This window comes from Neolamprologus multifasciatus, chromosome 16 (assembly GCF_963576455.1).
Source record: "Neolamprologus multifasciatus chromosome 16, fNeoMul1.2, whole genome shotgun sequence".
NCBI classification, from domain to species: Eukaryota; Metazoa; Chordata; class Actinopteri; order Cichliformes; family Cichlidae; genus Neolamprologus; species Neolamprologus multifasciatus.
The window spans coordinates 15,499,787-15,641,989 of record NC_140454.1 but is presented as its reverse complement, the minus strand read 5'-3'; the positions used below and the strand labels follow the sequence as shown (position 1 = coordinate 15,641,989).

The 142,203-nt window shown below is 40.3% G+C and overlaps 8 protein-coding genes and 2 long non-coding RNA genes across 15 annotated transcripts; 3 read left to right on the top strand and 7 right to left on the bottom strand.

Annotated features, from left to right (window-relative positions):
- The first annotated feature begins 4,643 nt into the window (after positions 1 to 4,643).
- On the top strand, positions 4,644 to 14,312 carry sik1 (salt-inducible kinase 1). The gene is made up of 14 exons (XM_085135383.1): positions 4,644 to 4,990; positions 5,509 to 5,712; positions 5,830 to 5,946; positions 8,783 to 8,846; positions 9,042 to 9,203; positions 9,716 to 9,840; positions 9,938 to 10,061; positions 10,150 to 10,370; positions 10,737 to 10,886; positions 10,995 to 11,105; positions 11,220 to 11,445; positions 11,524 to 11,778; positions 11,909 to 12,098; positions 12,215 to 14,312. Exons 2-14 carry the CDS (start codon positions 5,560 to 5,562, stop codon positions 12,720 to 12,722), a joined length of 2,406 nt encoding a protein of 801 aa, XP_084991509.1. The 5' UTR covers positions 4,644 to 4,990; positions 5,509 to 5,559; the 3' UTR covers positions 12,723 to 14,312.
- A 36,273-nt stretch (positions 14,313 to 50,585) lies between these two features.
- LOC146500525 (uncharacterized) lies at positions 50,586 to 53,070 on the bottom strand. The gene is made up of 2 exons (XR_014869763.1): positions 53,002 to 53,070; positions 50,586 to 51,947 (listed from the first exon to the last, which is right to left on the bottom strand). It is a non-coding gene; the product is annotated as an uncharacterized LOC146500525 (long non-coding RNA).
- Positions 53,071 to 53,092: 22 nt separating this feature from the next.
- On the bottom strand, positions 53,093 to 61,604 carry LOC146500524 (cystathionine beta-synthase-like). The gene is made up of 15 exons (XM_085134564.1): positions 61,571 to 61,604; positions 60,087 to 60,303; positions 58,763 to 58,869; positions 57,912 to 58,043; positions 57,693 to 57,775; positions 57,407 to 57,611; positions 56,513 to 56,604; positions 56,181 to 56,300; positions 56,020 to 56,104; positions 55,826 to 55,931; positions 55,062 to 55,139; positions 54,816 to 54,950; positions 54,167 to 54,275; positions 53,986 to 54,070; positions 53,093 to 53,386 (listed from the first exon to the last, which is right to left on the bottom strand). Exons 1-15 carry the CDS (start codon positions 61,602 to 61,604, stop codon positions 53,262 to 53,264), a joined length of 1,713 nt encoding a protein of 570 aa, XP_084990690.1. The 3' UTR covers positions 53,093 to 53,261.
- Positions 61,036 to 64,422, bottom strand: LOC146500523 (uncharacterized). Its single transcript, XM_085135082.1, has 4 exons — positions 63,705 to 64,422; positions 62,907 to 63,065; positions 62,567 to 62,662; positions 61,036 to 62,156 (listed from the first exon to the last, which is right to left on the bottom strand). The coding sequence occupies exons 1-4, from the start codon at positions 64,308 to 64,310 to the stop codon at positions 61,848 to 61,850; spliced, it is 1,170 nt and encodes a 389-aa protein (XP_084991208.1). The 5' UTR covers positions 64,311 to 64,422; the 3' UTR covers positions 61,036 to 61,847.
- Positions 64,423 to 70,294: 5,872 nt separating this feature from the next.
- LOC146500522 (cystathionine beta-synthase-like) lies at positions 70,295 to 82,744 on the bottom strand. The gene is made up of 15 exons (XM_085135087.1): positions 81,640 to 82,744; positions 78,670 to 78,958; positions 77,787 to 77,893; positions 76,028 to 76,162; positions 75,856 to 75,935; positions 75,576 to 75,780; positions 75,002 to 75,093; positions 74,734 to 74,853; positions 74,572 to 74,656; positions 74,378 to 74,483; positions 72,979 to 73,056; positions 72,737 to 72,871; positions 71,795 to 71,903; positions 71,609 to 71,693; positions 70,295 to 71,294 (listed from the first exon to the last, which is right to left on the bottom strand). The coding sequence occupies exons 2-15, from the start codon at positions 78,954 to 78,956 to the stop codon at positions 71,170 to 71,172; spliced, it is 1,749 nt and encodes a 582-aa protein (XP_084991213.1). The 5' UTR covers positions 78,957 to 78,958; positions 81,640 to 82,744; the 3' UTR covers positions 70,295 to 71,169.
- Positions 82,745 to 82,853: 109 nt separating this feature from the next.
- u2af1 (U2 small nuclear RNA auxiliary factor 1) lies at positions 82,854 to 91,022 on the bottom strand. The gene is made up of 8 exons (XM_085135086.1): positions 90,909 to 91,022; positions 89,362 to 89,449; positions 88,734 to 88,800; positions 87,522 to 87,571; positions 85,475 to 85,573; positions 85,245 to 85,378; positions 83,276 to 83,368; positions 82,854 to 83,183 (listed from the first exon to the last, which is right to left on the bottom strand). Exons 1-8 carry the CDS (start codon positions 90,950 to 90,952, stop codon positions 83,042 to 83,044), a joined length of 717 nt encoding a protein of 238 aa, XP_084991212.1. The 5' UTR covers positions 90,953 to 91,022; the 3' UTR covers positions 82,854 to 83,041.
- A 2,229-nt stretch (positions 91,023 to 93,251) lies between these two features.
- Positions 93,252 to 107,619, top strand: gabpa (GA binding protein transcription factor subunit alpha). 4 transcript variants are annotated; one of them, XM_085135081.1, is made up of 10 exons: positions 93,252 to 93,791; positions 95,772 to 95,852; positions 95,944 to 96,088; positions 96,206 to 96,290; positions 96,383 to 96,607; positions 96,717 to 96,911; positions 97,000 to 97,056; positions 98,554 to 98,679; positions 99,069 to 99,261; positions 105,776 to 107,619. In XM_085135081.1, the coding sequence occupies exons 2-10, from the start codon at positions 95,776 to 95,778 to the stop codon at positions 105,996 to 105,998; spliced, it is 1,326 nt and encodes a 441-aa protein (XP_084991207.1). In that variant the 5' UTR covers positions 93,252 to 93,791; positions 95,772 to 95,775; the 3' UTR covers positions 105,999 to 107,619. The 4 variants fall into 4 exon arrangements, with proteins under 4 accessions (XP_084991207.1, XP_084991204.1, XP_084991206.1 ...); XM_085135078.1 differs by having other exon boundaries at positions 93,253 to 93,414; positions 95,775 to 95,852; XM_085135080.1 differs by having other exon boundaries at positions 93,253 to 93,414.
- Positions 107,620 to 108,339: 720 nt separating this feature from the next.
- LOC146500518 (amyloid-beta A4 protein-like) lies at positions 108,340 to 124,764 on the bottom strand. Of its 3 annotated transcripts, none has more exons than XM_085135074.1 (18): positions 124,561 to 124,764; positions 118,700 to 118,867; positions 118,482 to 118,611; positions 118,271 to 118,380; positions 117,824 to 118,014; positions 117,524 to 117,744; positions 117,176 to 117,343; positions 114,843 to 114,976; positions 114,350 to 114,424; positions 113,376 to 113,534; positions 113,052 to 113,180; positions 112,852 to 112,951; positions 111,095 to 111,162; positions 110,654 to 110,792; positions 110,512 to 110,565; positions 108,786 to 108,877; positions 108,551 to 108,697; positions 108,340 to 108,473 (listed from the first exon to the last, which is right to left on the bottom strand). In XM_085135074.1, the coding sequence occupies exons 1-18, from the start codon at positions 124,618 to 124,620 to the stop codon at positions 108,372 to 108,374; spliced, it is 2,247 nt and encodes a 748-aa protein (XP_084991200.1). In that variant the 5' UTR covers positions 124,621 to 124,764; the 3' UTR covers positions 108,340 to 108,371. The 3 variants fall into 3 exon arrangements, with proteins under 3 accessions (XP_084991200.1, XP_084991199.1, XP_084991201.1); XM_085135073.1 differs by having other exon boundaries at positions 118,271 to 118,383; positions 124,561 to 124,763; XM_085135075.1 differs by lacking the exon at positions 117,176 to 117,343 and having other exon boundaries at positions 118,271 to 118,383; positions 124,561 to 124,762.
- Positions 122,304 to 123,101, bottom strand: LOC146500519 (uncharacterized). The gene is made up of 2 exons (XR_014869762.1): positions 122,712 to 123,101; positions 122,304 to 122,670 (listed from the first exon to the last, which is right to left on the bottom strand). It is a non-coding gene; the product is annotated as an uncharacterized LOC146500519 (long non-coding RNA).
- Positions 124,765 to 124,924: 160 nt separating the features above from the next.
- LOC146500517 (uncharacterized) lies at positions 124,925 to 134,390 on the top strand. The gene is made up of 6 exons (XM_085135085.1): positions 124,925 to 125,283; positions 131,485 to 131,811; positions 131,893 to 132,159; positions 132,333 to 132,476; positions 132,645 to 133,193; positions 133,263 to 134,390. Exons 1-5 carry the CDS (start codon positions 125,241 to 125,243, stop codon positions 132,665 to 132,667), a joined length of 804 nt encoding a protein of 267 aa, XP_084991211.1. The 5' UTR covers positions 124,925 to 125,240; the 3' UTR covers positions 132,668 to 133,193; positions 133,263 to 134,390.
- Positions 134,391 to 142,203: the final 7,813 nt, after the last annotated feature.

The following is a 142,203-nucleotide window of genomic DNA, read 5'->3' as shown; positions in this document are numbered from 1 at the left end:
AGTGAGCTGATTTCACAGGCAGTAATTTCTGGAAGTGTTCTTGAGTCCATGCAATAATTACCACAACAGAATCATGGCTGTTCTTAATGCAGTACTACCTGATGTTCAGCCGTGTCTCTTATACACGTAGAGATTTATCCAGGCTATGAATCTTTCATAATATTATGTACTACAGATAATGAGATATTTAAAGTAATATAAATTTTGTATTGAAGATTTTGTTCTTATTCTACAGTTTGCTAATATTGTTTTTACTGATGGGTGAACCAATAATTTTGAGTAGCTCTGCCTCTCAAAGATTTTTTTTTTAAAGATTACTGACCCGTTTCTAGTTCATCTAAATGTTAAAATTGGAGTACTTACTTTTCCAGCCTTCTGAACTGTGTTTGGGAGATGAAGCTGCCTTTAAATCAAAGTGAGTTAATGTTTTTCATGAAATAAACTGTCTCAATTGAAACATTTCATATGTTTTGTATGCTGTGTTGTGAATATAACAATGTTGTGCATTCTGTTTTTGTTTATTTATTTTTACACAGCATTAAAAAAAAATTCAGAACAGGGGTTGTAGAGAGACCCGACCAAAGACAACACCCTGCATCAACTCTAATAGTGACCATAACTTACAAAATAAGCATCACGCTGTATCCATTAAGACATGATTTCTCTGACGTCATCAAAGGCTGTAGGGTGATTTTCCCAACAGGCTGCTATGCTTTCCAGCGTTTGCAGTCAGAGAAGTCACCCCCACCAGCCATTGGAAAGAATACCATTTTAAGGCACTTTGGTACATTGTCTTTTATATACAATCCATAGGTAGCGTGATAGCTCCCAAAATATCAGCATAGTTTAAATAGCATGGACCCCTGTGAGTAAATGCTATCTCAATAAGCTGTTAGCATAGCTTTAGACCTTTAGTCTTCAATAAAATACAACCTACTATATGCATTATCTTTAAATAGTTTACATTAAGTGGAGGAGAATCCAACAACGGCTTAAAAGTTTGGAAGTAAAACAGCACAAAGTAAAGGTACTTCTCATTCATTATGCCAAAAAAATAGTGGTAAGCAAATGCAAAAAACAACCTTGTTCTAAATAGCTTTTGCTATCAATTGATTGCTTCCCTGTAGAATTGAGAGTATTTTCTTCTGTTTTTACACTTACGCTGTTTTAGACCCAGGCTGCCAGCCTAGAAAGCAAACCTGGGAAATCATTTAAAATTCAGAAAGAGCCGGGATAACAATTTAGTTGGGCAATGTGAGGTTCAAAACACATGTGAGCACCGTGTTACAGTTAGCTGTGATGTGTCACACTGAAGTCTCTGTGGTGTGTGGTGAGAGGTCTTTAAGGGGACAGTATACCCCATAGTAAAACTTTTAGAAAAAGAAAGGAGTGATTTCACAGCGAGATGTTCACTGGATGTTGAAGGTTTGAAAAAAGTAGTACCTGTGGCCTGTGTTCATATTTAATCATCCTGAAATATGTGTGGTTTGTTTTCTCCCCCAGCATTGGGCTTAATCTTATAATGTAGACACACACCTCGCTATCAGAGGATTTTCTGCTGTCTTATGATCCTGACTTTGAAGACCACGCTGGACCTTGATATGTTTTATTTGAAGACAGCATCTGGGACACTTCAACGTTATTAAATTTAGCTAGACGTGATGGCACGACAACCGATTAACAGAAGCAAATGTTTGATCTTCACTTTGAGGGAATCACATCTTTTACCTTCTTTGAAGTTCGCGTTCCTGCTGTTATTCACATTTTTCCGGTGATCTAGAAAGCACTTAGTGAGAGGGTACAACCTAAATAACTCAGCATGCTGCAGAAGAGAAAATCCACGGGTTTGAAGCTGTGACTCATGACTTCCTGTCATACACCCCCTGTTTACCGTCAGTCCGCAATATTGAAATAAGTGCTAAAAGCAAGTGCAATATCCCTTCACCTTGACCTTTGCGCGCCCACCTTTGATTAAAGGTCAACAGGAGCACATGAGAAACCACCCAACTAAATTCGTGGCTCCTCATCTTTGCGGCAGCACACCATGCAGCGTAATGTGCCTAATTAGTCACCTGTTTCAGTATTTAACAATAACAGATATCACTGAGATAAAGAACCGATATCAGTAAGATAAAAGAAAATCATTAGTCAGCCAAACATGTATGCGTCCTTTGCTGATATTTTGCAAACGACTGATAGCAGGAATTAAAACATTCTGTTGTGCACACACAGGAAATACCTCAACCTTAACAGCATCAATGTTGACACGATAAACACTCACACGCAAGCACAAAGCCACACTGGTGAAAAAACAGCATGTGGACTGTGACAACTCAGATCATGAGAAACTTTGCAGTGTCTGTGTGTCTGTGTGTGTGTTTGTGTGTGTGTGTATTTGTGTGTGTGAAAGACAAAAAACGAGCCTCACGCGTGCAAAAGGGATCCCACTCACGTCATTTCCAGAAAGGGAAGTTGTTTCTCTTTGAGAACGTGCCAGTGGAAGTGGCAGCAAATAAAGGGCCTCACTTACGCTTATAGCAGCATATAGGAGGAACACTCACACAATGATTTCCATCATTAGCATGTAAATATATATGCACATTTACCTTACTTCTGCGATGCTGTTTCTTCTATGAATGCATTTAATCAATTATTCTCCTTTAAAGTCACTAAAGTTATATGCATATGGATGAACCTATTGCGCCTTGACTCTACAAATAAGTGGGAAATTAGGAAAAAGTTGTTAGGTTTTACAATGACAGTTAAGGTACATGCACAATGTGTCAGGTACAGCTTTATTTCTGTTTTGACACCCTTTTTTTAGCCAGTCTGAACAGCAAGCTAAAGTTAACTTGATCTGAATTGATCTAAATTAGACCTTTTGATTCAAATGCCAATCTCATCACTCTTATAAGGTCAAACCTCTCCTGACGTTGTGTGGGAGCCCAGAATCTCGACAAATAAAAAGGTGAATTTAATATACTGTCAAGTGGCCACCGTTGTACGTGTATTAGATCCAAATATTTCATGTGAAGCATCAGGATGCGCTCAGACAAGGGAGCTCTGGCACCAGCACGACACAGTTTATATAACTGTGCCTGCCTGCTTTGCACACACTCAGGAAATACAACAACTGCAACATGCAAGTGAGGCGCACATTCAAATAACATCAGGTAGACATTTGGTTATGAAACTGGCGTGATGAGAAGCAGAGTGGGCTGTGTGGTTTTGTTGCAAGTGTGCATCAAAATATTGTGTGACCTTTCAGTTGGGACATTTTGCATGTGATTTGCATTCCTTTAACATTTCAGATTGCGTGAGCGAAGAGTCTACACCTCTACTGAATGCGATATTTGGTATTTTACACCGGCTTTTATTCTGAGCATACTGTGCGGCGTTACATGTCCATCAATATAGCATAGACTCTGCAGGTTTCTCCTTCTGTTTAAGTTCTGCCACTCTTTTTCTAACTTTGTCTTTGGCCATCATCTTGTATATGTTCTCAGTTTGACTGCTTGGTAATCAGGAGTACTTTGCATAGCAACAGCAGAAACACACTCAACCACAACATCTTTAACTTGCATTGGATGTAACCTGGATTTATACTAATGACCTCAGCCTTAACCTGGATTTATACTAATGACCTCAGCTGTTTTCTTTCCCCCCATGTTGACTGGCAAAATTGCACGTCCGCAGGAAAATTCCCCAGTAAGCTTTAAGCTGCAGCTCAAAGGGAAAAGGAAAGGAAGACACACACAGCTGCTCTGATTGATGAAACTCGGCAGCACACATCCACTGGTCTGTGTCCATCATTTCCAGGGAAAGGCGATGCTTCACAAACAATCCAGAAGCAGAATAAATAGGGGTTTGGGAGGGCTTAGCTTACACCGAGATCCAGCGTGGCGTTCCTATCGGCCACCCACAAGTTCATAAAGAAAGAAAAAGCAAACAAAAAAAGCTTTACTTGTAGCTCACATAATTTGATTCATAGCAAATGAATAATTTCAACCTTTCAGAACCCATTACCATTTTACTAATGGTTTACCAACATTTTATGTGGATCATGTCACATGTAATGATCCATCACCTCTGTTTCTAAAATTGTATTTAAATGTGATTAAATTTCCTTAACCTGCTAAGTCAAATGGTCAAAGTGTTGAGCAAAGGTTTTTATTACAACTGACTTTACTTATTAAATGTACTTTACTATGTTATGGTTTATATATATATTCAACCTAATTGGCTTACAGTAATTACTGTAAATTAAAATAATGCATTCAAAGTCTGAATGCGTAATTTTAATTTACAATAATTACTGTAATGGCGCACTTATTGGCTCTGTGTTTGTATTTTACGAGCCCAGCAGAGTCTAAAGTGCTCCGTGAGCAGCAGAGACCGCGCGGCTGACGAACACCAGTTGCTTTCTGTTTCTGTTCCTGTCGGAGCCGCGCGCGCAGCCGCTCTGTGGAGAGAGCCCGCGAGCTACGAGCCCGGCAGAGGGAAACATCACGTGGTGACACATCTTTACGACTGACGTCACCGTCCCCATCTCCAAGCAACCCCTCCATCAGCACTCGCGTCACCGTGCGCCCGAGCCGCGCAGTTGCCCAGCAACCCTTTCCTTGCGCTCGGGTCCGGCCTTGCCTTGCACCCAGCTCGAAGCTCTGACGCGGGTGTGACGTTAATAAGGTGGGTATCAATTTGTTATGGTGGCGAGGAGAGGAGGGAGGAGGAGGAGGAGGAGTTCCCCCTGTGAGTGCCGAAACCCTCAGCTCTGCATTCCGGCGGAGCTTACAGGCACACACACCGGCCGCAGCCTGGTCCCGGCCTCAAGACTTGTTGTAGAAAGTCAAAGGAAAAAGTTACCCCGCGCGTGTTGCCCGCAGTTTTTCCTTTTTGTCTCGTTGTTTATCCGGAGCTCTGTTTGTGGAATGGTTGACGTCCGAGAGCTGCCTGAAGTGTGAGAGAAGGTGGTTTATATCGTTGTAAGGTAAGAATTACTCTCGATAACTCACATTTTACTGGCTCATAGTCACTTAGTAGGAAAACTGGTAATTTTACAACTCAGCCAAAGTCTCTTTCTCTCTGTCTCTCGCTCTCTTTTTTTAGTTTTCTACGTGTATATATATACTTTTTTTTTCTTTCTTTTTTTTTTACATATTAATCAGCCTCTTTTTCTTAATAGTCGTGAAAGTGTCGCTTTTTCTTATAGGCTAGTGAAACCTATTTGTGTAGATCTCTTTGTACCCAATGAATGAATATCAGCGGGCTTGTTTATATATATTACACGTATTTGTACACTTGTAACGAGATTTTAGTCATATTTCCAGCTTAACTCGTTTATTACACCAACAATGTTTCGATAAAGTGATCATATAATAATTTTAATTCGTCTGTGTTTTCACACTGTCAGGACCAAATGCTCGTTACACGCGGAACAAAAGCTTCTAGCAAGTGAATTTTACACAAATGCAATAAAATGAGTAATGTGCACCGCTGTCTCTGCAGGTACCAGCCTTCGTTTATCACAGTGCTGTAACCCCAGTCTGTTGGTACGCCATGGTAATCATGACAGAAACCAACCGGGGAGCTCAGTCGAGTCCTGCCCAGGGGAGGCCGCTGCAGGTCGGCTTCTATGAAATCATCCGGACCCTGGGGAAAGGGAACTTTGCAGTGGTGAAACTGGCCAGGCACAAAGTCACTAAAACACAGGTCCGCTGCTTTAATATCATTGTTAATATTATTAATCTGTACTTGCAGCTTTTTTTCTGGCCTTTCTTTTGAAATTTGCAATTTTTAACCACGATTCCCCCCTCCCCCATATTTAAGGTGGCAATCAAGATCATCGATAAAACCAGGTTGAATCCTTCCAACCTGGAAAAGATCTACAGAGAAGTGCAGATAATGAAGCTGTTGAACCACCCTCATATCATCAAGCTCTACCAGGTGTGTATTGTGGCTAACCTCTCTCTGCTCTCTGAAATGTGCGTGTGTAATTCAACCTGTGTTATGCCCTCACCGGACTGTATGCTGGTCTGCAGGGAGCTGGTCTAAATGCATGCATGAGCATTTGAGTAAAATGCTCTGGTGTGGAAGGAAGCCTTTGCAAATTGAGGAAAAAAATATTTTCCCTTAAACAGCACTTGCGCTGCAGAGCACTGCCTTTAAGGACCATTTGTTGCCTGGTTTTAACCAGCTTGCCGATTCTCAGAGTATACTGAGTCATAAGTACTGCAGAACAGCATTAGAGCAATCCCCTTTGACCTCCCTGTATGCATATGTGTGCTTGTTAGAGAGAGAACAGTCATCGGTACCAGCCGCTGCTAAGAGCATTGCATTTCTAAGATTTCTTCAGTTGTTTGAAGGAAGAGGTGATGGCAGAGATATGGGAAACAGAGCAGGCAGGCGACTAATTACCAAAACATCCACAGGTCTGGACTTTAAGCCTAATTAAAACCTGTTTAAACCACTGCAATGTGTGTGCATGTCACGTGAAGGCTACCCCACAGCAAAGCGCTGCTTTACTGCTAATCAAATTGAAGACTTAGTCGAAAGAATCCGCTTTCCCCCCCTCAGCTGACCTCGCAAGCACCGCGGCACGCGTCTGGCAACAAACACACAAATACACACCCATGCAAACAGACACACAATGCCCTTTCTCTTTTTTTCATTCTGGATTTTTTCTGCCTTTTGCTTTGTTCTCTGTTGTTTGCTACTTTTCAGGATTAGTTCATATCTGGTTTTAAATGGCTGAGCAGCTCTTACCATGAAATCATGTCTAGACTGCAGAAACAAGGGGATAATGTTATTCCTAGGAATTTCTGTAAGAGAAAAAACGTAATAAAGAAATTGAACATCATAGATGTCCACTATTTTTTTAAATAAAAGTATTAATGGAAGTATTTTTTTTTTAAATTTAGAAACCTCCTTCTATTCATCTCACAAGACCACACAGACATTTTTTAATGCTTCACACTGATGGTACAAATAATTTAAAGAGGATATCATAATTTTTCATACGTTAAAAAGAAAAAGAAACATCCAACCACTCAACAAATTAACCATAATGCAGACAGAAAAATGCATCGCTTAAGACGTGTAAGCACAAATAAAATAGAAATTGAAATCCCCAGTACATGATCGTCTCTTCTGACGATATGCAAAATAGTTTAAAGGCATTCATGCTTTATACATTATTCAGATGTGTCAAGTGAGTGTAAAGACAGATTAACCATGAAAGAAGCTTAACACTTCTGTTAGATTATGTGGAAAAACATGAGATGGAATTCATTAATTTAAAAGATAGAATGATAATAAAAAAAATATTTTATTTAAAAGACCATATTTGATCTGACGGTCTTTGTTTTGTGTTAGAGCGAGATGATAATCTGTAGGTTTGTGGTGTTGTATCACTGCTGTGCTGTCTGTCCTCTGTCCCTTGTTAATTTCTTCCTGGCCTTGGGTTGTTCAAGGTGATGTTAGTCAGATGGTTGTTAGCAACCCTCGTCACCTCCTCTTTCTCCTTCCTGCACAAAGGGAGGGTACTGACATAAGACCATCTTGTGATCTGTAGATTACATCCTCTAGTAACCCTGCAGTTTTTTGGGAGACCTCACGATAAATCAGCTGCTGCTTCTACTCTTCTTTTTTTTTTGTCTCACGGGAACCAAAACAATTCCTCTAAACTGAAAGGTCATTGGAGTCTCTCTCCCCCTCATTGTTTGTTTGCATAAACCGCCCATCTTATCGCTTTAAATTCCCCTGAAATCTCATGGATTTTTTCTTTTTTTAATTTTGTGCTCCCATTATGCAGCTTTTAGCAACCTTAAATTGACCTTATGGAAAATGAGGAGTCCAACATGGATGTTAAAGGGTTTATCTTTATTCGGAGGTGACTGGGGGCCCTTGACGCGCCTTGGCTGTTCTTCGCAACAGTGACATCAGCTGCACCTCAAGGTGACAGGGAGCTGCCCTATCTCGCAGATAAAGACTTGTGCCCGCTTGGGGACCTCGGTGTATTGAATCACCGTTGTCTGGTTTTCTAAAGGGCCCGGTGGCTGAAAAGAATTAAGCTCCGCCATTCACTGGAATTTGGTGACATTCAATTTAGGAGTTGGCCAGCAGCTTTATCCAGACAGGGCTTTGTCATCTGACGATAATTGCTTTGTTGTACAACCTTTTTAGCTCAACTGCTCTGTCCCTGAGGGCTCTCATGGGAAACGGAGGCCTTGTGTGAGCTCCAGGAAAGAACCGGGAATTACGTCTTTCCGTCCCACAAAGTGCATTAAGCTCTGAGTGATTGCACTTTGAGTGTTTCTGATACACCATGTGAACAGCCCATGTGAATGTGCCTCGCTCTGTTTTCATAGATATAAAGAGATAGGGGGAAGCTTGAAATTCAACACTAGCATCCGTTGCCAGCTGGTATCAGCCTCAAGAAAAACATTCCCAAGCATTTGATCAGCTGGTTTGAGTCTGAATGTTACGCATTCCTTTTTGGGTCTGTGTTGACGTGTGTAAACGGGTTTTAAGACATGAGGAAAATGCGCGCGGGAAGTCACTGACGGTTTACTTATGCAACAGGGCATATAATGGAAAACAGGGTGTTGGTGTTTTTTTAATTTTATGTGTGTATGTAGACATTTGCAAATGAGGAATGTGGTGGTTATAAATGCTGGGACGTGCTACGATGAAACACTGGGAACGACTTGAACTTTTAAATATGGTTATCCATGACACAGTTGGTTTACACTCATTGTTTTTTTCTCTTTTTCTCTCTTAGGTCATGGAGACCAAAGACATGCTGTATATTGTGACAGAGTATGCAAAGAATGGAGAGATGTTTGGTGAGTGAAGCCTTAAGCCTTTTCATTTGCATTCACAAAGGTACATAGCACACCCAGAAACACAGAGGTTAATTTTAACTCTCCATGACAATTAAAAGGCCACTGGCAAAATAAAAGCATGAAAAAAGGAAGTAACCTAATAATAGACCCTCCTAAGAGTCTGATCCTGATATTCTGGATCCTCTCTCCCTGCAGACCACCTAACCTCAAATGGTCGCTTGAGTGAAGATGAAGCACGAAAGAAGTTCTGGCAGATCCTCGCCGCGGTGGACTACTGCCATCGGCACCACATCGTTCACCGTGACCTAAAAACCGAGAACCTGTTGCTGGATGCCAACATGAATATCAAACTGGCCGGTAGGTCAATCATATTCTCAGTGCTGGCTGGCGGGAAGGTGATGAGATGTAGAGTGTTAATGGTTTTTAATGCAACACCGTCCTTCTGTACCTACTTGCTGTTTCTGTATTCTGTTCAGTTTACGCCTGAAGAACGTATTTGATGCTCTGGGATTCTAATTAAATCATTGTTGTGCCATCTATGTGCTAATTAAATGTTAATTATTCACTCATTTTACTAAGACAAGCATCAACCAGAGGAAATGAGCTCAGCACACAATCACACGCTTTTACATGAAGAAACTGTAGAGCCAAATTATCAGAAACAGGAAAACAGTCAGTCTTTTGTATGAGAAGATATGTTAACCCGAGTTTACTTTGAAGTGTTGATGAATATCTCATGATGATAAATTACATACCACACCATGAACAGTAATAAATTTGCGCTATAGTGCCTGCAGCGCTTCAAGCTGGAATGGAAAGCAAACAAGTTTGATTAAAAAAAGTTATTGTACACTTGTGTCTGTGTGCAGACTTTGGATTTGGAAACTTCTACAATGCAGGGGAGCCTCTGTCTACGTGGTGTGGCAGCCCGCCTTATGCTGCCCCTGAAGTGTTTGAAGGGAAGGAGTATGAGGGGCCTCAGCTGGACATTTGGGTAAGCTCCAGGAATGTAATATGGCATTACTGACAGAGGAAGCGATGACATTTACATAATCGTGATTACATTCTCCTTTTTGCTCTTTGCTTCGCAGAGTCTCGGTGTCGTGCTTTATGTCCTCGTCTGCGGCTCTCTTCCGTTTGACGGAGCCAACCTTCCCACGCTCCGGCAGAGAGTCACCGAGGGACGATTCAGAATCCCTTTCTTTATGTCACAAGGTATAAATTATCCCGACAACAATTACCGCAAATTACTAAAATGGTGTAAACTATATACAGAGACTCATTCACTGTTTGCGTCCTTTAGACTGTGAGAATCTGATCCGTAAAATGCTGATGGTGGATCCAGCCAAAAGGATCAGCATTGCTCAGATCAAGCAACACCGCTGGATGATGGCGGATCCATCAGCTGCCCACCAGATCCTCAGCCATCCTCTCACGGAGTACAATTCCAACCTGGGCGACTACAGTGAACCCGTGCTAGGCATCATGAACACACTGGGCATCGACCGTCAGAGGACTATCGAGGTGACTGAACAAGAATCAAAATGTGTTTAGTGGTTTTATGAAAGTGTTCCAGTCACAGTAAAAATACTCAGTTTACGGGTTTACAGGCAGCGGGTAGGCTGCAGTTAAGTTTTCATTCTCTCTTAAGTTGAACCTACATTGTGTTCCTTCAAAGACCTTATTCTGTATTGAAATATATATTTCTCACTCTGTCATCTCCAAATATATAAATGCAGATATATACAGCTATATTTGTCTTTCCCTTAAAAGTTTTAAAGAGGTGCTAAAGAAAGCTATAAAGAGAAAGCACTGGTTATAAACTGTCATTACAAGCCACAGAAAGTAAACAAAATGGCAAAATGACTAATCTTCTGACCTTATCTTCAGTCTCTGCAGAGCAGCAGCTACAACCACTTCTCTGCCATCTACTACCTGCTGCTGGAGCGAGTGCGGGAGCATCGTGCACAGCAGCTGAGCCGCCAGTGTGGAACATGGAGCCAGAGACCAAGGAGCACTTCCGACTCCACAAGCCCAGAGGTCAGCACTATAGCTGCATGTAGCTCTGACTATCAATGCTCTGACTATCAATTTCCATTCTTATTTGCATGAAGTTTAATAATCTCTGTGCTTTCTGCTTCCTTTTAGGTGATCATGGAGTCCACTGAGAGTTTTAGAACAACAGCGTTTTCACTTCCAACCAAAAACACCCCCCCTGTGTACTCAGAGGTGGAGTGTGACCAAGCTGGATTGTTTCAGGTAAATTTCTTGAATAGCACGCTCTCTTGCATCTATACTAATAGAACAAATGCAAAAGCTGCACCCTGCCCTGCTAACAGTCAGTGGCTAACAGTCGACCTCCTTCCTTTTCAGCGTGTAGTATTTCCAGTGGAGGCCAGTCTGAACAGATTGCTCTGGAACCGCTCCATTTCACCCAACAGCCTGCTGGAGACAAGCATCAGCGAAGAGGTGCGACCCAGAGACCTGGAGGAGGAGGAGGCGACGCAAACTCTCGGGCCCCTGCTCCCTCCAACCACCACCTCTCGCAGACACACTCTGGCTGAGGTTTCCACCCGTTTCCACCAGTGCAACCCTCCATGTTAGTATGATATACATGCGCACGCACGTTCTTCATTCTTGTAGCGATGCAGAGTCTTGACCTCTCCTGTTTCTTTAGGTATCGTGGTCAGCCCCTCAGACGGTGCCTCCTCTGACAGCTGCCTAAAGTCTTCTTCCAGTCCTGCCCCCACTTTGCAAGCTGCTGTAGGTGGGGTGGCAACGCTTCGGGCCTCGGGGGCTGAGGGAGGAGCTCTGCTGTCTGCTGGAGCTCCCCTGGCTCTCTCTTCCCACCTCCTGCCCCAGGCCCAGGGCAGCCTGCCCCCTGCCAGCTTCCAGGAGGGTCGCAGAGCCTCTGACACCTCCCTCACACAAGGTATACACGGATGATCGTGAAATCATTTCCTGTATGCCACCTGCCTAAGCTGGTATTCAGGTTTTCTCACACGTACCATGTAGTAGGATCAACGCTGCATTGCATAATAGTTTCCCATGTCTTCACGCAGGCCTCAAAGCTTTCCGTCAGCAGCTGAGGAAAAACACGCGCACTAAAGGACTTCTGGGATTGAATAAGATCAAGGGTCTGACGAGGCAGGCTGCCCCATCACCCTCCTGTAACCGCGGTAGCCGGGGGTCACTGGGTCCAGCTCTCTCTGAGCACCGCAGCATGCTGGAGGAGGTGCTGCACCAGCAAAGGTGAGTCACATTATTGCAGGAGCACAAAGCATTATGGGATTGTTAATTTTATAAACTACAAACAATCGAACCTCCAAAGTCGAGCTGTTGATAACAAATCTCATCTCATTTCCCAGAATGCTGCAGATTAAGCACCAACCACAGCCTCAGGTCCAAGCCCCTCAGACAGGACCTCAACAGAAGCCCCTGCTCTTCTTGGCACACCAACAGTCACCATCTCCTCCGCCTACTACCGTGTTTGCTTCCTCCTCCATGTTTGACAACCCTGCTCAACCCGTCCTGCCTGCTCAGCAGGCTTCAGTGGGTCTGCAGCAGGGTCCCTGGCAACAGACCCTCGAGACCTCCGCCACGGGCTGCTCATCCTCACCCTGCTACTCCTCTTCTTTGTCCCCCGTGGCCTCTGCTGCCTACCTTCTCGAGGCACGTCTACACATCAGCCAGCAACCCCACCCTAACCACCACACTGGCCTCCGTCAACAGTCTGCAGCACAACGCAATTTCCCCATCCTGTCCAAGTCAGCCATGTGGAGGATGGGCTCGGTCACAGACCCCGACATGCAGGAGCTGGGTATGTCTGGACAGCAGCAGCAGCAGCAGCTCAGCAGCTGTGTGATGGTGAAGTAAATCATCGGCCAAGCAAGACCGGCGAATGTTCTCTTGGTGGAAGAGCCAAAAAAGACTTGATGCTGAGCGCAGAAGAAAAGAGAGCAGAAGTGAAGAACAACAAAAAAAGCAGACGCGAGTAACGAATTTGTCTTTATGAGGTACACGTGAGAATGTGTCTGCACACGTGTTCGCTGTGTGTATGTGTTTTTTCTAATTGTATAAGCTAAAGATTAAGCAATAAACCAAACTCTGGATGAAGTGTTCGATTCGTAACAGCCAGAGAAGCAATAACAGACTGACAGACTCTCCTCGGCTCTGATGGACTCACTTGAATAGCTGACGTTGCTGAGTCAATCTAACATTTTTATGCTGTCTAGATTTACTTTTTGATCTTTTTTTTAACAGCAAAGTTCGCTCTTCCATTTTTTTCCTGTTTCTTTGTTTTTTTTTGCCACTTGTGTAAGCGCTCTCAGTGTTTTTCACTTGCCTGGACAGAAGACCAAAATTCATATTATTTTCAGTCTCCCCACTTTGTTCACCTTCCTGAAGAGACATTTCTCTGTAGCAGTGCAGTGAACACGCAGTATAATAACCTAAGCTTACAAATGTACACCGAAGGAGACGATTTTTATTTTACTGAAACTGTGATATTTTTTTTTCCCCCCGTTTGTTTTTTCTGTGCAAGATTGTTAATTTTAGTGACGCAAAACGCTGCTTTTACCTCAAGCTGCAAAAAGACTGCTACACCCTCATCAGCCAAAACTGAGTGAAGACGGTGTTTCGCTGGTTGAGTTAAAGCACAGCAGGTACATCAGTCAGCCTGGTAGCACCCTACATGTGTGGATCCATACCCCTCCCTCTCCTTTGTCTGATAAGCACCTTTCTTTTTAGATGCTATTACTACCTCCTCAGGCAACAATTTGGAAAGGTTAAGAAAAACCTTTAAACGCTAATGAGCAGGTTGAATATCAGAGAAAGAGGGTTTTTCATACGGAACAAAGACTGTGGGAACAGTGCAATATTTTACATGAAAAAAACCAATGGAAATGAGGCTTAACATAGGATGGTCAAAAACTCCACGTGTACTTGCCTGAGGTTTTGTGTTCGTCTTTCTTTTTTTTGTGTGTGTGTGTTTCATCTTGCCGTGCTAGCTAGCTGACTAGAAGAGGTACTTCTTATGATACTGTAGTGACTTAGAGAAGAGGCTCGAGGCATTTCAAAATGCTGTTTTGGTTTTTTTTTGTTGTTTTTTTGCTGTTTTTATTCACACAGCATGCTTGTAGATCCTAAAGGAAGAATTTGGGTTTTACCAAAGACTCAACAGCACAAGAAATAGAGGATCTGTCAAAAGACACACTACTGACTTTCCTCTTTGAATGCTGTCTCCAAGATGTAGCGTGGTGGTGTAGCGAACCAATTTCACACGATCTCCTTAGCCTTTTGCTGTGAGACAAAAGAAAAGAAAAGAAAAACTCCCGCTGCCACCAAATCCTAATGCTACGTGTATTGTGGGTATCTCTAGCTGTTACTATGAGGACCATGGTAGTGTTTGTTTTGTACTTTTCTAAAAAAAAAGAAAGAAAGAAAGAAAAAAGAAGAAGAAAACAATCAGAACATAGCAATACCATAATGTGCAGGAAGTGGAACTTTCTTCAGTTGCTCAGTAGTAGCTTGAAATAGACACAGATGTCCTGTGCTGAGTTGCATGTGCAGGCAGTTGAGTTAAGGTGTTTGAAAGCTGTAACAGATGTGTATTAATGTGAGTGTAGTTAGCTGTCTCATGTCTGTGAAACATCTTGTAGGTGAGAGCTGTGTCTTTTCAAGCCCGGTTCTTTTTTTGAAAACGTGCAATTTTGATTCTATTGACCCCCCTGACTTTTTTCCCACCCTCGGTTTATTGCACTCACTTCAACACCTGTGCCTTTGCCTGAACAAACTGCAGTCAGATTGCCCCACCCCAAACCCCTCCTCTCTGATTGCCACACTGAAGAAAAAACGATCGATGGCTCCATTACAGGACATTTCCTCAGACGTCCCCTTTGATATTTTCTTTGACCTATAAAACTTGCTATCTAAACAAGCGAGATTTGCACTTTACTCATATTTCTTATTGCTGATTTTTTTTTCTTTCGTTTTTTTCTCATGATGGGAAAAAAATCACAAATCTTTTGAAACACTAAGATTTTCGATGCAAACCTGTAAAATTACCCTTGTGATAAACTTTGGATAAGAAGTATTTCATGTTTTTTTTTTTTTTCCTGATTTGTTACTTGACTGTGTGAGCATGAGCACGTCTTTGTGTGTATGGATGCATGCGTGTGGATGTGGGTGTGTGTGTGTGTGTGTGTGTGTGTGTGTGTATGTGAGGTTATAAAGAGGAACAGAAGGAGGGAGGAAGGAAGGAGAAGAAATGTTAGTTGAAGAAAGTTGTTTATTTATGTGGCTATTTATTTAAATAAAGTTCACTTCCTAAACATTTTCTTTTGTGGTCTGACTTCTTGTTAAACTGCAGGATGTGCTTTTTAACCCCCTCTATACTGTTTACATTTCTGTAGATGACTAATTTTTTTATTTAGATCTCTTTGATTCAAGATTACAGCTTAAACTTTGAGGTTAAACTCTCAGAGACTCAGAAAAAAACTTCAGGCCATCAGGATGGAGAATGAACGTCTCTAGATCTGTCGCATTGCCTTGGAATTAAGCAACATTTAGTGGCTGCACACTCACTTTCTAGCATTTCAATATTCATATACTAAACTAAAAGTGAAAAACAAAAGTCTTAATCACAGAATCATTGACACTAAGATGCTTCACCCTCTTCCACTAACTGATGATGATGCATTAGCACCCCATCGTAATGGTGTGATGCACAGCGATGATGTCAACGATGACTGCATCAGGCCCTGATCAACCTCCTGCTGGTTGATTATTCATAAACATAAGACGGGATAGGGCTCTGATGTTTGACAGGAAGCCTGAAAGGAACTGGATGTCCAGCTGCTACAAACACATCCGTCATCAACTGCTGCCTGCTGCACAAGTGACTTTGTCTAATAAGATATTTGCAACATGTTCACAGCAACTGTGTGACCATCTGCAGCATTTATGATGTGTGACCTCTGACTGCTGCTGTCAGAGGTCTTTCCAGTTAAAGAACGAGTTCTTCCTCACTACTGTCGCTACTGGAATTAAAGAGTTTTACCTTACAATATAAGCTCGCCGTGAGATTACTGTTCTGATGAATTGCTGTTAAATAAATACAACTGAACTGGAGAACAATATAATTGTAGTCGTCTTCACTGGAGGTCGTTTTTTTTTTTTTTTATCTCAGGGCTCCACTGTATCCAAACAAAGACATACTCAGTCTTGACATTAACTCCGATATTGTGCACTTACAGGGTTTCTTTGCGCCGTTTATTCACCAGAGTCAAATTCCTCTTACCAGGAAGTGACACGACTGGCTTGAAAAGAATGAAACAGGTGGTTTGTGAAACAAAACCACTTATTGTTTTCTTTGCCACTTCACTTGGGGCTTGATGAACAGGTTTAACCAGCCTGTTACAACAAATTGTTTGTATAGGTTTCTCTTTATCGATAGGAGTAAGTAAAAGTCTGATGAATGCCTCAACACGTGTTGAGCCAGGCTGTACTGCATCGTGATTTGTTATCACTGGATGTAGTAATAATCTCGCTGGTAAATCAAGGAATTTCTATCTACATGTACGTGTGTATGTGCATGTGTGTCTCTGTCCCTCATCGATCTCAACAGTACATCTCTGGTGCAGTATGCTTCTCTCTGCTGTATTTTCCCAGTCCCCAAAGAGACAAGTGTTTATGCCTTGGGTTTTTCCATGCTTATACATGCACGATCACATTGGTCAATAGAATAGTCCCAATATGTAATGTCATGTTAGTAAAACTGAATACATAAAGTTATATGAAAAACAACGCTTTCACAGTACTGAGTGGAGTCCTGTGAAAAATACTTACTGCTTACGTGGGATTTAAAGGGATAAGTAGCAGCCAGATGCTGATAATCAGTTATTGATTACAATTGATTATTGCTAAGTGTGAGCACCTCAAACACAGCAGAAAATCTGCAACAGAATGGCTGAAAAAGAAAATCAAGATGGAGCAATGGTTCAGTCAAAGTCCAGACCTCAACCTGACTAAAAACTCGTGACTTTAAAAAGCTGTGGATAGAAGAGTGGGCCAAAACTGTGTCACAACCAATAATCACTTAGTTTAGCTGTAGAAAAAGGTCTACAGACATTTGATCGTGGAAACAGGAACTGTGGAAATCTTGACAGTTTACAAAGGAAATCACAACGACCGACACACCCAGGTAGTGTTTCTTCTTTGCAAGTCATGTAAAGAGCACTTGGATCTCAGCTGCCAGTGACTAATCGGCTGTCAACAGCTGAATCCTGAGATATGATCACATATCACATAGGCAGGTTTGAGCAGAACAGCATGTCTGCTTTTTTGCAATTTGGGTCAGCATGTCATCTGATACAAAACAAAACAAAAAATTACTCCAAATGTGGAAGTACTTACATTTTACATGTTTTAAATGGCCTTTGAATTATTCACATGTTAACAACAATATTAACAACAACGAAACAGTGAAATAATGACCATGACTGTAATGTCATTTGTATATTGGTGATAGAGGTTCAGTTATGTATAGTGAAACAAAGGCACAAAGGGGGGAAATTGTCCATAGAGGGTAAAACCATAGTAGTACCAGTCTCTAAATGGTGTTTATTGTCATATAGTTGGATATTTTAAAGATACTAGCACTGGTTTTACAGTCCATAGCTGCTTTGTACAATCATCAGCAGGCTGTTGGTGACCCTTGTTCATGCTGCGGTTGGTGTGTTCAGCCTCTGCACGTGGAGAAGACAGGAATTATATTACACAAATAACTTCTTTAGAGTGAAGTGAAACTTGGTGTTAAAAATAATGAAAACCACCTCTCATGTTGCATTTTTGATCTTTGATGGGTGTTTTTCGTCTTCCTCTTTGTGGTGAATTCTGCTGTCACTTCCTTTTCTGTTCTAAATTTACAGACACCTGCACTCTGTCTACACATAGTAGCCCTGCCATCAGGCTACACGCACTTGGCTTTTTGGAGGGCAAACTCCTTATTATTGACTCTGCATGCAGTCATAATAAAAAGAAAGTGCATCCTATTTCTATTGGAGCTAAACATCTCTGAAAACGAACACGGTAGCATAAATTCCTGTTAACAAGGCAGTCTATGAGGATTTACTCGCTTTTGGATCCAGTATCAAGTGGCCATGAGAGGAACTGCAGATTCAGGCACTTTGGTTTTGGCTTAATTAAAACTGGAATGTCCAAACTGGTTCATGCAACAGGACAATGACCTCAAACACAACAATGAACACAATGGCCTAGTCAAAGTCCAAACCTCAACCCAATTGAAACACCATGGTGGGATCTTACTTGCTTTTGGATTCCAGTATCAGCAGGCCATGGGAGGAACTGTAGATTCTAGCACTTTGCTGTTGGCTTGATTTTTTTAATTGTTTGATCCACAGGCACATCTTGAGATGTAAACAGTCCTGGAGTTTCGGAAAGGCAGGAAGACAAAATATTTTTCCTCTCTTGTGTACTATGTGACACGTTTAGCAGCGACCTTCCACACAATCAGATTGAAATTTACAAGGAATTTTAGGAGAAGCACTTCAGTGAACATATCCAATTTCACCTCCTGCTTACTCAGAAACACACACATACACACACACACACACACACACACACACACACACACACAGGCATTTTCTTGAGTAAGCCAGCTGTCAAAAGTCAAAGTACATGGAGCAAAAAGGTTTCCAAGAATCTGCATGGGTAGAAGCAGAAGGGCAGGCGGTTGTGGGTGGGGAAGGAGATGACATTGAGAAAGTGTAATCGTACTAATGAAATGAGAAGTAACTTCCCATTCTAAGGATGAGCTACTGATAAGAGGGAAGGAAGTTTATCTCTGACGATTAAAGGGAAATTCAGACTCAAAAGGTCAATGATACTAAAGTCGCAAAAACCACTCCATAAGAAACTATAAAGTTTAATGTTTGGTGTAAACAAAAAGCCCTGAACATGACGAAAAGCAAAGAAATATTGGTATGAAGGCAGCGTAAAAGCTTTAAGATCTCGCCCCTTGCTGAAAGATTAGCACACTCCTGATTATGTGTACGTGAGCGAGAAACTGTATACATGCGTCATTGCCAATACTTCAGCTCTCTGGCAGGACAAGCATGAACAGCAGAGGATCTATGGAAGCTCAGTGCAAGGTAAATAAACAACACAGGAAGTGCTCGCCATGACTCTGCACAACAGAGTTGGCTAGACAGATCAGTCAGCCTTTAATCAGGAAAAAGAGACAGTAACAAAAAACTTTTCAAGCTTTGGGAATTTAAAACAATATGCTGAATTTATTTTATAAGACTGAGTAGTAGTACGCACATGTTGACTGAGAAAGAAAAGAAACTACTGCAGATTTCTTTTGGGGAAAAAAACTCATGACTAACTAACTCAAAACTAACGTAATGCAAAATAATCTGGAAGTGCAGGACAAGTTAGTCAGTGTTTATTTTTATTAACTGGTTTTCCAAGTCTTTGCAATCGGGGAACAAATAAAACAATCATTTCAACTTACACACATTGGAAATTATTTACATTTCTCACAAAAGGCAGTTTTAATTTTCTCCAAAAATAGAGGATTGTCACCTATGATGAATATAAAATTGTACAATGTTAAATCAATGAAGTTCATCTACTTGCTTATGCTAGCTCTGTTTCTACAAATGTCCAGATGGTAACTGATCTCAGAGCAGTGAAACCAGGGCCAGCATCAGCCTGTCTAGCCTGGTAGTCTACCATCAATCTCCTTAATGACAGAACACTGTTTGAGATGAAAGGAGAGAGATCACATTCACTTGAGTTTTAATAGTTGTCTGCTTTTAGAGTTCAGCGGGCAAGCACTGCCTGCCTTGCTTGCCCCCAGTGGAGTGCCACTGGTTCAGCAGTGGTAGTGTACTGGCAGTCTGCTGGCAGCTACAGACTTAGCAGATAGCAGATGGTCTTATCTGCTGTCAGATAGAAGTGTCTAAAGTATATAGTATAACTGGTTTGTGGGCTACTTTTGTTTGTGCTCCGGTAACCAGTCTCTGAGACGAATGAAGTTAAAGCATGCAAAATGCTAAAGTAAAACCAAGTGTTTAAACCAGGGGTCCCCAACTCCAGGCCTTGGGGGCCAGTGTCCTGCAGTTTTTAGATGTGTCCGTGATCCAAACCAGCTGATTCAAATGGCTAAATCACCTCCTCAACATGTCTTGTAGTTCCCCAGGGGCCTGGTAATGAACTAATCACTTGATTCAGGTGTGTAGACCCAGGGTGAGCTCTAAAACCTGCAGGACACCGGCCCTCGAGGCCTGGAGTTGGGGACCCCTGGTTTAAAACAATGAGAAGTATCCATTTCAGCCTCAGCCTGTACTTTTCATCCTGTATTTTTTTTTCTTTGATGTGGTGTTTCTTTTTCCCGCTCTTGCAAAGTGCTTGGTTTGATTGGTGACGTTTTTCTCTTAATATTGTAGGGTCTCTACCTTCACCTTGAGGTGATTGTCTTTGTGATGTGATGCTATGAAATATGAATTGAATACATATACATTCCTGGTGAACTCCGCTGTTGCTCCCTTTCCACTTTTCAACAAGTCAGTATTCTATCAACATGTCATCCACATGATGTATCACATCATTTAAACACTTCTCCATAAGCTGTCCATATGTAATATATAATCAAATTATAAATTAAGAATAGTCAAGTTTTCATCCATAGAGATTTTACATTACAATGCACCAACTGCACTTGAATCACAGGCACCAGATTTCAAGTAGACTTCTTAGAAGTACATCAGGAATGACTGGTTGGCCATCGTGTCGCTTGCTGTCCATGTCTGTCAGCAACGGGGAATAATCAGGCTTTAGATGTTAGAGGGTTAATAGTCTTGTCTCTTTCATTTGGTTTACTTTTTATAGCTTCACTGAAGTATATAGCCAATATCAGCTCATTTTGTCGACCTCACAATAATAGTTGACACTTTCTCAAGCCTGAATGAGTTATAACATTGCTCTTTGAAGTTTTAATGATCCTCGTCAAACCTCAAACCAGGCATTTGATCCCATTCGCTGGTGGAGTATCTTATTTTCATTCCTTAAAAAAAAAGAGAGACTTTGTCAAATGTTGTTGATGGTGATGATGATTCCAGGCTGTAAAAACTGACTTGACCAGAATGAACAGGAGGAAGTGTATAACAAAGGCGAGGAAGGAACCCTCATGTCTGTTTTAATCATGAAACGTCACAGCACAGAAGTTGCAGGGGGGGGGGGGGGGGGTTATAGTTTACTTCTCTGTGTGTCACGTCACAGGCATAACACACAGAGAAGTGTGTTTTGAAGTAACATTTCACAACAACACCTAAATATCATTAAACTTGTAGTTTTTCAGTTGGATTTTTCAGTTACTGCCTGCAGCCACAGCAAAAACGTTGAAGAAGTATAAACAGATGATGAAGGAGGAACATATGTCTTAACAGAAGTGTCACCTTAAACACGCACTGATCTATCAGAACAATCAAGATTCATTGTGTTGTGTTGGTATCAGTCGTATCCAGATAGGATGTCCTTGTGCCGTCAGAACTGCTTTAATTTCTTGTAGCATAAATTCAACAAGGTGCTGGAAAACGGGATTTTCAGACTTCAGTCTGGGATTTTGTTCTGTATATTTCATGATAACATCACATACTTGCTCTACATACATGATGCTTATCTCGTCTTGCTCCGCATTCCTTGAGTAATCTATGGGATTAGCTTCTGCTGACTGCGGAGGGCACTTGAGTTCAGTCAACATATCGCCATGTTCAAGAAACAATTTTGAGAATATTTGTGTTATTTGATATGGTTGATTTGTACTCTGAGGTCATAAGGGTATTGCTGTAGCTCAGGAGGTAGAACAGGACATTTACTGATTGGAAAGTTAGTAGTTCAATCCCCGGCTGCTCCAGTCTGCATGCCAAAGGATTCTTGAGCAAGACACTGAACCCCAAGTTATTTTCTGATGTAAAGGATAATAGAAAGGCTAAAAAGATATACACAAACTAGTCTATTTACATGAGGGGTCTCAAACTCCAGGCTTCAAGGGCCGGTGTCCTGCAGGTTTTAGATATGTCCTTGATCCAACACAGCTGGTTTAAATGGCTAAATGACCTCCTCAACATGTCTTGAAATTCTCCAGAGGCTGGTAACGAACTAATCACTTGATTCAGGTGTGTTGACCAAGGGTGAGATCTAAAACCTGCAGGGCACCGGCCCTCAAGGCCTGGAGTTGGACACTCCTGATTTACATGGTCAGCATCAATCCTCAGACTGTGATGTTGTGATATGATGTTTATTTGGTTCTAAGGGTCCCAAGGTATAACTTTACTGGGAAGCCAGTGCAAAACCAGTTTCATATGGGACATTTCAGACGAGAAGATGGCGAGTAGAATTCTGTACCCTTTTTTGTAAGTGATGATTTGCTCAGGCAAACAATAATGATGGATTCTGCATATCTTGGTTATTAGAGCTACTGTTTCCTTCCTATCAGTCTGAAGCGGTCTGGCCTTTCACTTCTGACCTCTGACATCATCAAGGCATTCTCACCCTGAGAACTGCTGCTCACCAGATGTTTCCTCTTTTTTGTATCATTTCCCATAAATGGTCTAATTGCGGAATCAGTCCACTGATTTTGCAAAAAACAGATATTTAAAGCCAGATATTACTTTGCACATCAACATATTTTTTTCCCATTAATAAAGAACACAAAAGGAGCTTAGTTTTCTGTAAAGATTTTGAGTCATATTATGAGAGAAGGTAAAGGTCTGACCTTTAAAACAACCCACACGATAAGCCAGCTAACAGCTGTAGAAAGATTATTATTAGTAGGATAATGCAATGTTTGCACCTGCCTTTGTGCCCTATTGTTCATCTGAAAAGGGAAGTTCTCAAATATTTTTGTCTTTTAATCCGCCTACATTCACCAATACATTTTTGGCTTTTGTATTACTCTTGGTACACTTTCCAGTACAAAGAACACTGAAATTCGCTTGCACCAGCTTGCACTGATGAATGTCTCCAGTGACTGACTCAGATGAGACGTATTCATCCACATAGGCTCAAGACCAGTTGAAAAAATAACCAAATGGCCGTTCCAGTTGGGTAATTTCCATGTTCATTTTCACTAAGACTCCAAAAACAATATCTAATATGCTTAATGTCAACCGTTTTTTGCCAACCCACGAGGCACAATAGCCACATTAATGAGGAACTACTCTTTAAATGTCAACTTGTGCACAACTTCTCAAAATGTCTCCTGATAATAACTTGAATAGCTGCCTTCACGTTTTAGCTTTGAAAATCATCGTCATCATAATCACCCCACAAAGTCGGAAAAGGACCAGGAGCTATTATATCTTCAATGAGGCCTGAGGAACCAAAATACCACATAACTAATTGCCTTCTTTATCTCACACTCCATTCATAGCTCTAATCTTCCACGTAGCACTCACCCCGCGCATTACGTTAATGTGCAGCGCTGCCATTGTTCTCGTCACTATGGAGACGCCACCCAGTACTCTGATTTGGAGGCTCATACATCAGCACAAGACTGGTGTGACACTACAGTAGCGAGAGATTAAAGGGAAGAGCATAGCACACACACACACAGTGAAAGAGACTGTCAGCTGTGAGAGCTATGACGCACGTCGGGCTCCGTTAATATTGTGCAGCAGGCTTTGGCGTCTGTGTGAGCATTCCATTACAGGCATTACATTCCAATACTGGCTCACACTGAGCTGTGTGCTGAATTAGCCTCACTCCCAGTCACAAACACACACTCAGGTTGCTCAAGTTCTTTTATGCTTTGTATGGTTAATTACCAAATCCCTCACATCAAACAGTAAACTGACCCAAGCTTGTATCTCTGCCAAAGACCTCTAATGTTTGTCTGCGCACATGCTAACAGAGGAAGTCTAAACTCATCGTGTTGATGTGCTTCACATGTACATTCACCATCTTAACTACTGTAGTAATCTGCAGGGGGTTAATGAAAAGGTTAGGTTTTTGCTAGCGTTTGTGTGTGTGTCATTCTTTCTGTGCGTAAACACAATAGCACATAATACAAAGTCTTGAATGAATTATGATAAAACCATTTAGGGGTGTAGAGTGGGGTCATGTTAACAATACATTAAAATTTGGCTTATATCCACCAAAGTCTCCAAGGTCAACTTAACGACTTATTGGTCAGAAATTGACAAAAATTCTTAGAAACTTTGATTCTTACAAGTGTGATGTGTGTTGTCAACATATAGAAAGTACTGTATAAAGATTTAAAATATGTTGTCAATTTGACCTCTGACCTCTCCTTCAAGATCAAAATCCAAGTGAAAATACAGTATTATAGATCCATTTAAACTATGTTTCCTACTGTTTTTGCTTGTGTTTGCAACATATAGACATATACAGGGATTCTAACTATCACGTTGCCTTGCACCTCTGACCTTTTCTTCAAGGTCAAATAAGGCCAAACATTCCTAAAATGTCTTTTATTTTAAAAACTATCATTGAAGTTCCACTGCCTTTGTCAATACTGACAACAATTAAGAAATTATGCAGGTATGTGGGCATTATAGTGCATCCAAATACCATGTCACATTTGACCTCTGACCTCACTTTTGCATTTCTCATCTGGCTTTCATTCAAGCTGACCCCAAAGTGTCTTACATCTTTATAGAAGGTATCGTTGAGAGAAAGAAGAAGCTGCCTATACTTAGAAATATACTGTAGTATAATAAGTTCCAGGTATTCGTGTCCAGTTATCTACAAATCAATACCTGTTATTCATTACCTACTCATACATAATGTTTGTGTAATCAGAGCAAACATCAGTCATGCTACCCTTATCTGATTTTGACTACACTGAAAACGTATTATGGTATGTTTAAAAAAAACAAAAAGCAAAATACATTCTGCTTCCTTAAAAGTAAATACTACCCAGACAGTGAGCAGCCTGGGTGAAAGTTTGCACTTTCTTTAGTTTAGTTGTTAGTATTGCTAATTTTTGCTAACTAGAGCCTCAACACATGACATATTACTGTGTCCTTGCTTATTAAACAAATCTGAGCCGAAACGCCAAATTGAAGCGCTTCCTGTAGCTACACCTAGCTAAGCTTCCTCTGGCAAATAGATGGCCTCACATCTCACATACGTCGACTCAATGACTGCAATGTGCTCAGATCCAGTGCACAACAAACCCAAATCATCACTCTTCCAACCACTGTGCTGATAGTTGGGGTTTGCAGGCTCTCTGGGGTTTTTTGCATTTTCTCTGAGCATTGCACAATCTGACCCGGGGGTGACTTCAATGGGACGTCCTCTCCTGGGAGGGCAACTGTCTTGAATGTTTTCCACTTTCTGTAGAATGATCTTATAACCCTTCCAATCGCTGCTGATGTCTTTCCCCAGTGACACTTAGTTTGCACACACCGGCCAGTAAACAAATAAAACTTTTAATCAACGTGCTCGCAATAGCTGATGATCACATAATCAAGTGCATTTGATTACCAGCACTCAGCTGCTACTTACCGGCCTATGAAAACAGTAAGTGTGGGCTTAGCTTTTCATGCACTGCTTTAAATTACTTTGCATTTTGGCTTAATTTGTGTTTAATTGAATACTGACACAGTTTAATATATACAACTTTTATTATGCTTCCAATCCAATCCAATCCAATTTTATTTATAAAGCACTTTAAAATACCCAGCACAGGAACAAAGTGCTGTACAGAAAATAAGTTAAAACAATAGAATAACAGAAAACAGCAAAATAAATAAATAAAACACATAAAACATAAAATTAAAACAGCCCTATATTAAAACAAAAACAAGATAAAACAGCATCGAATCACCTAAAAACAACTAAAATAAAAAATAAAAATAAAAATAAAAACCAACATCTCACATGGTGTCAAAGGCCAGGGTAAAGAGGTGGGTTTTCAAGAGTGACTTAAAAACAGATAAAGAACTGGCCTGTCTGATCTCTAAAGGAAGCTCGTTCCACAGTTTTGGAGCTGCTACAGCAAAAGCACGATCACCTCTAAGTTTACGCCCAGTCCTGGGTATCTTCAGGAGCAGCTGATCAGCTGACCTGAGAGAGCGGGTGGGTGTATAAGGCTGTAGCAGCTCAGACAGATAAGATGGAGCGAGGCCATGGAGAGCTTTAAAAGTAAATAAAAGAATTTTAAAATGAATCCTAAAAGAAACGGGCAGCCAGTGAAGTGAAGCTAAAACAGGGGAAATGTGCTCAAACTTTCGGGTGCCAGTTAAAAGACGAGCTGCGGCATTTTGCACCCTCTGTAGATGAGTAATATATGACGCGCTGACCCCAATATAAAGTGCATTACAGTAATCCAGCCGAGTGCTAACAAAGGCGTGGATCACTGTCTCAAAGTGCTGCCGTGAAAGAATTGGCTTTATTTTTGCCAGCTGCCTGAGGTGAAAGAAGCTAGATTTTACCACTGCTTTTATCTGATTATCAAACTTCAGATCACAGTCCACTTTGACCCCCAGGTTTGTGACAGTTGGCTTAACATACTGTGCCAGGGAATCTACATACACATTGGGGGTCTCAGTGGGGCTACCAAAAACCATCACCTCTGTCTTTTTATCATTGAATCTTAAAAAGTTAACAGACATCCAAGCCTTAATGTCATCGAGACACTGAAGTAATGGCTGTGTAAGGTATCTGCCTTTTTTCTTTAGAGGGACATAGATCTGACAGTCATCAGCATAATAGTGGAAAGGAATACCGTGCTTTCTCAGTACAGAACCAAGAGGAAGCAGATATAAAGAGAAGAGGAGGGGGCCTAGAACTGAGCCCTGTGGGACACCACACAAGAGGGGAGCGGAGGATGACACATAGTCACCAAGGCTGACACAAAAAAGTTCGCCCCGCCAAGTAGGACCTGAACCACTCCAGTGCTGTGCCCCTAATGCCCACCCAGTGCTCCAAACTAGAGAATAAAATGGCATAATCCACGGTATCAAGCGCAGCTGTCAAATCTAAAAGCACAAGAACAACACAGTCCCCAGCATCAGTCGCTAAAAATATGTCATTAAAAACTTTTAAAAGGGCCGATTGAGTGCTATGAAAGGGTTTGAAACCAGATTGGAAAACCTCTAAAACATTTTGCTTTTCCAGGAAGGCCATTATTTGGCTGTAAACTACCTTTTCCAGAATTTTGGAAAGAAAAGGTAGTTTGGAGATGTAATTTGCAAGAATCGTAGGATCAAGAGCAGGTTTTTTAATCAGGGGTTTGACTACTGCATGTTTAAAATCTTTAGGGACAACACCTGACATCAGACTATGGTTTACCAGCTCAAGAACCAAAGGACCAACTGTAGGTAACACCTCTTTTAAAAGTTGAGGAGGGACAGCATCATTTGGAGACCCTGCAGGCTTAAGATGACCAACAGTCTCCTTTAAAAAGGACAGAGTCACAGGCTCAAATCTGTCAAAGACAGCAGAGCAGGAAACAGAGACTGAGAGGTCATGAGCACAGGGAGAGATTTGAGCCCTTGTGGAGGAGACCTTCTCAATAAAAAAGTGTAAAAAGTTTTCACAGGCTTCTGATGAGGGCTCAATACAGTCAGTATGTGGTGCATTAAGAACAGAGTCAATAGTTTTAAATAAAACACGCGGGTTGTGACAGTTTGACAAAATAATGTCAGATAAGTGTTTTCTTTTGGCATCTTTTACAGTTCTTTGATACTGACGCCAACAGTCCTTCAGCATCTGGAATGACACTTCTAGTTTGTCCTTTTTCCACTTGCGCTCAGCTCGACGACAGTCGCGTCTGACAGCTCGGGTCATGTCGTTCAGCCAGGGCTCAGATTTAGTTTTAGGCAGTCTGGTTTTTAATGGAGCCACAGTGTCCAAAGCAGTCCGACAGGTAGAATAAAACCATGAGCTCAGTTCCTCAGTCTGGCTGCATAAAAAATCCGGGATCTTACAGATCTGGTCAAAGACTGTTGAAAAGTGTTCAGCAGTGGAGGAGTTAAAAACACGATGCTTTAACATATTAAACCTTAGTAGTGGGTGTACTTTCTTTCTGTACACCTATTAACCACTATACTATTGTAAAGCATATCAAACATTGCTATTTTATCAAAAGCCACTGGCATCTCCGGGACACACCCAAAATGTCCTTAGGTGTCGGTATCACAGCAGTAATGTGGTTTTGTGTTGGAGTTTTTGCATCTTTTTTCCCAGTTAGTGTTTATTTTCACTTTCAATACCTCTTTGTTTATGGTGTGACCCATCAACCCTTTTTATTGAAAAAGAAAACTCATGAGAATACCCCAGGCTTCTAAATGTGGTCCCCCAAACAAATACGCTTGTGAGATGAATTGGTGATGACACCACAGTAAAGTGATAAATAGTGATAGTGATAAAACAGTCCCAGTAAAAACCACATGATGTGATGTGCATTATGTGATTCACTGGATTCTTCGACCTTTTGTCCTGTTTATTTAATCCTCTATTGAGTAATTTCCTACTCCGGCAGTTTCGTCTTTCTCTGCAAGGACTTTACGTAAGAGAAACGATGAGGAAACCGATAAACAGAGTCACACTGACTTGCTGCACCTCGTGTTCGTACCATGACACAGGAGTGTCAGAAGTTGTGCTTCTGTGGAAACTTGGAGGACTTGAGGTCAGACAGCGAGTGCGTCAATGAGACTCCTGCTCCTGTTACACCTGGCGTGTAACACCAGAAGCAGCGTAACGCATGTACGCATCATGGGTATCATCAATACTTGTCACCTGCCATCCCCAGCGCCACACTGCTGCACAAAGAGGCCTGTCTGTAGCCTCTGAAGCAGTCAGATCAATAGGACTTATGATGGAATTAACCCTATAAACTCTATAAAGTGCAGCATAGTGGTGCCATGGAAGACTTTAGCATTGTTGCCTCACATCAGTAAGGTCTTGGTTTTGTGTGGAGTCTACATGTTCTCCCTGTACATTGTGTGTCTGTAAGGTTAACTAGCAATTTTCAAATGCCCATAAGTGTGAATGTCAGCAAGAATAGTTCTCTGGTGACCTGTACTCACCTAAGACACTGACAGCTGAGACAGACTTAAACTCAACCTGACCCTGAATTTGTTGAGCAGAAGGAAATGGATGAATGTAAGCTGTCATAGTTCTGAAAAACTGTGTGCAAAAGGTTGTGCAATGGTCTCGGTTAGCATGTTAAGTTTTAACTTTCGTGACAGTACCACTCAAAAAAATCTAAATAAGTATGGCTTGTTTGCAATGGTTACCAAGGGAAAACTTCTTCTACATACAAAGAACGTGGCAGCACAGCCTAGGCTTGGAAAAGTTACATTTGAACTCCTGACTTTTCCCCTAGTGACAGATTTATATTTGTAACATGTCACTGTTGGATCAATTGTCTTGAAATTTAGTTCAAATCAAAGCAATCTTTTACCCAGAATAATATTAGAATGACTATGAATGGACTTCCTACCACATTTTAAATTATTTTGTCAAGTTGTATATAAAATGTTATTTCTGTCAGTTCTTCTATTTCTTTTAGGATTTGTATGGGTGATTGTTTTTTGAAGATAGTATGTGGCATGAATAAGGCACGGCGGGTCCAGGGATCAGTGTTCTGAGCCATTTTTGTTTGACATCTGCATCACACCACACACCATATCACAACACACACCTGAGTCCCCGTGTTTTAACCTGGCGGGCGTGATTGCGGATGCCGTGCAGGTGCGTCCGCCCTCCCTGCACGCCACCGCAGACCACGCCCCACCACATAGTATTAATTAGCAAAAAAAATATTACGTTTTACACATTAGCCATTTGCCACTGTGTACAAGGGCATAAAACTCAGAATCATTGTGTTGCACAGCCTCAAAGAGGTGCTGTATGTTTGTATACTTTCTTACATAGACTGGCTATGCGCATAAAGCCACGTGAAATGTGGTTCCTTCGAAGACCGAGAAGGCCGGAAGTGCGAGGCTGTGAAATGGGACGGTCTAGCCTTAAGATTTGCGTCACCAGTTTAATAAACTCAGCCTTCTGCTCCTTGCTCCCTAAAATATAGGGAGCACTTGTTTGTTTTTATTTGTTGTTTGAGTGCCTGTTACATTGTAGTTTTCATTGTGAAAAAATGTAAAAAAAAAGATGGAGATAATTTCTGAAATGTAAAGCCAGAGCTAAAGTGCCTTAAGCCCATTCCAGGGATGTCAAACTCATTTTACATCATGGTAAAAAAAAAACAAAACAATGTTCAAACCAGCCTTGTGGGGGTTTGAACAGCCGGTTCCGCTTCCTTAATTCTTTGATAAGTCAGGGCCAAGCCAGCTCCAATCAGCCAGAACCCTGTTACCATGGTTCCAAATAGGTAGATATCTTCAGCAGTCAGGCTCACCCGAGCCCAGACTTCTCGTTGAGAAAGGGTTGTCAATTGCATTCAGGGACCAGTTGATCAAATCCATAATTCCTCTTTTAGGTTTTAGAGAACAGACTGTGAGAAAGTGTTCCAGGGAAAAGTAAAAACAGACAGGACATAAGAAGCTAAGCAGGTCAGATAAGGGAGAGGAGAGGAGAAAAAGTGTGACCGCCTTCGTCAAGAGCAAGAGCAGGAATACTTCCTCAATAACTTTAGCAAACATTTTCCTAATGAGGTTGAGGACCAAATCACAAGTTTCAAGATGTGTTAAGTACAGCATAATGTACATTTTGTAAACTATGGTCCCATTAAAGTCAAATAAAGGACGGTAGGGCGGGGTACACTTTAAGGAAGGCCTACCTCTAATCTACAATCTGCATGTTTTGCTGTGGATTATTTGCCACGGTTTGTGCATCACAACACACTGAACCTTAATGAAGGTCATATTTAATGTTTCATATACTCTTCCCTCAACTTCAACCTCAAAACAAAATTGTACAGAAATTTGTGTTCTGGTGGAAGAACAATGTTTCTGATTAGAGCTCCCAGTAAGAAACACATTTAGCTCAAAGTGCATGCAGTAATCCTCACGTTTCACATGACTTTCTGCATGCTACCGTGATTTTTGCTCTTTGTTGGTGCTTATTATAACAATTTAATTATATATAATATAATATAATAAAAAGCCACGCAAAAATGAGTATATGCTTGCTCCAAACCAAATAATTACAAATGAACCCCAACTATTTAGTTATTATTATTATGGAGCACAGTAGCCCGCCACGCACCCTCTCCACTCATTGCCCGGCTGCTTGTGTGTCTTTGTGTGTCACCTTTCCGTCTTTCTTTCTGTCACCTCCCTGGGCTGCAGCAAACGCATGAAGTCATCGTCCTGTGCTGACGTCAGCTACGCCAGCTTCACAATAGAGCCAACAGTCTGCAACATGTTTACAAGTCTGCCTTTCATTTCTCAGAACTGTTGGTTATACAAGACTGCAGAGATTGTGTGTGTGTGTGTGTGTGTGTGTGTGTGTGTGTGTGTGTATGACACAGAGAGAGTGTGTGAGCCTCTTTAAATGGGTCATGTGTGTTTGTGCAGCCGCACAGAGGGCAGGGAGGTGGGTTGAGCATGGGGCAAGGGTTGGCAGTAGTGGAGCTGATTGTTTGAGACAAAAAGCCCAGCAGTCATGAGTCTCTTGTATTTGTCAAGGTAATTAAGTCTGAGCTGAGAGATTTGAGGCATTTGCTTGTCTTTTTCCATTTGCTCCATTTTTTTTTTTTCATTTCCTTGTCGACCGCTGTATGTTCAGTGTCACATAGCCAGATCCTTGCAGAGGATTTTAAAAGTGACTGTGTGACACTTAAATCCTCTGCCTTGCTGTGTGCCTGTATTTAAAAAAACTCAGCTCCCACCTCAGCTAAAGAAAGTTATTTCATGACATCAACCCCAGTGACAGGAATGAGGGGAAGTGATCGCATATCCTGTTGATGTTCAGTTTGCCGTTTCACTTAGTGGACAAAATCACAAATTAGTCCACGATTTCACTGGACAAACACCTGCCTGGAAAATACCAGGTCCTTAACAAAGGAGAACAAGGAAGCTGGCAGGCTAGTCAGGAAGTTTACTCACCGTTTCCACTGAAGTTATTCTCTCTAGCCTGTACAAAAAACCACTGGGCTGTGAAAATGCAGGGCCGACAGCAGCTCCCGGGGGGCATTGAGCGGGAAAACCCTCTCACTCAGCTGCAGTCGGGAGGCATTGACGTAAGAGCGGAACGGACACATGGGAGGATGGGGGCTCCCAAAATGGAAAAAGCTCCCAAGTTTGAACAACAACCAGCATCAACCTTGGCATCTAACACAAACCCACACAAACCTTTATTTACATGTACACACAGCTTTTGTGCAGGTATTTGTCTTTAATTTTTTCCCCACTGAGATCTAATATTTGCTGCATCAAATCAATTGTGCGCCACGCAGCCTGCCGCACAGCTCCTGGCGTGTTTAATAGAGGTCCTGCATGAGAGCAGACACGTGCTGCTGAGGGATCTCACTCAGGCGGAACCACGCTTATAGATCCCTCCGTCTGAGCTGTGTTGGTGAAAACAGAAACCACTGACGTTACATAAGCCCGTGGTAGCCAAGGTGACTGATAGCAAGCGGCACAGAATGAGGTTACTGATAAACTTTAAGAGGCACTACAGCCATTACTTTTAGTGCCGCTCCTTCAAATGTCAGTGTTATGGGGTCAACGGCATGAGGAGGAAAAAAGGAATATAAAGAGCCTCTGATACTATCTGCAGTTTTTCACGGGTTTTCTTTTCTTTCTTTAGTCTTTGATGATCTTTAGGCATTCTCTACACTTACTTACAAAACCATTATCTTCTATGGAGTGGAAGATATATGCATCCCTTTATTTAATTACAAAAAACATATATATTTTCTGAGTAACAGCAAATGCTAACTACCAAGAGTTAAGAGGGCATGCTTTTAATGGGCACTTGATCATTGTAGACCTAATTGTATATATAAAAAAAAGTACAGGTTTTATTTTTTGTAAGATCTCCAGTATATGTTTATAAAATTCAAAAACAACAAGTAACCGGTTGTAAAAGTACGGTTAGAATTAATTAAGAGAAGTCTACTGGTCTTTATTAACATGCAAATAAAGCCTTTGTTTGCACAGCTGCATCTGAATAAATCTTCAAGACTTCTGGATGGATTAGACTAAAATGGAGATGTCAAAACGCATGGCGCCACATTTGGTGAAAAACAAGCACAGCATATCAGCACAAACACCTCGTACCAACTGTCAAGCACGGTGGTGGACGGGTGATGTCACTGAGGTGGCCACGAACTGCAGTACACCAAAGTCTTCTAGAGTCAAATGTGAAACCATCTGTACCGCAGCTTAAGGTTGGCTGAAACTGGTTCATGCTTCCAACAAAACCTACAACAGAATAGTTACAAATGCAAAAAATCAAAGTACTTTTTTACAGCACTGTGTAGAGTTATGGAAAGAGTTTTTCACATGACCGAGTAATTACTGGCTGGCCCTCTCTACAATCAGAGCTACAGACACTTTGATATATTAGAAAATCTACTTTCTGTACGCCTTGCAAGTTTCACTGAATTAACTACAAAACAAGCTAAAAATACATGTCAGGGAAATGGAAATGTAAAAGTAGTTCTGATGACAGTTTCATCCTAATCTTAAGTTTTATTTCTTATACCACAGAAAATCCAACAGGTCTGCCCCCTTAACCCTAAATAAAAACTGATCAAGCAAAACTGGGAGTGCCTCGATTGAGTCTGACCACACTGAGAGTTTATAAGAAATGTAGCTTAATCAGCTAACTGTAGTTTCTGGAAATCTTTAAAAAGAATCAACAAGCTGCTGATCACACATGAATGCATTTTGCTCAGGAGGACAGCAAGCATGACGAAACTGCTGCAGTGACTGTAAATGAGCAATGGAAACCATTTATTTAAATAACAGGTAGAAATGAAGCTTAAAACTGACTAAAACACATATTTCGAATATACACTCTGACGTAATGAGGGCTGAGAATAATCTGTTAATGGACGTTTGATTCAAACCCCTTTTTTTTTTTTTTTTTTTTTTTTAAATTCTGGAGCACTGTGACCCTCCTATGAAGTGCTCCACTGCGTTACCTGACGGGCACGGCTGGCTTACAAAGATGTTTTTAATACTGGCCCTTGCATGTCATAAAGTATTGAAAAGCTGCAGCGACTACTGGCCCGAACTCTGGGTTTCGTAGCAGAAAAGCCTGTCCCCTGAGAGACACCTACACACAGCCCGGAGAGCAGTGTCTGTCTGGACGAGCTGACACGGCAGCAGCACAGGCTGACTCACAGCAGCTCTACGCTCCATCTAATGCACCACCTCTGCCTTTCACTGCACATCAGCATCAAACTCCTCTCAGAGGCACAGCAGGGTTTTTGTGCTCGCGTACGTGTGTGTGTCTCTGTGCCAGTGATCTTCTGCACTTGTGCTTCTTTGCCCCAGTAATCTTTTTCTTTAGATACTCTGTGCACTCTCGACACTGTTACATTAGAAGGAAAGAGAAAGCGCTGAAAGTGTTCCCACCCATCATTTTTACAATTCCACATTTAGCTTGGCAGGCAGATCATGGGTATGTCTGTGCTCCAAGAACATGACTGTGCAGGTTTGTATCATCCCTCTTTTTAATAAAGATGCTGCTAAAACTACAACTGAGAAGGCCAGACCAGATTAAACACGGAGCTTCTTTGTGCATAAAGGTTACAGCACAATTGTCCATCAATTTATTTTCTGGGTTTGTACTGCAAGGTAAGCCCTGCCCATTCTGCTGCCTCACCCCCTCAAACTCTTCCAAAGGGACATGAGGTGTCTCCAAGCCAACTGTGAGACATAATCTCGCCAGCGTGTCCTGCGTCTGCCTCTGGGTCTCCTCCCAGTTAGACATGCCTGAACTACCTCACATGGGAGGCAACCTGAAGGCATCCTGTCAGATGTCCAAACCTCCTCAACTGACTCCTTTTGATGTGCAAGAGCTCCTCCCAAATGACTGAGCTCCTCACCCTGTCTCTAAGGGTCAGCCCAGAAACCCTTTGGAAGAAGCTCATTTCCGACGCTTGTATCTGTAATCGCATTCTTTCGGTCACTACACACGGCTTGTGGCCACAGGCGAGGAGGGGAATGTAGATCAACCAGTAAATCAACAGCTTCATCTTTAGTGCAGCAGCTGCAATGATACCAGTCAGTCCGTTAATCTCTTGCCCCACTCGTGATCAAGACCCAAACAAGGCGAGAACGCGTCCCGAGCCCGGGGTGAAAAGGGTCACTCCACTTTTCTCAGGCTGTGAACCGTGACCTCAGACTTGGAAGCGTTAATTCTCAACCCAGCCACGTCGTATTTGGCTGCAAACCGAGCCAGTGCAATGTGAAGGTCAACATATCATCTTAAAAAAGCAAATATGTGATACTGAGACCACAGAACCGGATACCCTCCACCCCTCGGCCGCTCCTGGAAAATTCTGTACATAAAACTTATGAGCAGACTGCGACAAAGGACAGATCTACCTAAGGAACGGAAAGTGCTTGCAAATTACGATTATGGCGTAATGGTAATCTGGACCCACTTCACCAGCTTGTGGGTCCAGATGTTGCTTATACCCATCTTGCTATAGAGAACCATGTTTGTGACTTCTACAGCTGTTTCACACGTGCACCGAAGCCCCGAACTTTATAAGAGATCACCTGAACAGAGTTGCATGGAGAAATGTGCACAGTAGCTAATCTTTGACTTGTACAAGCTCCCTTGTACAAAGTGTGCTTTCCTCTAAAGCACACAGAACAATAGAGAGAACCAATGAAGAAGAAGATTCCTGTTTTGTGCCACATTTTAATAATTTCCCACTTTGATTCTCCCATTTCTGTCTGGAGTTCGTGTGATATAAACAAGTTAAGACTGACTTTGTGCATTTCTCTGGTTCACAGATAGGTCCGAGCTGTCGTGTCTGTTTCCCCACTGCAGCTTTGTTTGGATTTTTATGAATTTATATCTTCTTGATTATACTTAAATCTTATGTATTAAGACCTAATTCTCTCATTTACATGCTTTTAACAGCTTAAAGAATTATGTATGTGCTGTAAATAAATTATATCAGGCATATTCAGTGTAGCAGGGATTCTTTAGCTTCTGGTTTATTCCCCATCTTTGACGTCAGCACTCTGTATGCTATAGATATCTGTGCTGTGATTCATTTCCCAAGGTAACATCCAGCCTTAAGAATTACTCCAAAAATGTCATTAATTACTCATTAAATGTTATGATATTACTAGTTACTCATCAGCAAAACCACCTAATTACATGAAGTCATCCTTTGTTAATCGCCCAGCAAACAGGTTTGCGCATGTTCGCGCCAATTATGTGCAAAATAGGTGAGACAAAGTGGGCGAAATAGGTGAATCCCAGCTTATTAACAGTGGCTAACGTCACCAACCAAGTTAAACATATTAAACCTTTTGTAGCTTCAAACCCAGAGACTGAAGAAATGATGCAAATGAAGCCTATTCGCATGAGAATGGGGCTGAGTTTGGTACATGCACCGGACAGGTCAGTCTGTGCTGCCATGATTAAAATGGATGCTGTATTTATTGTGTTTCCATGCTGCTTCTAATTTATTGCATTTGAGACTTTTAAGTCATTGTCCACCAGATGCTGTTCTGTTGTTTTCAATAAATTGCATGCGTAAAAAAAATGTTTTGTCTCACTCCCATTTCTTCTTGTTGCATGTTGAAGCTCTACTTGGAACCTTGTTAAGATCCAACCATGCAAAATATGACTGTTTGCCATTTTTCAAGTGGTCTTAGACTTTTGATCAGGACTGTATTTTATTAATATCTAATTCAGGGTCACAGGGGGCTAAAGGGTCACAGGGGGCTATATATATAGTGGGGTTCACAGTGGGTTCTCCCAGATGTTTGGGGACAGTGTTGTGTAAAAACAAATCTATATGGGAAGATGTGTGCAGCTTTTTATCTTTCTAGGTCATATTGGACTGATGCCCTCCAGGCACAGTGGTCATTAAGAACTTTAGGTAAATGATTAAGAAATCTCACTTCTTCAGGATTCAGCTGCTTGGAGAGAAATCACAGCATGAACAGCAGGTGAGGGATTCAACATTCAGTCTCTCCAAAGGGACTTTGTCAAAACATATGGGAAACAAACAGATTCTGGCAACCAGCACAACTGTAAACTGTATCCCTCCCAATAAAATGCAAAGGTTAGCCTCAAACTGCTACACTCTCCCTGAGGGGCCTGAGTGTGACGCACAACAGAAATCAGAGCAAACGGCTGCTCTGCCCTCTATTCATTTCTTTTTTTCCTCTCTTTGATTAAGTAATTCTTTGGCTATCTGCTTGTCAATCAGTATACATTCCAGCTGTGTGTGCAGTGGCTAAAATACTTTAGCCACTGCACAGTGTGGCAAAAGCACGACAAGATGCAGCAGGGGTCTTTCGTCATTTCGTTGGACGATAAATTTCTGATTTATATGTTTTGACGGAGGAATGACGCAGAATGAGAAAGTTAAAACTAGGACATCGTTTCTTCTGTCAGCTGTCTGCTCTTAGTTCGCAGTCTGTAATAAAAACCTCTCACACTCTTTTCCACTGGGCTACGTTCCTCCTGGCCAAAGTGGCATTTCCTAACAGGAATCCCGGGACTCCTTTTCTGAGAGGAAACTGAGTGTTCATAAGGGGAAGAGTCACTTAAAGCAGGGACCAGAGTTGCTCTGCAGTCAGTCTGACCTTGGTGCAGTTACACAGAAGTATTACTCACTGCGTACAAAGGCAAAACACTCAAGTGGAAAACCAGATGTTTCTGTTTAAGACTAGTTGTGTAAGTGCTGGTGATGGATGAGGCGGAGAGCTGTCAAGGTGGTAAAAAGATTAAAGCTGAACGGATCTTTCACTTTCATTTTCAAACCAAATTCCGTGCCAGGTGTCGTCACAAAGGATCCCAGCAAGAGAAACATTCAAATAGGTTTATAAAAAAAAAAAAAAAAAAAAAAGACAGGCTGTGCTCTATAACTACATTATAGCGACATATATTGAATTAGAAGTGCATTTGGGCTAAAAAAAAAAAAAAAAAAAAAAAAAAATTGTGTTCAGTCATCCAAAAACATGCAATCTACAGCTGGCTTATGGCTTCACAATAATGCTGGACTGTAAGGGCATTTTTGTCAGAGACAGAACAAAAGATGAGCCATGATGTTACCCACTGGTTAGTGTGATGATGATGATGCCTCAAAATGAGGGTTTTCATAGTCACCATCTTGAGGTTTTGAAGCACAGGGTGTTCCTCCTTTCTGACCCTAATCAAGACCTCAGTTTAAGAAATGCACTTCATGCATACGACCTGAAGCTAACAAGTAAAACATACGATTATCCGGAAAGTTGAGGTTTACTAACGTTAAAGAGGTTTTTTTAGACTTCAGTGTAAAGCTAGATTTAGACTGTAGAAAATGCATGTCCTAACTTACGTGGTAACCAAACTACTTTTAACCCTATGTCACAACCTTCCACGCCAATCAAGTCAGTATGCTGTGAGTCAACCCAACATGCAATTACATCATGTTACATAGAAGGTTGTGGCATTGGGTTAAAATGAGGTTTCATTTACGGCATAAGGTACGACGATCTAACGCAAAGTATAATTTAGGGCGGGGCGATATGGACTAAATTCCATATCACGGTATAATTTGAGGCATGTGCGGTAACAATATATATCACGATATATTCTTTGCTTCTGTATAACGTATTTTACACACTATAAGGCAGACTTAAAATCCTTTCATTTTCTCAAAAATCGACAGTGACAGCAGAAATCTGTCAAAAATGTTTTAGTACAACTTTGGTAAGCTATGAAGCTGCACCGCTTGATGGATTGCCGGAGCATTACAGCTGCCATAGTGAGGAGCCTCGTGGAGTAATCTGGTTCCGTCCTCTTCAGGTCCCAAAGTCAAACGAACACTGCGGCATCACTGAGAGTTAAAAACTGTCTCAATTCTTTCATCTTTAATAAAATAATCAGCATTACTGTTTCACCAGGTGTAACAGTTAAGTTTAACATCCAGGCATCCATGAAAACAGAATTTATTAAATTCAACGGAGTTAGAAGTTAGCTCACTAGTTTCCACCTAAACATGACATACCATGTTCTGACTGAGAGATTTTTGAAACTAATTAAAACGTACAGCTCTGCTATCACTTCCAACATGAATGAAGACAGAAAACTAAACAGCAGTGACGTTTGCAGGGTTACTGAAGTTGGACTATCTGGTATATAATGATGTCCTACGTGATTGCTAGCAAAACAGCTATGTTAGCATAACATTAGCACAGTGAAGGTGAAGGATGAACGCCAACTTTTTTCTACTCGATAAAAGTTGACGCGAGGGTTTCTGGTGGTTAGGGACAAATGCAATTGCATGGCAGGGCACTATAAACGGACCAAACTTCAGTTAGGAGAACAACTGAGATTATCCATCCACAATACGAGGTTAGTCATTAATATACTGCAACAACATGGGAATAGAGTGGCTGCGAGAGAATTCAGCATTAATGAATCAATGTTATGGAAGTGGAGGAAGCGCAGTTTTTGGCTTTCCCCACATTCCGAAAGTGCTTCGTCTCTTTGCTATTACACTTTTTTTTTTTTTTTTTTTTGCCTGTCCCGTTTGGTTCTTTTGCCATCAGAATAGTTGACTGAAGGCAAAGAAAGATGCCCAACGGATTTACTTTACCAAGTGGACCATCCCAGCCTTGCCGTATTGGTCTATTTGATTCACCTTTGCTTTTATTGTTTATTTTATTTTCATTTGCTGAACACGGGACAGACTTGACTGTGGAAAAGAAAAGGGAGAAAGAAAGAGGGAAAGTAAAAGAGCAGGGAAGAGGGGCGGTGATAAAGGGCAAAAACCAAAAGCAAACAAAACAAACAGACAAAAAGTACATATATCAATCACCTGGATCTGTCATGGTTGGCTGTGTGGCAGGCAGGCAGGAGTGGTGGACCCAAAATGCAGGACTCTTAGGAAACGAGGTTTCAACTGAAAATGCAGCTTTATTGCTGGAACAAAACTTCAACATAAAATAAAACTCACAAAAGCAAACAAAAGTTTAAACTGAGGTGCAGGAGGACTGGAAATCATGAACACACAGCAAGTTGAGGGTACAACGCGACAGGGAGCACAGGAAAACACATGGCTTAAATACACAGGGGAGCAATTAGGAAATGGGCAACAGGAGGGAGACACAGCTGGGAGAATTTAGGCTAACGAGACAGGAGAAAGGTAAAACTGAACACATTGACATGAGACATGAACTTTCAGAATAAAACAGGAAACTAACAGACACAGAGAACCAAAACGAACACTGAACTTTGCAGTGGGGTTGCAGTGACGTGCCCGTGAACTCCGCCGGCAGCCAGCTGTGCCAGAGTGACCGAGCCCCAGGCCGAGGGCACCCCACCCCCGAAGGAGCCCGAGCTAGCCCCAGGCTCCAGGCCCCAACAAGCAGCCACCAGGAGTGAGCCGGTGGGTACCTGGACGCCCGTCCCAAAGAACCACCAATGCACCGATGTCTGAGGGCGTCTGCCACTGGCAGGGGGAGTGGTGGGGGGAGATAGGCCTCCATACCATGGAGGGCCTGAGATGTCCCTAGAGAGGTGGCATCTGATACCCAACCTGACATATAGACACAGACATTTTCCCTGGGGTGGAGAGAAGCAGACCGCCCCGACTCTGCAGCAGCAGCGAGGCCCCACATTCCAGACCCCAATCGGATGGCCAACTTCTCCTCCCAGCCCCCCCGCCCCAACAGGCAACAGAGAACGGGGGTGTGTGAAGACTCCAAACCTCCCTCCACCCGCTCACATGTAGTCTTGATGCATGTGTGTTCTAATGTGCATTTAAAACCCAGGAGGGCATGGAGCTACCTGCCAGAGAGCAGCAGGTAAGCGCATAGCCCCTCCTGATAGCCCTCAATGTATACGTGTATTTAAAATTGAGAGGTGGGCAACGATGCCAGGGGTGAGGTTGTACACCCTGATGGTCTTCTGGATGACGTGTAGCGTGCCCACCCCAAGGTCCTATATGTATGTGTTATGAGAGTGTGAGTAATGTGAATGTCTAAGTTGTGGGATAAAATTGAGGCACAGGCAGCCAGAAGGGGACAGAGGGGGGGGGGGGGGGGGGGATGCCTCCCCTGCACCCTGGTCACACACCTGGGTGTCTGACCAGGCCCATCCTGACCGGGGCGCAGTTCAGCAGCGCCACCCGGCCACACAGAACCCGGGGCAGCCCACCCGACCCCACCACAGAGAAAACTGCACCCACCCCGTCATCCACTTATCTTTCAGACTACACAAGACAATAGACGCCCAGGCTGAGTTCTTCCTCCACCTCTCCTATATCTCTCCCCACCTGCAGAGTCAGTTCCTGGAAAGAGGAGACCTCCTGCAAGATGTAACAGCCTCCCCACCAGTTGAAGAGCCCCCCAGGTGGCTCGATGCACCGGAGGCACCCTGCACCAGGGCTGAGCCCCCATACACCCACCCGCCCACAACCCCGGCGACACACCAACCAGGACCCAAGCCCCCAAGGCCCAGCCAGGGCCCCAGCCCTCTCTTTGCTATTACTGTCGCCCAGCATAATTTGCAGATGATATTGTTTGCAATGCTTTCGACCAAAACAGGCGCCGCTTGATGACACCATCAACATTCATTAAATAAATGAATCATCATTGGTCTGGATTAAAATGCTGAATTTTATAGTTCTTTGTAAATCTCACATGAAACCCTTTTCACTGAATTTTCCTTAAAGTCCTTCAAGATTTATTTGTAATGTGCACATGCAAACCTGTGGGGACTACAAAGACGCAGTTTATGCTCAGTATGCAGACTGAGCCAGAGTGCTGCAGTAGCTCTCTGGACACGGTGTATTCTTCATCATTAAACATTTAACTGTGCTATTTTCAACTTTATTGATTTCCTGAAAGGATTTGCAATGATAATACCTTAGAGGTTGAACCATTTGGTGCACTGACGCAAGTGTAACTTTCTTGGCGAGGGGTCGTGACTGCAGGTGTGTGACCCGGTGACTTCACTCTACTGGGTTAGATAATGGTGGCCGGGAGGTGTGATGTGCTGTACCAGCAGGACTGTTAGTGGCACTGGCACTGAGGGATTTGAGTCCCGAGTCTCACTAAATGACATAACTGAAGGCAACAGGCCAGTGACGAGAGTCCTCCGTCACTGCCGGTAGCTGTGCACCGGCTCGGAAACAATGAGATTCAATTTGGGCCACTTAGACAGAGACATGTCATTCACACCTCAGTGTGTGTTCTCCGTGTGTGTGCCACTGTCGAGCATGTGTTGACAAGCACATCGATTACGTCTTTCCTGCATATCTCAGCATCCTTCATTTGATTCCCTGCACACTAAACAGAGAGCAGACAGGCATTTTTTTCATAGCAGCACAATCTCTGAACTCAACTGCGAGAGCTGATATGCTTTGTCATATTTGGGGAAACAAAACTATGGAGCTATATCTTGTATGCAGGTTATACAGCATAATATGTAACCTTGCACGGGTGAGATCAGCGCTTATGCAGTCTAGAGTAGGGCTCTCTAACCTGCAGCTGCAGGGCTGTATGGAGCTTCTGCTGTGGCTCTGATTAAAATCTAGATGAACAGGAATAATATATAAATTATAATTTTATTTATCATTGTAAGGACGTCTAAATTTTCCAACTGTTAAAGGGTGTAACCTCTGCAAGTTTTAAAAATACAGCTTAAATGTGCCATTGCTTATGCCTATCACCTTCATTCATTAGTTTATCCAAACCCATGACTAGCATGAATGCACACACATAAATGGCTAGTCATGACTCCTGCTATTTAATTTTATCTGTTATCAAAAGTTAAATATATAGAATTTAATTGTGCATGAATTTAATTGTGGACCACCAACCCTGCTGCTGTCCCATGTGCATGACCTGCAGCTGGGCTTTGGTCAAATTAAACTGAAAAAAAAGTGGCCTTTTTTTTTTGTAAATTTTCATTATTTTTAAAATTATTGGGTTTTTGTGTGTTTTATTTCTTATCAGTAATTTTAATAGGACTCATTTGCACAAACACAGGTAGCATTCAAATTGACTTGCAGAGATTAATATCTACTCCGTTTCAAATTAGGCCTATGCAAGATAATTGTTTTTTCCCCAATTTGAGAATTGTTCCATAAAAAAGGAAATAGCATTTTTCTTATTTTTAGTGTATAATTTCATAAATGCAACAAAAACATGGTATTATTTAAAGGAATATCCAAACAGTCATAAGTAGCACAGCGTAGGCATAAGTGATTATAGATTTGAATGTTTACACCACTTATAATATCGATAGTCTGATTTAGACTTAACAGGCTGGATCACCTTTATTATAAGACTAATATATTCTGTGGCTCCATACCATACATATGCACCATACATGGCACATCTGTGTTTAAGCTACAGGCTAACATTGCCTAAATTACATCTCTGTGTGGATACCTCTCGTATGTATTGTATGTATGTTCCATATTACATGCTAGAGCCCAACAGTATATTTGCCAATATGTCAGTGTTGGTATTTTTAAAGGAAAATAATTTAATAAAAAGTGAAAAAGCTGTGGGAGAAACACCCTTCAGCCATGTTACCAGTGTTGTTGTTGCATATTTTGTCCACCAGGGGGCACCTTACAGTTTTTGCAAACACACCAGCCAGCTGTGTAGAGCCAGATCGTCAACGAGTCACTTGTTGTGAAGGTGAAACGACCTTATCATGAAAAGGCATTGTCTTATTAGCTCTGTAAGGACTCATGCTGGGGAAAACTCGATGTTTTGTGTGTCTGCTTCTTCTTCTCCTTTCTCCGGCTCCTTGCAGGGGTCTCCACAGCAGATCATCTGCATCCATCTTACCCTATCTGTAGCAAACATCTCATTTACATTAAAACATTTTGTGTGCCTGAAAGAAAACGTACCAGCTGATATATTGGATTTTTAAATTTTTTTCTCAATATTAGACTTTAAAAAATATGTCAGTCGGCCTAAACCACATGCATCATTTAATGGGTAGTGTTGCACTTAACAGTAATGACAAACTCTACTGTCATCCTAGTTTCTTCATTTTGTGAGCTTTTGACTGCACATCTAATATTAAATTCTACATTCTTCTGTCTATAAGACTAACATGATTAACTAGGTCCGAATGCTTGAAAGCAAACAAGCTCTTGTAGAAGATGTTGCCAAGTTAGGTGTAAAGTGTAAAAGTGATTTCAAAATATATTCACACTATTTACAGACACTTATGATGATGTGTTAGCTTCATGGTTTCTCACGGAAGACCTTTCAGTTTCTGACAGGAAGAAGTTGTGTGGCTCAGCTTACGAACAGTGGCAAGAGTAAAGGCGCTGTTCCTTTTAGTAAAAACAGAACCACATTAACAAACAAAACAAGAAAACAAGCAAAAAAAAAACCCTCATATTCCAGAAGTTTTAGAAATTAATAATACACTATGTAGCTAGCTAGTAAGTTGACGTCTGTGTTCTGGTTCTTGGTTTATCTCCAAAACAAAAAACAAGCCATTGCAGAAGTGACTTATACCTGCCTTCTTTCCAGCTGAGGTTTTGCAGTGGCATGACCACCAACCACATGACGTTAACTTGAGACTTAATGACAATGCAGGGCCAAGTGAATAAGGCATCAGTCACAGTCTTTAACCATCTGGGAACCAAGGGTCACAGGGTGAGGGTTAAAAGTACCAGCTGAGAGTCAGTGAGCGATAAGAGGGCCTGATGTGCCGGAACAATGGGCCCAAAATAATCAGTGAAATGTGTTTGTGTGTTTGTATGTATGTATGGAGGCATGGTACATGAGGTACACTGTCAGTTTATATTGTTATATTAAGCACACCTAAATGAAGGAAAATGCGATCAGACTTTTGGTTGCAGTCTTCTTTACACCTCATCTGGACTTTGGCTGGGTCAAAGTTGGTATGAGGTTTTCCAGACGTCTTGTTCAGATGCAGTTTTGGAAAACCTAATCCGTGCTGCCGTGTTCTTTTAATGCGAAAGAGGCTTCCTCCTGGCAGCTTTTCCAAACACAGCATAAGTATTCAGACTTTTTAAGTGTAGTGTTGTGACCTTTAACATTTAACATGCTAACTGAGGCCTGTAGAGTCTGAGATGTAGCTCCTGGGTTTTTTGCAGTTTCTCTGTCTGGGTCTGAGGCTTGAGTGAATTTTCTTAGGAAGATTATTGCATTGCTCCACAACAGAAAACTGTCAAAACTAATGCTTTTATTGAGGTGCTCACAGTTGATGATGGTCAGTTATTCAAGTGCATTAGATAAGAAACACATGGCTGTTGCTTACGCTCTTAATTCTTATGGAAGCAATAAGGATATACGTAGTTTTCCCAGAACTGCATATGATAATGTTATTATAACAGTAATACTCTGCATTTGCAAATGTATCTCAAGTGAGTGCCTGTAAAATTTATATGTATACATAAAGCATAAGATATTTATTTGCCTTTGCATATATATGCATGACTTGATATACTACATTTGATTCTTCTTTTCTCTTTTTTTATTTACAACCTTCCTGTTCTATGGAACAGTGCAAGAGAAAATGTGCTCACAGTCTGAGGTGTATCTTTTCAAACCACACAGTTCGTGGTTCAGACAGAGTTGTGCATTCTTGCATGCAGTCGCTGCTTGAACACAGATTGAACAGTGGCTGTGTGAGCTTGTAAAGCGGTCAGCCTGCATGAGGGTCAGTCTCAGTGGTTTTGAGGCTGAGGGCTAATGACCAAATGGGGGAGATGCAGATGTGAGAAAGGCAGAGATGGCGAGCACCAAGAGTGCTGCTGAAAAAAGTTGTATTTTCCAAACATGGAGGCATTTGAGTGAAGGTCACAGGCTGATTTAACATTTCTAATCATTATGAAGAAAATATGCCTTTGCTCACTCTGAAAAGATTGTTGTCTTTAAGCTGTTTAAGTACAATGGCATATTAGGGCCACTGAAGAGAAAAGTGGTAAATTTGCCAGGAATAACTCAGAAAATATAATTATTTCATCAAGGCAACTCATCGCTTTGCACATCTCTTTGGTGTGCAATATGCCAACATTAGATGACCTAATTACATGAGGCTTTTCAACTGGATTTAGTAATAAAGAAATACTTGTGATTTTAGCTGTGAATCACCCACTTTATCATGAACTGGGTCTATTCAGAAGAAAGCAACACACTGATTTGGATGAGGTGATAGTGTTTGTGTATCAAGAACTACAGCACAATGGGCATTTGCCACTTTAAAGGTAAAGATTTTGTGTTTTTTCCACACCCCGCCCCCTTTCCCCCCCCTACCTTTAGTGGCCCTGATAAGCTGTCATAAGGAAGTGACATATGGAGAAAAGAAAATGAAATGACAGGAAAGGAAAGGACACGTTCACGATTGCGCGTCTTCCTGCTCGTGCCTCACAAACAGCACCGCACAGACAACATCCTGTATGCACAGAATAAAGGGGGCAGTGCACCCGAGCGCTTGCGGAGTGCTGTGTGACATCATTTGTGTGCAATGACGTTTGTAATTACAGATAATGACGCATAATGTTATAGACAGTTAGTTTGGGTCCAGTTAGTATTTAATTTTTCCCTGTGACCTCATATTAGTCACATTTACTCTATTCACGTCTTTATTTTTAAATGACAAACATAAACATGTCTGAATGATTACAGTGCACTTTCAGTCTCTTCATGAAGGTATTACCTACAGAGTAAGGTAATACCATTTTATTTGAATATTTGTTGGTCTGCAAGACCCACTGAGGTTTAGTGATTGTGCACATGCCTATTGTAGCCAATTGTTCGCAAACCAAACCATAAACTGTGCAGCTAATTACCCGAAGCAAAGCTTTTCAGTCAGAGACATAAACGTCAGTTTGCTATTTTAGGAGATCTTATCTCCCTTCCTGGAATCTCAGTTGCCCAACAGCTGCTCCCAGCCAACAAGCGTCCCAGCACGTAACAAATAACCACGCCCACAAGGCCACAACGTGGAGTTTCTACACTTTATTTTTTGTACAAACAAGATAAAAATGTGTTCATTAGTGAGCTTTATAGATGCTTGTGGGAGCAATTTGTTATTGTTCAGCAAACTGTTTTCCACTCATTTGTAGGCTTGTTGCATCTGATTGTTGCATCATATCTGACATACAAATGCTAGAGTGGTATCAAACATCTTATCTACCTGTCATGAGCAAACCATACAGACCGCATATATATGATGCTCGTAGCTACCATCATGGGCATTTTTAAGCTTTAAGCCTGGTATTTTTAGTTGTCATGGTTTATTTAAAACCGATCATCATGCTAACATAAAGGGGTACACAGCAATAAAAGACTACTGGAGACTTTGTGACCAGTGGGGATTAATAATATTTAGTGCAAAAGCTGAAGTGGCTCCCCCTGAAAATGATTTACTGCCTTTAAGCTGCATTGTTTTTACTGGCTCTTATACAGAGACATTATAAAAATGCTTTGAAACCAGATGTGATGAGAGAGGGGCGGTCAGACTGTGAAACACGTGCTTACCAATTAGCTAATGACTTCACAGTTCGTGAGCCAAGGAGCATATCTAGATAATCTGGAACATAGTATGACCATGATTCACCAAATGGACCAAGATTTCGGTCCGGCGCGACCCAAAATGTGCAACTGAACCCACAAACTCATGAGCAAAATGCTTACAAAGGTCAGGGCAGGACTGTTTTCCCCCACAGACTTCTATAGGACCAGAAGTGTTCTGCAACCACAGCTATTGCTCCCAGGTGGCCGTTGAAAAGAATGCAGAAGGCACCTTTAAGAACCAGAAGCTACAGTATGTCCATCTTTTGTATAGAACATGTTGTACAGATGTCTGTAGGGGAACAACCTACTGCCCCCTCGCTGTGTGACCTGTGTAAGCATGAACTCTAGTTTATAGAAACTTTGTTGATATTAAATAGAAAATGTGGTCAGTTTTGTAAGTTATGGTATTTGGCTAACAACTTATCAATCTCAAGCCAGGTTGGTTGCATCCATCTTTTATTGACTGGCTTTTTAAGCCAGCCTCCTCAAGGATTCATTGTTTTGGCATCTGACTTTGGCTTCGGGTGCTGCTTGGTCTAAGTGCTATGCTAAGCTAACAGGCTAATTTGTATTTTATGCATAGATGTGAGTCTGGCAGTGAATACGTCATTCCTTTTAATTTACTAAGACCTTTTTAAACTATTAGGAATTATAAAAGGAGGCTTTGTAATTCATGTCATTATTATTATTATTCAATAAAGAGCCATGTCAGTAAAAAGTCAAAGAAGGTAAACGTACTCGCTGGATATAGTGGATTACTAATTTTCCCAAGGGGCCACATGAGAATTGGAGGGCCTCAACAATAAGCTGAACTCCTTTTTTGCTCAATATTCATTTTATGTCTTTTAGCTTATTGGTCTCCCCTAAAAATTAAGGCATATTATAATAGCCTTTAAAAGTAAACTGCAAACTCTCTCTACAGATGTATTGTACTAAGTCAGGGTCTGCATTTAAGGTCATTTAAGTGTTCCAGAGCTCTCCTCTGTCTGTGGTGTAACATTAAAACTTTGATTGCTTTTAAAAGTCTGTTTTGTGACTTCAAACTCACCCTTCCTGATTAGTAGCTTCAAGCCTGCAGGCCCAGGGCAAATAATTAACCTCCAATTCTGCAATTATCCCAGCAGGCAAAAGAAGCATTGAAAGACAGAGAGGACCTAAGCTGGAAGTGCGTCATGCTTAATTTTCGAATGCGCCGACTGTTTTTAGTAGCCAGTCACACACTGGCAGCAATCTGCAGCACTTTGGATAACCTGTTGATTCTGAAAATGGTTTCATTTTCTCTCTACGTCAAAAATCAGCCGGATCTAAACAACCATCTTTCCAAACTAAATAGACCCACATCGGCATGCAGTAGTGTTATGTTAGAGTGGGTAAAGAAACTCAGCAGGGCTTTAAAACAAGGAAATGAAAGTGTGAAAGTCTGTCTGTGTGCCTCTGGCACTATAACTGACTAAAGTAGGTGGTTTTATTCCTTATGCTTGATGATAAGAAGTTTAAATTCTGTGTATTTTACCATGAAAAACCACTTTCCATGTCATTTTAATCTACAAAATATTGTTATAGCTGCTTTAGAAGGCTTTTCTACACTCAGGGGGTCACTTAATCCAGTTGGAGTTTCTGGAAATCAACGTGTAAGCACATGGATACAGCCTGGTGTTAATGACAGAAAGAGATCAGCGTCATCATGGGATACTGCCTCTGCCTGCTGGTGATGACAGATCAGGCGAGGCTGTGATGTGCAGAGGACAGTCAGGGAGAGTGTGACAGTGGTTTTCCATCTGCTCTGATATTGGTTGTGCAATGACTAGTTTGGCTCTTTAGAGTGATGGTGTTAATGGTCATTTTGATGTGAGGGTCACCTTGTTAGTTTAAAAACAAAGTCTTTTACAAGACAGGAAATAATGGGGCAGTGACATAACAGATACATCACAGTGTGTTGCTTTTTAAATGTGACGTGCTCCTTGATAACGACAGGTGAGAATGAAGGAAGGAAGCAGCAGACTTTCAGCACATTTCTCTTTGACAAGACTCGCTGCTGGAAAAAACACGGCTGAGAAAAATAAAAGCTTTGCAGAAAAAAAAAATGTCAACAATAAGTAGAAAGTTTAAATATGGCATGTTACTTTCTCCACTTTTGCATCCTTTTGTTTTAAATCAGCATTCAGACATGATTTTCATGTCATTTCCTTCTTATTTGGGTCTTTTTGCACTTTTATCTATGTACAATAAAAGCTTTCAAAACAAAAATAAAAATTAAATACAATAAAAACAATTTAAAAAAGCTGCCATTTGGTCTCAGATTTAATTGTTGTCAAGATAGTTTATTAAATCCAAGGCAGGGCATTAAGTTACACCTTGTTACACCTTGAATTATTGACATTACTGGCTGAAGGTCAGAAGGATGACGCTCCTACAATCTGTGTGTCCAGGAGGAACTGAATATACAGAGAGCTGCACAGCTGGTCTACCTGTGCCAATACTCCCTCCCTGTGGTTTAGTGAGTCGTTACACTTCAACGCAAAGCAGTGAGTAAAATTAGGTTTATGCACAGAAGTGAGAGAAATACTCAATTAAAAAAAAGAATATGCCAGTATTTATGCATGTCTTCTATTTAAATTGACTATAGACAAAAAATGAAATCTAGTGTCAGATTAAGCAGTAGAATAGAAACATCCTCAAACATGTTTTGGAGCACAAGAGGGACTTTAAAAAATAAAAAAATGAATAAAACAAAATCTGACATTGTCCCTTTTCTACTTTGTTCTAAGACATTTGAACTAATGTTTGAGCAACAAATGAAAAAAATAATTAATAAAAATAAGTGTAACTTCTCTACTTTATCATTACACACTGGAGCCACAACACTGATGCTCTTTATAGGAAGGGTCAGAGCAGACTCTACCTGCTGAGGCGGCTGAGGTCATTTGGAGTACAGGGAGCGCTTTTAAAGACCTTCTATGACTCTGTGGTGGCATCTGTCATTTTTTTTTACAGTGTTGTATGTTGGAGCAGCAGTTTATCATCAGCTGAGAGGAAGAGGTTGGACAAACTCATCAGGAAGGCCAGCTCTGTTCTGGGATGCACCCTGGACCCAGTGCAGGTGGTGGGAGACAGAAGGACTCTGGCCAAAATAACATCTCTGATGGACAGAGTCTCCCACCCCATGCATGTAAATGTTGCTGAACTGCAGAGCTCCTTCAGTGACAGACTGCTGCATCCTAGATGCATGAAGGAGCGTTTCCGCAGGTCCTTCCTCCCTGCAGCTGTCAGACTGTACAATCAGAACTGCTCCCAACAAACATAGATGTTTACATCAGCGCTGTAACTGCAATAAGTTAATTAACCAATTCTCACTACAACCTGGTTTGGCTCTTACCTGTAATTATTTTTATTTAATTTAATAACTGTACAGTACTCTCTGTTTATAGTAACCATTGTCCTTAATGTAAATATGTAAGAAAAATTGTGTATGTTTCTGTTCCGTGTCCTGTGTACTGTTTGTTTATATATTTGTCTTTTTGGCTGCTGTTACAACCAAATTTCCCCTTGTGGGACAATTAAAGGACTATTCTATTCTATTCTATTCTATTCTAATAGCACTGTATAAACAGCGGAAAAGGCCTCAAAGTATCTCTGCAGAAGAAGCCGATACCTTTGTCTTTTCACTGCATGATGCCTACATTTCCCACGGTGCAACTTGACAAACAGATAATCAGGTGTCCTTACAGTATTTAATGTAAGCTTGAAATGGAAGCCCTTACCCTCAATAACAACTCCACAAGTGACAATTTAGCCAAAACAAAAAAAAAGAAAGTTTGAAACGTTAAACTGGGGTTGTTTCCTCCTTTAAACGAAGTAAAATGTAGAAAGCAGCAACACCAGATCACAAACCCTATTTTATGAGCTGTGCCGTAAACTTAGTTAAAGAGAAAAGTTGGACAACCTTGAAGCTTTATTCACTTTAATTACACTGTAAAAGCATTTTTTGTGCAACAAGCTTATAAATAAGCTTAACAAGTAAGTAAGTAAAACAGTGAGCTGAATTTATCATCACTTTCTGTTTGCAGGTACCTGGTTTGAAGGTTTCTAGGTACCTGCTAGCTAAGAGGAAATACAGTAAATTAATTAAAACATGTCACAGAAAAGCAAAACAAACCAGAATCTGTAAGGCCCCACACGTATGGCTCAAGTCTTTAATAGTAGGAGTAAAATGCAAAGAATATAAACACTGAACTATTCTGTAAGAAATGAGACTGTAGGCCTGCTTTCCACCATTCAAAGATTATCAGACCAAAGCCAGTCGCTGCATTATTGACGGTGAAGGGAACAAATTCATTTTGCACAAGTTGGAGAAAAGAGTCAAAAAACTCCAGAAAGAGGATGGTAAAGTCCCTCATACAGCATTTAAAGCTGCAAGGTGAATACACTCAGATTACTTGTAACTAGGGATGGGTACCGGTGTCCGGTGCCATGATGGCACCGGTTCTGACATAAACGGTAGTAACCAGACCGAAAAGCAGCGCACATTTCGGTGCTTTATTTCGGTGCTTTTTTTTTCCTGAGATGTAATACACTTTGAATTCTAGCCAATCATTTTACGTTTCCGGGGATAGTAGGCGGGTCCAGGTACGTACGTTCTTTTAGAGCAGAGCTACAGATTAAAAACGCCCAAGGCGGAGCGGTCAAAAGTCTGGCTGTACTTCACAGCAAAAGATGCAAACTCAGCAGCCTGCAACAAGTGCTTTAAGCTGATACTGTGGAAAGGAGGTAACACCTGAAATCCGATGAAACACCTGGCGACGCTTAGCGTTTTTTTTAAAAGCCGAAAAATGCGCCGTATTTGATAGCTTGCTGCGAGACCTCACACCGAGCGCATCTACTGCAGGTGTGGTGCCTGTTATCGGACCCAGAGTTAGCAACATCCCCCAAAAAGCTGAAGAGTAGAGTCCTGGCCCCTAGCCCTGCCAGTGTAGCAGAAATGATGAGGATGATGATGGCAGCAGCAGCAGCCGTTCTTCTCTGCGTGAGTATCTTAATGTTGTTCGTGTGTAATTTACGTTGACTAGGCTAACCACGTTATTACATTAATGCATGTAAGGTGAACTAGCAAACACCATCATAGCTACATGCGGCTGTCTTCTTGTTTGATGGCAGATACTCCCTTCACCCTGGCCAAAAAGGCTAAAATGACCAAAGAAAAAGTGGAAAACAGCTAAACATGAGAGGTTTTTGGACAAAGTTTGTGTTTTTTCCATTGTTTAAGCACTGCTTCCAGCCAAGAGTGATACCATATATGCCCTATAGCTGCAGAAAAGGCTAACATTGTTATCTTTTTACAAAAAAACAGCTGAACATGAGAGGTTTTTGGACCAATTTTGTGTTCTCCATTCTTTAAGCACCGGTTCGAGCACCGTTTAAGCACCGGCACCGTTTCAAAAGTACCGGTTTGGCACCGGTATCAGATAAAACCTAAACGATACCCATCCCTACTTGTAACAACACTGAAAAGATTAAAGTTTAAAAAAAGATAATGTTTTGTTCTATTTTGCCAACAAAATAGAACAAAACTGTCAACAAATCCCAAACAACAACAACAACAACAGCTATAAATATAATTACAACTTCTCTGTCCTCTCTGCGACTGTATATCTTATAATTTTGATGACACTGTAGGTGATTGTTTGCTGTGTCTCAGTGAGAAGAGAGTAAAATCCACCTTAAACAGGACACAGTCACTGGGTTACACCGCCTGACTTTGATGGTTGCAGTCCTGCCCCTCGTGTGTGGTGATGTAGGAGAGAAGGTCAATCGATGTCACGACGGCAAATAAAATCTGCCTCTGGAGGGCCGACCCATCGATCCCGTCTGCACAGAGACACAAAACTGCTGATGGACACAGATCTGCTAATCTCATAAACACGTATTTTATTTACAATATAGAAAATATATCAGATCTTTAAACTGAGGCACACTATTACAATAATAATAATACAACATTTAAAGCAAAAAATGTTGACTCATTCAGAATTTGATGGCAGCATCACGAAGGAAAAAAACAAAGGAAAGCCGGAACTGCAGCTAAAAGAAGAGGGGATGTTACACAGTGTCGCCGTGTCCCAACTTCATTCAGACATCACATCTAAAATCAGCTACATTTCTCTTAAGATGATATACGTGGGTTCTATTGTATACAAATGATGGAATATCAGCTTTTTTTTTGGGGGGGGGGGGGGGGGGGGGGTAATAATTCACTCATTTAACAGTTGATTAATCCAGCCTCTGGGTCTCTTTTATGTGACTGTAATTCAGCATCTTTGGTTTTGGTCCATAAGTCAGTCAAAAAAGTGGAGCCCTCGCAGCTTTGTGAATGACATTTATCAACCACACAATAAACAGCTCATTATAAAAATGATCTGCACATAAATGTTCTGTATAAACACTATTTAGGAAATGGATTTTCTCACATTGCGTTTGATTGTGAACCACCAGAGCAAAGTTATCAGTTTTGAGGATATGGGAAAGCTTCCCCAGGTTGCCTGTCAGGTGCACCTGAAAGCACAAGTGGAGGAAGATTAAACAAGCATGTAAAAATGTTCATTATGTCATCAAAGGTCACCATGAAGAGCTCTGCACTCTCTGACTGACCTGTTTGAAGGCTTTGAGGAGCACCGCGCTGACAGCAGCTGAAAGTTCAACCTTCCCCGCCAACAGAGAGGACAGAATGGTTTCCAGAGTCACCATTCCCAGGATGGCCCTGTGGAAATACACAAAACCCACAAACTCCCATCAGACTCAGGTGACGAGAAGACTAACCCATCGTGTCTCTGTCTGCTTATTTCAACCAAATGTCAAGATTAAAAAATGGGTAACCAAACTGGATGATTAATCAATGTCGTTTTTTACTAGAGTTTATCTTAAGACGAGATCCAACTTATATGGTTGGTTACACACTCAAATAAGGATACCTCACATGGGGATTTACACTGGAGGGACAGGGTTGTAATGTATGTGTATATACCCATCAGACGTCCAGCTGCCCACACACGTCTTTAAACTACAACACACATCTTAGCAAGCTGAATCAATTGACCAGAGGCAATGAATAGTTAAATCCACTAGAGGGCAGTCATCCTGGCACAAGTCAAAGACAGGACCCCAGGTAACCAAGAACTGCCAAGTACCAACATTCACAGGAAGGCAGGAACTTGTCCCATGTCCCACAGGGACCAAGGCTCAGGAAGCCTCAGGCCTGGCATTTATAATACTAACCTGATATTGAGAAGAAGAGACATACCCTGACTCAGTGACGACTGGTGCCTGATCCAGTGAGTTCTCCTTTAGGATCTCAATGGTTTCCTGGCAGGACACAGAATGTGTGATGGTGAGCGGGGCAGACAGGTGTAGACGCTGAACAGTCCGGTTCCACCACCTGCAAGACAGAAAAATGAAGGTTTTAACACCAACCTGCCCTGTCATACCTCCTCTGAGGGGTATAAGCTATAGCTGACTCGGGGTGTTTTGTTATTGTGGTGTTTTTTACCAGGGTTTTGGGTCCATTTGAGCGTCCAAGCAGAGGAAGCCTTTCTCACACATCCACTGATCCCTCAGGAACTTTGACCTGCAGGTAAAAATCAGTGAGTTTGAAGAAGTCTGCTGAAGTTTGGTCAGACTTCCACCTAAAACATGTCTGACTCTAGAACATCTTTTTTTAATGGATGCAGCATTTCAGTTATGGACAGGGAAGACATGTGGCTGTAAAAAATAAAAATAAAAAAACATAACAGCTGAAAGCCATCTCTCATTTTCTCTCATCTTTGTCTTGTAGAAAAAAATCCACATAAAAAAGAAAGTGTGTTTGTGTACGGATGTCTAACTGCTGAGGTTACTGTTTTTAGCCCGTGTTATTTCTTTAGCATGTTTAAAAGTGGTAACATCGGTTGAAATGTTTTATAAGTTAGCTTAACAATTATTGGCTTGTGTACTGTTACATTTGGTGCACACATTCATGCCTTAGGCCCTTATTTTAAATCCAGCACCATGAGATTGAAGCCAAAGTTTTTTCAAAAACATTTTGTTAAATCCTCAAATACCATAAAAAAAAATGGCATTCCCATCAGCCTCTGCTGTATTTTGCTTTTTTCTTTATGTCAGTCCTTAAAGCAAATAGAAAAACTGGAATTAAAGTCTTTGGACTTTGGAAACTTGAATATTTTATTGGCGCTGACTTTACAAAGACACATCGTATAACATTTACAGTTACTTAATATTTTTATCACTCTGTGTATCTGCCATTGTGTCTCGTACATGTAGTTGCGGACAGAGTCAGGCAGGATGACCACACAGCGCTGCCCCTCCTCCAGCTGCTGAGCCATCTTCACAGCTGCTGCCATCGCTGAGCCAGAGCTGCCACCTTCAGCAAAACAGGCAAATCGATCATTTAGAGCGAACTGAGGAAGAGGTTGCTCATAACATACCACAACTCACTGATATGAACTTACCGCACAAAAGACCCTCCTCTCTGATCAGTTTGCGGGACATAAGGAATGTTTCTGTGTCGGTTGATTTGTACCAAATATCCACAATCTGTGCCGATTCAACAGAGACGGGCGTTTAGCAAAAATACTCACTTTACAAATGTGCATGTTAAAAAAATATTCACAGATCTGTCCAGCGTGGTGGGGATGAAGTCAAGGCCGATTCCCTCCACTTCAAATGGAAACTTTTTATTCTTCCCTTCTGAGCCTTCCAGAACAGAGCCTTCAGGATCCACACCGACTACCTAAAAACAGACATGAGGAATGAGGTAAGAGGCTGCAAACACTGTAGGATTATACAGTTATCAAGTAATGTTTGATGGAGCTGCCAATACATGCATTGCTTCACTGATGGATATGCATCAGCGTGAGTCAGAAATTTTGCCTCAAGCTATGAATACAGTAAATAAAAACCATCCATTAAAGACTGTGGACTAATAGGTTGTGTGGTGCTCACTTTGACATTTGGACATCTTTCCTTTAACTTTCGAGCAACACCAGTAAGCGTGCCGCCTGTGCTGACTCCAGCCACCAACATGTCCAACTGACCTAAAACAAAAACACATTTTCTTTTTCAAGCTGTAAAAAAGGTTTTTTTTAATAATAATATAATTTCACATTCATGCCTAATAAGCTAATTTGAACGATTAGAGGAATTTTCAAGGTTTAACAAAAAGAACAAGCTATATGCCTTCATTTATTTGTGCAGTTTGATATACAGATCAGTGTTTCAGGCATGTTTCTTGTATGATTAAAAGTAATTTAATACATTTGTGCAAATAATGTGGAATCTGTCCATATGTTTACTGTTCGTCTCCTCCCAAGCGTTGACATTTTGTCACGTTTTCATGAGAAACAGTGGGAACGGGAAATGTAAAAATGTGAAATGTACTGTTTCACATGCCTCCATGGGCAGACCAAATGTGTAAGTCTAACCTCAGTGCACAAAAAGATCACTTCTGATTGGATCACTTCCAAACTCGTCCCACCTCATCTCTCCAGAAATTCTCATTATACTTTGTTTTTTGTTGATGAAAGTGTCAAAACATAATTTTGACACTTTCACAGTTTTTGTGCGTTCGTTTTTATTTGGTTATTGTCTTTTCTCGTTCTTGTTTTCATCAGGAAAAAAAATATGGTTGTTGAGAACAAAATTAACGCTGCCCTCCTCAGAGCCAGGCTCAGACTTTCTACTTCAATGAGTGAAGGGAGAGAAAGAAAAGACTTAGTGGCAAAGCCATGTGTTTCTTTTCATTACCCTCAAAATCAGCTGTTGAATTAAACATGTACAGCAAAAATTAGACTCAAGCTAGAAGATGCATCAAAAATCAGAGTTTCTATCAGCTCGAACCATCACACTGCTCCAGTATCTCCTCAGCCGTGGTGTCGTAGTGAGCCACGGGGTTGCTTGAATTGCCATACTGGTTGAGGATGTGCGAGTTGGGGATCTCGTTCTTCAGACGCCAGGCCGTACGTATATGAGACTCTGGTGAATCAAAAGCTGCAGCTGTGGGTGTGCGGACAATTTCTGCCCCGAGAGCTTGCAGGACATGCACCTAGGACACAGGAGAGAATGAGACTTCAATAAATTCCTCACATTGAAAAGAAGAAGAAGAAGAAGAAACAGAGCTACTTACCTTCTCCATGCTCATCTTCTCAGGCATCACAATGATGCAATGGTAGCCTTTTACTGCAGCTACGAGGGCGAGGCCAATACCTGCACAAAGAGCAAAATTTATATAAATGACCGTTTTCCTTCATTATGGAGCTACAATACTGCACTTCGGTTCAGTTTATGTTAAACCGTATCAAACACTGAGCCTTCAACCCATTTGTTCATTCACACTCATGTACCGTGTTTCCAGAGGTGGGCTCAATGATGGTGTCTCCTGGTTTAAGGACCCCGGCTCTCTCTGCGTCCTCCACCATGTGCAGGGCGATCCTGTCTTTCGCACTGCCTCCTGCATTGAAGAACTCACACTTGGCCACTAAACACAGTCACCCGTTAAAAAGAATACTGTCATACTACACAGATAATGTGTAAAAACTGAAATAAAACTAACAGAAATGAATAAATAAACAGATAAAAGAAATGCATGAACAAGAGGAGCCTATAGAGAATTTATACTGCTCATCTTGGAAAAGCTAAATGTGTTTGGCACATTGCGTTCGGATCATCAACGTAGGTTTGAAAAGATCAAAGAACCTGGATTTTGAGATGGGCTGCCAGTGTAAAATAATGAAGAATAAGGCGGGAAAACCTTAACAGTTTTCAGCTTTCCAGCTCAATTTAATTTACAGGTGATTTTGTTCTTTCATCCAACAGAGAAAGAAAGTCTTTCAGTCTCACCTCTCCATCCAGGGAACGAGCTGCCTCCTCATACAAAACGACAACAGTCTCACAGTAGGAAACATGATACTTCAACGCTCCCTTCTCAGCTATTTTGCAGTTCTACGGCTGTGCCACAGTCATTCAAGGCCCTGCTGTTTACTTCTCCCATTTAAACAAGCGAAGTTTCGTGCAGATTCATTCACATAATGAATCTGCATGAAATGCATAATAATCATTCTAATGTTTATTTGGAAGATTTTGCAGAAACTGAAAGTAAAAATAGTCAAAGTGATTGTGTGCAGAGAAGCTTATGGATTCTGCTTGTACTGATATCCAGGCATGTGTGGGTGTGTCACATTTTACATTCATACTCACAGATATCACACTTGAGCCCAAACTCTTTGGGGATTTTGTTCAAGCGAACCAGAGGTGTGTGTCCAATTTTCTCAAGGATGCTGGAGAGGATGCCAGAGGGCTTGGTGCTGTAATGTAAGACATAACACACAATTAACAGTCATTACCATCTTGGAGATACCATACACGATGTCATGTTCATTATATCTCGTGAGAATTTAGTTACAAAATACCAGAAATATCAGAAGTATCACTACAACATACTCTAACTGGCCAATTTGTTAGGTACACCTTTTTATCATTGGGTTTAATGCCCTTTTTTCTTTCAGAAATGCCTTAATTCTTTATGGCATCAAATGGGTGACATGACCCATTTGATGCTGCAGACCAGGTGCCTGACGTTCCACCAAATCCCAAAGATGCTCCACTGGATTGAGATCTGGTGACTGGAGGCCATTTGAGTGGAGTGGACTCATCGTCATGTTCAAGAAACCAGTTTGAGTTGATTTGAGCGTTGCAGCACGGTGTCCTATCCTGCTAGAAGCAGGCATCAGAAGATGGGTACACTGTGGTCATAAAGTGTTGGACATGATCAGTAACAGTACTCAGGGAGGCTGTGGGGTTTAAATGATGCTCAGTTTATACTAAGGAACCCAAAGTGAGCCAAGAAGATACCCCCTAAATTATTATACTACCAGCAGTCTGCACCACTGACACAAGGCAGGATGGATCCATGCTTTTATGTTGATTATGCCAAATTCAGATCAGGTGAAGTTTTTCCAACCTTCTATTATCCAGTTGTCCATGTGAACTGTAGCCTCAGTTTCTGGTTTTTAGCTGACAGGAGAGGCATCCAGTGTGTCCTGCTGCTGTAGCCGATCTGTTTTAGGTTTGATATGTTGTGCATTCAGCGATGCTCCTCTGGATAACTTAGTTGTAACAAGTCTTTTCTCTCTAACTTCTGTCATCAACAAGGCCTTTTCCCCCAGAGAACTGGACAGTTTTGTCTTTGTTTGACCGTTTTCAGTAAAGCACAGAGATGGTTGTGTGAGAAAATCTGAGTAGATCAGCAGTTTCTGATAGTTCTGAGTCAATTAAGTCACCGTTCTTCATTCTGGTGCTAAGTTTGAACTTCAGCAGGTCATCTTGATCATCTCTACATGCATTGAGTTGGTGCTGTGTGATTGACTGTTTATATGTTTGCCCATATGTGTATGTGTGACATCTGTTTGTGAATCAACATTCTTTTACAGCTGTAATGGAGTTTCATTATTTAAAGACTGAGCTTAAGCTCAGAGCATTCTCTCCTCTACACAGCGACCTCTTTATTTCTCCAGACTCTTACCGTGCTGAGTGGCTATGAGGGGACTCTGACATGGGCGCGCCCAGCTTCCAAGTACATCTGCTGGGCAAATCAGGACGGATCCACTTCGTCTCATCAGGAGTCTCGTCTGTGTTCTCCAGCTGAGTCTCAGTGAATGATTCATCCTTATCTTCACCATCAGCAGGTAACCTATCACCACTGTTCACAGCTACTGTAGCCTGACACACACTTGAAGATGCTTGAAGGTTTGTTTATTTCATTTTCCCTCTGCTCCTTCTCTCTTCCCTTCATGTTCATGTCTTCTATCTGTGTCAGGCTCGTGTGTCTGTTCCCTCATTACCCTCTATGTATGTATATATATATATATAATATCCTTGCCCTTTGTCTCTCTTGCATCGTAGGCTTGTACGTTTAGGACCTTAGTCCTGCCTGACACACAGCCTAAAGAAGAAATACATATTCCGACTCCAGTTTCAAAAGACTTCCAGGAACACCCAGCCCGCATAATAATAAAACCATTAATATATACAGTCACAATGTTACAGTCATCTGTGGCTATACACTGTAAAAAAGAAAAAGTTGAGAAAACATAAAATTTCAAGGCAACATGATGCAAGAGATTTTTGAGTTTTCTCAACTTCTGCCAACTGCAGTTGACTTAACTAATATTTTCATGTTCTGCCAACTTGGATCTACTTGTTCACCTAATTAGGATAATCCTGTAAGTCTAACAAAGAAATTCTGGTTTCAATGCCACTTATTTCTGCCTTCACCAAACAAAGATATTCCTGTTGAATTAACATACAATTATTCCCTCCAATGCCATGTATTCCTAAATTCACCAAACACAGATATTCTTGTTGAATAATCATACAATTCTTACTCCAGTGAGTTGAAAATTTACCAATATAAATAAAGAAAAATGTATGCTGTACTGAATGTTATATGAACTGAATGTATACAACTGAATGTTATGTAAAAACGTATTTATTTTGTTCAACAGTGCTTTCATTATATTTCAGAAGGTTATGGGTAGTGGGGTGAATTTCTGTAAAAAAAAGCAAACAAACAGAAAAAAACATGTTGCCAGTTTCTTTTGGGTGCTTTGAGCACCCCAGCAGAGACATCAAAATTTCAGAGTCCAGAACCAAAAAAGAAAAGTGTCCAGCAGCTTAGTCATTCACGTTCACACCCTGACTGTCTTGTAAAATCTTAACTTAACTATTGCACACTAAATAGGGTAGTGCAACAAACAATTGCCCAGACATTGACATTTTACATGGGCTTACTATGATGAACTACAGAAGTTAAAAGTTATTAGAAATGTTACCATCAATGAACAGCGAACTATCAGGTAAAATACCAGTTCTATGCTTCAGGTGGAGTGAAAAACACTATAACAAATCTTTTAAAATCCTACAAGACAAAATTTCACCATAGATTCTCAATAATACAGATTCATCTGACTAAAATTTACATTTCAAATAATCACTTATCCACTTCACCTTCATACTGACCGACCAGGTCAAAATGAACCATTCTGTTTTGACTGTTCCTTCTTTTCTCCCTTCTTCCTTTCCTCCCTCTTTCCTTCACTTATTCCTAATTAATTTTAACAGTTCAAACACTAAATATGCAACTCTTTGTAACAGGTGAATGATTATATAGAGGGAAAGGGGTTGAACTACTGTTTTTTTTTTTTTTTTTTTTTACATGACTCTACAATGCACTTGAACAGGTTTAAGAACAAGTTAAACTCATATCTGGCTTCCCCATTAACAGTCACAGCAAAAACTTTGTTTTTAGAGACCTTATGCGCTGTGAGCATCGAGAGCCACCGAGTTCAAAAAAGATGGCCTGAATTGCTTCAAAGGTATAACTCATCTGCTTTGGATAATCAATGTTGAGGGCATACAGAAGGCCAAAGAGGTATGCCAAGGCAGTAGAGAGGTCTGGAATGTTATGTAGCACGATGTCCCCTTCCAACACAACTGCATGTTCTCGCACAGAAGTATCAGCATCGTCATCTTGCAGGATGGTGAGGATGGCAACTGATGCACCGTTCAACACTTGTTCCAAAATGTCAGTGTCCTGAAGAGAAGAAAAGTAAAATATGAATTATTGAGAGCTAAGAAAAATTAAAGACAAAATACATTTCTAAAGATCTTAACTTTAACCTCTATACCATGATGGTCATTTGACTCATGGAGGTTTTAAAAAGAAAAAGCTTATTTTCCTTTAATTAACGGCACAATATCTTCCACCAACCAACCTTGTGATGAGTTTTGTACAAAAATATTTTCTGCTGTTGAACACCCACTAACAATGTTCAGGTGCTCCTCAGCAGAAAAAAACGCAGCGAGAGTTATGACAACTGCAATCTTCACCATAAAATTATCTGGACTGCACTGAGGAGGTGTACATTTCCATTTTGGATTAAATCATCCTTTAAAAACATCTCATAGCAATTCGTTACGCTTGCATAACTTTTTTGTACTTACTAAGCACTTCAGGAAAACCTGTGTTGCATCCTCTCTGAGGAAAATGGGCAGGCCTCTCAGTGCTGCTGTCTTTCGGTGGGACACAATGTCGGATGTCTAAAGAGTATTCAGTGGAAAACAAGCATTTAAATTAGTATAGTAACGTGGTGTACTTACACACAATGCAAAATCAGAACTCTTATAGTAATGAAAATAAAATACAGATCAGACCCAGCAACACGTAAAACTTAAAAAAACAAAACACCATGTTAACGATTGATGTGTTTTGGCTGAAGCCAACATTTTCTGTTATGACAAAGGTATACTCTCTTCTAAAAATGTCAGGTAAAGGAGCACTTACCTGTTCATCAAGTTTATCCAAGAGGTCTTCCATGTCCTCACCAAGAGCTCCCTTCTTAGACCGGTATAGTTTCAGCAGGCCAGGCACAAATTTGTCGAGGGATACATTGAAGGTCCCCAGGAGGTGTTTGCTTGTGATCCGATGAAATTCTTCAGATATCTAAACAAGACAATAACAAAAATATTACCATTTATTCAGCGCAGAAAATTCCTGGGTAGCTGTCTTGTACAGTCTGCACCATGTTATATGCCTGACTGTGTTATCAACAGCAAAACCTACTTCAAAAATCTCTCATGAATACACATTTTGCACAGGAATAGAAACACCCTCCACAAAAAACAGTATCAATATGCAAATACATATTATGTTCTACGTTGCACCAAAATCTGTGACGAATCAGATTCTGTGACCTGCCTTTGTATTCTTTCCCTAAAAATCTCAGTCTATAGAAGTCCTATTTCCAGCACTAAAAGAAAAAAAACATGCCAAGTCAAAATTATGAGATTGACTTTCTGTTTCACAGGAAGAACAATTTTGATTTAGCATGGGGACTCTTTTCTTGAACTGGCAGAAATGTTCAGGGTAAGAATATTAGGACAGGTCAAAGAATCTAATGGGTCACAGATTTCAATGTAACATTGGCAAGGGCATTGAGTGGAGTGGTTGCACAAGGTATAATAAAGTTGGCCAATGCATTACACCAGCAAATACTGTACTACTTCAATAATAGTCCATCTAGTATAAATCATGCCCAATTTGAATAATAATTAAATTATAAATATATTTGGACACTCTTACCTCCTTAGAGGAAAACAGCGCAGGCCATCTCTCCTGGACCTCAGCTACCATAGGTTGACACTCCACAACCTCTCTCCGCCTGAGAGAAAATGTCAGCGCCATCTTCTGCTGTATGACTTTCAAGTTCTTTTGTTTCTTCTTCATTTCACTGACCAGAGCAACTCTTTCCTCTTCAAGAGTAGAATCATCATGGTGCTGTGGATAATCTGGGACATGATTGACCTCTCCACGTTTGGGCTTTTTAAGCGTGAAAGGACTGCTGGCTTCATCTTCTCCTTTCCTTTTCCTGTTTACATTTACCTCATTGCAGCCTGCCCGACGAAGCTTTGATCTGTAGTTTCCAAGTTTGTGCTTGATACTTGCTTTCCATCCCTCGTAGCCTGTGATGCTACCTGGCTCCTTCAGGCATGGATATTTGAGAACCAGTGCAGAAGCCACTGACTCAAGCTCATCTTTCTCAGGGTAGGCTTTAATTTCAAAAACTGCCTCTGCAATTTTATCCAAAATCTCCATCTTTATGTCTCTTGTCACTGCAAGGTCCTTCTTAGATTTTTCATATGTCACATTAGCCTTACACAATTTCAGTTCTGACAGTTTCTGACACATGCCTTAAGTTCATCTGGATAGTATCGGTCCAGCTAGGCCTGAAATCATCAGAGTGAACACTTATTGTGTCCTGGGAAGAGACTGAAGCAGAGGACACTGAAGCAATGGATTGGTTAAGTGTAGATGAATCACAGTTCCACATTATATGCAGGACTGCACGCTCAGCTGGTAATTCAGATATTGCTGTAAGATTGCATAGTGCATTTCCGAAATCTGGATCCTCAAACTGTAGTGAGAAATCACCTGCAAGTTCAAGTCTTTCTTTAAGTATATCAATCAATTGCCCCACAGATGCTGGTACTTCAGGAAGCTGGACTCGCCGGGCTTCTCTGGAGGAAAGAACTACCCGAAGTAACAAAGTCTGAAAAGAGGAGAAAGAAAAGTTGGCAGAAAATCAATAGCCAAACCCAATTAGAAGACAGTTGACACCTATACCATACAGCTGCCTTTTTCCAGATGAATCTGCTGACTACATTTGATTTGCAAATGATTTAGTCTACAAGTCTATATCCAAGTTTTAATTTTCTTCAGCCACTGTACTCAACTGGCCTATACTTGGGAAAACCTTCAATTCATTCAGCACAAAACTAATGCTTAATGAGGAGAAAACAAAGGAGAGAGAGATAAGTTGGTGAGGATAGCAGAGTGATAGAAGAAAGAAGTGTGTGGAGAAGAAAAGAAAAAGCAAGGGGAAATGAGTCTTGAAGTAGAGGACAATAGAGGAAAAGAGAGAAAAAGGGTGGGTGAGAGGGGAGATGAGAATAGGAGACAGGGTGGAGGGGAGAGAACATACCATTATAAAGTTGCTTTAATAGAGAAGGTACATCCTTGGAGTCACCATCAGCTTTCCACCAACTGTGTATGCTGTTAGAGGGTGATAATCCGTCAGCACATCTGGATCCAGCACAAGAAGGTCTGCACAGGTGTGTTCAACAAGCTCATAGGACCTGAAATGTTCAATGTACCAGGAACTCAGTCTTTTACAAATGAATGTCACCTCCTCTGCATTGACAAGAATGGTCACAATCTTATGGAATTCTGGGAGGCCACTGCATTGCCCAGCAGATAAAATCATGCCCGCCACATACTGTGTCCCAAAAAGATGAACGGTTTTAGACAGAGACACACTGTCTAGATGAGGGTACTTCTTTTGTATTTCACACTTGAGTGATGGATCCAATTCTGAAACCCTGACCACTTTCACATTGTCAACATAGAGCTTTGGTTTTAAAAGGTTCCCACTATCCAGATGGTATGCCATCATCTGCTGGTGTTTCAAGGAAAGAGTTAGCAGCACATTTTTCCAGTTGTGAGTGTCATGGACCACCTTTTTAAAGAAGCTATGTTTTGCTTCAAATCTCATCGTCCACAATTCCACTAACGGCCCATAGCAGCGTATAAGATGTGGGTAGTGGTCAATGAAGTGGTGTTTTGGCCTTAGTCTGAAGTCTGGAAAGGTACTGGTAAGCAACAAGCGATGATCCAGTAGTTTGCAAGATAAATAACACAATGCTTCCTCAGTGAGTCTGTTTGAGACAACAATGTCAACAATTTCCTTGAGGTCCATTAAAATCTCCCAATCTGGCTCCTGTTCTGATATCTTACATCCAATTATAAAAGGAAGTAAGCGCAGCAGTGTCCAATTTTCATGTCCATTACCAAAAACTGTTCCTTTCTCAAAGCTTGTTTTTGGAATATTTTGAGGCTTGTTTACTTTGTCCGAATATTTGTGGGGAAATGATTTTATGAAGTTGTTTAATGTATCAAATGTAATGAACCCTTTTGAGATCAGCTTTTTTAAACAGTAAAAAATTACAAACTTCTGTGAAACATATAAATGTAAAGAGGAAACTGTCTTTTAATAAAGTATTTAGCAAACGAAACATGCCTATTGACCTTTTTTTGTTTATTTTTTTTCTCTGTTACATCACATGCAATGCTTTCTTATTTTAGGATATTAATATTGACATGATACATTGTGAGACATTTGTTGTTGTTGTTTTTTATAAAGGGTGTCCAATTTGAGGAATAAGTACAATTATGTGTTTAGGTGGTTTAAGTATTGATGGAAACATGCAGTAGTTTAGTATTGGTTAAAATACCTATAAAGAAAGGTAGATTTCCAGTCATGATTTAACTGTTGTTTTAATAAAAAGCAACTGTGCGAAAGAGGTGGAAAATCAACACCATAGCTCAACAGTGTTTCAATATCAGAATCTGACATTGTTTCAATGTCAGGTTTCAACATTGATTCAACATCAAAACCTGACGTTGTTTCAACATTAAAAAAGGGTGCAAGAGTGACGTTAGGTCAACGTCACACTTCAACGTTGATTCAATGACGTCGCCTGATATTGACTCAACGTTGTTTCAATGTTTCCTTGCCATCTGGGGAGACATCATGAAAAAAAATATGTAAGGAATCATAACTTCCATATGACCACTTGTCTACTATATCAAGTATATGATTGATAACATACATGACATGTAACATAAATGCAAGCTTGAATTCAAACATTTTTTTGTTACTATGATAAAAAATGCAATCACTATATAAAAAATAATACTATCTGTAACACAATATACATCAACAACACACAATCATTCCTTAAATATTGTCTCCTTCCCCATTATGTAAAAAGCTCTGAAAATGTACCAATCTTATAATACAGAGCATGAAGTACAACTTTAATTTGCGTGTGACAATTAACTTACAGTACATTAGGCAATCTTACACCAGCTGACAAACTGTCAAGTCAGCTTTAAACATTACTTTAAAGTAACAGTGCTGCACCGGATAAACGGTGACTATTGAAAATGTGAAAAAACAATATTAGACAATATGCAAGTTACTAATATCACTGTCATATAATTGGCGCACATATCCTACACCGACCCATGAAAGCGTCTCCATGACAACGCGTGCTTGGCCCAGTTTGTCGTCAATGTTAACATAACGTTTTCATGCAAAGATAACATTGAAACTGGTTACAAAACGGGTAATAAGCTAATAAGTTTTACCATGGCAGAAGTGCTGTAAAAGCCAGTGTGAGATACCGTCATTTAGTGATGTCTGTCTAAATTTCAGAGTGTTTAACATTAAACATTACTTTTTGCGCTGGGCCACTATGAGCTAAAACCTTAGTATAGAAGTAGGTGAAGGCTGGAAATGTTAGGCATGCCCAAATTCAGAGGCTGCTTGTAGCCCGATTACGACACAGCGGCGCGACGAAGGCGGCCCAAATTCATAGTAGCCTCCTCTAAATGCGTCCGAGAAATACGTTATCCTTACAATAAGCATCTCTTAAAATGTTTGCAATATTGAAACATTTCAATATAATGTAGAAAAAAAAGAGAAAAAAAAGTTACGGATCGGACTCCCCGATCCTTATTGCGCACGTGCAAAGTCGGACCGTACAGATCGGGTCTACCTGTGCAATTAGTTTTAATATTACTCTTTCTGGGTCACAAAATAAACTTTTAAGATATTTTCAGGCGATAATGTAGCTGTGTAAATTTCTAATATCTGTTCAGTTTATTAAGACAAGACAAATTTGCAAAAGTGTTCCGACGTTTTCGGAGACGTCTGTTACCCACCAGCTCGATAGCTAGCCGGGGGGGGGGGGGGGTCAATTAAGTCACTTAGATAACTTAAAAATGCTATTGTTGGGCTTTTTCAGTGTTTTACTAGCTCCATCCTCCCGGGTCCTCAGGAGGATGCAGCCTAGGCGCTTGCTTAATAACACATGTAGTTAGCTTACCTGCTAGGGTAAATGGTCGGCAGCTCCCGCACCTGTCCAAAAGAATTATACACTCCAACTGCAGAAGTGAAAATCCTCAATGGTCGAAAAATTGCAATTTACATCCAACTCTGGCTACGATGGTTCAAATTTTCTTAGCAAGTTTTTAGTCTAGAACACATGGTAAACCACTATCACACAGCTCAGGCCTGCTCGGGCTCAGTTGAAAGTCCGTTTGGTTTAGTTCAAACTTGTTCAGACCACATGTGCCAGTCATCTACGGGGTTTCCCACTGGTTCCCAACTTGACTCAAAAACTCTGCTCAAAAGTTGATAATCTTTGTTATGCTGTCTAGAAAATCTTAGTTAGGACATGTCGGATTATAATATTATTTTATGCCATGTTAGACCCCTAATTAAAGATTGTGAATTATTATGTAGTTTTAGTTTGCATTATGCTCCTGAATTAGAAGAAGGTGATAACTATTACATTTGGTAAACTGATTTGCATTATATTAGACTGCTGATTTATTGTGAATGAATGATATTGTTTTATGATGCATTATACTGCTGAGTTATAAGAAATACTGTTCCAGAAAGTCATCGCCTTATTTGTCTGGTTAGAAGAGAACAGAGCATACTGCCCCATCTCAGCAGGAGCAGATAAACAGGGAGCCAAGGTCGTAGCTTAGGCGCTGTGTGAGAGAAAGAATGTGAATGTTTAGGCTTTTATGATTAGGTGGGAGCCACTAGAGGCTATAAGAGTTTGATCAAGGCTCCACCATTTTGAGATCTGATGCTGTCTGCTGTATGGTGTCCATCTCCCACGCGTGTGTTCATTAAATCATCGTTTGACTTGACCCGGCCGGACCAGTGTGGTTATTTTTGGTTTTCCTCCTGTATCCATCCTCAATATTTGAATCCGTAACAGACAACAATGAAAGAAATTTGTTGGGTAGACAAGCTTTTTTAGGTTGTAAATGGAAAGTTTTATTTCTAAGTCAGTTTAATTTAAAAACTTTAATAAAATCAACAATTGCTAGTTATCGTTTTTACAGTGTAGGGACCCAACATTTTTGCTTAATCTTCAGAATAAATATAATGACAATTTCATTCACTTTGTAAACCATGGAATATGATTACATACTTTATTTTGTGAATTAAATCATATACTGCACTACTGAAAACACTGAACACAAAAAAACAACAACATAAAAGTACTAAAAATACACAGCACAGATGTACTTCCGCATTTTAAAGGTGACCCAGGTGAGGAAACCACACCCAACTCTCCACTGGCTGATACAGGTAGCTAAATCAGCTTAGCTAAAAACTTACTAAAACATTTACTCACCAAGACCATGAGAAAGTAGTTGGACATTATCAAGCTGGCACCACAATCACTTTTTTTTTCACTCCTGTGTTGTTGCATTCCAGCTCAAACGGAGTGGGCGGGACTTGTTTCCTCCCTCCAAAAGAATTTCAGTATATGCCCCAGGGGAATCCAAACTTCAATAGTACACAAATTAACCTAATATCTGGAGTTCTAAATCAGAATGTAAAATAAGACACACAGAGGGCTGCTTCTAGTTGGCTACACTGTAATAACATTGTAACAAGTAAACTCTGCTTTCCACTGATAGCACACAGGTGAGTCCTAGTTTCAGCATAACCGCAGCCTGGAGATAAAAACAGGAATAAACATGTTTCTCTAACTTTGTACTGAAATGCTGAACTCCTACTAACTGCAGTTAAAAGAGTGGTGTGCAATAACATTTACAGAAAGGCATGGAGTGACGCCCACCGCCATACACATGAACGAAAATATCTTCCTCCGCTGTTCAGAAATTCAAGATAAATTGAATCAGATTAAAACATATCATTTGCACTCCCTGTCTGCAGAAAAACACAAGCCACTCACCTTTGTGCTGGTAGTGTGTCAAAAACTGATTTCCAGTATTTGCCATAAAAATGATTGTTGGAATTTAAAGTTATAAATGATTGCTGGCATCTAAGATATGCCAAACATATAATATCAAGTCGTTTTGACTCAGCGATAACACTCCTATTAGCAATGAAATTTTTGTGTATTCACTGTTATATTTCCTTTTAATTTTAATGAATCACCAACATTAAAAATGTTTTTTAAAAATCCAAATTCTGTGAACACACTGAGAGACCAAAAAGAACTAGATTGATTATACTGCAGTTGCAATAAGGCAGAGTCATAAAAATGTTTGCAAAACAGGTTATTTCTTTATTTTCTATATAACCTCATCATAAACCTTGTTCACTACAGTCTAATTACAATGTAAGTAACTATTAGACATAAAAAGCACACGAGAACAGCAGAAATCATTGTTTGGCTTTTTTGGCACAACACCAACAACATCTGATACGTCCTATTGGTGCTGTTTCTGCATCATCATCATAATATTGGTCCATGATCAACATTGTAACTGACCAATAACATTGTCATGGTGTTATATGCTTTGCATTGTGAGGGACACAGAAGAAACAAAATATGCCTCTGTTTATATCAAACTGTCTTCTGGACATAATTGTATCTATATTCATTTATACAACATAATAAACTATTTTATCAACGTAGTTTTCTCTTAGTCAAATTTAGGTTATGTTGGTTTGCTAGTTTTTAAATGTATAAACTAACTTCTTGGCTAATGCTAAGTGACTTACAGGGAGCAAATAAAGCAAATTGATAAAAACATGTACAAAAAAGAAAAAGCACTAAACACAGAGGCACCACACTTAAAAAAGACATTATGTGTGGCAGGAATAAAATGCAAAGAATAGAAATATTTTACTGTATTGTAAGAGAAAAGAGTCAGTTCCAGAAAGATGATGGTAACATCCCTCTAGAAAAAACTAAGTTGCCCTTTAACTGGAGATTTTTCACTTAATACAAGATGCACAGTGTTAAAAAAAGAACAAAAATAGCTATGAATGGTGCTTTACAACTTCTCTGTCCTCTCTGGAGCTCTATTATTATTATCATCATCATTATTATTATGATTATTTCAGTGACACTACAGGTGATCGTTTGCTGTCTCTCAATGAACAGGAAGTAAAATCAACCTTAAACAGGACACAGTCACTGGGTTACACCGCCTGACTTTGATGGTTGCAGTCCTGCCCCTCGTGTGTGGTGATGTAGGAGAGAAGGTCAATCACTGTCACGACGGCAAATAAAATCTCCCTCTGGAGGGCCGACCCATCAACCCCGTCTGCACAGAGACACAAAACTGCTGTTAAACACAGAAGACTGTTGTGGTTTGTTTACTGCACAGGCTCATGAATAAAGTTTCCCATGTCGTCCACAAATACAGGTTTTAGCTCAATTATGGAAAGAAAGAGCCATATGTGAACATGATCCAAGAGAATGCAAATGTGTGATTATAAATCAGTGTCTTTGGGTGTCATAACCAAAATGAAGCTTTATGAATGACATTTATCAACCACACAATAAACAGCTCATTATAAAAATGATCTGCACATAAATGTTCTGTATAAACACTATTTAGGAAATGGATTTTCTCACATTGCGTTTGATTGTGAACCACCAGAGCAAAGTTATCAGTTTTGAGGATATGGGAAAGCTTCCCCAGGTTGTCTGTCAGGTGCACCTGAAAGCACAAGTGGAGGAAGATTAAACATTTTAAACGTGTAAAAATGTTCATTATGTCATCAAAGGTCACCATGAAGAGCTCTGCACTCTCTGACTGACCTGTTTGAAGGCTTTGAGGAGCACCGCGCTGACAGCAGCTGAAAGTTCAACCTTCCCCGCCAACAGAGAGGACAGAATGGTTTCCAGAGTCACCATTCCTAGGATGGCCCTGTGGAAATACATAAAAACCCACAAACTCCCAAAAGACTCAGGTGAGGAGAAGACTAACCCATCGTGTCTCTGTCTGCTTATGTCAACCAAATGTCAAGATTAAAAAATAGGTAACCAAACTGGATGATTAATCAATGTCGTTTTTAACTAGAGTTTATCTTGAGACGAGATCCAACTTATATGGTTGGTTACACACTCAAATAAGGATACCTCACATGGGGATTTACACTGGTGGGACAGGGTTGTAATGTGTGTGTATATACCCATCAGACGTCCAGCTGCCCACACACGTCTTTAAACTACATCCCTGCAAAGTTTAACATCTCTGACAACAAGTGAGGTGGTAACACTGCTGGAAGTGTTAATAAAAGCATAAATAATCACTGAGGTTTTAAAAGCTGTGGGAAATACAAGCTCCACATGTTCATATTATTTATCTTTAAAAATATTTCAGTTGGGTAGTTATATAAAGATGAAAATAAGACAAAAAGATTAGACAAGACAAAGGTCACGGACAAAGTGTTAGAATCTTTTCCTGACACTGTGATGTCATCCCGAAATTCAATTTCCACCATCAACTCGAGAACAGAGCCACGTTTCAGTGTGAAATCTGAGATCAAAGTACAACCTGTGGAACATCTGCCGAGCATTTAGCTGCTCTGCATGAGCGATGATGACGATACAGAGGATGAGATCTGTTTCTCTGAAATCTCCATGGAGACCACTGTTTGTGTTTATGCTGGAAGTTCCTGTCCTCTTCCTGTTTATACAAGGTCATATCCAAACAGAACATTCATAATACTAACCTGATATAGAGAAGAATAGACATACCCTGACTCAGTGACGACTGGTGCCTGATCCAGTGAGTTCTCCTTTAGGATCTCAATGGTTTTCTGGCAGGACACAGAATGTGTGATGGTGAGGGGGGCAGACAGGTGTAGACGCTGAACAGCCCGGTTCCACCACCTGCAAGACAGAAAAATGAAGGTTTTAACACCAATCTGCCCCGTCATACCTCCTCTGAGGGGTATAAGCTATAGCTGATTTGCGGATTTTTGTTGTCCTTTTTTTACCAGGGTTTTGGGTCCATTTGAGCGTCAAAGCAGATAAAGCCTTTCTCACACATCCACTGATCCCTCAGGAACTTTGACCTGCAGGTAGATACGGGTGAATTTGAAGAAGTCTGCTGAAGTTCAGCCAGACTTCCACCTAAAACACATCTGACTCTAGACAATCTGTTATTTATCAGCTGCATCACTGCTTTACGTCAGTTTTTCTTTTTTTAATGCTGACAGCTTTATTGTGGGATTTATTGATTAGGGATAGGACATGGCTGTAAAAGAAAGAAAGAAAGAAAGAAAGAAAGAAAGAAAGAAAGAAAGAAAGAAAGAAAGAAAGAAAGAAAGAAAGAAAGAAAGAAAGAAAGCATCCTAGTTGAAACACATGTGTCTCTTCCTCTCTCATTTCCTGTCACTGCTGTTCTGTCCTTAATAATGGGAAAAAACATCCACACAAAGGGTTTCAAAAGAAAGTGCTTTTATGTTAAATTCTTGTCTAACTAATGGCTGGTGGGAGCAACATGATTACTGCTTTTAGCCAGACATAGATCAGAGGAAGAGAGTGCAACTCTTTCAAACCATGAAGATCTCTAAACTGATTTAATCATTTCTACACACATTTACACATTTTTGAGGACAAAGCTAAAAACTATTGGATGGTCTGTGCTTAAATTTGGTACATATGTTCATTCACTGGCTTTTAAAGATTTTATTAAAATGTTCTTTTTAAAGGGGGAAAGATTATAAAGCATACATCTTTAATTATCTAAAAAAAAAAACAAGAATGGAAGCAGAAATTTTTAATACATTTTCTCTCTAATCCACACAGGATCAAAAGTATACGTACAAGCCCCTGGCCCAAAATCAGCAGCTTCAAGTTCAACTGAAAAGAGCAGCTGCCCCACATAGACAAGCCAAATGCCTTCTGAAGAAACGTTTTATGATCAGAAGGGACAAAAACTGAGCTATTCGGCCAGTAACAAGAGGAGTATTTGTAGAAATAAAGCTTTCACAACAAAGAACATTATAGCATCTGTCCATGCTCAAGGGTGTTTTGTGCCCAGTAGTGTGTATGGATGCACAAATAATGAAGGAGGAAAACTACCTCTAAATTCTGAAACGTTACAACAAATTAACAGCTAGATAAACTTGACCTGATAAAACCTGGACACATTAAGGTGTTCCAGCAGGACACAAACACACATCCAAACTGGTTTTGGAATGGAAATAACAAGCTTGTGAAATGACCATCGAAAAGTCCTAACGTCAACCCTATTTAAAAAGTATTAATGTTCATGGGCATGATGAGTGCATGTAAACGTCTGCCCACAACTGTATTTTTTAAGGCATGAAGGCCTGTGAGCACTCCAGACTCTCACTGGATTCAAAGTGTATCTGCCATTGTGTCTCGTACATGTAGTTGCGGACAGAGTCAGGCAGGATGACCACACAGCGCTGCCCCTCCTCCAGCTGCTGAGCCATCTTCAAAGCTGCTGCCATCGCTGAGCCAGAGCTGCCACCTTCAGCAAAACAGGCAAATCGATCATTTAGAGCGAACTGAGGAAGAGGTTGCTCATAACATACCACAACTCACTGATATGAACTTACCGCACAAAAGACCCTCCTCTCTGATCAGTTTGCGGGACATAAGGAACGTTTCTGTGTCAGTTGATTTGTACCAAATATCCACAATCTGTGCAGATTCAACAGAGACGGGCGTTTAGCAAAAATACTCACTGTACAAATGTGCATGTTAACAAAAATACTCACAGATCTGTCCAGTACTGTGGGGATGAAGTCATATCCAATACCTTCCACTTCAAATGGAACCTTTTCACTTTTCTCCTCTGAGCCAACCAGAACAGAGCCTTCAGGATCCACACCGACTATCTAAAAAACAGATGAGAACTGAGGTAAGAGGCTCCAAACGGTGCAGGGTTGGAGCTGCCAATACATGGATTGCTTCACTGATTAATATAAATCTCAGTAAAACAAAACTTTTATTCCAGATTCTAGATAAGTGGGTTGGGAATCTCGCCTTGACATTTGGACATCTTTCCTTTAACTTTCGAGCAACACCAGTGAGTGTGCCGCCCGTGCCGGCTCCGGCCACCAACATGTCCAATTTACCTAAAAACAGAAACACATTTTCTTTTCCAAACTACAAAATATATATATTTTTGGGATTCAAATAAACACCTGTTCCATGAGGATTCGCAGTTACAGGAAAAACTATATACGCCTTCCTTCATTCATGTCAGTTTGACATATAGATCTAAGTTCCCGGAAATATAAAACACACACCGTAAAACTGTAGGCAAATCATCACTTGTTACAACTAAGGTCTGCAAAAGATCATCTCTGTTTGCACAAGACAAATCTTGCGCTACAGCAGCAGAAGACCACACTGGGTGTCACTGACAGGAGTGAATGGGAAACTTCTGCTGCCACATTCGAACGGTAAGGTCAAAATTTGGCATAAAAGATAAGATCATCTTGTGTTAATGGTTCAAGGTGGTGGTGGTTTAATGGTGTGGGGGGTCATTTCTTGAAAAAAATTCAACTTCAAGCTAGAAGATGCATCAAAAATCAGAGTTTCTATCAGCTCGAACCATCGCACTGCTCCAGTATCTCCTCAGCCGTGGTGTCGTAGTGAGCCAGGGGGTTGCTTGCATTGCGATACTGGTCGAGGATGTGCGAGTTGGGGATCTCGTTCTTCAGACGCCAGGCCGTACGTATATGAGACTCTGGTGAATCAAAAGCTGCAGCTGTGGGTGTGCAGACAATTTCTGCCCCGAGAGCTTGCAGGACATGCACCTAGGACACAGGAGAGGATGAGACTTCAATAGATTCCTCACATTGAAAAGAAGAAGAAGAAACAGAGCTACTTACCTTCTCCATGCTCATCTTCTCAGGCATCACAATGATGCAATGGTAGCCTTTTACTGCAGCTATGAGGGCGAGGCCAATACCTGCACAAAGAGCAAGATTTATATAAATGACCGTTTTCCTTCATTATATAGTTATAATACAGCCGTCAGCTCATTCGTTCAAACTGATGTACCCGTGTTTCCAGAGGTGGGCTCAATGATGGTGTCTCCTGGTTTAAGGACCCCGGCTCTCTCGGCATCCTCCACCATGCGCAGGGCGATCCTGTCTTTCACACTGCCTCCTGCATTGAAGAACTCACACTTGGCCACTAAACACAGTCACCCGTTAAAAACAAAAAAAGATATAATGCATCAGGGAGTGTTCAAAGTTAATCCAAAAGGTTTGCATGACAAATTGAATATGCATTGTAAATAACTAGGACTGAACCAGTGCAGAGAGAAGAATAATAGTTAATCTATTAACCTTTATCAGGTCACTGACGACCCATCTATGGTTGGTAATTTGAGAGGAAACATCTTAAAGCTTTTGAAATAAAACCTCTATATAAAACTCTAAACTTAGATGGCTCCCTAATCACCCGCTAAAAGGTTAACAAGTATGAAAAGCATGCTTCTGTCATCTGTAACTAGATTCTGGTTCCCACGAGAATCTAGTTTTTACTTTGCCTTTATTTGTCCTGCTGAAAGTGCGTGTCTATGTCAGTCCACGTCTTTTATTTCCACAGAGAACAGTTCATGTCAGATCTCCCTCTGTAATCCTGACTGACTGTGTTTGAAGTAATTATGGAAATTCAGTTTGTGGAGTGTGAGACCTGGATCTGCTCTTTTGCAAACTCATAGCAACACAGGGATAATGACATGCCTGCCAGCTACTACATCAGCAACAACATGTTGTTAAGGTACCGGAACAAATATAAACTCTATTATTTCTCAAGTTTAGAGCTGCATTTTATTTGCAAAGGTTTTCTTTTTACTCTGTTGGATGACAGAACAAAGAGTCCTTCAGTCTCACCTCTCCATCCAGGGGAGCGAGCTGCCCCCTCATACAAGAAAACAACAGTTGCACAGTGAAAAAACATAAGGCCACCAGCTACATGATACTTCAACGCTCCCTTTTTAACAGCTGAGCAGGAAGCCAAGAGGACACAGTGGGATCAACAGCCCTAGCTTAAACAACGGCACCTCTTCCACTTGGATGCATCAACTTAACAACATATCCCCTAAAAGACGTTCTTTTACACAAATATGGTAAGCCAGGTGAGATTTCACTCTGTAATCTGCTGCTGCTCAGCTACAGTCTCATCCAAGCAGGGGGTTTTTTCACCCCACTAAACACAGTAAACTTATCAGCTTTCTCGCTGCTTAGGAGGGAGAACAATAAAGCTGCTGTTAGGACATTTAAAGCATCTTCTATCCTGAAAATAAGAAGACTGCACTCCTGCTCATTTTCTTGCAAGGACATATCAGCGTCATTTTGGGGTGAGCGAAGGGGACTATTCAGAGAGAAAACTTATCATTTCACATCCATAAATATCCATAAACCCATATCTTTTGGATTAAAGTTGTAGCTTTGCAGTACAAGCACATGGATAGCAGTCAGGTTAAGGATCATGTTATTTATTAATTAAGGTTAATGTCATGTTTATATTCTAAAAGGTTAATTCTGTTTAAATGTGTTTGTATAGTACTAAAACTTGTGTGAACCTTTCTCTAAGTTTCCTTTTCCTTTCTTTTTTACTTATTTATTTAATTAGCTTACCCTGTTGTGTAATATTCAAGCCTCTGCTTTTACAAGCAAACTTTCAATTAGACTTATTTACTTGAATGCAGAATAATAATAATAAAGATTTTGCAAACCCGTAAGCAAAAATAAGTCTTCTTTTTTTAAATCATCTTCTTACTTTTACATAATTTGTCACATCTTTTACTCACAGATATCACACTTGAGCCCAAACTCTTTGGGGATTTTGTTCAAGCAAACCAGAGGTGTGTGTCCAATTTTCTCAAGGATGCTGGAGAGGATGCCGGAGGGCTTGGTGCTGTAATGTAAGAGATAACACACACTAGGAGATACCATACAGGATTTCATGTTTATTATATCTGATGAGAGTTTAACCAAAATTAGTGGAATTGTCAGAAATATCATCACAACATACACTCACTGGGCAATTTGTTAGGTACACCTTGCTAGCACTGGGTTGGTTTTTAAAACTGGCTTGAAAACCAACCCGGGAAACATTCCTCAGAGATTTTGGTCCATGTCGACATGATACTATCACACAATTCAATCACCTCACAAAGATTTTCTTTTGGATTGAGATGTGGTGACCTGTGAGCTGAGATCATCTGAGCTTTACAAACACTAAAGAGGGCAAAGTGTCAAAAAAAAAAAACAAACCCTGTACACCAATCCACCAACACAAAGTGCCAGAACCACTGATACATGTGATACATGGCAAGATGGAGCCATGTTTTCGTATTGTTTACATCAAATTCTAACCCTGCCGTCTGAATGTGGTGGAAAAACATCATTTTCCCTCATTCTGATGCTTTGTTTGATCTTAAGCAGGTCATCTAGATCGTGTTTACATGCACTGAGTTGCTGCCATGTGATTGGCGGTTTACATATTTGCATTAACCAGCAGTTGAACAAGTGTACCTAATAAAGTGACACATCAGTGTATGTGGGACATCTGTTTGTCAAATCAGAATTAAATATTGCTGGTGACTCAACTCTGCTGCAAAGAGTGAAGTGGACAGAGTCACTAGTTTTATTTAAAGACACAGCGACCTCTTTATTTCTCCAGACTCTTACCGTGCTGAGTGGCTATGAGGCGACTCTGACATGGGCAGACCCAGCTTCCAAGTACATCTGCTGGGCAAATCAGGAGGGATCCACTTCGTCTCATCGGGAGTCTCGTCTGTGTTCTCCAGCTGACTCTCAGTGAATGATTCATCCTTATCTTCACCATCAGCAGATAACCTGTCACAACTGTTCACAGCTGCTGTAGCACAAGTGACTTCTGCATTTGTTGGGTTAGCTGCAGATGTGCAAGGAGAAGGAACTTCTTCCAAGGATGCAGCACCAGAAACAGAGGGCATGGCTGCAGTGGGATGAGACATATATTATCATCAAGCTGTATTTTTTATTTTATCTAACCATGCATTAATTCAAAGACAACTAGCATTAAACAGTTGAGTTGATATCCTATAATTATAATTTTAAGAATTTGTTGCTTCTTCTGTCTCTGTCTCCACATTCCATTTATCCAACTTTGTCTTTGGACAGTGGGAGAAAACCACACTGGTACAGTCTGGCCACCTACACTTCAGACAGACAGGCCCAAGCAAGCCAGCAGGCTTGAACCTAAACTGTGTTGCTGTGAGGCAGCAGCAAGGACCCCCACAAAATATGTGTGTGGTACAATTTATTTATATGGGGGGGGGGGGGGGGGGGGGGGTCCTGGGTCAGGACTGTTTGGGTTTTGTTTGACAGCTATGTTCCAGGCGGCAGCGTTACGGTTGCCATGGTTACAGGGTGATGCTCTCTGCCACTGTGTGTTTCCTGGGTGAGAGAGCGCCTTTTTGTTGTTGTTGTTGTTGTGCTAAGCTACAGAATACTACAGGCCCATAGCCCTAAAGAATGTAGCCTCATGGGCAGTGTAGTCCGTGCTGCAGGGAGAATGGACATGTGTCTTTGAGCGCGAGGAGGGAGAAAAAGGAAGTAGAAAAGTACGAGCTGTCATCGAGCAAAAATTTAAATATTTAACCACTGCAGCCAAGAAGAGTGCCTGACAAGCCCAGTTGTAAGTAAGCTATTAAGACTCAATTGTACACTGTGTTCCTGTTTTCCTCCAAAACAATAAGTTCCATTGGAGCAGCCTTTCAACGCCTCTCTCTGTCTCTCACAAGCAAAGTTGACCCAGACAACAATGTAAAGCTAGTTTTCCTCTATGAGCCCAACATGGAACCCTACCTATTAGCCAGAGGTCCCTTTACTAAAGTTCGGAGCCGAGGACCTTCAGTAACAGTAATAAATCACAGCAATAGTACATTCATGCAGTTGTAAAAAGCATGATAATATATTAAGTAATCCAAAGTATTCAGAATACGTTACTCTCATTGAGTAACGTAATGGAATACATTACAAAATACATTTTCGGGCATGTATTCTGTAATCTGTAGTGGAATACATTTTAAAAGTAACCTTCCCAACACTGTCCACAGTGCAGTGCTTTACACATCTGGCTAACAAGCAAAAGCACATTTTTGCTCCAGAATCAAAATCAAAACATGAATATGAATTGGAAAAATTATGATAGACATTCTCCCCGATGGGCATTTGCTTCAGTAAACAACAAATCGATTTATTTAATAATTTAAAAAGTGATAGCCATTCCTCGTTTCACATTATGCAACTTCAGTTTTTAGGAATTACAAGCTAGACAATTAATAGATAAAAGGCCTTTAAATTTAATAGTGTCAAATATAGTTAAGTATGTTCATGTTTTCTCCCGACATAACAATACCTCACGACTAGCATAAAATAACAACGTTGTAATAACGTCGTAACATCTCAGCAGGTAAACTTGGGCTCTGTTTTCCTGATAACGCGCAAGTGAGTTCAGGAAAGCCTGGAAATAAGAACAAAAACAGTCTTTCCCCAGCTGTGCACCAGAGTACTGAATCTCCGCTGTGTTTAAAGCCATTCATATTGAGCGACACGAAAAGGGCAGTGCACTCACCTGTGTGCCGGACATGAACCCCTGCAGCTGTCTGATGGACACCTGAGTTCTCTGCGCTTTATTTTCAGGTCCCCATCCGCCAATCAGCGCACAGTGATTGGTCTTGCCCCTGAGCATTTATGTCCAATAGCATGCAGCGTGGACGCAATGAATGTTCAGCGATCACAGGATGTTTTTTATAGAACTGTTTTTACTTCAAGATGTATCTATATTTTCTACCGTTACTATCCAAACATACAAAGATGTCTCTCACACAGCAGGGTTTAGCAGTGGGCTTTCAGTTTCACGATTATGTGGTTTTGACTGTTACAAAGAAGCCATTTCTGAGAACTTTCATATAGTTTATATATAACTTCAAATGAACGTGTTTTTAATCTGTAATTTTACATCTATACAGATGTTAAGCCTCTGAAAATGGGGCATTCCTAATTTAAATGAATTTAAAGGTCCGGGCTTCAACCGCATAATGATTGTTTGATTTAAAATTACAAAAACTGCCACTCTCCTAAAATATATTGTGGCGTGAAGAATATATACTACGTTTCTGGCATCATTGCTGTTCACAGTGTTGCTGATGGGCATCCTCAAAAAAAAAAAAAAAATCAGAGAATCTGGAGAAAGTTTTGTTTGAAAATCTGTAGTGGATTCCCGTGATGTTTGGGTCTTTGAAATGCATTAAAAGCAGACATGGAAATCATGCCTCCCCTCCTCTTCAGGGAAGGCCTTGCGTATTTCAGCAAGACAATGCTAAACTTCATACAGCATCTATACAACAAGCATGGCTTCACAGTAGAAGAGTCCACGTGTTGAACTGACCTACCTGCAGTTCAGTCCTTTCACCAAATGAAAACATCTGGAGCATTATGAAAAATAATGATGACGAATACAACAAAGAAGACCCGGGACTGTCGAGCAACTTATCCTCTATGAAACAACAATGGAACAACAGTCCTCTCCCAAAAGTCCAGCATCTAGGTCCTGGACAACGAAGCTAGCTCGGCACATTCGGTGATATCTTCACATTATCTGAATCAACTTACCTGTAACCTGCACAAATCAAATCAATGAGCGGCCACACGAGGCTGGTTATCAACTCGATAGATTAACCCTGGGTTTCCCTGCGCGTTCACAAGAAAGGGGTGGCGTTGGCAGAATCTGACCAATCACAAGCGGTGCGACTGACTTCAGAGAGATAAAACTATATTATAAGAGGTTAGACGCACGGGGAAGAAGGTTAATAGAATTCAATATTGTTGAAATTACAACTCCATCGTAAAGTCGCGTTATGCTTTTAGGGAATATAATAAATATATATTTTTAAATCTTTATGCATTTGTTGTTTAAAGCGGAACAAAATCCAGAATCTGCGCAAATTTGAGGTCAGCAAACACAAATAAATGCCCTATTTTTACATCGTGTATTTATAGAGCGATAATACTGTAAAATTATTTTCCAGAGAGCTGATTGGTCAGTAGGGTGATCTCTAATCTTAAAATTACAACCGGCTTCAGAGCAGGTTATGGTCACAGCATAGGTTTCCATGGAGATATTCCTCCTTTAAGAAGTGAACCACCTTCAATGTGCAGGAAACGCAGAGTTAATCCTGAAATTAGCTGGATAAGACAAAAGTGCTTCATAGTATGGGCCTCTGGTCTCAGTTCCCCACGGAAGAGGATTAGGGCCAACAAAAAAACAAAACAAAAACATGGGCACATCTTTTCTTTTTTTCTCCTTTTCCAGATTAAAGTCAGAATTCTGACTTTTTTCTCAGAATTCTGGAAAAGAAGAAAAAGGACATACCCATGTTTTTCCCCTCGGTGGCCCTAATCCACAGCTGTAGTTTAAACATTCAGTTCTATGTTCTACTGTGAATAACAAACAAACAAATGTTCTCATGAGATTCGCAAATCATTGCATTGTTTTTATTTACATTTTACACAGCCGGATATCGTTTTATCCGCCTATGAAACAAAGGCGAATAAATGATCCAATTTCTGTCTACAGCCTATATGAGATATAAAATCTTGAATCACATGTAATAGAAATGGAAGTAACTATGGCAGCAGAAATGAGTGGGCAAAAAAATCCTGTTTTTAAAATTTTTAAACTAAGAAATTATCCTGGATCATGAACTTCTTCATGACTAAGTTCAACAACACTACATGTGAGGAATAATGACTCATCAGTGGCTATATCTGATTTTGAAATGAATGCTTACTATAAAATATGAAATGAGACTCAGTAATCATTATCGTTTGGTACAAATTTAAATTTAATGAAGTGAAAGTCATTTTCAGAAATCAAGAAAAACCAAACTCCTCAGTGGATTCACATCTTCGAAACAGCTACCTTTCAGTTAGTCCCAAAACAGATCTGCAAGGGTACAAACTTAAAAAAAGACAGGGATGAACACAGGGAGGGCAAGTAGTCACTGCTCGAAGTTCAGAATCGCCCCGAACGTTCTCTGTCTCTGGAGCGACGTCTCTCATGGTCACGGCCGCCTCCTCGACCCCTGTCCCTGTCTCTTTCCCTGTCCCTCGAGCGAGACCGCCTGTCTCTTGACCGAGACCGAGACCTGATGCGGCTGTAGGTGTGAGGAGGTAGAGGATTAGGAACTGTGACAAAATGTGAAACATCCGAAGATTTAACGATGTGCCTGATATGCAAAGTTTGTACCTCTTCCTTCGACGGCCGTAGAGCTCTCTCCTCAGCTCACGTGAGATGGGTTTCAGATGCATGAAGTTACAGAAACCACCACGAGTGCATTCTCTGTGGAGAGAGCACACAAAGCATATGAAAACCAGGGCAGCAAGAATCAGAGAACTCAGAGGACATATTTCACCCATCTCTCTACTATACTGGCTTCTCTTTATTGGTTCCCTCTTGAATCAAGACTCTAATTTAAAATAATTCACATACAAGGTCTTGAATAATCAGGCCCCATCTCATCTTAAAGACCTCATAGTACCGTATCACCAATAAAGCACTTCACTCTAAGACTGCTGGTTTACTTGAGGTTCCTGGAGTAGTTAAAAGTAAAATGGGAGGGAGAGCCTTCAGCTTTCAGGTCCCCTTCTCTGGAACCAGCTCCCAGTTTGGATTTGGGAGACAAGACACCTGGTCTACTTTTAGGATTAGGGTTAACACTTTTCTTTTTTGCTAAAGCATATAGTTAGGGCTGGATCAGGTGACCCCGAATCCTCCCTTAGATATGCTGCAATAGCTGTAGGTTGCTGGGAGATTTCCATGATGCATTAAGTGTATCCTTTTCATTCCCCGTTCTTTCTCTCCAATCACTATGACTTTATACACCACTCTCCATTTAATCATTAGTTATTATTAATCTCTAGCTCTTCCATAGAATCTTCTAGAACCTGGTTTTGCTGGAGGTGTCTTCTCATTAAAAGGGAGTTTTTCCTTCCCACTCTCGCCAAACCACTTGCTCACAGGGAGTCATCTGATTGTTGAGTTTTCTCTGTATTATTTTAAGGACTTTACCTTACAATATAAAGCACCTTGAGGCAACTATTGTTATGATTTGGCGTTTTATAAATAAAAATGAATTTAATTTAATTACTTTTCCCAGGAACAAACAGAAGCTTCTAGTTAGAAACTTTACCTTGAACTTAAAAAAGAAGTACTCATGAGTGAACTGTGACAGTGACTTTCATTAGGCGCACCATAAATAGGATACCAAACACTGCTTTAAACTTTAAACCTCTAAAATGAATCAGCTAATTGGCAAATAGGTTTTACTTGTGCTGATTAAATGATCAGAAATTGCCGAACAGATCTGAGTTTGTTTCTCTCCAGCACAATTTTTTTTTACAATAAATAAATAAATACATAAAACAAGGTAAAATAATCAAAACTGGCCAAACCTATACCGAACAAGAATTTCACCACTGCTAAACAATATCATATTTCTACCATCCTCACTTTAGTTCACTAAAACAATTAAATACTGAACTATTGGAAACACATAGCTGGTTTTGCAAATGAACTCAATGTTGGAAAAAACAGTTTAGGACACTGTCTGAAGCTGTCCTTTATTACATGTGGTACACAACATTAAACAACTGGAAATACTGTGTTGGCTTTGGCTGAAGCAGCTGGCTGAACAGAGCGAATAATGCAATGGGGAAAAAAAAAAAGACCAGGCATCTGCTCACTGGCTGTGAATTTACCAAAATATTATAATCTGACTCTGTATCAGAAAGCTGGCCCAATCTGACTGTGTTGGATATTCCTGTTCTGGACCCTCTGTAAGGCCTTTTGGGGTTAAATACAGCTTGTAAGATGGTAAATGGGTTTTTCTAGCGCTTTTCTAGTCCTTAAGGACCCCAAAGCGCTTTACACTACATTCAGTCATTCACCCATTCACACACTGGCAATGGCAAGCTACATTGTAGCCACAGCTGCCCTGGGGCGCACTGACAGAGGCGAGGCTGCCGGACACAGGCGCCACCGGGCCCTCTGACCACCACCAGTAGGCAAACATGGGGTTATTTGGCATGCAGCTAGGAGGCAGCCTGGGATCGAACCACCGACCTTCTGATTAGTGGCTGACCTGCTCTGCCACCTGAGCTACAAACACCCCCCTGTTTCCTGTTTCCTTTGCTGTTTCCTTTGATGTAAAACTCACCCGATCTCATACTGGCGACAGCAGGCTTCTCTAAAGTCTGTGACAGGAGACAGCTCAGCATGGATGGGCTGTCCATTAAACCACCGATTGTTTAGGTCTATCACAGCCTTCTCAGCGTCCTCCTCTTTACGAAACTAAAAAGAGAGATGGCAGTCGAAGAGAAAAGTTATGTCAGTGGATCAAAGCCAAATTTCACTACATTTCAGGGAAAGTGGAAGCCTGACACTCACCTTCACATACACGTTTCCAACTAGGTGGTCACCGAGGTTGTCACATACGTTCATTTCCTCCACTTCGCCGTACTTTTCTTCCATCTCTGTGAACACCTCCTGTGAGGAAATGATAGAGAAGTCAAGTCTGATGTTATGTGCGCACAGTGTTGGGGAGTAATGGAATACATGTACCACCGTTACGTATTTAAAATACAAAATATGAGTAACTGTATTCCGTTACAGTTACCATTTAAAAAGGTGGTATTTAGAATACAGTTACTGTGTTAAAATAAATGGATTACACGGCGGTATTTTCCTGTTTCATATTGTCGTGGGTCAGGACTAGGGCTGGGTATCGTCACTGATTTCTAGAATCAATTAAATTCCGATTCACAAGGTCCCGAATCAATTGGATCCACGATTTGATTTAATTTGATTCGATTCAATTCAATTCGATTCAATTCGATTTGAATCTGGGAAATTTTGACAGTCAGAAATATAATTCAGATCAGTACATTTACATATTTTTGTATCTATAAAAAGGAAGCTGACACACGCAAGACTTTATCAAAGGTGTGCGCATCACAGAAGATGCCTTTGTGTCAAAGTAGCTGAAGATAAAACACAGAAAAACATGAAGGTGATTTTCCTGGCCTGGGATTTTATAAAAATATTCTGCAGTACATCAAAAACGAAAGAAAACCGTTAATCAACACATGAATATTACCTCTGAAGTTACAGTGGTTTTATTAGAGACACGGCTAAGCGTTTTGCATTTTGCATAATTTTAAAAAGTTTAAATTTGTTCAGAAGCCTATTGAACGGCAAAAATTAGGTTTTCTTTTGGGAAGTATATAAAACGAGAAAAAAAACGTCGGCCGACACCGCTGTAAACAACGGTAGACTTGTGCGTAACAAGCAAGCGAATAATGAAGAAAACAGATTTTTAGACAGGAAACTGTTCTTGAAGTACAGACAGACAGAGAGCGAGAGCGAGAGAGAGAGCGAGAGCTGTGCATCGTGGTCGAAGCAAAACAGCAAAAGTCAGAGTGAATTCATGACGATGTTTATGTGAAGCGTAGTTTGGATCTTCTTTTGCTGCTGGTTCGGTCAATATTGTTTGGAGAGAGATAAAACTAACAGCTTTAGAATCCGCGCATAAAGGGCGTGAACACAAAGCACGGACCCGCTGATCAGAATCAGCGAGCTGTCGTCTTTCAGCCCCGACTGAAAGACGGATTCTGATCCGCGGGTTGCACTGTGTGTTTAAGTATTTGTGCAGAATCCGTGTACCTGCTCTCATTTACTGTTTAGCTGTTTGGTGGTTATTGAAATTTTGTGAGATTTCACCAGAGATTCTGGCATTTCGGGCAAAATACATTTATATTAAAAAATCGATTCAGAATTTTAATGAATCGCACGCTCTCTGCGACTCTGTGTTTCCTGGGTGAGAGAGCGCCTTTTTGTTGTTATTGTTGTGCTAAGCTACAGAATGCTACAGGCATAGCCCTAAAGAATGTAGCCTCATGGGCAGTGTAGTCCGTGCAGCAGGGAGAATGGACTGCCATACTCGTGATGTGTCTGTGAGCGCGAGGAGCGAGAAAAAGGAAGTCGAAAAGTACGAGCTGTCATCCAGCAGAAACGGGAGCTGGAAGCATGTAAATATAATAATAACCACTGCAGCCAAGAAGAGTGCCTGACGAGCCCAGTTGTAATTAATAATTCCTGTAATTGTAATTCCTATTTACCTAAGATAGTTAACCCAAGCTGTTCCCCATATCCAGTATTTATCTTAGACTAAGCAAACTGATTGCTGGTTGACGTTCACCATACAGACATCAGAATGACATCAGTTGTCATCCAATTGCCCAACAAAAACTATATTTTGCATGATGTCACACCAATCCAACAACTTTGCATCTTTTATTTTTAGTTTTTGAGAATGGATCTTCATTAATTACCTTAAACACGGTTAGAAAAAAATGCACCAGTGGAAAAGTGGTGCGGTCATGGTTTGAGGCAGAGAGGCACAACATGATAAATACTTCACAATGGAATGAATTACCTCAAAAAACTCATCATAGTGCTCCTGCATCTCCGTGTCACTGATGGTACCTAGTGGTTAGAGATAATTCACAGTTTCAGCAACAAATACTAAGTTGCATAAAATAATTGCTTGCAATGACATCAATGGTCAGTTCACATTAACTGCTCGTTTTCAGGTGGTAAATGTAATTAAAGTGCAAATGTATTTCTTTAAATTAATAGGTGTGAGTTAGCATTCAAAATATCTGATAAATGAAAATTTAAAAAAGGAAGAAGAGACATGAGAAACACCCTAAAACAGAGTCATGAGTGGCACTGGCAACATATGCTTGGAGCAAGAAATTAGGAGCTGATCTGAGCAGAGCCAGGGAGAGCTCGCATCTGTTTGGGAAATCTGTTTATACTTTATATGCTTGAAAGTAAATAAAACATATCCGCAGATATATTTAAATATTTTACATTTTAATATCAGCAAATATCATTATCAGTATATCGGTCTTAAAATCCCTGTACGCAGAACGCTCTTTCAGACTAAACCTCAGACTCTAATGTCTAATTTGTCTGTGATCCAAACAACACAGGTTAAACCAAGATAACCTTTAAATGTAACAAATGTCGAATAAGATTAAAAAACAGCTAACCAACAGTTTGTTATAAATAACAGAATAAATAAATCCAGTGAATAAGTGCTTAAGATGTAGACATGAATAATCTACACACAGTGTAACTGTTGCTATATTCCAGATAGAAGACACTTTTCAGTTGGCGTGTTTCTGTAAGTACAGCTAACACATTGACTTTAATTAACTATGTAAATAAAAATATTAGAAAGGGCTTGATAAGCTTCGCTTCATTGTGTCACTTTAAATCTCAACTGCTGCCTACTCGCAGCAGCACGGTTGGCACACAGACACAACATGGGTAAAGGTCAATAAAAAATAAATAACTTTTCAGACACTAACACTAAATTTTTAATAATAGTAATATTTTAATATATATTAATAATAATAATAATAGTAATAACGCATACTTTATCAATCCTGTAGGAAATTGCTAAGTCCTCTACATTTAACCCATTCACTCAGTGAAGCAGTGGGTATGGTACCTTGCTCAAGGGTACCTCAGAGGAGCCATTCGGTGGATCTGAACCCCTGACGTTCCGATCATGGGGCGAATACTCTACCCACTAAGCTATCTCTGCCCTATTTTCTTTTCTTCTTTTTTTACTTACAGGTCAGGCCGTCCACAGACTGGGCGCTGTTCTGGGGGTTCCGGTAAATGTTCAGGAGGGCAATCGTCTGAAACACAAACGTTGATGATGATAATCAATGATGATAATCATTATAATAAGAATAATGGATTGGATTTATGTAGCGCTTTTCAAGGCACCCAAAGCGCTTTACAATACCACTATTCATTCACTCTCACATTCACACACTGGTGGAGGCAAGCTACGGTTGTAGCCACAGCCTCCACCAGTCTGGGGGCAGACTGACAGAAGCGAGGCTGCCATATCGCGCCATCGGCCCCTCTGGCCATGACCAGTAGGCGGTAGGCCCAAGGACACAACGACCAGGACAGAGAGCCCAGGGATCGAACCGGCGACCTTCCGGTTACAGATACGCTTCCCAACCCCCTGAGCCACGGTTGCCCCGATGTGATGAGCACTTATACACATTGGGTATCAAATTATAATATTTAGCAGATCAAGCCAATCCCAAAATCAAAAATTTTGATTGTAAAGTACACTTTTATTTTGTGCGCAGTTTATTAACTCTTATCTGCCATTTCTGTGAGGTCTGTGCTGCTCTTTTATCAATTTAAATACTAGAAATAAAACTGGGGGATCGGCAACTTACCTGGCTAAATGTCGGCTTATTGTGTAATCTGGAGCAGCGGTCACCATGTCGGCAGGCACCAATTTTAAAATAAAAAGAGCAGTTCACCCTGTAAGACAAAATATATTAAGAGCACTGAAAAATGTTTAATAATATTTCTGAATCCAAAAAAAACAAACAAACTGATAGCCTAAACGATCTAGATGGGACTAGAAAACATACAACACATAACAAATAACATTAAAAAGAACAAGTATGGAAAACCCTGTGAACTCTTGGTAGTTTACACGACTACTGACATTATTTCTTATTTCATTGTATCTTCTTCCAGCTGCTCCTACCTCAATCTGCCTTTCTTCCCTCACATTCATCAATTGTCTTTGTTGTTTTTCTCTTTTCCCTCTTTCCTAGCAGCTCCATATTCAACATCCTTTGTCCGGTATTTTCACCATGTCCAAACCATCTTAACCTTGCTTCTCTATCGTTGTCTCCAAATCACTCAACTTGAGCCATCCTATTTTACATATATACTCATTTCTAATCCTGTCTATCAAGGTCATTCTTGATGTCAATCTACCATATTCAACTGTTTTTTTTTTCAGTGCCATTATCTCCAAACCATACATCATAGCAGGTCTCGCCCCTGACACTCCTGCCTGCACACTCTTCTTCAACTGTTGTTTCGGATGACTGTATGGCCCAATATTTCAGAATTGTTTATAATACTGAAGAAAGTACGTTTCCATCACCTTCGAGTTGTACCATTTACTTAAATGGTAAATTTCAAAATTCTATTGTACAAAAAATCAGTTCAATTTCTTCAAGATCGCCCTGCTCTAATACACCCAAACTACTGCTGGTTACACATTACACTTTCACTTTACATGATCATTTAACTCAGTATTGAACCGTTTTCACTCAGTATTAATATTAAAAAAATGTTAATAACAACCCATGAAGTTTTACACGCTTTCATTTCAATGTCTGCTTTACATTTCTACGAGGCTACGTTGCTTCATTGGGCATAAAAACGCTTTTTTGTTGGCGGTTCAGCAAATTAACTGTTACAACTCGGAAAGAGGACAATAGAAAACAGTACAATGAATAAAATAGCGGTCTAGACAAATTACAAAGACGAAGTTTATTTACCTAAATGCGATTAAGGAGCACTTGTAGTATGTTGGAGGTTTCCATTGTTTCAAACACGTGTGAGTTTTACAAAGTATGATATTTGTTAACGCCAATAAAGGGTCTAGTTTGTGCACCGCTTACGCTCAACTTTGATTAGTGAATTTACTATATTTTCATTTAAAGTTACCCGCTGTGATTGCTTTCTGACCAGCTCAGCACTGTTCATCACCCAGATGTTGCTAGCTAGCTTTTAGCACGAGCGGCGCGGTTTTTCACTTGCGAAAGCTAGCATATCGCGCTAGCAGATAAAGCCACAGAAGCCTAGCCAGCTGCATGCTGTAAATACCACAAGACCAAATACTGTCAGTAAAAAGTAGCCATAGGATAAACAGATGAAAAATAAGACTGAAATTACCAAGTTAACATTAAATACTTACTTATCTTTTTCTGTCCCAAAAATGGATGCTAGGTACTCCGCCATCTTGGCTCGCTTGTAGCGTCAACAATTGTATTTCCGGTAAAGGGCCTCCAAAGTAAAAGCCTAACCTCTGTCTGCGCTAATAATAAAACAATTTAACAGTTTATAAGGCACCCATGCATAGTATCTTTGTAAAATTATTATTTTTTGCCAGCATAGGGAACTGTCATTTAAATGTAAAATGTAAAATGTGCTCAACTGCATAATGGTGGCATCATTAAGTGAAATTATCCACTGTACAATGAACGGTTACAATTTATTTATTTATGTGTGGCTCAAGAGTTAAAGTTTCTTTTGTTTCTCGCCCCTTTTCTTTTTTTTAAGACTAGAAACTTCCAAAATATTCCTCAACAGAGAAAAATCATTTATATTTGTACAAAAGCCCCATACTCTTACAGATTTTACATCTGATTATTTATTTTATATGCAGCTAATTCGACCCTTAATCTAGCAAATCTAGAGTTGACATATTTCAGAATTCACTAATCAACTTAAACTTGTTTTAAATTCTGATAAAACAAGGTCTATATTATACACAAGCTTATTTAAAAGTATCCAGCCAGTCCATATTGAAACAAAATGAAACTACTGATTCTTATGGATGTTTAAGACTCTGCCTGGATGCTAGTCTCATTTTTAAGACCCATGTGGAACACCTATGAAGAGAATTAAAAAGAAAGATTGGATTCATATTTTGAAACAAATTCTGTTTTTCAATCATTAGTCATCACATAGCTTTACAAGTCACAATTTTGTCTCTGTGTTATTATGGTAATATTGCTAATATGCATGCTTCTGCATCCATCTTCAAGTTTCTTGATTCGGTCTCACAGTTGTAATTTATCAAAGCTGAATCTTTTCTTATTCAATCTTGCTGTAATATGAAAAGGTGCGATGGTAGCATTGTGTGATGTTTATTTCCAAAGTTATACAGCAAAGATTGCCTGATTACCTCCGCTCTTTGATTACTATTAAATCAAAAATTAGATTTAAATGGAACAAGCAACAAGTCTCTGATTTCACTGGATCTGCATCTGTCTGAATCCCCGTATTCTTTTTCTTTCTGTACACAAACGTTTTTTAAAAGGAGATCTCAATCTCAATGCATCAACCTGTTTAAATGCAGGATTTAACAACAGTTCACATGTACCTGTGTGTATTTGTTTTCCTTAGAAATGGTTTAATAATTTATCGATTTAGCTTTCATGATTACATCATTAAAAAAAACAAAATGATAAATTACTGCAACATCTAACACCTTGAAATACATGAAAATGACACACAAAACCAACTTGCAATGTTTTACAAATAAAATAAGGAAACATGAATCCTATGGACTTCATCAGGAGATATTTATTTAGTAATCTCTATATTTTACATGTCAAAACATTACAGGGAATCAAAAGGAAACATAACCACATGTTTAGTGGATAGATTGGCTGGTCCATTGCATTATGTTTGCGGCTCCTTTACGAAAAAATGAACAGCAAAAACACATGTAGGGTCTATTCCAATCAATTAGAATAACACTTTAATGATTTAGCTTTCCTATTAGTTATAATCCCATCAGTTATAATAATGCACATCAATATAGGACAAAAAACTGAAACTAGACCCTGAAAAGTAAAGTTTATATATTTACTTATGTCATGTTTGATATAAAGCACTTTTCACAGACAGACAGTCACAGTGTTCTGTACAAAATAAAAAGTAGGAATAATCAGAAATAAAAATATAATAGCAACTTAAAATGCAGTTTAAAGCAAAAAAAAAACCCAAACATGTTAGAAAAGAGAACACCAAAAAAAAAAAAGTGAGAATAACCTAATAATCTTAGTAGAAATCTGCTTTTTACAGAGGTGGTGTGTGTCAAAAGGGGAAAATTCAGCCTACTCCTAAAAGGAAAAAGAAGTTGAGATAGGGGATCATCTGGGGATGCATACAGCTCATTTCTTTGCCCAGAGGAACTGTTGCAAATATTTGAAATAGCCCAGTACAAAACTTATACTTTTTCACACGCTTTTCAGAACTGAAAACAGTCTGTAGCATACATTAAGGAGAAAAAATCAGTTACGGGGGAGCATGGTTGCAGTAAACTGATTAAATTTATGGTAACATTTTTCAAGAGACCTTTATATTTACAGTTGGTTCTATTAAAAGGCAGTTTTATTTAGCCATTAATGCCAATCTAGTCAGGATACATCTGGACTGGACATTTGTTCCTAAATTGCCACAAAGTTGGAGCTGAGAAATGCACGTCCAGCTAGTATGGAAACATTTAGCTGGCGGTTTTTCACTACACACACTTTAAGGTAACTACAGTCTCTCCGGTTAGTCTCCGCCCCTCCTCAGATTGAGTGTAGTTGGCTAAAAACTTGCATGATATCACTCGACTGTGTGCATTTTTTTGCCGATTATCTGCCACAATAGAACATCAACATCTCTGAAGGTCTAAATTTTAAGAGGTATGATTATTTCAGAGACAGATATGCTTGTTGTGAGGAAAATGTACCACACCGTCGTCACGTTTGTTGTATCTGGGGTGTTCCCGCTATTTTATGTAGCTCAAGCAGCAAAGCTAACCTAGCTAGCGTGTTGTTGATTCCAAGTCAGCCTGCTGGGAAGAGGCCGCCCACCTACGAGGCAGAAACCCACAGTATTAGCCAACTTCCACAAAGGCTAGGCTAACGCTGGCTCCCTCGGACTTTTGCTTCCTCTTCGGCTTGAAAACAGAAATAACGTTGGTTGTTATAGCAGTCGCTAGTTAGCTGTTTTGCTAACAGCACAGTGGAGAAGCTGCGTACTGTCGCGGTGCTGATTACCGTCCAACCACAAACTCAGGGTGGGTATAATTCCATACGCGGTGAAACAGATTTTTTTTGTTCTTTCTTCCCCTTATTATCCATTTACACGTCTAAACGAGCGTTGTTTCAGTGTATCTCGGTCGCTTTCCTCTAAAACTTGTCGTTGGAGCGATCATCGCTGCTCTCGGAAGTCTTGCAACGCTGTAAAACCTTAGCCAGGATTTCCGGCTCCTTTCCATTTGCCCTATGCTGTTTTGTTTCCGTTTATTCTATTTCCGTTTTAAAAGTTTTCTACGTGCAGAGTTAAAGTGTGTTTTAACAAAGATTTGCTGAAGTTACGAAGCACTCGGAGTTTATAGGATATTTTCACGGTTGTTTAGCACGCCGGGATCGATGGTTGTGTAATGCAGCTGCCTCGCCCCGCGTTGCTATATTTAAGCTAACTTGTTTTTTTGAAGGCCTGCTTCACTGTACACGTGTAGCCTAACGCATAAATTTGAGTTGGGTGAATTTTTTCAACACGTTTTTTGGACGTGTAGTTATACTTGGTTACTATTTTCTGTAACTACTGGCCTACTAGTTGGCCTTTAGAAGCCACAGCCTCGCCCTCGAGTTGGCTAACGTTAGCAGTCACTGAACTGTTGTAGACGGCCAATGAGGAGTCGAGGCTGAGAGGCCTTTATGGTAGAAAACCCCCATCAAAGTGCCCTGTTTTTTTTAACAGGCACAGTATGCTCTTTAAGTTACATGACAGTGAAGTCGTCATTGTTATTTACACTGTAGTATGCATCAGTTGTTTGTATTATTTCGATTAAAGAAATTACAACAGAAAGGTGTTATTGTAGTGATATTGCCCTGTTAATACCTAGTTTCATATTTATTTTTAAACTTTTTTTAAAGAACGTAATTATTCGTTTAATAATTTGTTAGTTTAAAAAATCTATTAACTATCGTTTTTCAAGTATGTTTTATTTTAGGAATTTATTAGAATATTACAAGCTATATCAAAACAACCACTATTATGTTTAGTTTCACTTTATTTTTACTTAAATATTTTTAAGAAAGTAAGTTTAGTAATTTAGTAGAAGAATAAAAGATCAATTAAATATCCACTTTTATTTAGTTTTTTTAAACTTTAAATTACTATTTTAAATGATTATTAGTTCTATCAAAAATCAACCTTTGTTTTTATTTTTTTTACAATTTTAAGTAAAAATATTACTTGATTAATTTATTAGTTGACTAAAAAGATAAATTTTGTTTAATGATTTTATACTGTATTTGTTATAATTTTGTTTTACAAAACCAAAATTTGCTTGCACCAACTTTGGCTGTTTAAAATAATTTTTGTGATTTAAAAATATATTTAATCAATATTAGTCTTTACAAATGGGTTAATTAAATTCTGATTAAAATATATTTTTGTTTATGGATTGTCTAAAAGTAACTAAGGTAACAAAGACTCTTTCCCCATATAAATATATGTGGACCAGTCCTTCTTACATGTGTAGTGACCCCCAGAGGCCTGCTTTGGATCTGAAAAAAAAATAATAATCGTGCATCTCATGTTATAAAGTTATTCCAAACAAAACAAAACAAAAGCACATGCATTGATAAGTCAGTGCAACATGGTGTTGTGTTGGTTAGCACCATCACCTGGGTTGGACTCCCGCCGAGCTGTGAACGTAAACTGGATAAGCAAGAGGAGATGGATGGATGGAATACCATTAATAATCACTAATAACAACAACACTAATAATAACAAACATCAATTTGATGTGCTGGATAGATTTTTGGGTTTTCTAATTAAAATTAGCTGTTTAATTTAACAGTGAGGATAGAAGCTAATTATAGTTTTAGTTTAATTTTAGCATTTTTAAGTGATTAATTAGGTAGTGTGGCCAGCTACCTAATTAAGAGTTTATTGGTTCTTTCCTTTTATGCTGATTATCTGGTTGACAGTAATTTTTGTTTAATGTGTCACTTTATATTCGTGTTGGTAAAATGTTATATCCCAGCAGAATGTCTAAAAGTGAGCCAGAAGAGATGATAGAGATCGAGATAGATGAACGGGAGAAACAGGCATGCCTGGAAGAAGGGTGAGAGAGATGATTGCATAAATAAAACAATTAATTTGTTCATGCAGCAGCTGTGTTTTTACATTTCTGTCTCATGTTTTTTGATTTGTAGTGTTGAGGAGCAGACCATCACTGCGTCAGACTTGATTCAGCAAGATATCGACATAAATGAACCAATTGGTAATCTGAAGAAGCTTTTGGAGCCTCGTATCCAAATCTCATTGGATGCTTATGAAATTTGTTTGCAGGACATTCAGGTAAGAATTAGATAATGACACCTTACATGATCTGTTCATGATTAAATTATTTTTGTTTGGTCCTGGGTTGAACTGTTTCTCACTGCTGTCTTGCTTTATCTGTTCTTTTCTTCTTAGCTCCACCCTGATCACAGTCTCTTCGATCAGGGAGTAAAGACTGATGGCACAGTGCAGCTCAGCCTGCAGATAATAACCAAACCAGGTACCAAAAGCGTGACACATTTCATATCAAGTACTCAAGTCAGTAAAGAGAGAGTACATTTTAAAATGCATTGTTTTTACTTTTGTTTCTAGGAGAGGAGAGGTTGAACATCTTGGAGATTGTAAAGCCAGTAGAAACAGTTGAAGTAGTGATTGATCCAGATGCAGCAGGGGAAGAGGGTGCTCTGGTGGAGGAGGGACAGCTTATTGCTGTAGAGCGGTCTGCCCTGTCTGATGAGACCTCAGAGCAGGTTACACGTTGGGCCGCAGCTCTCGAAGGCTACCGGAAAGAGCAAGTCCGCCTGGGCATACCGTACGGTGAGGAATACTTGAATGAACTACCTTATTTTAGTGGAAAACAATCATTATTGTGCTAACAAATAAAGACACAAACACGGTTGGTAATGTGTGAGGTTTCTCTCCTCAGACCCTATGCTCTGGTCTGCTGATCAGGTGATCCACTGGGCCGTGTGGGTAATGAAAGAGTTTAACATTGATGAGATGGAAATAGGAAGCATTCACATCCCAGGGCGAGACCTCTGCACTTTCACTCAGGAGGAGTTCCTTCAGAAAGTGCCCAATGGAGAGATACTCTGGAGTCACCTGGAACTCCTTCGCAAATGTAAGTCTGATTCAAATGTTTGTTTCTGCTGATGGAATAAAATGTGTTTTCATGCCAAAATGGAACTAATATTTTGTGCTAATTTCAGACGTGTTGGCCAGCCAGGACCAGTCTGGAGGAGACGCCACCGTCACGATTGATCAGCGTAAGTGTTAGAGTGAAAAATCATCTAAAAGACGATTAAAATAACTGTTTACCTTACACTGAAGAACTCAAATGGATGAGTGATGAACAAATGTTCCCTCTAAGCTGCGCGTGTGCACAATTGCGCACTGCTGGCATGGTCTCTGTGCACAGAAAATCTGCGTTGCGCACAAAAAAAAAATCTAACCTGAATTGAAATTAAAATTAATACTCTGACAATTCTCTTTTGCAGTGTTAGTCAGTAAGTGACTGTCTGCTCCCGTATGGAATTAGAACAATGCCACCTTATTCCATAGTCCAGCCAATAATGCGATTCACATTCGTATATACGCAGCTAATCAACATCGACACGCTATGACAGATGTTTTAGCTTGCAAAGCGGCGTGGCTGATGTGGAGTGAAGCCACGTTTATGACAACGTGTACAACCATTGGAGATGTGAGCAGGACAGACGGAACGATTGACGGACAAAGTGTGGACTTTATAAAAGTTTTTAAATTGTGTTGATCGGCCACGTAAAACCAGAGTTATGATAAAAATATATGCAATGTTTGGTTTTCTTCCTGAATACTATCGTTTATATTTACTGCAGGATGAAGCGGTAAAAACGGCGTTTTATAAGGAAAACGCTCGAAAGCGCTCTCCGCCTGTAAGCAAAAACAAAACCAAAAACACCCTTTCCTATTAGTGGAAAAATGTATCATGTCGACAAATCAAAAAATGATATGGCAACATGACATTTAGTGGTTTAGGAAGGGGGAAGTTTTAGGAGTGACGATGGTGTTTTGAGATGTGAGAGATTTGCAACGTTTAGCACAAATCTTGTGTAGTTAGTGTGTAGTGTAGTCAATAGTTTGTTGTGTTTCGTTGTGTGTGTCAGAACAATGAGGCGACTGCTGAATGTTACAGGTGTTACAGCAGTGATACCTTCAGGCCTGACAACAGGAGATGTATCAGGCTGTTGTTCTCTTTTATCTCATAGTGGACAGAAATTATTTTTTGGAGTGGCACAAATAATTTGTGTGGCATCAATTTTGATGCAGAACACCTGATTGTTCTATAAATAGTTTGCAATGTTTATTTTAAAAAAAACCCCGCCTTGGCCGCATTTTTAGGTAAACAGCTGCAAAAAACTTGCATAACTCTTTTTTGAAGAAGTAACTGTATAATTAATTGCCCAACATTGGTCATTATATACTGTATTTTGCAGATAGGGAGTTTGAGGACTCTCTCCCAGACCACAGACTCATACTCATAATACAAGTCAGAGCTTTATAAAAAAAAGAAAAGAAAAGAAAGAACTTGTGCTATGTTTAAACTTTGTAAATTCCCTCGGTTGTTTGGGTTATCTTGTCTGATTATACATGACCATGCCTTCCACATAGTTCTGCTCGTTAAACTCTGGACAAAATCCATATATTTAACAGGAAGTTATTTATTAAATAGATTCAGATCCAAAACGCATGTTAATGAAGAGTTTTCCCATCTGTTCCTCCAGCTGTGCAGATAATCCCAGCTCAAGTGAGCACACCCACTGCTATAAAGGTGTTAAAACAGAACCGTGGTCCCAGAGCACCTCGCATTTCAGGAGGGGAGGAGCGCAGCTCACCTGGGAACCGTACAGGTAAGACACACGCACACAGCCGCTCTCTAGGCAACTCACTTTTTGTAAAGTCAGAAAGTTTTCAAAAGTGTTCAGGGATAGAGTTTTGTCACCAATTTTAGGTTTTAGTTTTTAAATTTACAGTCTGACAGTAATGTTGCTTTGCATTCAAACTGCAACGTTTTTTGCTATTTTGTCTGACAAAACCTTCCTTAATGTGCTATTTTAGACTAAATAGTTAAATACATTTAGAATTGGCAGATTTAGTAATGGTACAAAATACTCCTATCACCATTTCTAATGTTATGTTCTAATCAGTTGTGGCTGTTAAATTGTCTTTTTATTGCAGATACACACATTATATTTGAATAATCTTTTTCAAATATTTTGTGTTGTTTTTCTGTTGTCAGGTAACAATGGTCAGATCCAGCTGTGGCAGTTTCTGCTCGAGCTGCTGACCGACAAGGACGCAAGAGACTGCATCTCCTGGGTAGGCGAGGAGGGAGAGTTCAAACTCAACCAGCCTGAGCTCGTGGCACAGAAATGGGGCCAACGCAAGAACAAGCCTACCATGAACTATGAGAAGCTCAGTCGAGCCCTCAGGTTTGTGTGTTTTTGTTTAATAGCGACTTTTTGTGGCACTCTATCTAAAGTTTGGAGCCAGACATAAGCCATTACCTCACAGGCACCGCAGACAAATGTCTGGTGCAGTGAGATTGACTTTAAACATGCTGCCAACTTTCCAGTACAAAGTCGATTTAGAGTGTAGCTGCAAGTTAGCAAGGCTTCCTCCTGCAGATGCGACAGCAGTCTTTTTTTTTTTTTTTTTTTAAACTGTGTGTTTATTGAGTTTTAAACTTTACACGGACACCAAAATTAAACAAATAACCAAAACAACAACATAGCAGAACGAAACAAAACAAAACAAAGAGACTGGCAACCCGGCTCATGAATACAAAGAAATAAGTGGAAAATCCAGACATTTTGATTATGAGATACGATTAACAATACATATATGTAAAATAGCAGTGATCTGCTTGCATTATACCAAGGCCCGTGAGAAAATACCAGAAATATCCAAACCGACATACGCCATAAATGGGTCCCATATTTTATGAAACTTTTTGTCCCTACTATGTAGCTTGCATGTTAGGAAATCTAGTGACACATATTCCAATACTGTCCGATGCCATTGAGTCTTAGATGGGGCCGTGTCCGTGATCCAGTTCAAGAGGACACATTTCCTTGCACAGAATGTTAACAGTGCATAGAGCTGCTTTCCAAACGTCCGCCTAATTTTGTCGTTTGCCACTCCAAGTAGCATACACAGTGGATTGCATTCAGTGTCAGTGGTGAAGATCTTATCCAGTTCACACTTTATGATGAACCAGAATTGTTGTATTTTCCGGCAGGACCATAGACAGTGCGTGAGGTTGCCCACCTCTATTTTACATTTAGGGCACAGCGGAGAAAGGTCTGAATTATATTTATGGCGTTGAGAAGGTGATATGTGAGCTCTGTGTAGGATTTTAATTTGGATTGCCTTAACTTTATTACAGACGCTCAGAGATTTAGCATTCTCCCAAACTTTGTCCCATACCTCGTCACTGATCTCTATATTTAATTCCTTTTCCCAAGTCCTCTTCAAATTGGTTGTGTCAGTGACCCCAAATTCTGTTAACAGGCCATAAGAAATTTTTATAGAAGTTCTAAAGTTTGGCTGAAATATCTGCTTTTCACATTTAGAGACAGTTTGATTAGTGAGTATTGTTGTAGCCCTCTGTATATGGTCCCTCACTTGTAAATATCTAAAGAAGTCATGCCTATGAATGTTGTATTTATAGATTAGCTGGTCAAAGGACATGAGGTTAGACCCGTCCATTAAGTCAGAAAAGGTGGAAATACCATTCGCAGCCCAGTTCCGAAAGCCAGGGTCAGTGGTCCCGGGCAGAAAAAGAGGATAATCGGATAAGGGAGTGAAAAGAGATGTTAAGTGAGACCTTCCTTCTAATTTTTGAACCATTCGCCAAGCTTTAACAGTAGATAATGTGAGTGGGTTTCTACAAAACATCGTTAAGGTCTTAAGTTTTCCCACAAAAAGCAAACTTTTCAAAGGGAATTTAGACATAGAGCTCTCAATATCCAACCAGACAGGAGAAGGCTGTTGTACCCAATCGGCAGCTATACGCATATGGGTGCTCAGCTGATACTTCCTTATATCTGGGAAATCAAGGCCCCCTTTTGAGGATGGAAGACATAACGTGGATATTTTAAGGCGAGGTTTCCTCCCTGCCCAAACAAAGGAGCTGAACCAGCCATTTAGAGTTTGGATAGCTTTATGTGGAAAAAGGGTCGGAACCATCTGTATTGGGTAAAGTAACCTGGGTAGAATATTCATTTTCAAAAGAGCGATACGACCGAGCCAGGATAACGGTAAGGACTTCCATCTCTCTAGATCTGATTTGACCTGCTCAAATAGGGGGGTAAAGTTACTTTTATACATCTGTTCAAAGGCGGGGGTAACCCTAATCCCCAGATACGTAAAGCCCTGTGGGGACCAAGTGAAGGGAAATGGAGAAGGGGCCTGTGGTTTTTGTTTCAGACTGCCCAATGGCATCGCTTCTGATTTATTGAAGTTAATTTTATAGCCTGAGATTTCACTAAACTTATTAATAGTTTCAACCAGAGAGGGGATTGATGTTTCCGGCCGAGTCAACACAACAAGTACATCATCATCAGGGATTGTTATAAAGTAACTTAATCCAGTTTATAAAGTTTCCACTGAAACCGAATTGATGTAGTGTAAAAAACAGGTAAGACCATTCAACACGGTCAAATGCCTTCTCGGCATCAAGGGAAATTACCACACCAGGCAGAGATTTTTGTTGGAAGAACTGGATCATATTCAACAACCTATGCATGTTATTATATAAATTGCGCCCTTTAATAAAACCCGTTTGGTCCTCATTAATAAGCGAGGGGAGTGAAAGTTCCAGACGTTTTGCTAATATCTTGGAAAGGATTTTTAGATCCACATTCAACAAAGAGATTGGCCTATAGGAGGCACAATCTTCAGGTAGCTTGCCCTTTTTAAGTATAAGGGATATATTGGCTTCCCTTAAAGAATTGGGCAAGAGACCCTTTTTAAAGGAGTCATTGTACATGTTCAGCAGCGGGCCGGCTAAAATTTCTCTGAATTCTTTATAAAACTCGGCACATAGTCCGTCTGGTCCCGCTACTTTGCCAGCCTTCAGCTCTTTAATGACGTCTAATACCTCCTGTTTTGATATGGGAGAGTCCAATTTGAGGTTCTGGTCTTTAGACACCCTGGGAAGGTTAAGAGGGGCAAAAAATACATCCAATAGGTCTGCTGTATTTGTCTGAATTTGCGGTTTATAAAGGTCTTCGTAGAAATTTCTAAATATATTATTAATACTGGTGTTGTCAAAAAACTGTTTACCATTTGCATCTTGGATTGAAGTGATGTTCTGAGAGTCTGATTTCTTCTTAGTCAGGTAGGCTAAGTACTTCCCAGGTTTGTCACCATGTTCATATAACCTTTGCCTAGCAAATCTAATTTTAGTCTCTGCATCTTTCGTCAGTAGACAGTCTAATGCCGAACGTAGAGCATAAATTTCTTTGAGTTTACCCGTAGAAGGTTTTTTAAGATAATCTCCTTCTGCGTGTTTTAGCTTGGATTCTAAAACCTTCCTTTGCTCTGCTTGTCTACGCTTTCTACCTTTAGTATATGAAATAATGAGACCTCTTGAGTAGGCCTTTAATGTCTCCCAGAGTAACGACGAGTTATCTGTGGAGGGTGTATTAATTAACAAGAACTGTCCAAGTTCCTCTGTGAGGTAGCCTGTCAATCCAAGATCGTACAGGATAGAGGGGTCAAAGTGCCAATGTCTATCCTGGGGGGCCGGATTCCTGACGTTACAATGAAGGAAAACTGCTGCATGGTCTGATATAACTATGTTACCAATCGAGCTAAACGTAACTGATGGCAAAATAAGGTTTGGGACAAAGAAGTAGTCAATTCTTGTATAACAAGTATGTACTTTAGAAAAAAAGGTAAATTCCTTATGTGCAGAATGCTGTGCCCTCCATACGTCAACATAATCCAATTCCCTACATAAGGTAACAAGGGTCTTAGCTTGAGGTGAAAGGGATGGTTTGCCCTGAGGAAATTTATCCAAAATTGGGTTTAAATGACAGTTAAAGTCCCCACCAATGAATGAGTTTCTAACATTTAAGTCCACAAATTTTGTGAAGGCTGTAATCAAAAAGTCTCCTGGGTGACCAGGGGGACAGTAAATATTCATAATGGCGATTTCCTCTCCATATAAAACACCTTTCACAATAACAAAACGGCCATTATTATCCCTTATACAATCAAGAGGTGTGAATGGTAGATTTTTCCTAATTAATATAACTGTACCCCTGCTCCTTGATGTAAAGGATGAAAAAAAGACTTGCCCAAATCCCCCTTGCGCTAGTTTAGCATGTTCCATAGGATTCAAATGCGTCTCTTGTAATAAAGCAATGTGGACCTGCTCACTTCTGAGATAATTCAAGACCTTTCTTCGCTTAACAGGCGTATGGATACCATTCACATTCCAGGTACATATGTTCACTGTTGACATGTTGGTCTTTTATTATTCAAATAGAGTCTGGAGTATACTGAACATCTTCCTAAAATTAAATAATGAGAGTAACGCAAGTAAACAAAAAAACAGAGCCGGGCCAAAACAAAATAAGTAAACAAATACCAAGCTAAACAAACAATGCTAAACATTACCAAAACAAAACAAAAATAAAAAGAACCCACTCTCCCCCTCCTGAAGTGGAGGAGCTCGAGTGTAGAGGTTTCCTAACGGCAGAAGATACTTCCCTCCCCAAAAGAAAAAGAAAAAAAAACACCCAAGAGTTATAGCAACGCTCATAACATACCGCAAATGTTCAGCAGGATGATTCTAGTCGACCTCACAGCGAACGGTAATGATAGTGGGACCGTGTATGCAACGGCCGAAAAACAGGAAGAGAAAATTGTAAGAAATATATATGAACAGTCAACCATAGGCAGCTACTTGAGGTGTGGGAAAAAATAATAATCCACGATTGAGTGGGACGAGGAATGGATACCAGTTCTCACTCGTCATCAGCCGCAGGAGTTACGTCCAGCGACTCGATGAAGCCTTCCACCTCAGCCGCATCTCTGAAGATCTTAGTGGATCCACGGTGGGTCACCTTCAGCAAAGCGGGGTAAATCTGCCTATAGTCAGCTCCAATGGACCTAAGGCACTTCTTTACCTCGTCAAAACTGCAGTCTTCTTAAAACAGAATATTTCCAGTAGTAGGCCGATAGGATGATGCTGACTGTTTCCCTTATGTGGTAATAACAATAATAAAAACAATAGTACATTTTATTTTTTGGCGCCCTTCAAACACACCCTTTGCAAGCCTGAACATTACAGCTAAAAGGGGGATTTTCCTGTCAGTGTAGCTAGCCAAACAACGGAGAACCACTTACTGCTTAAGAGACAGAGTGAAAGTGGACAGTAGATCCTTGATGTCTTAAGGGAGGTGGCTGTAGCTCAGGTGGTAGAGCAGGTCATCTACTGATCGGAAGGTTGGTGGTTCGATCCCTGGCTTCCCCAGTCTGCATGCCAAATATCCTTGGGCAAGATACTAACCCCAAATTGCTCTCCGATGCATCCATCGGAGTATGAATGTGTGTGTGAATGTTACTTAGAAAGCACTTAGAAAAATGTGCTTGTGCGAATGGGTGTGAATGGGTTAATGTACAGCGCTTTGAGTGCTCAGAAAGAGTAGAAAAGCGCTATATAAGAACCAGTCCATTTACCATTTAACAAAAATCTCATTGTTGCAGCCAGGGACAGCAGAAGAGTGATCCCCTTATTTTCAGTTTCAGTGCCCTTTTTTCTGACTGAGTTATTGTTTTTTTTTATTATTATTATTATTAGTTAGCTAAAATAAACTACTGTAAGTCTATTAGCAGTAATTAACCAATTAACCTGGAGATGACACATTCTGTACTGACACAAGATGGCGCTCAAAACTTTAAACACTTATCTTAAATCCAGCTTCACAGACAGTGTGACATCTGTCAGGTTTTTGAGAGCAGGGCACCACGGTGTAAATGAGCCTTTATACATGTAGTGCAACATGCCCACTTTAAAATAAACATAAAACATAATAAATGAAATGGTCGTAGCTTAGTTATAGCAGGGTTTTGAGGTGCGATTTGAACTGTGTCAAAGAATTTAGGCGATAAAAGTGAAGTGGAAGTAAATTCCAAAGACAAAGTGCATCACACCTAAAGGCTCTGGCACCCATCGCTCAGCAGGAGAGCAGCTCAAGCTGAGCAAAGGGAATGGGTGTAAGGATGAAGGAGGTCTGAAAGATATGGGGCTGCCAAGTCACCGAGAAGGAAAATCTTGCATTGGATATGCTGAGGAATAGGGAGCCAATGAAGCTGGATGAGAATGGCTGTAATATGGTCAGAGTTCTGTACTGTCTGGAGCTGATTAAGGAGATTTTCTGGGAGACCAGAGAGAGTGGCATTGCAGTAATCCAAATGAGAGGCAACCAGGACATGAACCAGGACTTGAGTGCTGTGTTGAGAAAGAAGTCTAGAAATCTTAAGTGGGTGGTAGTAGGCCGAATGTGATGTGAACAATAAAGAGTATTGTCCAAGATGACTTTAAGACTTTTGACGCTTTGGGAAGTGTGGACCTGACAACCATCTTTAGAGACAACAAAAGGGTTTATTTTGTGAAGTCAGGATAACTTTTATTGCCATTGATGTTTAGCTGATTGACTGTCACCCTAGTAGTGATGGCCTGTAGGCAGGAGTGACGATCCAAGAAAGGAGGATATGAAGAGGAAGAAGTGAGGTTCTTTCTGCTACAAAGAGAACTTAGAACAAACCTGATTATTCTGATATTTTAAAATGTAAAGCTGCTGTAATATAAAAGAACGGATACACTGATGTATTGTCCATTATTCATTTGTTGAAAGCCATCTGCATATCTGTTGTCTCTCATCAGTTGATATACTTTGGTGTAATTCTGAGTTTTGTATTTTCATTCAGATACTACTACGACGGGGACATGATCTGCAAGGTGCAGGGCAAGCGCTTTGTCTACAAGTTTGTGTGTGACCTGAGGACTCTGATTGGCTACAGCGCTGCTGAGCTCAACAGCCTGGTGACCGAGTGCGAGCAGAAGAAACTGGCTCGCATGCAGATGCATGGCATCGGGCAGCCGATCACCACAGTGACCCTGGCCACCACGACGCTAGACAAGGACAGCTGAAGGTCGTCACATTATAGCGCTTGTCAGGTGTTGCGGACAAAACGTGCGCTCCACCGCTGATAAAAAACGTCTCTCAGACACAGAAATGCAAAGCTGGTCTCTGATCAGCGTGGATTACCACCTTTATTATCGTCTTTACAGTTTGATTCAAGTTAGACTGAGACAGGTGAAGTTATTTTAGCTTTTCTGTTACTCTAACCAAGAGAAGAGTGTTCAGGATGAAGGGAGAATGTCTTTCTGATTACTGATTGTTGCGTGCATGTCACTGAATGCTTGAGTGTGACTGAAAAATCCAGTTAAGAGCTTTGTGTTGTGTGTTCCTCGTCTGTAGTTAGGACCATTTCCACTGTATATACCGGTATTTCATGTTTTTGATAGCCACAAGGGCAAGTGTATTTTCATATTTTCCATTTATAGAGGACCCGTTTTGTATTTTATTTAGCGTTTGTTCCCTGAATTATTGGACCCTTTTTGTCCACTGGGGGAATAAAGTGGCAAGCATTTTCTTAATAGCTGTGTGAGAAGTTTCTCTTTTTAAGACTCACATTGACAGACACCCAAATGCTTCTATGTACATTCAAAATTTTATTGATGGTATAGTGAGTGTAGAAAGCTTTTTCTAAGCAAATTGTTCATTTAACGACACACAGAGAAAGATCACTGAATCAATGAGCAGAGGGACAAAGAGTTTGTTTCATCACTAGGCTCCAAAGATACCCAGAGTGAGCATCAATACAAATTGAAACATTTACCTGATTAAGAGCTTCAGTCAGTGTCTATCCACGTGTGGGTGCAATGTGCAGGCGATATGTGTTGTATTTCTCATAGAAATGCACAATATGTCACATTCATGGTTAATAATTTAGAGAGAGGGCCATGTGTCTGTGACATGTGGCAAATTGTTTCCTCTTCATAAGTTACAGATTCGACAGGAGCTGAAATATTGAGCACAGGACAAACAGAAGCGCTGTACACGTATACATAGGTGATGTAGAAAAATAGAACGTGACATTTGGTGGAGGAATGTGTCCAGAGAGGAGAAAATGTCTGATTTCCCCACGCCCAAACAGTCCTATTTATGAAATGCTCACGTACGATGTCCCAAAGTGCCGCAATGTACAATATTGCTGACGCAGCAAGAAGGAGAGGATAAACATGAGGGATGGGGAAGGGGGGTTGGGAAAGAAATGACTGAAGTGAAGGAAGGTGTCGTCATCTGAATTATTTACAGCAAAGACAGTGGAATGATAGGCTTTCATAAAAACTTTCCATCTTAAAAGGTTTGAACCTCGAGCCTCTTTCTAAGAAAAATCCAAAGTGCAGCGACAGTTGGCATCAGAGACTGTAACAGCAATATTTGGTGGCAATAATCAAAAATGACAAGAGTGCATAGAACGCAAACAAGTAACACAGTCATCTTCCTTTCGGATACTATTACACTTCATATATTACATACATAGAGCTTTTTTTTCTGCCCATGCAGCTAACACAACAGTGAAGCATGGAGATGAGCAATAAAGAGCCAAGATTCAGTTAAAGCAAGTCTGTGACGACAAAGCAGACCGGATTCTGAATACTCGTTTTTTTCTTCATGTCACAAAGAAGACACCAGAAATGTACAATCCTTCTAAAATATCTAGGGAGAGGACCCCCCTTCCCTCCCCCTCCTCGTCCTGAGGACCTGCACATACGGTATACTTTTAATCAGTCATCAATATTGCCATGCACTACATATACTTACAGCTAATCTCTGTCTTAATATATTACACGTTTAAAAAAAAATTAAATGTTTTTTTCCTGCTTTTACATATTTTTGATTGTATATATTTATGTATTTTTTTTCTTCATTTTTTTGAAAAATAAACCTGAAACACTATATTCGTGCGACGGGTCGCTCTGAGAGCTCTCGTCGGACCGGTTTGAGGAGCAGTGAGGAAGTAATTGGTAAATTACAAGTTTTGGCTGTGGGTGTCTTACTGCCGTGATGTTGTATAAACAGTCGACGGGGGGTTTTCCAGTATAAATGCTATGAGAACTCCAGGGGCTGACTGAAATGTGTAGGTGTAACAGGGTACCTTTGTCTAACCGAGCTGCTGGGTAATGCTTAGCTCTGTACAATCAAGGGATTTAAGGAGGCTTTGTTCCATATCAGTTTTCTTTGGCCCAAACCCCTGACAAAAATTTCTCCTTTCCTTACTTTCAAAGACACAAATCAGGCTATGCAGTCATCCTCACACCCTTCACCTCCTGAACAGGGCGCTGAAGGTGCTGGGGCTGAGGGCAAAGGAGCTGAATAGAACAGAGCGCAGGCCGACACTGTGGGGGGGGGGGGGGGGGGGGGGGGGGGTCGAGGAAATGTTGTTGTGCAGCTCTTTAGTTCTGCATCTGCTCGAAGAATTTGTAGGTGGGATTCTCGTAGCCGTTCTGCTGCATCTTGGCCAGGTGACGCTCCTCTGGTGTCACAGCTGCATCCACCTTTGGACAAGAGGAGGAGGAGTTACTAACACGCGAACCATGTTTGATCTATGAGCACAAACTGGTGAGCCTTTTACCTCGATCACACCGTGGTGAATTGAAGTGTACTGTTTCTTCCTCAGCATCACCAAGGTAATGACGATGACTGTTGCTATGACCACCCCACCAACCATCAGCCCGATAATGGCGCCTTTATTGGATCCAGCGTCATTAGCGAAAAACACCTGACATTAAAAAAAATAATAATATTAAGTCAGTCATAAATCCCTGAAGGAGATGATATTTGATGACTGGGTTTGCTGGTTTTCCTACCAGTTTTTCATGATAAACTTCATATCCAGCACTCTGCCTCTCTTCAGTCTCCATCCGCACTTCTGGCATCTCCTCCGGCTTCAGGGCAGACACTGAAACCACAGAATCAATTACCCAAATTAATCCCAGAAATTGAGCACATGGATTTCTGCATCTCTCCTAAAACGGAGAGAAACAGAAAATCATTTGCACCCACAGCCATCAGGCCTTTTAATTCTCATCCAAATAGCAGATGAGCTATTTAAGACATGAATTTCCCTCTGGGATAAAAAAAAAAAAAAAAAAAGATTCTTATCCTTAGTCTTATAGGAAATGAAGCAGTGGAAAGAAATTTAGAGGTGAAATAAAACCCCAAACTGTCCTTTAATACACAAACAGCGGGAGGAGGTGATTTCATTTGACACTGGATTCCTGTAAAGTCCTCAGAGTATGTGCAATTATTTGCCTCCGTATTAATCTATCAAGTAGTTGAACAATTTTTGGTGGATCAAAGGACACTTAAAAGAGTCTCATCGAAACCCAGGAGCCAACCACATCTCAAATGAATCTCAAAACTGGATAGACCTGCCTTGTACTTTTGAGATGTTTTTATTTGGCATAAGCGTCAACTGCTATTATCCAATTATAATCATTAATCCTTCACCCACAGCAACTGATAGAAAACTTGCGTGTGATTCAAATACAAATCGTTTACAGGAAAGGATTACAACAGCTTTGTGCAGATGTTGCAACACTTTGATATGGACATATACACACCACTTATTATTGTAACATTGTAGAGTATTTCAATCACTTTACTGCCCAGTATCTTGTTTGTGTGTTTAGTGTTATGAGAACGTGTGTGTGACGGTCTACTCTATCTCACCCTTTTTATAGGAAATATGAGTTACTACCATAATGTCAGGAGTACAGGGTACCACATTTTTAAAAATTTCTCAGATATTCTTCTCACCTCATGATCCCACCATCATTAGGTGTGAGTCTCCTGTCACACTGTGGTGCTCCGATTATGATGATGTCGCTGCTGTTATGGAGCTCACTTATGTTTATCTATGAGACACTTCTCTATCAAACACTAAATGTTTTTTTTCCAAAAGGATCAAGGATCTACAACCTAATATTAAAGAAAGCCTGAAAGCTTTAGTGGAATTATAAAGACTCAGGAAACTGTAATAACTTATTGCTGTCTTTCAGCTCTCCAACTAACAGTTTAAAATCACTCATTTAAGGTTAGCTTTTCGCTCCTGATGCTTTTAGACGCCACTCTTCTTCCTCCTCTCATTTCCCTCATCCCCAAACCAATCGTGCCAGAATGCTTCCCCCTCCTTTAGCCTGGTTCTGCCAGAGGTCTCTTCATCATGTGTGTCCTCACAGGGGATTCTCTCTAATATCGTAGGCTCTTTTTCATATAGTATAAAGCACCTTATAATAACTGTTGTTGAACTGGTGCTTATTAAATAACAGGAATTGAATGAAACTGAATACAGTCAGTGTTATATTATGTTCATACTCCCTGAGGTCTCTCTCAGTCTCCTTCTCTCATCTGCTTAAGAGGAGCACAAGCTGCACCTGTGCTGCTGTTTCGACTGACTCTTAGCATGAGGTCTGGCAAGTGCAATGTTAGAAATGACCTGAATTTTGAAACCTGTCCTTAATATGCAGTAAATGTATACGAGTGAGGATGTAAGTATGTACTTGTGTTTCCGTTTGGACTTCACATACATACCAGGTCGTGTGGGGAGTCCTCTGTCTGGAATTGGACGAGCATCGACGGGTTCAACTACAGAAACAAAAATATTCAATATCAAACCACATTTTAAAAAAGTTAATAATATTCAATTTATTTCACAAAATGTAGTGTGTGTTACCGTGGTTCTCTGTGTTGGGCTGATTGAAGCTCTCAGGGTGAATGAACCCCAGCCCATCCAGGCCAGGGTCCATAGGAGCCGAGCTGTAGGCCTGATCAGGCATCAGAGCGTCGTTGCCATAACTCACCCTGCCATCCATCTGCAAACACAGAGGAATGTTAATCAGGATACGTGGCGTGTGGGTGGCCTTTTTATTTACAACCCGATCAAATTATGATGACTATGTGGAAAAGATCACTAATAAAACCTCATTTAAACAGGCGCAGTATCACAACATCCTTTTCTTTGTTAATCGCTTTAATTACACTACACTCCCATCACGTCAGTGGTTACAGTGACTTTGTTTTGTCGTGTCAGTCTATGTGATTCCAATATTTATGCCAGAAACTCCACATTCACAAAGAAGACTTTGCATTTGTGAGTTGGTGCAACTTGACTCACCCGACCATCGCTCTGCAGTGAAGAGACTTGCTGAAACAGCTCCGCCTGAACTCGCTGCATTATAATTGCTACAAAGAAAAGGAACAAAATGAGAATGAACCAGATGGTTAAGTGATGACAAATCCGAGAAAGGAATGTGGCGGTTAGAGAGAAAAACAAATCAAGGCTACACAATAGCCTAAAGTGGTGAAAGTAATCGTGGTGGAATAAAACTGCATTATCAGTGTTTTAGTGTCCTGTAATCAGTGGACTTCAAACACATGTTAAAAGCATCGCTTTAATTCACACTACAGGGAGTTAAAGGGTACTGAATAAGTGTGGTTTGGATGGTTGTTGCATAACACAGATTGTATAATCTCAAGTTTTATATTTAATCAGGACAATATAAGATCTCTTTTTACATATGCTGCCCAAAGTAGCAGCACATGCATAACAACAGTTAAGTACATGCAATTAGAAAATAAACATACATAAAAACAGAGAAACAACCAAAATTTATAAACTTCGTTGTCAATAAAAAATGAATACCTCAGTAAAAGTAACTGTCTAATGCTGGAAACGAAGGTAATAATACTCAGGCGAAACATTTGCATCCGAGGAATTTAAAAATTGCCTTAAATTTATGAAGTTTTAGTTGATTCTCGCTTATTTCAGGAGGAAATTCCAAATTCTACATGACCCTTTGGGACAGGTAGAGGGAATGAATCTTGGGACCTTGGGGCCTAAAAGACAAGCTTCCCACACTTTGTGGGACACGCAAGTGTAATTGCATTTTTTGATGAACGCAATTACACTTGTTTTCTTAATAACGGCCAGAACTGGTCTGATTCGATATGTAGCCATCTGTAGTGGACTACAACAGTGAACCAGGGGAACTGAAAAAACCTGATGAAAGATGCAACATTTATTATCTGACTTTTTCGCTCTCTTTTATGAGCTGAGACTGTCCGTTGAATATTACTGTCATTGTGGCTGGACTTATGCTTTGCCCTACACTAATGATGAAAGACATATTCACATTTCTGCCATTGTCAAATACAGGCTTTTGCAGTTACATATAATCTGTAGGAGTTGGTACACACCTCATGCTGTAACTGGCATATCTACATGAGATCTCCTCTGCTTCACCTTTCTTGGTTAAAACCCAAATCAAAACTAAGCTATCAGTCTTTCGGTGAAGCATGGTCGCCTTTATTTCTTTTTAATATTACATTCTGTCCCAGCATGGTCCCTTTCACCCACTAAGCACTGGTCTCTGCCTGAACAGCATGCCTTAGGAACGAATTGAGAAAGACTTTCTCCCAGCAGGTAAACTGCCCCGTCAAACAAACCAAACAAACAAACAAAAAACATAAAATATAAGTGAAAAACTTTAGTCATTGGCTTTCACAACAATTAAAAAAAACATGCTATTATGTGCCAAGTAAGACAAGTGCTGACAGGTGGAAGGTTTTCCCCATTCTGAAGGCAACAAAACAGCATTTAATAGGACTGTCAAAATAATGCCTTTTGCTGAGCACTTGTAACCCTTGCTGAGTCAGCAATCGCGTTTAGCATGTGAATAAAACAACAAGAATACTTTCACAGATTTCGCAACCTATGACATAATTTTACTACCAACTGCCTAAAACCAGTGAGGCACTGGAGGCTACAAATGACATTTGGATGAATTCTCAGTAATAGATGTTTCGGGGATTTACTGTGATTAGTGTCCTCAACCTTTGACTTTTAAGAATAAGACGTGAATAAACACATACCGACTTGGTTTTGGATCTCATTTGCCACACTTGGCACCTTGTAGAGCAGACCCAACGACTGATTCATCCTCTCATCAATGACACGAAGATGAGTCAACACCTGGAGATGAGAAAAAAGCCCACTTTGTGATTGTGTCCATTTTAAAAGCCGTAACTTATTTTTATGATGCTCAAAGACTTTGACTGTTTGATCCAGATACCTGAGGGCGGATCTGAGCAGCCTTCTTGGGATCGACTGTGTGGACGTGCTCATAATGCTTCAGCGTGTGCTGCCTGTCCTTCTGCTCTGCACGGATGTACTTTTTCAGCAGGCTCAAAACTTGACGGGACTGGTGGTGACACAGGGTTATGTAATAAGTGGAATTATAACCCGTTGGATACACTTCTTAAACATGTGCGCCTTGCTGATAAACAACCTCAAAAGACTCATTGATCGAAACTGTTTGGCACCAATTTAGAGTATTAAATCAATGTAGTGTTCCTGTTATTAGGATGTTGTTAGGTGTGTGGGGACGTGCGCGTACCCGTGGAGGATTGGCCTGCAGGGCGCTTAGGTAATTTTCGAGAGCCCGGCGTCGGCGGCTGTTCAGCAGAGCTTCCACCCGGGCCATGTGGGTTTCCACCAGCTGCTGCCTCTCCCCCGCTGCCTCCTGCTCCAAAGTCTCCACCTTTATCTGGAAGTGCTGCAGATACAGTACTTTTTACACAGTCAGTATATGAACAAATACCCACACGGCAATACGGTAGAAACATGTGTTTGGAAAGAAGAGGTCTGCCTTATTTCCACCTTTAAATACAATGATACACTTTCTACCTCAGGCCTGACAGATATATTGGCTAACAAGTATCACAGGCTGATATTGGCCATCATCATTTATTTATCTGAAATGTATTCTACAGGGTTAAAAATACTGACGGCCTCCAATGCTACTCCTCAGCCTTCTTGAGTTATCACATTTACAAGATTTTCAGAAGACTTGACATGTGGACCTTGAGGTCAAGTATTTTAGTAGATGCACATATGGTATCAATTTTCAAATTTTAAGCTGCCTCATTCTTGAATTGTCTTGTTCATAAACTTAGATGTCCATGCTGCTCGCCTAGCCACCCATCGGGATGACGACAACACCCCATCGTCCTTTTACTGCTCAAGTGTAAGATGAACCTCTCGCTGACCCTTTTCAGAATATCAGCTGACACATCGTCAATTACAATTATTAAATCTTATTTTTATCTCCCTGTCGCAAACTCCATGGACATTTAAATCCATTCAATTCATTAGGGTTAATTAAGATATAATAACTCACTTAACTGGCTTTAAATGTAATCTCCCTTATAAATGCACCCGTAACCAAGAAACTCAAAATTCTATTTCTCTTAAACTTTTGCCAAATTTGTCCAGGATAATATAAATCTCAGTTATGTAATGTATATGTATGTAATGTAACTCTTTTTGGCAATTAGACATTTACAGCAGACACTGTGGCCTGATTCCTACCTGGATGACTGCTTTCTTGTCTGCACGAGGCAGATTCTTGGCCTGCCTCTCAGCCTCCTCCCACTCCTTCATAACCTGAAGTGTCAGATTGACAGAAAAAGCAAGACGTTTAAGCTTCTGTCATGGTCTACATCAGCGGTCCCCAACCCCCATGCCTCAGACCGGTCCGTGAGTCGTTTGGTACCGGGCCGCGAGAGTTGAGGTTCAGGTGTGAAATGTATGGTTTTCAGGGTTTTAATTGGTTTTCAGCGTTATTTTGTTATCGTTTTTATCGTTAACTCGGTTTTCCTGGGTCTTTTCACGTGTGTCATCTTCTTTTTTTCGGTACTGGTACTAGTTTTATTTTGTTGTATTTATCCGCGACACCTTAAAGGCCGGTCCGTGAAAATATTGTCGGGCATAAACCGGTCCGTGGCGCAAAAAAGGTTGGGGACCGCTGGTCTACATCACATTGAGAGGAATGCTTACGATAAGAAAACACACAAACACACACCTGGGACATCTTTTCACGGTGTTTGGCTTCCAGGCTTTCTTTGGCCTTCTGGAAGTCTGTGTGTTCGCTGTCGTCACCGGGTGATTCCAGGTAGCGATCCACAGCGTCTGGAGGACTGGGGGCCATTGTTGGTACTGGATGAGAGTACGGGGAGACGGGAATTAAACACAGAGCAGTTGAAAGCAAACTGAGGCCCAGAACAGAGATAGACAGATGTTTAAATGCAGAAAAAACACTGAAATCGGTCGGCTGGAAACCCACAATGCATTCAGTTATAAACGATTCCACTTGTTTGATGAAAGGGTGGGTTAGGGACTTGAGAGATTAGGTACACACAGAAAATTAATGGAAATTGTATGTAAATATTTACATAAGAGATAAGCAGGATTTCAGGGGACAGAAAGTGAAGTGTTTCCCACAGTTTTTGTGTGTCTGTTGAATGTGGGACCATGGAGATAAGAACTGCTGAGTCAGAATGAGGGCCGACTGTATCGCTGATGAATTCGCTGTGAGGAAACGGAAACCAGCTTAAAACTTAAAAGAGTGCATTCCCTTTTTCCACACACACACCACCAGCACACTCATCTGGTTAAGACACACCGATGCAATCTTCACTACTACAGAGATGCAGGCACAATTTTTTTATTCTTTTTTTTTTTTTTTACAAACACACACTGCAGTGTGAAGCATGCAGACACACACGGGTATAGAAACGCATGCAGACACAAGGTGGCATTCACCGTTGGGTCTTCACACTGTTATGACGGCGGTGCGGGTTAGAAATGATTCAATGAGTGATTAAATGGTTTGGAGGTAAACGACTGTGTCATGGCCACTCTGCACCATGGAAACTCTCCTGTTGGCCAGTAGGATTTAAAAAACTAAACTAAACTAAACAAAAAAAACACTGCTGGCACTGAGTCACGAAATAATAAAACTGCAGTTTATCTTAATTGAATCCCTCGTTTATCATTCTAATTAAGCAGAATTAACCCTGTTTTAATGATTTGCTTAAACCCACAGTGTCCAGAGGTTTCAGGGAGTAATCAGCCTATTTAAATAATTAAATTAATTTTTTTCATATTTCATATATGGGTTTGATTTATAAGGGAGTTCTCATAAAGAGGTATCTGAATTGCAAAGAAGCAGTGAAATCACAGATCTGAGAAGCCTGCTAACATGTTAACAATATTACTTATATAATGTTAAAGTCACTTTTCAATGCAAATTAATTTGATTTGTAGGATTTCACACATTAAAACTAACTAGGAAAATAGGATTTCAAAAAAAAAAAAAAATCTACATGCCACGTTATCTGTTGTTAACGCCAGCAAGGATGTATTTCAACATCGAGCTACCACAGGGTGAGTACACTATTGTGCAAGCTGCTAAGAACACAAAAGAATGTTAATGAAAATTATGTAAACATTTGAGCTGCACTCTTAGCCAAAAACCCCACGTGTGTTTGTTTAACGCTGTGTTTGAACCGCGTGTGCTACAGTGAACTCTGTAACAAAGTGTAACCCACTATTTATCTTTGCCCTTAATGGCACCTTTGGGGTTTTTTTAGAGACTTCAAACAAAGTCCAGTTTTTAACTTTAACCCTGAATACCCTCATCTCATCATATCTTAATGTAAAACTCATCAGGCCTGCTCTATCTCTCTGTTTTAGCCTGTTAGCGAAGCATAAGCAGACTCGCCTCTGGCAGCAGCTTAACCCTCTCGAGGCAGGCGTTGCCGATTTGCAACAGTTAAAAACGAACAACCTGATTACCCCACATACATATTTTATGAGGTTTTTTTACTCAGAAGTACCACTGCAGGACTTGGTTGTGCGTTAGCAACAAAAAGTTTAATTTGAGCCTGAGAGGGTTAATGTTAGTGTTGGGGGGGGGGGGTTTCTCTTTTTACCTAAAAAACAAAATGAGCAATATTCCCCAGAGTGTCAGCAGTTATTTGGTACACTGTATGTGTGCCACATTTTCACTTTTGAAAGATTTTTCTCCTCAGGTAGAACTAACAATGATTTGGTCCTTTTGAACTAGGTTTGCTCACAGCCTTGTAATGTTGTGGCCCTCTTTTTTTTCTTCTTGTGTCTACTTTTGCTTTCCAATTCAAAAATACAGTTTCTATCTTGATGGAAAAAATGATGAAATGAATGAAACTACAGCCAGTTGTCAGTGCTCTGAAAGGTTAACAGGCCTCAGACGGTAAGGTCAGTGAGAGACAGAAAGAACGAGCGAGCCAGAGAAACAGTCTGCAGCAGCCTGAGGACAGGAATCAGGCTCCTGATGTGGACACTTCAGGTTGTAGCTTCAGTCCCGGGACTTACACGAGCTGCTGCAGACAGCGAGGCAGTACTCCTCCGACTCAAAGTTATTCCTGTTGCCCCCACAGCCCCCAAACAAGAAGGGGGCGCAGCGGCCCGTCTCAGGCATGAAGTACCAACGCTCCAGCATGGCGTGACATGGGCCTGACTCAGCACGAGCCCAACAAACCGCTGAGACATGTACACATAGGCAAATTAAACATGAATGCAAAAGGTGAGGTTTGGAATTTTATGGGAGACAGAAGGAACTCAACATAGCGACACATGATGGAAATCAAACCATGAACAAAAAACAAACAAACAAAAAACTTAAGGAGAGTGAGAAGAGGGCAGAACTGCTTCATTTCTCACCTCTAACGACCTCTTCAACTGACTCAGTGGTAGTGGTTGTCGTTGTTGTCATGGCGATATTAGTGTTGGGCTCATCGCCATCTCGGTCATCCGTCATATCGACTTCCTCGTCATCTTCTTCTCCATCCCCGTTGTCATCCCTTTCAAAAGTTTCCACCTCTTCGTCCACATCCTCGTCATCCTCCCTGGCAGCCAGCTGTATGTCCGTTGGGCGGGTCATGCTGCGGTCAGAACGGTTGGTTCAGCCTTTGTATCAACAGGCGTGCACAGAAACGAGTCAAAGTCCACCTGTGATCGTACCTGTTATCAGAGTATTCACTCTCAGCTCCGCCCCACCACACATCGGATTCCTCCCCCTGAAGCTGTGCGCTGTCTGACTCCTGTTCAGCCCAGGCCGGGCAGCACACAAACTCCACCCCTCGAAAACGGTCTATACCACATGGCAGCAGCATCCCGTAGTCGTGGAGATTCATGGAGCGGTCTCCGCAGTACTAATTTTAACAGCACACAGCATCCAAAATCAAACACCATAATATTCAATCGGTTTAATCCTTATGAGAGCTAATTGCGGCAAACCCAGAAACCTGAACTATGATTTACTGAATATAAACGGCACAGAAAAGGACAAGAATAACTCAGAAGAAAGTGCCAGGGAAGACTGACAGCACTGAGTCATACAGTGGCGCTACCACAGAACCAGAAGGACAATGAGGGAAGCAAACAGACACAAAAAGCCCCCCTCCTCACCTCTTTGGCTACAGTGTGCCAGTACAGGTGGCTCTCACATTGATCCATACGCTCCTGGTGCAGAAACTTACACTTGTCGGGAACGAGCAGGGCGTCACTCACAAACTCTCCTACTGCAACAGAAATACATCTTTTTGCATGTATTGTACACTTTTAAAGACGCAACCATGCACAAACACACTCAGTAACAAAGGGACTAAAAAAAGCTCACCCAGACAGCGGTGTGGCACCACGATATGTGCATGACTGCGGCATTGCCTGCGGTCCTTCCTGCACCAGTTGGAGATGCTGACAGGCTGGTTGGCCTCCACAACATTTGTAATCTGCAGCTCTGGGTACACCTGTGCAAACATGGGAGATTTGAATGTTATTGCTGCAATACTTCATACCTCTCTCTCTCTGCAGTGCTGTTTTACTCGGTTGAAATACCTCCTGGCAGTACTGCAGGATGCCCTCCTTGGTGCCAATGCAGCTCTTGGTACCGGAAGGGTCGGACTCCCATTTGCCGCTCTGCACATTGATGTGCATGTTGAGCTTCCCGCAGAACATGGCCACCTGGGGCTCGGTTAGCAAACCCACCGAGTCATCATCTGGCACCTGGACAGAGAAAAAGTATAAAACAGAACAATAACGAAAACTGCCAAACTCCCTAAAGTATAGCTTATCCATAAATATCTCATCATGCAGCTTATATGCACCAAGTTCCTCTGAAGTCATTCTACTGCATACTTCAAATATAAAGTAGTGAGATTAGTAAGTCATAAAGATGAATGCTTTTAAATTCCTCAACAATACTACTGCCATAGAACAGCACATTTTCTGTTTTTTTAATCTGTCTGTCAAGTCTGGCTTTACTCCATTAGTTAAAGTACAATGGGAGTGTTCAGAAGGGAAAATAAAAGTAATCTACAAGGTATTAAATTCTAGCTACGAAAAAAACCCATAAGGTATAAATAATGTCTTTCCAGAGAACCGGGTTTGGCAGTCGATTTCATAGGATACTGCTATCAGCATATTTTTCCATCCGTTTTGTTTGGGACACAATTGGTGGAAGTCTCGATGTGTTTTCGCCTTTGTGGGGCCTTGATTTTCTGGCAGATAACACAAAAAAGCTGATGGTGCACACTGACAAAACACTAGCCTCCGAGCCAACTGTTGCCAATTATTAAATGACTAATTCTGACATTATGATGTGTTTGCCTGCGAATAACAGCACATAATTAGACTCCTGTGAATATGCATGTCATAACCCATTGTTTCTAGTAGCTGGTCTGCCTGGTCTGCATTATGTTACCCAATTACTCACTTATTTATATTTCTAATTACATCTTTTTGGGGCACATCAACTGAGGATGTGTGTGTGTGGTTTAACATCTGCTGAAGGGCACATCATTCCACTCGTAGCTGTTCACCCCATATACTAGGTGGGTGTCTCGCTCCAAATATCTGTAGCATCAATACTAACGCTGGTACTAGTATTGGATCGATATTAGCGCGATAGGATCGATACTTTGTTTCTACCCTCCGAGTTCAGTATACAGCCCACTGAATTGTGTTAAAAAATATTTTCTTTTGGAAATGTAAGAATAAAGCTCAAATATTAATTTTAAAAAATGTCTGAACTCTTTTGTGTTGACTGTTACATTTACTTTATTCCAGCTTATAGCACGTTTAAACAACAGAAGTTCACCCAAAGCACTTCAGAGAGGGGCAGATGTGCATTTCAGGTCTCACCCCAAAAAAGCAGTCCGAAATACATGAAAAGCTGAAAGATGTGAAAATCATCATTTAGTGGTCATCAAAATGTGTTCAAAATCCTTCTTGTGTCCTCTGTAGTTAAACCTAGTTTTTACCAACTAGGTCTAATCTCTAAGGCCAAGCCATAATTACCACGTGAGGATCTTGAAAAACATATCCATGCCTTTGTCACATCTAGATTAGACCACTGCAATTCCCTATACACTGGTCTCCAATCTGCCCTTCTACATAGCCTGCAACTTCCTCAAAATGCTGCGGCACGCCTCTTAAACGGAACTGGTAGGTTTGAGTCTATTACCCCAATTCTCTGTGACCTACAATGGCTTCCCATTAAATATCGCATTGATTTTAAAATCTTATTGCTTACTTTTAAAATCATAAATAATATCGCACCTAGCTATCTGACTGATCTTCTCAGCCTCTATATTCCTAGGAGAGCACTGAGATCAACAGGCCTATTGCTCTTGGTGCAACCTAGGTCACAGCTAAAGACCAGAGGTGACCGTTTTTTCACTCCAGTTGCACCTAACATCTGGAACAATCTCCCACAAGCTATGTGCGTGTCTGATTCGATCCAGACTTTTAAACCTCAATTGAAAACGTATCTATTTGGTTTAGCCTTCCTGGCTATCTAGAGTACGCTTCTTGTAAGTGTACTCTCATGGAACCCCTTTTCTTCTGTTTTGTTGAACAATGTTTTGTATTGATTTTACCTTTGTAGTTTTATTTTGATATCTGCTTACCTTGTATGCTTGATTAATCAATGCTTTCTACCTGCTAGCTTATTTGCATTTTGCTACTACTTTTACTGGATTTTGTGAAGCACTTTGGTTTACCTCTGATTTTAAATTTGCTATATACATAAAACTGTATTGCATTGTACAATTTGCAGATTGATGATGCTTTCGATCATAAAGCAACCTCTTCTCGGCAAGAAGCCGGGGCTTGGGAGAGCCCGATTGTCCTGCGGAGACGTTTGCTGCCGGATACTCGATGGTCGTTGCGTCGTGTGTCTGGCGACACTCTCGATGGAGGACATTGAACGACATCTACCAATTCAGAACTACGATAACAGAGTTCTGGCTGACTGGAGCTGGCTCGGACCTGGCTTATCGAAGAACAAGAAGCGGCAACAGCTGTTAAAAATCCCATAAGGCTGGCCAACATGATAGACGATGGGCAGGGCTATGAGTACTCAGACTGTGTTTATTGAACGCAACATGGATAAGCTCTTGAGGTGACACTGCAACGGGAATTGAGAGACCTGGTGGCCAGTGACGGACATTAGACCAACTGCAAAATTGGATGCAGTTTGTTCGCACTGACCAAAACAACTACAATCTCACCTCATTCTGCCCTCTGGTGCCAGCTGGATGCTCAAGGCAAAAGCTGATAGGAATAACAAAATTCTCCCTTAGATAACAAAACTGTTTTTGTGACTTTCTCCCACTTCCTTCAAGGCCACCCGCGTTGACCAAAGATTGTGGACTTTTGCCTAACGGAGTAAAGGGAGACTTTCTCTTGGCTGAACACGGAGAAAACACAGACACACGTATGGGCTCAAATTGTGGTCATAAATATTTTGTACTTGTAAATCAGGAATTGTATGTGTAAAAAGAATTTGTGCGTGCGTAAAAAAGATTTGTTTCAAGTTACAAGTACGAATTTTGACCCTATTTTTCTTCCTTTCATCTGGTTGGTCAATGTCATGTCAATCACAAATTTAACTATCCAATCAGAGAATAGATGGGTTTGTCTGTCGGAGGGGCACTTTTTTTGAACTGCAGGTCCTTGAAGGGTAATACAGTTTGAAGCTAGAGGATCTCTATGTAAATATCTGATAGAAGCTAGGTCCCCTAACTTTCAGTAGCTATTGAAAGGATAAAGTTGTGGTATATCAGTGGTTAGAAATACCATTATTACTTTAGGATGAGTTTAACACAAAGTCAGGGCTGACCCAGCTGCTGAGCTCTGTGGGTTTTTGCAGCAGCTCTACCTGTACTAGATGCACCTGCTCCTTGTCGTTTCTATCTCTGACTCTATGTCCTCTACAAGAGTTTCTGAGGTTTTTTGCTGGTTCTTCAAATGTTCAATAAAAACATGTAGTCTCATTCATAACGAAAAAAGCTTAGTAACTATCCCCACTAGTGAAGACGGTCATTTCCACAACACTGATCCCCCCCTCTTCAGGTCCGCAGCGCTGTTGAAAAGGCTCTGGAGGTCCCTGTATTAAGCACATAAACCTGTGACACAAAACTCTGACCACCACAGACTGTTTTCCTTTGTGGTGATGAAGGAAAACGCTGTGCTGGCATGTAAAAGGGCATTTATTCCCTTCAAGGACCTGAAGCTCCATAAAGCACCCCTCCAATAGCCAAACCCATCTGATCTCTGATTGGATAGTTAAATTTGTGATTGACATGACATTGGACAAACAGAAGGAAGGAAGAAAAATAGGGTCAAAATTCATACTTGTAACTTGAAACTTGAATGCAGTTTCACACGTATTTTTTGGCTAAGTCCACACACAAATCTTTTTTACGCACACACAAATTCCTTTTACACATACAAATCCTGATTTACAAGTACAAAATATTTAGAACCACAATTTGAGCCCATACACGCACACATACTCATGTACACTGACACAGAAACACCCCCCCCCCCACACACACACACACACATTCTCAAACTGATTTCCTGTTGGAGCTCAGTCTGGGGGGAGTTCTCCTCGTCTTTCCTCATGTTGTTTGGTTCCGGGTCGCTGCTCGTGCGGTCGACCGGTCAGTCAGCTGAGCAGTTTTGCGTTCTTCAACGCCATGCTGCTCTGTTGTATCTTAATTGCCCCTTGGGGATAAATAAAGTCTCTCTGACTCTGATAAATCATGACACACTGCCTTCCCTGGTTAAAAGTATAGGCAATACTGGCCCTTGATTTACTTGGTATCACATCGATATCAAATTTGCATTATCACAGCACTACCATATACTCCATTACTTATTTATGTCTTTCAAAGTGACGCTGCCTGTTTTCATATTTAAGCCTGAACCAGTTTTTCATGAAGTCGCATGTTACTAGTAAACCAACCTAAAATAACTTAATGTATTTTGGTGCTGCAGGGCTTGTATATCCTTTTCATATTACGACAAAAACAACAACAACAATAAAACAAAAAGAGAGAAAGCGAAATCACTACAGCATACTAGGCTTGTGGGTGCTCTGATAAACTAAACTGGCAAGAGAGTAAAACAATCCTCGGTATGCTTACCGTGATAAACCTCGTGGAAAATTATAATCTCTATATCGCCGGAGGCTTGGTGCGTAAAAGGCAGCACAATGCTGATTTCAACGTTACAAAACAAATGCAGATCAAATGTCACGACAGACACGGGTATGGTGTCGATAGTGTGTACCGCATAATTTTGCTGTGGAGACATTTTCACTGCACCACACACAGGGGCTGGTGAGCCTGCAGTGTGAAAAACAGCCCCTTCGCTGTGAATGTAACGTGACAATGAGGAAAAATGCACTAATTGATTTACAGGTGCCCATTCATCCTTTTTTCCCCAGCTGTCCTGGGCAACATATTCCTCTGTGGTCCATCAGAGGAACACCAAGCTGCAGGCGCCATCTTGCTTGTGTGAAACTAATAAGGCTGGATCCCTTTTCCATTCTCCTCAGCAGTTTCACCGCCCCGCAGCTCCGCTGGACCAGGCGGCCCAGCGCGACATTATCTACGCTATATAAAAATAAATAAATAAAAGGCTGGTGTCACCGGACACAGCTGGGTTATTTACACACATGATAAACCCTTCTTGTTTTTCTAGAAGGGTACTGGGTTTAAATCCGTCCAGGTATTTAACAGTGGACTTGACATTTACAGCTGTGTTGTCATTTTCTAGAAAAAAGCTAGCCACCGTTAGCTCCCTACACCCTTCTCGGTGCTATAACCCGGCGAAAGGCGTAGCGGTTAAACTGTTAATACTTCTCTTAACGTAAAGATCAAACATTAATGAGTAGTAGAAGAATGAAAAAAAAACCACTCCGTGACTAATAACATCCGACATGACAGGGCCAAGATACCAACCACTGACATCTAACGGTAGGCCGCGGTAGCATTGCTGACATTTCTGGTTTGGTGGTTTATTTTGCGCAGCGACTCTGTGTATGTACACTGCAGGTCTGCGATTAAGGTGGATTCACAGGGCATATGTTCACCTCTGTTAAAAACAGAGGGCATCCATTTATAGGATTAAAGGCTGCGTGGGCCGCTCACAAGCCCTTACATCGCGTTATCTTTGGCAGCAGCACCTTCTAATAGCTCTTATGTCATCCATTAGCAGCCACGCCGTGTTGTTATGACTCCATCTAATCTGCATATGTTATTTTTTAATAGTCGTTATGAAGATTTAACACGGCGTGTGTATGGAGAGGGGGTGTCGGGGTTAGTGTTTGACAGCCACGGTGGCATAAGAGTCTGGCCCAGGTAACGGTTAGCCGCCACAGGCTGCGGTTTCTCCGCTAAACTCACCTCGGATGAAAGCGTCAAGGTCGCCACGAGTAACAGCAGAAACGCCGCGTGCTCCCCCATACCGTCCTCCCGGTGTCCAGCAGCGCCGTTATGTTCACGATTTGTCCGTTTGCACAAAGAGAAATGTCGGAATATGCGTCGACGCAGTGCTGGATGCTATTGTTCCGATCCTGCTGATCCAGCTCCCGGTGACGGCGCGAGGCTGGAGGATGTGTTTGGATTGGTGGGAGCGGGCGGAGGGAGCGCGTGTGTGTGTGTGCGCGCGCGCGCTTACATGTCATTGAGAACATTTACAATAACAACTACAACATCACCCATTTCATTTCAAATAAGATTGTGTTGCATACATTTATGCTGCAAGTCTCTAGTGTCTAAACCCACGAGTGTTTTAATATTCTTTGTCCTCAATAGGTGGCGAGACTTTCGCCGCGTTAGTTATTGATTTCCTTTTATAGGCGTAGTGTGACGGTATTCCGGAGAGGACTTTCATTTCCCAATAACACGAGGTTTAAGTGGAGTGGTTTGGCTCGAGGCGCACAGAAGTTACAGAGCTCTCGAAAATGTAGCATCAGAAAGTGTTGTCAGAAGGAGCAGATTAGGACAGCAGACTAACACAGATTATCAATCGCAATCTGGGAAGTACAGGTTACCTCTAGCAGCAGTCCACCTGTGGAGGAATTATGCGTTTTTTCCTGCTCTCCGCGTTTTTTGTGGTGTCCGCAGGTAAGTCTTCATGCCAATTAAATCATTTAAATGCAAAGAGATTTATGTCGTTCTCTTCTCATAAAAAGGGTACACATCAGAAATGCCAGTGTTGATTCTTCAATGTTAGCAAATCAGCACTACTTAGTGTTAAATTTATAACGCTAAGACCGGTGTAGAAATATTATTGGCACTGCTCAGTGTTAATCAATTAAGTAGGTCAGTCAATCTTCAACTTCAAAAGCGTTGATATAACACAAAAAAAATCTTCACGATGTTTCTTGAGTGTTAATTCTGCATTATATTTGCTGTAAATGCTAAAAAGACCTTCATCTGTTAATCGGTTGTCCGTTCCCAGGTCACACTTTCATGTCAGCTTTTAACACAAAAGTAAACTCTTGAACTTAAGAAGTTAAGACTTAATGCTAGTTTTATGCTCCTCCCTGTTTCAGCTCATAGCTCGTTTCCCTTGACCCCTCTTGGAGGTATTCAGCAACACACTCCCAGTTTGCTTGTTTATTCTGCGCCTTGTTGCATCAACAGTCCATTAAGACATCTTTGGTCAAGATGTTATGTTATGATTTTTCTTACAAACACAGCACAGTGTATTTAACATTTTATCAGTATTTGTCACACTGTACATTTTTTAAAAAGTGTTGTGCTGTTATGCTTAGATTTGTTTCACTTCTTTTGGGAATGCTGATCTGTTTTGAGGGTTATCTACGGTGGCCCCTAGAGACAAAGCACGTACAAACTCCAAAACACTTGCAAACTCCAAAACGCATGCAAACTCCAAAACGCATGCAAACTCCAAAACACTTGCAAACTCCAAAACACTTGCAAACTCCAAAACGCATGCAAACTCCAAAACACTTGCAAACTCCAAAACACTTGCAAACTCCAAAACACTTGCAAACTCCAAAACACTTGCAAACTCCAAAACACATGCAAACCCCAAAGCACATGCAAATTCCAAAACACAACGGAAGTGCTCCAGGGCGCTAGGGGCAGTGTTGAGCTCGATTTGCAAAATAAACGGCAAGATTGTCTGTATGGGACGGTCTAGTCTCTGTCGCGCTTCCCAGGTTGCCTAGCAACCATGATACTAACCGCTGGAAACGTGTCATACAACTTTGTTTGACAGAAATGAAGGAAAACATATTTTGTTCATTTGTTTGTTTGTTTGTACAAGAGCTTTGTGTGATTTGATAAGTATCTGAGGTTGAGACCACAGGACAGTAAAACATGATTTTTGGGCTTCATTTCTGTACTGAACAGTCATTTAAGATTAGTTAGTAAATAACAATTAGCTAATGTTGTTCATGAGACTAAAGTCATATCACTTTGGTAATGTAAATATAATATGGCCAATATTATAGTTATTATATTAATCATTATTAGCTATTACAGCAGTAAACATGAACTCTGTGTCAAATACTGAGCCTCAGTACAGATTCAAGTTGCAGTTATTTATAGGTCTTATCACCTTAAATCTTCACTCAAAGACAAGTATCTTTGACAGTGCATATATAGGTGTATCATATATAAGAGAGAAATGTTGTTCCTTCAGTATGTTGGCATTACTAAATTTGGCTCATTGCTTACATATGTGTGTAAAAAGAAATTATATGAGCTGTGATAACTGTTTCTGATAAAATGAAGAGTAGACTGATATATTGAATATTCCTTTATTGGGTGAGAAAATCAGACCATGTCATAACTGCTTTAAGTCATACAGAATAGATATCAGAGCCTTAAACAGGCTGACTTCTGCTAAATGGGTCAAACTGGGCAGAAAGTCTACAAACACATAGCATCATTATAGAATATGATGTAACACTATAGATCAACTTACCTCAGAATATATAAAGCATATAAACAATTACAGCAATATGATGCAACAAACACAGCACTGCTACTAATCCAAAATACTCAAAGCTTCATAGAACTGAAACAAACATTTATTTTTAGGTCCATTCTGCTGCTGATACATACTTTAGGTTTCTGAATATTAAACTTGTTGCTGCCTTTCATAGTGTTTAACTTGAAGGCCCTGAGTACTTTCTCCCACACTGCAAACACTGGAATGATAAAAATTATTTGAACATTACCTAATAAGACTGATTCAGGACAGACAATTAGTTATGTTAAACTTTCCTAGCAGTCCTTCACAAACAGGGAACAGTCTGTCTATTCTCTCCATCTGTCAGCTGCTGCTGGCTCTTCCTCCTCCTCTTCCTCACACACTGCTGAGTCCTGGTGGATCATCAGGGGTGCAAAGCCTCACAGATGATGTGCAGCAGTGGGTCCCTCAGTCTGTCCTCACTCTGGACACTTGCAGTTGCCACACATGGAAATCAAATGTGTGATAAGCTGCAGGATTCAAACACAAGTGTAACTTATAAATACATGTTCATACTTTTATTACACAATCAGAGAGAAAGAAAAAGAGAGAGAGTGCAGGGCAGATAGACAGGTGACAGTCTCAGGTGTATACACTGCTACAAAACAGCACAAAAGAAGGAGGACTGTGTTATTACGAAACAAGAAGAGTTCCCAGATGGTACAGTGGACACATGTGTGACTCCTTGATTAAAGCATCTTTCTTTCAGCTTAACGAGTGAACCGTCAGCTCGTTCAAACACACGTTAAACTCCATTTGGCTCGACACCACCGAACAGAGGCAGCAATATAACATAGCTAACATTAACAGTGCAGTGAATCCTGCTTGTTCCGTGATATTCAGGACTGCAAACCGAGCAGCATCACTGACTTTCAGCCTGTTGTGTTTGTGGATATATGACTGACTTTAATTATCCATAAAATCATCACATTCTCTGTAAGATTAAAGTCAACTATTGAACGGCGTATATTTTGGAGTAAAGGCTTTAAAACCAAGTTAGTACAAACATCGCTAATGTCACATAACTTTCCCGACATGTGGCCAACAGTAATGTTTTAATGTTCTTCATTATAAAAAACATTTGCGCATAAATAAGTGACATAATATTCAGTACTTACTTCTGAAAGTTTACTCTTCGGTGGCTCCGCTTCCGCCGTTTTTTTCGGCAAAATTATCCACACCACAGCCGCACTATGAAATCTGGGATATGTTGGGCCATGAAGGCTACAGCGACCCATCCTTAAAATTCAGGGAAATTAAGGACGCATTTGAGGGCCGCATTTCGAGCAGCCTTTGAATTGGGACAGCTTTCGTCGTGTCGCTGTGACGTAATCGGCCTTAAAATGAGGCCTTTAAGGCTGCAGACCCCAAATCCGGTCATTGGTACATCCTGGCTTGTGTAGTTAATAGGTAACAAAAGCTCAACACTGCCCCTAGCGTCCTGGAGCACTTCCGTTGTGTTTTAGAATTTGCATGTGCTTTGGAGTTTGCATGTGTTTTGGAGTTTGCAAGTGTTTTGGAGTTTGCAAGTGTTTTGGAGTTTGCAAGTGTTTTGGAGTTTGCAAGTGTTTTGGAGTTTGCAAGTGTTTTGGAGTTTGCAAGTGTTTTGGAGTTTGCATGTGTTTTGGAGTTTGCAAGTGTTTTGGAGTTTGCATGTGTTTTGGAGTTTGCAAGTGTTTTGGAGTTTGCAAGTGATTTGGAGTTTGCAAGTGATTTGGAGTTTGCATGTGTTTTGGAGTTTGCAAGAGTTTTGGAGTTTGTACGTGCTTTGTCTCTAGGGGCCACCGTAGTTATCTTTGTATGTCACGCACTTATGTTATTATGAACACCCAAACACTTTGTTAGTTGAGACTTATTCTTGGGTGGAGCAATTCTAGTCACACTTACAATGATACTGAAAATTTTTAAATCTTGGATACCATATGGAGGTTATCTTGGCAGAAAAAAAATCTTACCTGTTTACTGTACATGAAAAGCTATTAATATGCTAGACAGATTGTGTTTGTGTATAGATGGAACTCAGATGGAACTGGGACAGGGGTTTTAGTGCTCCACATGTTTGCTTTATGCGCAAAGATCCCCAGTTTGATTGCAGGAGCTCACTCTTTGCAGCCTGGATCAGAAAATCCAGTGAAGAATTTGTGCCAAATCAAACACCTCTGTCCACCTGGGGAGTAGCCAAAAGTACTAATGTGTGACCTAGATGAAGTTAAGACCACATTCAATGAGTAACCAAATCATAAACAGTTTAAACAATTCAATTACATGTTCTGCTACAGCAATTAAAAATACCACAGTGTAAGAGCTGTTTGAAAAGCTGTTCTTTTATAATCAAAACTGGATTAAAAAAGCTCACACACATTTTTTTGTACACACATTATCACTTTATGAAAACTACATCATACAATTTCTAATAGTCTTATTAAGACAGTTACATAATCGTGTTAATTTTCACACAGCTCTTACCTAAAAATCAGAAAGGTGAATCACTTGTTTGGGTAGAAATGCAAAGCAATAAAATCTGTAGTGTGTGACATCCTAAAAGACGGTTCAAAGTCAGTTCAACCTTGACTCATTCACCCAGATTCCCAGACGTGGATTAAAGCTAACCCTGAACTAAAAGACTAAAAGAGCTCCCTCGCAAAACATTTCTAGTCCACGCCTTTTCTGTGAAACTGAAGTTTTAAGACTTATGAAAGCTTTAGCTCTTCCTTTATCAAAGACATTGCAAATGTTTTTTGGTTTTTTTAAATCATACTTTTAGCTATGAGCTAAAGTGGGAGTAACTACTGGGCTGCTGTGGTAAAGTCTATTAGATTACTTAAGGTTCACATCTTTTAACACTCATAAAAGTTACAGTTTGTTTTCCTTTTTAGCAGTGAATGTTTATAGAAAGTTTTTTCACTAATGTCACGTGATTGAAAATGTGTTCTTCTTCAACCGGAAACCACTGTTAAAGCAGCCTAGGGTGTTAAAACAACAAGGTCGAGTTCAGGTCTAACCTGTATAGGAAGGCAATCATTTGTTTTTAGTTCTTTCATTTTAGTATTTGTTTTAATTCACTTTGTACGTAAGATTAAACAATCAATAATAAAAATCAAATTGTGTTAAATATGGTACAATTACATGTAGTTATGCATATGAAACTCATACATTTTTAGTATTTAGTTATGACTAAACCTAATGCAAATCCTCAGAGATGCAATTTGAATGCACAAATATACATTCTCCCCAAAAAATCTGAAATCTTTCTCATCAGAATCGAGAAATTCTTTGATTAAAAGAATTTGATTATTTATAGATACAGAAACAAACACGCCTACTTTGTAAAATCCAATAAACAGTCACAGAAGACCTTTGCCTTGACTGTTTTAACTATATTAGTTTATTGGAGATGACCTGAACTGTCAGGTCAGAGCTGTCTGTTTACATCGTCTGGTTATCATCAGCTCTTTCAGCTCTTTTCTTTCGATGTGTTTTCTTTATTTAATCTGAAGAAATGCAAACAAATTGAGGCTCAAATCTCTAATGAGGAGTGGTTGTGCAATCATGTCTTAGTTTCATGCCTAAACTAAGACAGAACATGTTGCTAAATTCCATGTAGCAATTGGCACAATAGAAGGGATTATAATTTGAATCTAGAAGTATTTAGGCAGTTATCACTTGAAGTGTAAAAGAACAACAGATGGAAAACATGAAACACACAAACAACTGTGCAGATGTACTGGAGATTTATCAGAAAGTGAAACAAGAGCAACAAAAGCAAACATTAGTGATTGTGTGGATGGTAAATAAAAATGTGGTGTTGCCGGATGATTGTTTTAAATGTACAGTTGTTAAATATGATTGTTAATATTTCACAGGGAGGAATGTACTCAGCTAAACATTACACAAGAACGACATGAAAACAACTAGTTTTAACTAGTAGTTAGTTATTTAGTTTGTTATAGTCACTATAGCCTACATAAATATAACACTTTATTGAGCTATAGGCACTTGACCTTCTGCTCTTTTTGTACTATTGATGAACCCAAATCACTGAATTGTGTTTTTATGATTATGCCAGGTCTTTTAGAAGATACAGCAAATCCTACATATCCTCACGAGAAATCCTTTCATCTGAAAATGACTCTAACAGCAGAGCTGTAAAGCCCACAAGTTGTTCCTCAGTTTCTCTGTGATTATTGAACTTTTGTGAAGCAGCAAGTTCTGTGTTTTCCTAGTTTATCAAGTTTACTTTTGATAATTTAATGCAGGAGGAAAACTGACATTGTGATTCTCATAACTGGACTTATGATTGGTCATCTTTTCTGTTGCAGGTGAAGGCATCACTGTCAAAGGCTTTGAGAAAGACGATGTGCTCCTGCCATGTGACTGCCCTAATAGAGATTTGAATAAGGACTTCAAGTGGCAAGTGGACGAAGATGAGGAGAGAGGGGTGAAGGCAAAATTGATCTTCAGCTATAATGATGGGACCTTAGATTTTAAAGGAAACCTGTCCCACCGATATGAAACATTTTTTCATAAGGACAGCAGTAATTGTTCTGTTCTATTAAAAAACATCACATCGGAAGACCAGGGAAAATACAGTTGTCGTTTTAAGTCTCCACTATACACATATTTCTATGTGAATCTCATGCTTTGTGGTAAGTTGTAATTTGTGATTACCAGCAATTTTTGAATACTCATGTAATTTCATAATTTTAACAAAAATCATCTCTCACCAGGGACAAATATTTCTCAGCACAAAAAGACTCTTCCAAATGGTGGAGACGTTTACCAATGTGTTGTAAAGCTTGACAGCTGCAAAGAGCCTAACATTCAGTGGACTTTGAACAATGGAACGTGTCTGTCAAATTCAACCACGACTAACATCTCTACCACATACAGCCTGGATGAAGAAACTGGCCTCCACTATTTTCACAGTAGACTCGAGACTAAAGAGGGCTTCCCCTCAGAGCCTAAATGTGAACTCAGTCCTCTGTGCAAACCTGGTAATTATTAAGTATTTTAAATTGTTATTTCAGCAAAGATTGATCTGAGGTGTTGCCTGGTACTTTTAGAATAAATGTGCTGTGATATTAAATGCAAAGACAGTAACAGTTATTATACAGGTAACGGTGGAAAATTTCATAATATCAATTTTTCTTTTTCTTTTTTTTTTCAGAAGGGGTGATTGAAGGATGGTTTTTACCTTCAGATACCAAGCCAAACCCCTATTTCAGGATATTGTGTAAAGGGGTCTCTGTAATGTTGGTGCTTGGAATTTTGTTGATTTGGTGCCGTCGCGGAACATCTCACTGTGAGTTTCCTAATGCCACATCTACTACATTACTGGTTAAACCAGAGTGACTCTGTTGCTCTTTCTGCAGCTTTTATCAGCCACTAACAGTTTTGCTAGTGTTTATTGACATTTGACTTTGTTACTCTGTCTCTCCAAAAATTTAATCTTTCATTTTCTCTTTGTGAAGGATTTTACTGGGAGGAAGATGTGTAAAATAGTGACTTCTCTCAGACGAGCTCCAAAGTGAAAATGGGAAAGTACTTTCTTCTGAGCCAAAGGAGGTGATTACTCACTGCTGATGCAATACTGGTTGTTTGAAAAATCTAGTTTTCATCTTTTGTTCCTGCTCATGGGAAGTACATGTGCATCTATTTTGGAAGCTAAAGGAGGAGGAGACTATTCCATTCATCAGATTTCCTTGTCGAGGGTAAACTCGAGCTATATATACCAGATGCTAAGTGCCATATTTACATATTTTATATTAATACTTTATATTTACCATTACTCTGACATTGCTGCACTAATCGGTTATGGGCTTTATTTTCCCTAAATCTAATATTTGTACTAAAATATATTCTCGTTGTTTATCTCAATGTACTTAAATACTAACTTGTTATCTATGAAATGTATATATTTTATTACCAAACTTAAGTTTCTGTGTAAAGGCTTCTTTTCTTTGATGACATGGAAAAATGTAATTTGTTCTTCTGTAACTGTCTTTTTGGTACATAGAGCACTGTGAATGTTTTTTTTGTTTTGTTTTTTTTTTTTTTAATACTTGTTTTTTTTTTTCTCACTTTTATAAACAAGTAGGTTTAGGGAAATATGTATAATGTATAGTTAATAGAAAACAACATTCAGGTGCCATGCAAGAAATAAGTAAATGATGTTGCTTTACTCAACTGTGAAACATCACTGTACTAAGTAGCTGTACAGCTCTGGCTTTTTGGGAATTAGTTCATCAGCCTTGAAACTGCGACCGCAGTCAGGACAGTACGCCAAAATTTGAAGAATGGAGTGTAATGAAATGTGAATGTGTGGCCTTTTTCAGGACCAAAAAGAAAAGTGTATATAAAAAAAGAGTAAAACAAACATTTTTGTCTTGTTTTTTTACAAAGTTGTTGAGAATGTTTGTTTCTGTTTAACACCCTGTATAGTTTTGTATCCTGATATATTGACGTATGATTTTTAATGTCAATTCTAACATTTTTAATAACCACATACAGGTTGAAGTGTTGTTCACACAATACTGACAATAGAAACTGAGCGTGATTTACATCCAAACGATCTACCTGAGATCTGGTCAGATATTTTGCAACACCTTTCTATATTTTTTCAAGACTGATTTGTAAAATTAAATTCAGCAATAAAGTTTTTTAAAGTTGTTTTTTTTTTAACTGCATGATGGGTAATTTTTGTCCTTTTAAGAGCTTTCATTTCTCTTTTTTTCTCTGTAATGAACACATTCACACCACATGCTTCAAGAAGAACACAGATCCTGTTTTGTTTTTTTTGTTCGGTGTAGCACACTTTCAGACTACTCCATCACATGAAAGTCCTGCATGGAAAACTGCAGGATCCACTAAAAATTGTTCTAGTTGTGACAAAGAAACATCATGCAGTGGATGTCTGCTGTAGCTAATGTACAGTCATGTGACACAATCACATCAGGACATAATAAAAAAAAAAAGATGGTTCTAAAATGAAGTAAATAAAACCTCAGATATTACACTGTTTCGTTTTTAAGTAGACACTAAGATTCAAAAGATTGTATAACCAGTTTATCATTGTGACTTTATCAGTCTCTCACATCATGAAGAAATATTTGACCGTCTGTTTGTTGAAAATTGTTTCCATTCATTGAGGTTTGCAGGGAGTCATTCATGCATGGCTCTTTTGAGGTCCTGCCACAGCTAGTGAGTCGAGATGAGGGCTGAACTTTCGACTGAGCCATTACAATATATTTATTCTTTTCTTTTTAAACCACTCCTTTCTAGATTTCCTCTTGTGTTTGGAATCAGATGGCCTCACATTTGACTCTAGTATATGGAGGAGTTCAAGGTGCCCAGGTTCTGTGGGTGCAAAGCAAGCTGAATTGATTGTCCCTCCATCACTGTACTTTTCACTGAGTATGAGGCGGTCAAACGTCTTCACTTTGGTCTTATCTGTCCAAAGGACATTCCTCCAGAAGTCTTGTGGTTTCTTCAGGTGTGAGTCTTAGCACACCTGAATGCTCCAGACCAGCAAATTGCTCTAGCCTCTGCTCTCGCTCTCTGAGGCTCAGTTAATCTGTAGATACCACACATCTATAGGGAGACCGGATAGTTGTAACGTGGGTCAGTTGTAACACTTCCAATTTCTCCAATCAGGGAAACATCAAGTTTCAAATGATGTGATTCAATCTATACATGCCCAATTCAGTTCTTCTATCACATGTGAAAAATGAGCAAATTTGGGCAAACACAGACAATTTAAGAAGAAGAAAAGTAATTTTTATGCCAAAAAGTAATTTTTTAAAAATTTATTTCAATTTCTAATAGTATTATCTGCTTTGCAGTTAAACTCCATCCATTCCCTTCCGCTTATCTTTTTCAGGGTCACAGGGGGCGCTGGAGCCTATCCCAGCTGTCATAGGGCGAGAGGCGGGGTACACCCTGGACAGGTCGCCAGTCTGTCGCAGGGCTAACACACAGGGACAGACACAATTCGCGCTCACATTCACACCTATGGGCAATTTGGATTAATCAATTAACCTATCCCCACAAGCTGCATGTCTTTGGACGGTGGGAGGAAGCCAGAGTACCCGGAGGGAACCCACGCAAACACGGGGAGAACACGCAAACTCCACACAGAAAACCCCAGACTGATGATGGAATCGAACTCAGGACCTTCTATATGGTGATATATTCTGTGTAGGTCTTTAGTGCTAGTGTTTTAGCAGTCGGCTGTAATGTTAGTTAGTTCATGGCTATAGGAGTCTGGGTCAGCTGTAACAATAATGCAAACGTTACACCTTACCACACTATTACTTTAACTTATTTTAAACAAGTTAGGGCAATGACATCAGCAGAGAGAGGTTCACTGGTCACCTTTGTATATGCGGTTAATGCCATTGGCAACACAATTCCTCCAATGTTTGTGTTCCAACGCATAAGTTATGCAGACCACTTTGTCAGAGATGGGCCAGTAGGAAGTATTGGTAGTGGAAATAAATCAGGGTGGGTGCAAGAAACAGATTTCCTCATCTTTCTGAAGCACTTTGCAAACCACACCAATGTAAGCCATGAAAAAAAGTAATTCTTCTCAGGGACATTGCAATGGAATTGTGATGCTGGTGCACAACTACATTTTTTCAGCTTCATTGTTATATTCAAAAGTTGGTGCAAGAGTTACAGGTTACAGTGCCCATTGAGACAATGAGGCCAAACTCAAGGAAGAGAAGACCAGCCAAAATGAATGAAATATTCAGTTGTTGAAAATTCCATAATTTGTCTTTTTTGGGGGGTTGGAATATGTTCAAAAGCTAGATTTCTGCATCTTGTCACACACACGCATATGTTGGCATAGCTACATAAATAGTTCTAAGTGTATTCTGGTATTGAATAAAAAAGATTACATGTTAAGATTTTGTCAGAACCCTTATTTCATTGTGTTACATTTCACCCCAGCATATGTTACAACTAACTCAGACTATGGGGTTAGTTGTAATATTTCACTCTTTGTGTTTGAGACCACACCATGCAATAAGTAATTGTGCTGCAGAGAAAATAGCTGTACTATTTAATAGCCGAGACATGTAAATACTTTGCATTACATTTTGAATCCACTACCTTAAAAGAGCTCCAAGCTACAAACAGAAATGTCAAAAATGTTACAACTATCCCCGGTCTCTCCTAAAGATCTGGCGGTACACACCGTTAAACCACATGCCAGTTACTACGTTTCAAGTGATGTAGAGAACACCAGGAAGTAGCACAAGCGGCTAAGTGGCTAGCTCGAGGCTAGCATGTAGAAGAGAAACCACATCTGGAAAAAGACTGACTTTCCACCCTGGGTAAGGCAGTTTGGACTGTGAAAGTGGTCAGATGCTTGTTAAGGTTAAATGCGAAAGGGCGTTTGTCGCCATGATTTAAACATAACAGGTGTAAGCTTCAGTGCATTTACGCTTTAGAGGAGTTTGTTACCTCACATCAGCAAATCTGTACAAGTGTTTTGATTCGGTTTGTGTTAATGGGTAGAAGTAGGAAACTTATACACATGGCAGTACTCTCGGTTTGGGGTTGTTTATGAGCTGATATTATGGGCACACTGTGCAAACATGTATGTGATGATATTTAGACTGCGCTGCAAAGGTTACTTTGGATGAATATGATAAAAGCAAAAGGTCAAAAGGTTTCTTCATATTCCAACTTTTTTAAATGTTACATAAAATGCAAAAACTCAGCTACAAATCTTCTGCAAAGTTTCCGATGTGCGGTTTTGTTGACAGTACAGTGTACTGTAAAAACTTGTCTTCTGTGACACGTAAGTAAGAGAGGTTTGCAGAGCTGCTGGATTAAAAATATCTCACACATATTTTTTTGTACACACATGTACAAACCTTATGAAAACCACATCCAACCAATGTCAAATAATCTCCTATTAGTCTTATTAAGACAGTTGCATAATTATGTTATGTCACAGCTCTTATCTAATAGTCAAAACATTAAACACCTGAATAGGTGGAAATGCAAAAGAATAAATTTTGTAGCAAAAGACATCCTAAAAGATGTATCAAGGTTAGTTCAACCTTGACTCGTTCACCCAGTTTCTCAGATGTAGATTAAAGCTAACCCTGGACTAAAAGACTAACAGAGCTTCATCGCAAAACATTTCTAGTCCACACCTGATCTGTGATTAAAAAAAAAAATTGACTCATAAAATTTGCGAAACACAGCAGTGCACATTCTTTTCCTTTTTAGTGGCAAAACTTTCTATAGACATTTACCGCTAATGTCTCGTGATTGGAAATGTGTTCTTCATCAACCATATCATTCCACTAAACCACTGTTTAAACAGCCTAGAGTGTTTAAAAAGAAAAAGAAAAAAGGTTGAGTTCAGGTCTAACCTATATAGGAAGGCAAAAATTAGTTTTTAGTTCTTTCATTTTATTTTTTTTATTCAATTTTTTTTTATTAGTATTGATTGTTTAATCTTATGTGTTAAATGTGTTAAAGTTATATTCAATTTGTATTATATATAAAACTCATAGGCTTTTAGTATTCATTAATGTCCAAACTCGAGGTGTCAAACTCATTTTACACTGCAGGCCACAAAAAGCCCACTTTGGTGTCAGCGGGCTGGATCAGTGAAATTCCCTATTCTGTCAGTGTAAAGAAGTTACATATTTAACTGTTTTTCAATATAAAGAAAAAGCTCCTGTAACAAAAAAAGAAATCTGTCAGCATGACTCTTTGGAGTTAAATTATAAGAAATCTGTAAAATTAAGTAAAGTTGTTTGTTTTTTTTGTTTTTTAACTGTGAGTGAATTTTGGTCTGAGAGTGAAGCAGAACCTGCAGTTTAGGAATCTGTCAGATGTCATCTTTCAGCACCCGACGGCATGTCTGTGCACGTGCCCTCAAGTGAACGGGGGATTTGCACTTTGTGTTCACATCTTTTTCTGGAATCTGTTTGCCTGCTCTTTAATTTTTGGTTGTTTTAGCTGTTTGGTGATGGTTGAAACGTTTTTTTGAGCTTTTAACTGAGATTTTGACCTTTCTGTAGATATCACACTTCTATAAAGATCTGGCGGTACACCCCATTAAATCAGATGTTCTCCCTCTCATCAGGGGCATTGAGGTTCAACAGGCTAATTGTTTACTGCTTAATTACTTTGTGTAGTATAAATGGCCATAAGGTTTTCAGAAGTATGAAAAGCTGTAAAGCTTATGAAAATACAGTTAAAGTCCAAAATGTATGCCTTTGCTTGTTTGTGGTGAGCAGATTAAAGAAAAGGTTAAGAATTATAAATTATTATAATTATTATTATTATATAATTATAAATAGCTTCAAGCGCACATTCAGGCCTGTGACACTCATTCAGACAAGAGCCATGGCTCTGTGCTACATGCAGACATTTCTGCACCTCTGCCATTCAAACACACCTTGAATGTTAATAGTTTATTTTATGTAATATTTAATACTGAACTGTAAATTTAGGCTTTTTCAAGAAGCGGTATTTTATTCAGTGTTTTCACAAAGGCACTATTTTTATGGATTTGTTGCTACTATGGAAACACACATTTCAGGTTTAAGGCCTGGACAAGATTGAAACCTTTTCCACAATGGAAAATGGCTGAAAATCAAAAGGGTATCACTTTAGCCAGCTCCTAATTTTATTTCACTTAGCTTTGCAGTCTCTAATATCATTGAAATGCAGTAAGAGGCTGCTCTTTTTACATTGTCACTCGTTCCTTCACTTTTTCCCCAACATGCTTGCACTTAAATCTGGTGCCCTGTTTCTCTGTGTACCTTGCTGTCTTCGGAACATCTGCCCCCTTTTCCTTTTTTCATATATTGGTATAAGCCCAGTCTTTCATTGCATGTGACTGGCCGCAATGATGTGCCCATCAAAATAAAACCTGCTTCTTTTGATGTCTTTCTCTTAGGGACATAATGTACCTTTACCTTGTCTTTCTCAAAGGCTTCATATGTTTTTGTACATTAGTTTTAAAATGTGGAAACACATGTGTGAATGTGAATGAGTGACTTTGTGTCTGTAAGCCTTTAAAGGAGAATCTGGTGGCTATAATGAAGAGAAACAACCATATCAGCATTCTGATGTTTGCCCTGTTCTTTGATGCAAAGTTTTTGTGATGCTGAAAATAAGACATTATGATGGTGCAGACATTAATTAATATTAACAATAATTCGGAAACCTTCAAGTCAGTAGTGCAGAGTTTTACTGGCCCATGTATATTTTGATTGGGTTTTAAAAAAGCTTTTATTTTCATATTTTTAAATATTAATGCAGTTTAGCACAATATTTTATATTATTTCACTTTCAATCTGAAAAATGTTAAAGCCTTGAAATAAATATTGTGTAGTACACTACATTCCCCCCTTTAGACTCACCCCTGCTTGCTGCAGGTGCGCTTCCATGTAAATTGGGACGACTGCCGTCAGCCTTTATACAGTAAACTGTATAATTTAAACATGGTATCAGACCAAGTTAACAGTTCATCTGCAGATTTTAATACAACTTTTGGAATCTTAGTGCAGATTTTTCTGTGTATAAAACAAACAGTGGTGGATGGAGCAGGTTCCAGTTTGCTTTTCTTCTCGTCAGAGTTTGTTGTTCAGGTGCTTTGATGAAGGGCTTCCGCTCGCTTTTTTCCCATTAAAGGTTTTACTGGTGATTGCAGGAACATGGCTGCTGTGTTGGACGCTACAAACACGTTTTCTCGGCTGTTAAGAGAGGATTAAGAGACCGCACGCTTGAAGCACGCATTTTGAGACCTATTATGTCACAGCGACGCGACGACGGCTGTCCCAATCCGAAGTGTACTCCAAATGCGCCGTCGATTGCCCCAAATATCAAGTGTGGTCCACACGCTTCGTGGTCCCATATATCCCACAATTCATAGCGCGGCGGTGTGGAATTTTGCCCAAAATACGGCAGAAGCGGAGCGGCCGAAGAGTAAACTGTCAAAAGTAAGTACTGAATATTATGTCACTTATTTATGTGCGAATGTTTAATAATGAAGAACATTAAAACATTACTGTTGGCCACATGTCAGCAAAGTTATGTGACATTAGCGGTGTTTGTACTTTCAGCGTTAACTTGGTTTTAAAGCCTCTACTTTAAAATATACGCCGTTCAATAGTCGACCTTAATCTTACAGAGAATGTGATGATTTTGTGGATAATTAAAGTCAGTCATATATCCACAAACACAACAGGCTGAAAGTCAGTGATGCTGCTCGGTTTGCAGTCCTGAATATCACGGCACAAGCAGGATTCACTGCACTGTTAATGTTAGCTATGTTATATTGCTGCCTCTGTTCGGTGGTGTCGAGCCAAACGGACTTTAACGTGTGTTTGAACGAGCTGACGGTTCACTCGTTAAGCTGAAAGAAAGATGCTTTAATCACAGCAGTCACACATGTGTCCACTGTACCAGCTGGGAACTCTTCTTGTTTAGCACTCGTAATAACACAAACACTAAATCCTCCTGTTTGTAGCAGTGTATACACCTGAGACTGTCACCTGTGTGTCTGTCCTGCACTCTCTCTCTGTTTCTTTCTCTCTGATTGTGGAATAAAAGTATGAACATGTATTTATAAGTTACACTTGTGTTTGAATCCTGCAGCTTATCACACATTTGATTTCCATGTGTGACGACTGCAAGTGTCCAGAGTGAGGACAGACTGAGGGACCCACTGCTGCACATCATCTGTGAGGCTTTGCACCCCTGATGATCCACCAGGACAAACTCAGCAGTGTGTGAGGAAGAGGAGGAGGAAGAGCCAGCAGCAGCTGACAGATGGAGAGAATAGACAGACTGTTCCCTGTTTGTGAAGGACTGCTAGGAAAGTTTAACATAACTAACTGTCTGTCCTGAATCAGTCTTATTAGGTAATGTTCAAATAATGTTATCATCCAGTGTTTGCAGTGTGGGAGAAAGTACTCAGGGCCTTCAAGTTACACACTATGAAAGGCAGCAACAAGTTTAATGTTCAGAAACCTAAAGTATGTATCAGCAGCTGAATGGAGCTAAAAATAAATGTTTGTTTCAGTTCTATGAAGCTTTGAGTATTTTTGGATTAGTAGTACTGCTGTGTTTGTTGCATCATATTGCTGTAATTGTTTATATGCTTTATATATTCTGAGGTAAGTTGATCTATAGTGTTACATCATATTCTATAAGGATGTTATGTGTTTGTAGACTTTCTGCCCAGTTTGACCCATTTAGCAGAAGTCAGCCTGTTTAAGGCTCTGATATCTATTCTGTAGGGGTGCAACGATACACAAAATTCACGGTTCGGTTCGGTTCGATACTTTGGTGTCACGGTTCGATATTTTTTCGATGCAAAAAAAATGTTCATGCCTTTTTAATTTGTCATTTATTAAAATTATAAATAGATATTTTAACTCAAAAGTACAGTTTTTAAATTGAATGTTGCTGAAACAACAAAGTAATAAAAAAATAAATCTCTCTGATGGAGAAATCACTCATCTTTGGAAAAGAGAGTTTATTACAGAGAAATGTCTCTTTCCAAAATAAAAGCTATACTATACGCTTCTTCTGGGCTATATTCTCAGCAGCATATTAAACATATCAGGTCCCCATAAGGAGAATCATGTGCTAAATTTAGACTGGATTACCTCGCTGAATCCTTTTTGCCAGGGACTTGTTTTCTGATTGTCCCAAAAAAGTGGCTTTCTCCCGAGCCCATTTTAATTTTGGAGAAGCTCACTTGCGATTGATCAACATGTTGTATAGCGCTTTCGATTCCGATCTTGCAGGCCTGCTTGAAAAAGAGAAAATTGCCAAACAAAAATCTCAGTGCACTGTTAAAAATCAAAAAATATGAAGGCCTAGTTTAGAAGTTGTCTAAGCATACTCCCTTAGAATGATAGATCAAAACAACTAATTGGCAGGTTCAAAGTGGTACCAAAAGAAAATGCATCAGCCAAGTAAATCCCCAAAACTTTCATCCACCAGTCACACACCTCACACAACAGCAATATTCTATTAGAAAATGAGTTTTT

Excerpts from the sequence above, each read along its gene's own strand:
- LOC146500522 (XM_085135087.1), bottom strand. The coding sequence starts at position 78,956 with ATGCCCTCTGTTTCTGGTGCTGCATCCTTGGAAGAAGTTCCTTCTCCT. Across the intron at positions 71,904-72,736 it reads CCAGTCGTCACTGAGTCAGG|GGCCATCCTAGGAATGGTGA; the intron begins GTATGTCTATTC and ends GTATTTCCACAG. Across the intron at positions 71,295-71,608 it reads GGTTCACAATCAAACGCAAT|ACGGGGTTGATGGGTCGGCC; the intron begins GTGAGAAAATCC and ends GTCTCTGTGCAG.
- sik1 (XM_085135383.1), top strand. The coding sequence starts at position 5,560 with ATGGTAATCATGACAGAAACCAACCGGGGAGCTCAGTCGAGTCCTGCC. Across the intron at positions 10,371-10,736 it reads ACCGTCAGAGGACTATCGAG|TCTCTGCAGAGCAGCAGCTA; the intron begins GTGACTGAACAA and ends CCTTATCTTCAG. Across the intron at positions 11,446-11,523 it reads CCACCAGTGCAACCCTCCAT|GTATCGTGGTCAGCCCCTCA; the intron begins GTTAGTATGATA and ends CTGTTTCTTTAG.
- LOC146500523 (XM_085135082.1), bottom strand. The coding sequence starts at position 64,310 with ATGTGTCAGAAACTGTCAGAACTGAAATTGTGTAAGGCTAATGTGACA. Across the intron at positions 62,663-62,906 it reads TGGATAAACTTGATGAACAG|ACATCCGACATTGTGTCCCA; the intron begins GTAAGTGCTCCT and ends AATACTCTTTAG. Across the intron at positions 62,157-62,566 it reads AGGTTTTCCTGAAGTGCTTA|GACACTGACATTTTGGAACA; the intron begins GTAAGTACAAAA and ends TCTTCTCTTCAG.
- LOC146500518 (XM_085135073.1), bottom strand. The coding sequence starts at position 124,620 with ATGGGGGAGCACGCGGCGTTTCTGCTGTTACTCGTGGCGACCTTGACG. Across the intron at positions 113,535-114,349 it reads ACAAGAAAGCAGTCATCCAG|CACTTCCAGATAAAGGTGGA; the intron begins GTAGGAATCAGG and ends CTGTATCTGCAG. Across the intron at positions 113,181-113,375 it reads TGCAGGCCAATCCTCCACGG|TCCCGTCAAGTTTTGAGCCT; the intron begins GTACGCGCACGT and ends TGTCACCACCAG.
- u2af1 (XM_085135086.1), bottom strand. The coding sequence starts at position 90,952 with ATGGCGGAGTACCTAGCATCCATTTTTGGGACAGAAAAAGATAA. Across the intron at positions 85,379-85,474 it reads TTGGAAACGTGTATGTGAAG|TTTCGTAAAGAGGAGGACGC; the intron begins GTGAGTGTCAGG and ends CTCTCTTTTTAG. Across the intron at positions 83,369-85,244 it reads TGTCGCCAGTATGAGATCGG|AGAATGCACTCGTGGTGGTT; the intron begins GTGAGTTTTACA and ends CTCTCTCCACAG.
- gabpa (XM_085135081.1), top strand. The coding sequence starts at position 95,776 with ATGTCTAAAAGTGAGCCAGAAGAGATGATAGAGATCGAGATAGATGAA. Across the intron at positions 98,680-99,068 it reads CTCACCTGGGAACCGTACAG|GTAACAATGGTCAGATCCAG; the intron begins GTAAGACACACG and ends TTCTGTTGTCAG. Across the intron at positions 99,262-105,775 it reads AAGCTCAGTCGAGCCCTCAG|ATACTACTACGACGGGGACA; the intron begins GTTTGTGTGTTT and ends ATTTTCATTCAG.
- LOC146500524 (XM_085134564.1), bottom strand. The coding sequence starts at position 61,604 with ATGGTTCATTTTGACCTGGTCGGTCAGTATGAAG. Across the intron at positions 56,301-56,512 it reads AAAGATGTCCAAATGTCAAA|GTAGTCGGTGTGGATCCTGA; the intron begins GTGAGCACCACA and ends GTCTGTTTTTAG. Across the intron at positions 53,387-53,985 it reads GGTTCACAATCAAACGCAAT|ACGGGATCGATGGGTCGGCC; the intron begins GTGAGAAAATCC and ends GTCTCTGTGCAG.
- LOC146500517 (XM_085135085.1), top strand. The coding sequence starts at position 125,241 with ATGCGTTTTTTCCTGCTCTCCGCGTTTTTTGTGGTGTCCGCAG. Across the intron at positions 125,284-131,484 it reads GTTTTTTGTGGTGTCCGCAG|GTGAAGGCATCACTGTCAAA; the intron begins GTAAGTCTTCAT and ends TTTCTGTTGCAG. Across the intron at positions 131,812-131,892 it reads TGTGAATCTCATGCTTTGTG|GGACAAATATTTCTCAGCAC; the intron begins GTAAGTTGTAAT and ends ATCTCTCACCAG.